Here is a 121,896-nt window from a genome sequence, read left to right on the forward strand (position 1 = left end):
GTTTTGTGCACTTAAGGCAGTTGCTCTTTGCACAAAAAAGCCCCAAACAAACAAAGCTGTATACTTTACTCAATGTTTGTATTGTTTGCTTGTGGTTAAAGAGCATTTGCCATGCTTGGTGTTTGAACTTACTGGAAATAGAAAAAGGATTTTTCATGTCGTAGATAAAACAGAAAAAATTAATTTTGTCAAAAACTCACAACATTTATTCATATCATGTACTAAAGCTCTCTTAAATGCAGATGTTTGCCAGAAATACCAAGTCCATTTCCTTAGCACATCATTTTTCTATTTCTTACTTTGTAACTGGGTCCTCCAAGGTCTTGCTCTTCCATGTTTTATTCATTGTGTTCCAAGTAGCCAAAAAACTGATGGTAAAATGAAAGAGATTTATTGCCAGACTACTCCCATTTTGTGATTAAATGAAAACCCCATTTGCATATGTAGCTGGGGGCATTTATATTAGGAACCCAGTTATGTGGCTGCTTTTTCATTCCAGATTTTCTAAGATATCCCCAGAGCCTCTCCAATCAAAAGCCTTTTACAAATGTTTTCTGTAAATCATTTTGAGTTTCACTGGCAGGATTATTCACCCCAAGAGCTGCAGCCATGCCAAAGGAAGCTGTGCTGGCCCTGTCTGTATGGCAAAGATGGGACTGCCCAGGGAGGAGGACTTCCCTGGGGAAATCCTAGGGCTCGGAGAAGTGCTCATGGGATCTCCCAGCTTCTCTGTCATTTACAGAATGCTCTGAGTCAAGGTGGGAGCATGGTATTGAATGGCATTGGGCTGCAATAGCAACATTACCCACTGCTGAGAGATGTGCTGTGCTCCCACCTGTGAAGGAGCACTCTGTCTTGACACAGGGTGATGCCATTATGCAGGTAAATCTATCCCTCTTGCCTAGTTCCTTCAGTTTCTTTCACGAAACAGTGTGTTTTGTTTGCCATCCTGTCTCCAAATGCTTTTGTGTTGATGAGAGCAAACTGCAGCCAATGCATATTGCCAATGGGATCACAATAATGTAGATGCTTTTTATAACTTGAGAGCACTTGGTATATGGTGCATTATCTTGCAGTTTAATTTTATTTAATCCTACACCTTCAAAACACCAAACACAACAAATCTGAGAAAGGACTAGAGGAATTTACCCCACCAGCAAGTGCCTCCTCCTGTCTGATGATGTACCAAGCCTAGACTGGAGAAGAACAGAGACATTCACTGTATTCTTCCTAGTTTCTTCCTCAAGTAACCCAGAATATTTGCAGGCATAAGGCCTGCTCTGCTTTGCCTGGAGTATTGGCTCTAATACAGCAATAACTGCTTAGTACACCCAGCTCACATTTAATTTTAGCTTCTTCCAAGTTAGTCAGGACAGAAAAATTGACATCGCCTAACATGCCAGTAATAAAGGTATTTCTGCTCCTCGTCACATTTTCCATAATTCCAAGTCTAAGGCCACCTGCTTCACTGTTTTCCTCATCATATTTTCTGAATGTGCTTTCTTTTTATCTATTTAGATTGTGGAGGTAACATATGTTTTCTGAAAGCTATTGGGCTGCTTTTCCAAAACCTAGGATCTGCTTTTCAGTTTTTTCAGTGTATGTCTCATTAACAAGAGTAACCTCTTAGAAAAGTCCTGGGGACTTTATCCTAGCCTCTGTAACCAGTTGTACAAAAGGGAGTGTTTGTAGATGGAAAGTACCCGTTTCCAGGCTCAGGCTTGGATTTCAATATATTGAGCAATAAATGTTATTAGTTCAGTGTCTGGGGAATCTTCTGATGGAGATTTCTGTGGGGATGATCTGAAACCATAGAGTTGCACAAAAGTATCCCTGCTGTAAAAGGGCAGGTGATTGCACAGTGCTGGCTCACCAGCTGACAGATAACTTGCTTTGCTAGGGGAGATAGTCCTTCTAGCCACTAAAGGATCCTAGGAAAAATCAGAGGTGGTAAGTTGAGTCTCTTTTTGGATGATTTGAGTGGTGTTTTCACCAAGGAAAGCAAACAGTCCCACTGACAAGCCTTGGGGAGAAAACTTGGCTTGCCAAGTACATCCTGTAGGAGCACCTGATCCCAGGCAGTGGGCACCCAAAGAAACCTGAGATGCTGCTCTTTGGTTTGGTCACCAACAAGCAGTGTTTTTCCTGGATAACTTTGCTTCTTCTTCTTCTTCTTCTTCTTCTTCTTCTTCTTCTTCTTCTTCTTCTTCTTCTTCTTCTTCTTCTTCTTCTTCTTCTTCTTCTTCTTTTAACCCCTTCCTGGGAATTTTGTAAGATTTTGCCAATTCCTTTAAATTCTCCAAACAATTGCCAAAAATAATTGGTGTTTCTCAGCTTTTTGCTCTGTACATGCAGATGGAAGTGGATTGCTTTGCTGCTGTCCTTGCAAAAACAGCCACTGTGATGTCAAAAGAAACAGTAAATCTCTGGCATAACAAAAGAGAATCAGAGTGACTTACAAAGAAATGTTCAAGCAGTGGGTTTTTTCCCAACACACACACCCCACAGTATTGTAGAAAATTCCTTAAGTAACAGAAGTGGAAAGGGAAACAAAGTTTTACATTTCAGTGTCTTACTCAGCAAAGTTTTCTGAGGAAAACAGATCAGTTGAAATAGTAACCTTTGTTAGTTTTTCCATATACTTTATTCAAATAAAGTTATGTGAGCTACATGTGTTCCTGTTTAATCCAAAGACTTTATTCTAAGTGCCTTGGACGTACATTAACTTTGTATTTTTATTTATTAGTTATTGAAAAGAGTGGCACATAGCGATAATGTTGAATGTGCTGTAAATCAGTGTAGTATTCAGTTTATAGATATCTAATCAGAAAAGTTAGATTTGTAGAGGGAGAAAATATCCTTTATTAGCCCAGCTGCCAAAGTGGGAAAAAAAGGACAGAAATCTAAAAGCTTTAAAAGCTCATTTTTCTAATTAGGTCCTTCAGTCTAATAAAAAAAAAAAAAAAATAGTACCCTTAAGCCACAAAAGTTACAGCAACACCAATATGATGATAAAAAAGATGAATCATTTTTGCAGACATGGCCACAAACCTTTGTAACCTCATTGTCACATCCTCCCTTCTGCCCAAACATAAAATATGGTTATCACACTCAGAGCTAATGATTTTGTTAGAAAAGGGGAGGCTGTATTTGATGTATTTCATGAGGGAAATGAGTTTAGGCAGATAAGACTAGCCTGTCAGCCCACGGAGCAGGCAGGAGGATGGTGTGTGCAGGACAGCTGCAGTGGAACACAGACTCACGACCAGGAGCAAACTCTCCATTTCAAAACCTGAGTACTTGCAACAAAACAAAAATAAAGCCCAGCTCTGTGATCCTTGTTTGAGTATTACTCAGGCTCATCAAAAGATGCAGGATTGAGTTTGAGTGACAAGTTTAGCCTCCTCTTAGGGCAAAGGTTTGAAATTCCTTTACTTAATGAATAATTGTATCATACAGCGCCCGCTGAGCTGCTAATGGCAAATGAGAGACATTTTGGAACAGAAGGAAGCTAGGAGTCCTTTCTAATTAAGTGTGCCCCTTTCTGAGTCTCTAGATAAATTCCACAATAGTTTTCAGTCCATGCTTACATACTACACATTTTTCTTCTCCCCCTGTTATTCCTATTTGCTCTGTCCACTGCTCTGCAGGCAGAAAATTCCTCTTGAATTCCTTTTGTGTCTGGTCATTCCATAGATTAAATCAGAGCCCTTTGGTTTATTATAAAGAAATGCAACCCTCATGCTATCAACATATCTCTGGACCCCTCCTATTACTATTTCAAATTTGAAGGTTCCTTTGGGTCTTTTGTTTCATCAAAAGTCCTGTTTCTTAAATCTTCTTGAGCTGTGATCTGTGAATTTGTGCATCATCTGTTTTATCAGCAGTGTGCTGTCCAGGATATGAAATACACAAAATGTAAAAAAATGTGCTCAGCTCTGCTCTGGAGGTGTCACCTCGTGTCTCACACTTGAGCAGGGTGTGTGCCTAGTGGTGCTGAGCCTGGGAGCTGTGGAATGGCTGAGGTGCTCTGTAGGGAGCCTCACCTCAGATTTGCACATTCTGGAAGTGCCTCACCTCAGATTTGCACCCCATATCCTCTATGCCTCTTGGTAAATCACCCTAATTCCTCTGTCTCTTCATGAACAGGCTGTGCTTTCCATTCCCCTCATATCTCACATGCTTCCACCACAGCAGTATGGATGTATTCCACCCTCCAGTATGTTTCAGTGTCCCTAAATCTTTTGGGCGGCAGAAGTTTTGCTGGCTGGGACATGCCTGCATGCCAGTTGTCCAGCCTAATGTGCACTTGGGCATGGGTTGGTGGCCACTTCTGAACAAAGGCTGAGCTCTGTCTGCATTCCCATCATGAACAGATGCTCCTCTGGCTCTTGTTTTCCTATGTGGACAAATGGTTCAATCAAATATTTGTGAACTGAGCGACTTTGAGCCCTGTGTCTTTCTGCTAAATCTGATTGAAATGGGTGAATTGCAGGGCAAAGTTCTAAGAAAAGATGACACACTGGTCTTGAGAGTTGACACACAGATTCTTGTACAAACAGGCTGGAAAGTCACGTAGGAATCGTTTTCTTAAGAAATAAGGCTAACAATGTAATAGCCTGGGTGGAGAATGATACCAGGGCTTCCTGATTCTGAGACTCAGCCTGTGCATTTCCATAAATAATGTTGCTGACAGGCAGTTTTAAATTGCTCAACAAATGGACCAGGGCAGAGCTACTAGATGGAGCAGAGCAAAAGACATCCCCTGTTCTTTCCTGCTTTTCTGCTGCTTGCTGCCCACTGCCTCCTTCTCCTCCTTCCCTGACACACTTCCCTGACAGTGTAAAGAACAGCTCTGCACTAGGAGGCTTCTTCTTTGCTGAAGAGAAAATAAGTCCTGATGGTTATTGTACTCCCATATCTCCTCATGTGAAATAGAGCTGGCTTGTGTGAGTGAATCTGGGGCAGCAATGTTGAACCCCTCTCATCTACAGCCAGCTCTGGTGCTGGTCTGGGTCTGGCTCTTGTGTGCAGTTTCATCCTGGTGCATACACCTGAAATTTCACATGCTCAAGGTGATTGTGTCTACTTGCAAATTCTGAAGAACAGGTAATAGAGCAGTGGAGGCACAAGCTGTGTAAATGGGGAAGAGTATAAAGGAGGGAGTGCACTTGTGAAGCAAAGTTCATAGCACATGGGCTGTGCAAAAAGCTTAACAGAAACTAGGAGAAGTTCTCCTAGGCCTTTGTTAGATTCCACCTTCCTGTAACCTCCTCCACTATGTGAAATGAAGCTGTTTTGGCACTGGAATTTTGTCACTCTTCAGATATTCTAATTATCTGCCCTAACAGGAGCCTGGTTTCCTAGTTCACTGTTTCTTTTTCCTCCCTTGAGGCTATTTCTGGCATGCATTTCCACATCATTATGCGAACACGGAGTGCAAAAAATGTCTTTAATGTTTCAGCAAGACTGTACCTAGCTTATCAAGTGAATACAAATCTGTAAATCTGTAGGAAAATCTGCTGTCTCTTTCACTGACCCTTTTACTCTTTAGGATCAACTTGAAAAGCACTTTGTAACACACATGAAAATATTCTGATTTCCTCTCCCTTTTGTACTTCCTCACCTGACACACCTGATATGAAGCATTGCTGTCTGATACATTTATCTCCTCTCCTCCATTTGGAGCCAAATCCACACTGATTGAGATGGATACAGAAAGAAAGGGAATGTGGTTCCTCAATGAATTCATCACTAAGAGGTAAAAGAGAAATACTGAAGCTATCTTGAAGTTAGATTTTATGTGTCAGGCAAATTTTAAAAAGACCAAGTAAAACTTCCTGGGATATTGTAATCAGTTTAGGGGATTTCAAGGACTATTTTAAATTAAGCTGAAAAATAGTGTCAATGCCCAGAATACTTCTTACATATTGAGCATCTCATATAAGAAATACAGACTCCTGACTCTGCAGAGAAAATTAAAGAATGGTGGTGTGGGTAGATGAGCAGGGGCCCTGAGGAATTTGCAAGGTGACCACAAAAAACGAGGCCAGGGAGGGTCCCAAAGAGGAGGCAGGAGAAGCAGGGCTGTGGGGAGCAAGGGGACAGCAGAGCAGAGACAGCCACGGACACAGGTCTCACCAGGGATCCCTGGGAGGATTGGCCCTGCCAAAACTGCTGCTCTGAAGGCTGCAGCAGAAGCACAGCAAGTCTGTGTGCCCTGAGGAGTGACCCAGGCAAGGGAGTCACCAAGGTCACTGTCTTTTTCCCATGCAGATGCTCTGCCCCAGTAACTCTGCACTTGCTGTTTGCTGCTCTTTGGAAAAGAGCTCTCCATGTCTGCTTTGCCTTTGCTCTGTTGGGATGTTCTAAATCAAAAGCCAGCCCCTCAATGTGTGTGTAAAAGATGTCCAAACACCCATTTTTTTTAACTCCCAAGTGGGCTTTGCAGCTTCTCTGCTGTCCCTGCCCTTCTTTACAAGTATGTGCTGAACTACACTGTGTCCACAAAGACAAACATGCCAGTTTAGCAAAGAAGATAATTAAAATTTTATTGAAAACATACACCAGGAAGAATGTCTGTTTAAAAGCTGCCTCCCTGCACACATGTAACCATAGGCTCTACCTTTTGTTTCCTGCTCAGGAATGAGCAAACCACATAGTTAGGATTAACAAGGAATGCTTATTAAGAAAAAGCTATTTCAAAGAAGAGTCTGAACTGCAAGATACAAAATTGTTAGTGGTGACATGAAGCAGGTTGGAGCTGCAAACAGACTGTCCTTTGGTGTTCAGTAATTTCACTCCTGGCAGCTGCTACAGCTACAGCTGATTCCCTGTTTTGCCCTGGCCTGCCCTACCCTACCCTACCCTGCCCTGCTCTGTCCAAGAGCTGTGCAGATTTATACTTACACATATGTCAAAGGAAAAAAAAAAAAAAGAAGGATGGAAAATTCTTTGTTCTTAATATCCATCTCAAAATATCCATCTCACAATGTTTAAAATGGAGAGCTTTTTTTCCACACAAAATGGAAACCCTTTAAATGTAGATATGCGTAAAATAGCCTTCCCAAAAAAACTTTGAAGAACAAATTAGCTGGTTCTGTGGCATCTCACCAGGCTGTGGAATTTATGAAAACCACATTCCTTGGATTCTAAAACACTGGCCATCCCGCTGCTCTTTCAAATAATGTTGATTTTGCTGACTAGTCTCTCTGAGAGCCAGCACAGTTGTCTAATTGTAAGTAAATAATCTCAGAACAAATCCGTGTTTGACATACTGTCATACTAGCATTTACTGTTTTGCAGAAGGGATTTACTTCAAGGATATTGAAAAATTCCATTGGTGTTTAAGGGGAGCAGCAACCGTGACCCTCTATAAATTAAAATGCTTGACCCTGCTACATGATATAGAAGATCCAAAGTATCTCACAAGTTCAGGTCAGTGAAGGCAGAAAACAAGCCCTGCTTCTGAAGGTGCACTATTATGCTCTCACAAACATCCGTGAGGACCATGAAGGTTTACAAGGGTGAGATATTTAAAGCTCAGGCTCCCAGGCTCATGTGCAGCCCCCTATAGCTTCTTTGGGAATGCAGAAGGTTGGTTATAAAGGTCTACCCTTACAGATCATGTTGCTAGGAGAGGACATGCTAGCCACATTCAGAGCTGCTGTAAAGTGCTTAAGAGGGGATGCTGGTGCCACTGTGATGTCAAAGTTCAGGAGCCTCATGAGTCCTGTGGACCACCTACAACCTGAGGCTGCCAAATCCTATCATCTTCTGTGTTCAAGGGAAGATGAAGCCGTGAAATTTAGTCTCAAAGCCTGGAATGGTCAGCCTGAGCATGCCCAGCACTGCTCCTCTGAGACCCTTTCAGGGCAGGCTGGGGTAACACAGGGGCTCAAGCACCAACTGCCCCACTGCTCTGGAATGTAATGCTGTAGCTGTAATGGTGACACTGACACAAGTGCCTGTAGAGAAGGGTTTTCTTGGCTGAGATGTCACAACTTTCTTTCTCTGGCCATACAAGCCAGGCCCTAACAACCTGGCATAGGAGCAAGCTCTGAGGAGCTCATCATGGTCATGGATGATGGCAGCACAGCAGCAACGTGGGCACAGCAGACTGCATGGCCTGTGGTGCACGAGAGCCCCAGCCCTGCAAACCTCTGAGCCTTGCCCAGGAGCTGCGAATGTCCAGGACAAGGCAGATGATGAGGGGACTCCAAAGTGCAGGATAACCCAGGAATTACATACCCACACACGTATATAGAATATTGTGGCCAGAAATGGGAAGGATGCTGGACTGAATTTCCACCTTTCATTCTTTGATGGAGCTACACCATATGTTGGGTTTTTTTCCATCACTAGTATGAAAACACAGATCTATACCTCCCTTTGTGGAATTCTTTAAGATCTGATATTTATGATGTCATCATTGTAGTTGCTGTTTTCATTAGCATCAGCAGTGCAGCTCTTGTTTATTATCGTCGTGGAAAAGATGCATCCTTTTGTAGCACAGTCACTGTATAACCTGCTAGAAAAGGGGTGCAAAGCTCATTACAAGTTCCAGTGATTCCAGAGTTACACCAGCATGACTCCCCATTAAACCTGTGAGGCCCAAACCAAATTCTGAGTGTGATGCAGAATTCCCAAAGATGGGTGCATTGACTTGTTAGATGTAGGCTGATATTTGAGATTTTTCAAGAATAACACTTTCCAGGATCTCCCAGTCACAGTGCTGAATTCAATGTGCCTTGTACCATTAAGTGTTGTAAGACAAAAAGGTGACAGATCACAAACAATCAGGTTTTTGCATCATATTTTTACATGGCTGAATAGTTTTTCTTTTTATTTTGTGTTTGATGTACATTGAGTGAAGAGTTTTACCCTGTGACATATTTTAGTTCTAAGCCCTTTAATATTCTCATTATAATGAAGAGACAAAACTGGCTTATTGTGAACAAATTTAATAGAAATATTCATAAGAAACAAAAAAAAAATGTTCTGCGACTAACAAAAGCATTCAAATTAACTATCCAGTTGTCTAAAAGGTCCTGCTAATAACCAGTTTGTATTTGTCTGAAAACTTAAATTATTGAAATACAGTCAGTGTGATGAAAGTGAACAGAGTTTTGTTTAAATTCTTGGCTCCTACAGGGAAAACTGTCTCTTTGGATTTGCGTGCATGTATTCCTATCTGAAACTAAAATCCAAAGAATCAGGAGCTGGAACAGTTTTTGGTGTTGATTCAAGTGGCGCACGAGAATTCAGGTCAGTTTTCTCACTGGATCAGAACCAATTTCACTATTTCCAGTCAAAGAAGTTATGATGCTTGTTCTTAAAATGTTCTTGAATGGGACTGCAGAAAAAACTCCATCATGTCAAGCCAGTTCTTCTGGACTTGTGTGCTGCCCGTGGAGAGATCACTCATAAATGCTGCTAACAAATTTGCCCTTTGTGACCTCATGCTGTGAAGTTACCTCAATAATTAAAAGAGTTCCTATATCAAATAACAAAGCCCCTTTTTTGACAGTGGAATGTGTAATGTTTGTAGATTTTCCTCTCCAGTAAGCTGTCAACATTTTCAAAGGAAAACAGGAAGATTTCTAGTGGGGAGATCACAAGGTAGGGAGCCAGGAGGTCTAGGTTTATTCCTGGCCCTGCCACCATCACATTACATGATGCACAGCTCCTCTCTGCTTTGTTTTCATTATTTCACACACAATAGCACTGTTCCTGATGGACTCTGGGCTGTGCTCTGGGTGCTGGGGACCATTGGCAAAGCTCTGGTAGCAGAAGATGTTCACAGTCATCCAGAACTCCTGGGCACATAAAGCAGTGTGAATTTTCAGAAAACATCTACTGCCTCTGAAAAAAACAGCACAATTTTTTAATCTCTCTGAAAAGTTCAGCTGCTTTGCAGGGAATGTTACCCACTTTCCCATGAATACATGCACTGGCCACGAAGGTGCCATTATAATAGTTGCCTTTTAATCCAATGTTTGTCTTAAGCAATAAATTTTCAGCAACAATCCAATAATATTTCCCTGGGATCCCAAATGGCTTCTTTTTTTTTTTTTCCTTTTCTTTTTTTATTGAGGCTGAATTAACAGTTACGTAATATAAGGAGTTTTTTGGTCTTTTTTTAGCTTTTGCTTCATAAATGATTTTTTGTTAGGCACAGTGGAAAAAGAACATCATATAACAATTCAAAATGAAGCCATCTGGTTCTGTGCCCATCTAACAATGTTAACAAATATCTCACATCTAACAGAAACATGAAGCACTATTTCTGTGCCATGTTCATTTACTTCACTTTGAGGTAGCATAACACAAAGATGCATTTATTAAATGAAGTCCATACATCTTCCTTTTCCTTTCCCATGGCATTTCATTACTTCTTTGCCTGTGTTTCAGTGACCTTGCCTCCACTGTGATGCACTTGAAAAAAGCAGAAAAAAATTCTCAAGCTCATGATCTTGCTGTTCCACTTGGTGTGGGCTCCAACCTTGCAGCCCAGCAGAAGGCAGATTGTTCAGATGTGACTGCAGATAATCTACTCCACACAAAGGGGAAATAGAAGGCAACTGCAGCTATCACCAGGATGCAGCCCTTAAGTCACTTCAGAGTAACTCATTGGCTTGTTCTATACCCTAATGGATTTACATTTCTAGCATGTGAGTGCATGGGATGGTGCAAGATAAATATGAAAAATGAAAATATTAAAAACATCTCCCTGCCTGTTGGCATTTTGATAATGCTTGTGGGAATAAAAAGAAAAGAGCAGAAGGGAACTCAAGCTTAGATTCATGCTACTAGGAAAGTTTTATAATTAGTCTACACCCAGTCTTCCTTAATGTGTGGTCTCCAAGACATCAGAAGGGAGACTGTGAAAAATGATTGCAATAAAAATTAAAACACACACACACGCACATATTCCCACAGATGCAAACAAGCAAGCAGCCAAGGCTGGAGAAAATAAAACTAAAAATATAAAACTAAATACAAATCCTGTAGTCTTAGAATTTGACCATAGTTAAAACTATCTTGGCAAAGTGATCCTTGGATTTCTTTTTCCCTCCCCCAACCCATTAGGTGGTACTTAAGTAAGGAGGAGTGATAACATTGGCAAACACCTTTAGTGAAGACACAAATTTCGACAATAAATGGAGTTTGTGCTCACCCAGTAAAAGGACTTCACAGAAAAACATCACAAATAGACACAGAGTTTGGATGGACAGGCCTGTCAGTTTGGGAGTCCTTATTTTAATGTTCTTTTCTGGAAAGCCACAGACCAACACAATGGCTCTGGCCCTTCCACCACAAGGAGTTAGGAAGTTAGGACAGATTTGATGAAACAGCTCTGCTTGGAAGTGAAGATGGGCATCTCTGTAGCTTTCTTTGGTTAGGAGGGAATTGCATCTCTCTTGGATTCTCCTCCAGAAGCTGGTACCTGTCTGGTATATTATACAATCAACTGTTCTTCTTGGGGGCACAGAAGAGATGGGCAATGGCCAAGGATTTGTGCTGCTGCAGATCCCTTCATCTCTCCTCTCCCACCACTGAAGGAAACTGCAGGTGCCAGATAGAAGAAAATTCAAAAGAGCTGCTGCAGGGCAGCTGTCTTGGTCTCTGCACATCTTCAGGCCCAGGACATTCACAGCTTAGTAAGCAAATCCACAGGATGGTCAAGCTTTAAGTGAGATAAATAAGTAAATTAGTTAATTAAATCTTGATATAATGAACTCCTAAATTTTATATAGCACCCACAAATTATCATTTGACCCTCTCAAAAGATGAGAACAGTTTGGTATATTCATCAGAAATCACATTATGTTTCTCCTATTTCTAAAAATAAGAAGTCCAAGGAACCTCTTGCCTTCCAAGAGAGGCACCAGGGCAGGCACCAGCAGTGGTGGGACCCCAGCAGATAGGAAGGGGCTCTGTACCAGGGTGTGGGATCTTTTCCTGGCAATCCTGATGTTTGCATGCACACATGCACATGCTCAGCTAATGCAACTCTGCTGATACTATCAACAGCTTTTCTTCTTCTTTTCCATGGCCATCTGTGGTTTTGACTCATTTATTCCAAAACTGTGCAGCTAAGTCTGCCCAGCTATCTAAAATTAAAGATCTTAGCTTGTTTTTTCCTTATTTTTTTTTCCTTTCTGTTTTAATGTGGTTTCATTACAATCTGTACTGTTTTCTGCTGTTGTGACTGAAAGGAGCTCATTCAGGTGTCCTAAGACATGGGAGAAGAGTTCAGAAATCTTGTGTGGTGTCATCATCATGTAGAGGAACATGTCTGAGACAGAATTTAAATCTTCTGTGTCCATGCTGGAGACTTTCTCTTTTTTCCTGGTGACACAAGTGTTTTCTTTGCCATCAGCTCACCATGTGGGAATCAGTGTCTTAACATGCATAACAGTGCAGCAAAACTTTAGAACACGCTACAAAGCTTAATGACAAAAATATGTGTAGAATCAAATAAATCAAAATCTTGCTTTTGGACTGGGTTCTGTGGGTGGAAGGTTGTTATTATATTTCATTTTAAAACCTTCATTCATTCCTGCAATAGAATGCTATCTGTTTTGGTTTTAATTTGGTCAACTTCACACAGTTTTTCATGTCTATGAAAAGCAAAAGCAGCACTTACCATTAGACAACAGATTTAAGATACTTCTTTACTGTCTTGTTTCTTTATCCAATATATTTTTTAAAAGCATGTGATGTTTACATTTTGACAAAATGTAATGCCTTTTACTCATCTTAGAGGGCTTAGCACCAGGGGCCTCATCAAATGATTGGCTTAATCACAAAGCCAAGCATTTAGGCTCAAAGAGATGATTCTTTTTTGCATAAACTCACAAAAATGTGTCTTGTTGAGACCTCTCAATATGATGTAATATAAAAAATATATATAAACATAGGAATTATTCAGAAAGGTTTTGCAATCCTGACAAATGACCCATTAAAAGATGAATCTTTTCCCTGAGAGGGAAAGTTATTCTTAGCATCAGAACAGAGCCACTTTCAAAGTAAAGTAAGTGAAAGGGGGTTATATTTGTTCACAAGTATTTCAGTTTTGTAGAGACCTTGAAAAAATTGCAAACAAAAAAAAGGTCTGTTGAATTTTGCATCAACATGTAGAGAACTGCAGTAAAAACCTTGGGGTGTTATGAGTGGAGCTGGAGTGGAAAACTCAGGGTGGGCAGCCACCCAAAGAAGCAGCAGGGGATGGTTTATGAGTGCACTCTCTGCTGACAATACCTGGATTGGTGGCACATGAAGAACCACATGGTCTGTGAGCAGCTTCCCAGGACACACAGACTGGGAGACACAGAGGTGGGCCAGGCTGAATAACTGATGGCCTAAATTCTAGATGGTATGAAAGAGGCACACACAAACCCACATCACTGTCACCAATCTAAAAAGAAACCAGCTCATGTGGGGAATACTTCTGAGGTGGATCCCTTGTCCTACCTGCCAAGGAGTCCCAGGCAGACTACCTGAGTACTCATGTCTGATGTCTGAATGCATTGGTTTGGCTTGGTGCTTGTCAGCATCAGTGTATGGACACAAGAGTGGGAAGGAAATTTGCTCAATTTTACCAATAAAATCACCTTCCTCTCTCTGAAGGTTTGCCTTGATCTCTGATAGATCACTGGTAGTGTTGCAACATTATTTCTTACAGATCTATGGGAAATTCTGGCTTCCAAAGAACTTTGTGTGTTGTTATGAATCAGGGATTGCTCTGCCTCCTGCTTGCAGCAAGCACAGGCAGGTTCCAGGACAATTGGCCTCTAATAGAATAAAATAGGAGTTACACATCCAAACCCATCAGATGTTTGTTTAACTGCATTGGATTTGCACATCTTTTCTTTCTGCCAATAAAATAAAAAAAAAAAATAAAAAAAAAAAAAACCAACAACAACAACAAAAAAAACTTAATCTTCTCAACATGCAGAGAAATCCTGACCATTGAAGCCAGTGAAATATATCCCAAGGATTTCAGAAAGGCCAAGTTTTCAGTAATGGCTTCTGATCTTGCAAGCTGTTGAATGTGAAAGCAGAAGGCAAAGGACATCAGTAAGGGCACCTCCTTATAGGCTCTCTAGAGTTAGCACCATCAGAAAGAGCAAAAGCAGTAGGACTGCTCTAAAAAGAGCCTACCCAATGAGTACTTGCAGTTCAAGCAGATATTTAAAGAACTAAATAATGCCCACTCCTGTATGAGATGAAAAGTAAATGGCATCTTTCCCATTAAGGTTAATGGCAGCTCAGTCCATCCCTCAGGAAACAAGCATCCAATATTTACAGCTGCACATGTTCTTGAAATGTGTTCATTTCCTTCCCATGCAGGTTTCAATAAACTGCCTTCCTGTCTTAGAACAGTACCTGAAACACAGGCTGGCTTTTTCATCAAAATATTTGTCATTGCCTTAGTGCTCTTTTCACCAAAATTTTAAACATTTTAAAATATGTTGGTACAAATCAACTCCACCCCCAAAGTCTTTCAGTGCAAATGTTAAAAGAAAAGCACTATTTCAAGAAAATAGATTTCAGCATATATTATGAAACTTCATTTCAGCATTCTGAAATTATGTTTCTATTTCTCTTGTATTAGTTCTAAAATAAATTTTATAACTTATGGCAATTTATACAATATCGCAGTTAGCAGATGACAACATAGTACAATGCAATAAAAACTATCATCACAGCTGAAATATTTTATTCCTTTACTGGGTTTTACTATCTTTTAAAATCATGACTGTGTGCTGCTTTCCATCACTAAATGAAACCTCTTTCCTTGATTACAGTGTCTCCTGTTTTTTGCAAAGATCTGGTATGTCACTCCCATCCAAGTATTTCCTGTTTGTTTTGGAACTGAAGAGTGATAAATTCTTTCAACACAACAGAAATTGGAGACAGCTACATTGAGAAGATAAAATGCTTTAATGTGTAATAAACAGAAGCCAAACTTAACAATTATTTAAAATAATATAATCAAATATAGCTGATCTGAAGTAATAAACTGATTTCAAAGTAATGAAAGTGGCATAAAGTAATATCAAAATGTAAAATCATAAAATAATAAATACAACAAACATGTAAAATTTTTAACATAGAATTTCTAACTCCAACCCATAACTTACAGTCTTCTAAGTATATAGCATTTTCAGAATTTTTTTTTTTTGCACTGTGGAGTGTAAGAAAAATAGGTTTGAATGTCATTTCTCCTTTAATTCAGAATAAAAACAAATTTTCAACAGCAAAATCTCCTGAACACATACATCCCATGTTTTGATCAGGACTGATATTTAGACAAACAAGCTAAAAGAAAATTCCTCTTTTCAAAAAGCACCACATGTTATAGAACAGCATGAGCTCGAGCAGGCATTTAATCAAAACTTTAAATTCAGAGTGGTATTAATAAACCATGAAAGAATTCAGTCATTGTTCCAATATTAATTCATATATCATCACCATGCACAGTGTAAGATTATATATAGATTTCTTATTAGCCAAAAATGCTGCCCATCAGCATAATCAGGAAGCACAAGTCCAAGTAAAGCTGTGTAATTATATACAAACCATTTCAGCTCACACTTGCCAAGAAAAAAATCAATAGAAATGTTGTCTGAATGACCAATTAATTCCTGCAGAAGGCTGAGAGCATCAGACCATGCACAAGGCTCTTCACCTGTGATATTTGGTAATACAGGGTCTACAACTGTGTGAACACACCTGAATATATCATTTCTAACAGTGTTTTGCCTGACCAGAATGGATTTGTCATAAAATGAGTGACAGAGACTTTAATGTGTAATATAGAATTTACTTTTATAAAGAATCATTTAGGTTGGAAAAGACCTCCAAGATCATTGAGTCCAACTGTTAACCCAGCACTGCCAAGTCCACCACTAACCCATGACCCCAGGACTAACATCTACACATCTTTTAAATCCAATTCCCTGGGTTTAAATTGTCACAAACAATCCATTCAATAGGGCTCACCAAGACAGGTTAAGAACTTTCAGCTTTCTCATTCATTCTTTGCTATTATTAGTTGCAGTCTTATTTCATAAGACTCTTAAAATTCAAAGTTTTGTTAAGAGAAATCCATTACAAGAACTGCCACCACGCTGAAAAAAGCCTCCAGTAGTATAAAATGCTGCAGCCTACTAAGCTAGCAGAGCAGATCATGTCCCAAGGTTTCATTCTTCACATTTCCACCCCACCATAAAAGAAATCCATTTCAGGATTTCTTGTCTGGTGGCCAGATGGCCACATAGCTATGGCAGTGGAATAATTAATCTTCTGCACTATCACCTTCTACAGCAATTGTTTTTCTGGGATAACTACCAAAGTCAGAAAAGAAGCTCCAAAGTGCAGCAAATGCTCACAGGAGCACTCTGCCTCTAACTGGGTGAAAGAAGCTTGATCATGGCCATGCCATTTAACACAGGACTATGTATTATACCTCCTATCAGTGTAGAGGACTTCCGTATTTCATGGATTCAAAGTTGAATTGGGACTGGAATACATTTTGAGAAGACATAATGAGGGTTTTAGACTCCATATTTTCCCAAATAACCTCTGTAAAAATTCATGTTTGTGATCTAGTTTAGCCCTGTGAATCATCACAGATGCTAGAGGACGGTGATGAAGAAGAGCCCAGAGCTGGAGCACCTCTCCTGTGAAGACAGGCTGAGCTGGGCTCATTCAGCCTGGAGAAGAGAAGGGCTCTGGGAAGATCTTATAGCAGCTTTCCAGTGCCTAAATGGGGATACAGGAGAGATGAGAGGGACTTCCTACATGCGCATGTAGTGAAAGGACAAAGGGGAATGGTTTTAAATTGACAGAGGGTAAGTTTATATTAGATATTAGCAATAAATTCTTTACTGTGAGAGTGGTGAGGCATGGAACAGCTTGCCCAGAGAAGCTGTGCATGTCCCATTCCTGGAAGTGTTCAAGGTCAGGCTGGATGGGGCTTTGAGCAGCCTGGTCTAGTGGAAGGTGTCCCTGCCATGGTTGGAACTGGATGATCTCTAATGTCCCTTCCAACCCAGACCCTGATTCTGACCCTATGTTCGACACTTTTTCTGAAATTGGAGGCTGCACTTTCATGTCCCTTTTCTTCACCCCTAGGTTGCAAAAAGGTCATGAAGAGTTACCAGAAAACACTCTTAGTCACAAGGAGCTCATTCCCTGTAGGAGGGGGAAGTGAGAGGTGGCTACAGCTAGGGCCAAGGCTCTGCTAGCTGGGTCTGTTTGCTGGCAGCAGCTCAGCCAGTCCCTCTCAGGCAAGGCAGTGCTCGTTCCTGTGGCCAGCAAACACAGCAGTCCTCACCCTCAGCCCAGGAGGCACCGAGCTGCTGCTCACTCAGGGCTACACAGAGACAGAGCCCAAGGGAAAGGGCAGGGAAATGGAGAGCTCACACTCACAAAATGAGAAACACAGAGCTAGAAGAATTACAGAGGCTATAAAAATCCTCTGCACTTTGGAGGGTTCTTCTACCAGCAAAGCCTGGGAAGTCCTTTCCCCACAGTAATTCCTCCTCTGTGTCATCCAAACCTCAAATTCCTCTCTGGAAATGAATGTGGATGGGACTATATTTCCCTGTGGTTGTTGCTGAATGACTCAAAAACTTTTCCCTCCCTTTTCCTGTGAGACTGAGGGGCCACATCAACCACCAGCAAAATTTTGTACTCTGCATTTTAGTTCTGTGAAAGAAGTAGCATCTGGGCCAACAGAACAGGAAAATCAGTTGCAAGTTTGATTCCAGCTTTCTTTAACTGCAAACACAAATATTATCAATGTGTAAAATGAGAGATGATAACAAAGTTAGGCTGCTTGGCTGGCTCAATGGAGGCTTGCAGGGGTGGACAGAAAGTGATTCCATGGCAAATGTCCTGTCTTTGGGACAATATGCACTACTGCTCCCATGAGCTGGGCCAAGGCAAATTGCCTCAAAGCATCCTTGTTTGCCACAAACACCCCACTCCTAATGCACATTAACCTGGCCATATCTCCAGCAGGTTCCTCTTGGGACTTGTCTGGAAAAGTCAAAGGAGAGAAGACCACAGCAGGGGCAGATTGTACTCTCCAAGCCGGACCCACTGCTGAATGTAGCAGTGCCAGCAGCTGCAAGGCTGAGCAATGGCTTCTTTGCCTTTAACAACAAGTTATTTCAGACCTATATGCCTAGAAGTGATGGTCAAGGAGAGAGAAACTGAAAAAAAAAAAAAAAAAAAGGAGAAATAACTGAGTCACAGGTTCCTTGAGTTGAGAAACTTTGATGCATATCGATGGAATTAGATAGGGATTGTCCAAGAGTTTCAAAAGGTTCAAAGGATAGTGGTTAATGATTCCTGCCACCTTGTCTGCTGACCTGTTACAAGCAAGATCTGTCCTATCTTATACCTTTATTCATGGTCTGAAGGAGGGGATGGGGTGCACTTTAATTGAGTCTGCAGATGAGACAAAACTGGGGAGTGCTTTCACTGGGCTTGGAAGCAGTCCTGGATCTAGGCAGGCTGGAGTACTGGACCAACAGAAATGTTTTGAAATTGAAGAGCAAGCACAATTTTCTGCTCCTGGGAAGGACCAGCTTAGTGGAATGGGACAGGCTGGGGACTGGGAGCATGGGGAGCAGGAAGGGCAGTGGGGGCTATGGAGGACAGAGGGGCACCCCAGCAGGTGACAGCAGCTTCTTGCAGGGAGGCTGTGGAGAAAATGGAGCTGGGCTCTACAGAAGATGGAGCTGGGCTCTACACAATGCTCCATGCTGGGAGGATGAGAGACAACAAGCATGAGATGAAACAAGGGAGGTTCAGACAAAAGAAGAAACTTTTTCAGCTTGAGTTACACCAAAGCAGGGGTACAGGCTGCCCAGACAGGCTGTGCAGTCTCTGCCTTTGGAGCCTTCAAGATCCAAATGGGAAAAGCACTGAGCAGCCTGGTCTGGTCCCACAGCAGACCCTATTCAGAACAGGAGGCTGGACCAGAGACTTCCTCATGGTTCCTTTCAACATAAATGACTCCATGTTATAATTTTGCTCTCTTAGTGGGTTTTGTTCTCTGATACTTCTGCATATATTTGGATATTCATTTCTTCGAAAGTACCTTGACTATGTTCATTTAATAAATTTAAAGATGGATTTTATTACACAGGCAAGTATCTCAAGGGGGAAAAAAAAAAGAGTGTTATAACCAGACCAGCTGCCTGTTACCAATTTTGAAGTATATTTTCTGAAATCTAATACAAAGCAAAACCAATAACACTCCAAAACTCAGAAAAATACATGGTAACAGAAGAATCAAACTCTTCCACACTTAAACTTGTAATCATCCCCCAGAAACAATGCTCAGGTGGTGCCTCTGGTGCCTTGTTTCATTTCCATTCCCCATGAAAATGCTTCTTGCTTGTGTTGCATGTGGCATGTAGGCTGAACACAGTTCTGCTCCATGCTTCATGGTTCTCCCTGCCCTTGCACTTTTCCATTGTCCAAGAAATCCCAGAGATCTTCGGCTCATAAGGGGAAACTTTGAACAAACAGGTGTATGTATATACTTGTTCTTCAGTTCATGCTGATTTTGACAGATTTTGACCAAAAATTGTACAGTCAACAGGCATGCTTGGTCTCTTTCCATGAAGAAAACATCATTACAAATGACAGCATGAGAACTCTGCACTTCAAAGGGTTATTTTATAAGTGTATGACAGAATTCTTCCCCTTTCATCCCAAGCATCCCTGCAAGAACAAAGCTGGGGAGTAATGCAGAACTTTGCTCCTAATCTCTGTGCTGTTCCCTTTCTGGGAGGCAGAGCTGGAGACCTCACTGAGCTCTGTCAGCCACAGCAGATGTGCTCCTGCTAGAGCAGGAGGGAGGTTTTGGTTTTTTTTTTTTATCTCAATACTCTGCTGTAGCACCTGCACTGAAATGGGCTAATAACAGCACTTATTTACCAAACTTTAAACTGAAATGTTTGGAATACCCTTTACACAGGACTCTGGAAGCCAGCTGCATGCTGAGAAGTCATCTTTAAAGCAGAGAAAAGAGGTCTGTTCTCTGCCTGGGGATGTCTGAGTGGCTGATGCTGAGCCTGGAAGCTGAAGTCTTACTCATTGCTCAGCTGGGCTTGTAGGCAGTTTGATGTGGATCTGAGAGAAGTATGGATGCATGTGTTTCATTCCTCACAAATATCTCAAGTAGAGAAAATTACTTTTTCTATTGTGGGAGAAGCTTTATACAGCTTTCAAAAGACCTGACAGCCTGGACTGACAGAAGAAAGATCAAAATCAGCTTGTTCCACTGTGTTGTCTCCACAGATATCTCCAAACACATTTTGTGTTATGTCTTCCCGTTATAGGGTTGCACGACAGATGAAAGATTAAAATCACTGGCCACCATGGTCATTCTTTCTGCATTCCTGAACCAGTTTTGGCCTTTCCTTAAAGTTACCCAATACTTTCCATTATAAGGACCTTTTTGCCTTGCCAAAATTCAGTCATTCTAGCTGTAATTTCTCCTGCTGGCTGGATGCCTCTGGCCGATTTTGTGTGGACTTCTTTTGATAATTTTTTTGGAAAATTTTCAGTCATTTCCAAGAAAGAACTTAGGGGAAAATGTATATATTGTTGTCTATGTCAAAAGCCTGTAGATATTTTCCTTTAAAAACTCCCATTTCCCAGGCTTTGCATCACAATCCTGAAATCTGGTGGGTAGGTGATCTTTGTGCCTGGAATAACATTTTCTCTTTCCCAGTGGGAGTCTGCACAGCATACAAGCAAGATGTCAACCCCAGATTTGTACAGTGAAGAAAACTTTAAGTCTTTTAAGAGTTCTACCTCACTTATTGTAAAGGTCAGAGAAGAGGCATGGAAAAAAGAAATTTCTGATTTTCAAAGGTGAAGCTAGAGAACAAGACCCTGACTCTGCCAGTCAGTGCCCATGTGATGGGAGCAACTACACTGGGCCTGGCTGAGGTGACTTTCTTCAAGTAGCCTGCACAGTGTTGTGCTTTAGATTTGTCACCAAAACAGTGCAGGTAAATTCATGGTTTTGATGTTGCTGAGCAGTACTTTCACAGCACCAGGGCTTTCTCTGTTTCTAGCTCTGCTGCCCCACCAGTAGGCTGGGAGTAGGCAAGAGGCTAGGAGGGGACAGCTGACCCAAACTGCCCAGGGATATTTCACACCATATACATCATGCTCATCAATGAAACAGGGACTTTTTGTGCTTAGCTGCAGCTTGAAGGCTGACTGGGCATGGGACTGCTGGTGGGAGGTGATGAGTGATTGCCTTTGCATCAGTTGGGATCTTTTCTTCCCCATTCACTTATTAAACTGCCTTCATCTTGACCCATGAGTTTTTCTCACTTTTGGCTTTCCAACTCTCTCCCCCGTCTCTCTGGGGGAAAGTGAGTGAGCAACTGGGTGGGGGCTGAGCTGCCAACAGCTGGCTTCAACCCTCTCCAGCAGCTCACCAACACCCAGCTCATCTGGTCTGTCACTACCCATGTTTTTCCCAACAATCCCGACAGGAGCCCTATGGCTTAATTTGCAGAAGGGCTGAGCAATGCCCCCTGACATGGAAGTCAGTGGGATGTAGCCCTCCAGCTTGTAAACACTGTGCATGACTGCAGCTGGATTGCTGCTCTTCTGCAGCCAGCAGCACCCCTCATGTCCTCATGTCCCAGCCACCCACTCGTGGGGTTTCACTCAGAGCCTGCCAGGGCTGCTCTTTGCAGGTTTCATTTGCATGGAAAGATGGGAGAGAAAGGTCAGAGGCAGCACTGTGTGTAGCTGAGCCTTGTGGGGTTGTCACTAGGATTTTTAGCCAGGCTTGGAAAGCAGAAAGTGCCCTCAGGTATACAGTGTGAACATCAACAACAACATTGGGTAGCTCGAGAAATTGTTGCACTTCTAGTGATTCACTTCTTAGGAGAGTATAGCTTTAATCTTACTTTGGCTCAGTCCTATAAAATGGAAATATTGATACTCCTTTTTGCTTGCAAAGTTTAGTTAAGACTTGTGAAATGCTGCCTTGATGACAGACATAAAGGAAATCAGTAATTTTATCTTCAGAGAAGTGCATGAATGTTGCAGTGAATGGGACCACAGGTACAATGAAGAAAAGATAAAATACTGAATGGGTGCTCCCTAATGAGTTCAGTCCCCATTATAAACTAGTATCCATATGGATATCTTTTGTCAGTAGGAATATATGTCTTGTCAATACTTGCAAACATAGGCTGGTAAATTGAAGTCCCATGGGAAATCTTTCTCCGGGCATTTCCTATCCTCTCAATGCTTGATTTCACCACCTCAGTAGTGTTTTTTGACCACAACTATTTGTGCATGCCTGACAAGATGAAAAAGTCATGGTATCTCTTCATAGCCTTCATTAATATTTCCAGGAAATAACTCATGCTCTGTAATCTACCTGAAAGAAGATAGAAGCAGAACATCATTTGCATCAGAAGCAACTGTTGATAATATGGTCTCAGAAGCAATGTATGAGGAACTATTTATCACTATCTATCTTTTGGTACATTTGGTCCTTTGAAGTCCATTTGCTGGGAAAAAAAAAAATCAATGTAAACCTGGTAAATGCTACTAAAAATACTAATCAGACTGGCCATCTTTTAATTTCAATATGTCCCAAAAATCAAAACTTCACAGGCTCAGCATTCTCCATAAATATTAATTTACATAATTTACAGATGTGTTCTACATAGCGTGCAAAATACTTTACAATTGCAGTCATGATGTTCCCTAATTTTCAAAGGGTTTTTTTCTGTATTTTTTGGGCCAAAGTCAGAGCTGAAGAGTTGTAATTTAATATTCCCCTGGACCTACTTACACCCACTTGTTGAAGCATCAGGGAGTCCTAATGGGTGGAACTCCTGGGTTGAGGAGCCAAAATATATTGCAATAATGTTAACTTAATATAGGGAGGATTTACTGTATTTTTATTTGCTTTTCTTGCTATGATACTCTCCTGTGACCAAGCAATATACAAGCCACATTCAGTCCCTGTTTGACTCTGAGGTCTGCACTGCCAGGCAATGGTCAGGAACATCACATATGGTATTCTAGTACCTGAAGAGACCCTGTAAGAAAGATGGAGAGGGGCTTTTCACAGAAGCACACTGTGACAGGACAAGGAGAAATGGTTCAAACTGAAAGACAATAGGTTTAGATTAGATATTAGGAAATAATTCTTAACTGTGAGGTGGTGAGGCATTGCAACAGATTTCCCAGAAAAATTGTGGATGTACCATCCCTGGAAGTGTTTAAGGCCATTCTGAGCAACCTGGTCCAGTGGAAGATGTCCTTGTCCACAGCAGAGGGGTGGAATCAAATGATCCTGGAAGTTCCTTCCAACCCAGGCCATTCTATGATTGGATTATTGTATCATGGATTTGAATTTACCATCTGAGCCTCTATTGATATAAACAGCAAATTTGGGGCTTGGCCACAGCTGAGCCACGCTGTGTTGGTGTCTGTAAGAAGTTTACACCAGCTTCCACTCCCTCTAGTGCCAGGTGCCCTTAGGGAGACAGCTCTGTGCACCACTTTACTGTGGGAGAAGTTGCACAGCCAGACTGGAGGATGCCAAACACACCCAGCTGAGCCCCAGATGTGGGGCATGTAATGACAGCAGACTGGTGCTTCTCTGAGCTGCCCCAGCCCAATTCTGAGTTCCTGCTGGATGGCTCCCACTAAAGGTAGCCATAAGCTGAATGTCATTGGCATTTGGACATCTCTCAAAACATGGAGAGATCTTTGCTGCCTTCTATCAACACAAATCAAACTCTGGGCAGGATCATTTTGATATACTCCAGCTGAACAGCTGACCTGGTTAGACCCCAGGCATTAAGAACCTATTTCTGAGGCAATCCAAATTATTTTTCTGTGTGTTGAAAGAAACACATACTATGAGCAAACAAAATGTCATAAGTAATGTATAAAAATCTGCTTCTGCAAGGACCCTAATAAAATTGGCACTAATTATTTGGTCTTGGTTTTACTGTATTCAGCATTTAAGCACTCAAGCAGAAGTGGAATTACTTTTCATTATGGAAATTTTGGAGTGCAAATGTCAAATATTTCATTGGTCGGGATATTAAGCAGATACAAGAGCTACAATTGTTTTAGGCAATTTTGACAAAAAACTGTGCAAGAAAATTGGTCTGTAAATTGCCAGAATAAAATTTCACAAACTTTCTGAACTGAAAACAATCTCTCTTAGTTCAAAATATGAACAAACACCACAATGATGTGTTTTACCAAATATCAAAAATATGAAACAGTGATCCCTCAATCTCATCCACAGACGATTGCAGTAGCTGTACTTTTACTTGCATTCCAGCATTGTGCTTTTATTTAAATTTAGTGCAATGTGACTGTCCAGTCTATTCTAGAGCTGTCTTCCTTCTTCCAAGATAAAAAGGTCACAGCAATTGAAAGACAAGAGAACTGGCACATGAGCATTTGCATGATCAACATCCAAACTATGGCTAGAACAAGTCTGTATCTCTGAGTAATTCTGGCATGCTGAAAAGACAACCAGGTGTTTTGCTGCTTTCAGAATCCCCCTCAGTCTCACAGTTAATCAAAAAATAGGGAAGGAAAAACAAAAACCAACCTCACTTGCCAGGGACAAATCTAGATAACTAAATACTTTCAAATTATGATGCTAATTACCCAGATTAAGAAAAGACTCATCTGCAGATTTAACAAAATTATTAGCAAATAACTTCACCATTTGTTCAGGATCATTTACAAACTCATTACCCAGATCCAAGGATAATGTCTTCACTCTGGGCACAGCTCCAAAATGGTCATTAACAACAATATGAAATTGTTGTGCAGAAAAAGATTTATCATTAAAATATGTTATAATACTCAACTCTTACTTTTCAAATGCACATTTTGTATGAAACCCAAATGGTACTTACTTCAGACAAATGATCTTCCACATATGGTTCCCGTGTCACATGCAGTTCTCCTCAATGATGGAGATGCATGCTTTTATTTTTTTCAGACATTTTAAAATTTAATTTTTGCCCTTCATATTGCCCTTGTTTTGTTCAGGCTATGAGAAAGCTGACAGTCAAAAGAGAGTGTCACACATGCCTCCATGTGCAAGGACCAAGGCTTCAAGTCCAAGACTTGCCAAATAGCACAAATTTTGTATATTAGGCTCTGGGAATGAGCCAGGTGAGAGTAATGGTCCGTTATGAAGTGGAATCAAAGTGAGCAAGAACTGAGCACATTACCTTGGGTTTAAATCACTTTAGCACACACACCCTGCACAACTTATTCTAAGTGCATACAGGGAGATTAAACACTGGCATATTTCTCTTTTGGATTACTGATGAATTGGAACACATTTTGCATAGTAAAAGTGAGTGAGATCCATTATAAACAAACTTCCTTGTTACTCAAGAGGAGATTGTAGCAAGAAAAAAATAAACAACGCACATATGGTTGGGAAGTGCTTAAAGTCGCACCATACCATAGCAACTGCAAAGCACTCACTTGGGTACCTTATTTCAGCATTTGATGAATAAATTGTAATAGTTCCATATAAACAAGCCATATTAGGGCAATATGTAAACATTTCTAAAGAAGGATTATTTATTTAGATCCCTTAGTCCTTCTCTGACTCTGGATCTGGCTGCAACATGGGATTGCTTTGTGACAGGCAGCCCGTTGTGGTAGTAAGCTGCTGTTACATTATTATTGTTGGATGAAAAAACAGGCCTCATAATTTATGTTCTGAACTAGGGTAACAAAGAAGCCCCTAAAATGAAGCAGTTCTGTGAAATTAGTTTCCCTAGAATGTGGTCTAAAGTTTCCTAAAAATAAAAGAATATGAAAACACACTTGAAACTTTTTCTGAGAAGATCAGTGGTTTTCTGTGGAAAGGCAAAGTGTTTGGCAAATTTCACCATAGACTTAAATGAAACTTGAAAAATAAGAAAGAGTGTATAAAAAGCTAAAGTTTGTGAAGTCCTGTGACTGGCAACACAGTATTATGTTTCCTAGCATAATACACACCTGTAATATGTAGTGTACTGCACCTTAAATATGTATATATTCAGCTGAACATATACAATAATGTATATGCTCCATAATAGCAATTATCCACTGATGTTCTTTAAGTGTTCTTGATCAATTACCCCATCTCCATGATCCATCAACCATCTGTCTTCCCCTTCATTAATCCCAGGATTGCTAAGGGTGGTGATGGTGTCTAACACCTACACCTTCCTCTGGTGGACAGACATGGATCAGTGGGAAGGAAAGAAGAATGCTCACTTCAGAAACCAAAACATAAAATACTTGGGCTTAAAGGAAAGATTTGACATATGAAACAGTTCATGAGTTTCCTGCATTTCTTTGCTAGCACTAGATTTTTATAGCAGTATTAGCAGAAACTCATCAGCCATTTAAATTAATGTATTTTTACACATACTTTCTTACACATTCCTAATGTATGTGTAAGAAATCCAGTGTGAAATACAACTTACATGAATAAAACCCAATATAGAAGCTTACTCTGGAAAAAGTATCTCACTATGTTCACAAATTAATATTTTCAAGTCACAAGAATGAAGGCAGACCCCAAGCCTACTGAAAAGGCAGACCCCAAGCCTACTGAATCAATCATAAGCTCTATATGAATTCAAATACTAAAATTTTTTCTTTCAATAAATAAGGAATATATTTTCCTCAGATGCAGCAATTCAGTCATCAGGGTCTACAATTCTGGTTACTACACTTCAGTTCATTAAGGTTACTGTACAAGAAATTAGAACAGTGTTATCATTTACTGCTTTTGAGGAATTTTCTAAATTCCTGCACAATCCTGCTCCTTGCACATCACCTGATGACACAGGTTTAAGGTGATATTTCTTTTTCCTTTTTTTTTTTTTTTTTTTTTTTTTTTTTTAAAAGCATTCCTTCTGCATTATTTTCAAAGAGAAGCACTCTCCTATGGAGAAATGGGGTTTCATTATTGCTTTCATCCAGTCAATACAAAGTGATGGAAAGGTTTCTTTTTGGAAACATACTCATGGGCTTTGGATCAGAGTTCCAATGGCATTCAGTTTTGCAAACAGAATTGTATTGGTTATTTAAAATAAAAATTGTAAATTAACTTAGGAACCTCACACCACCAAATAAACATGAGTGTGTCTCATAAATACTGTGGTCCTAATCCAACACAGCACTATACAGGGACCCCATAATTACCTGATGGCTGCATTCAGATTTAAGTTTTTTACTCATGATACTCCAGTCAACTGCTAGAGTGTAAACTAAAAGCTGAGTCAAGTCTCTTTGATATCTGAGCCCTGCTTTAAAACAACAAATGGCTACTGCAGCTGGTATTCCAATATTTTCATCACTCCCAAACTAAAGGTACTGCCTCCAAGTCAGTGAAACGTTCAAGCTGATGTCAATTCAAGTAACCAGTCCAACTGAAGGAATTCGGATTTCTGAATTTGTTCTTTTATTTTGCTCTAGAATGACTACTTTTGCTGGACTTAATCCTCCATTTCTTGCTGATATGAGATCATGCTTTATAAGTTTCCAATGCTTTTTGACCAGGTATTAAACTAATACTGTGACCCTGAGCCATGACCTTTCTGGTGGACACTGTGGTCCTTAATGGAGCTATAGACTCTCTGAAAAGACCATGTAGTATAATCATTTCTTTGGGCATCCCTACATTCAACAGGCTGTGATGCCTCTAACAGCAAAGGCAAAATCGTGTGCATCTCATCGCTGCATCATGAGGGACTTCATTCATGCCCAGAATGGTGCACATTACACCTGCCCTGCCTCATCAGCACAATGTTAACACTCAAAGCTGGATCATAAACATTTATCACAGTCTTCAATTGCCCAAAAATTGGTAGCTTTGCAGAAAAACAAACCATGGCTTTCATCAAAACAGGAGCCTGGAAACGATCCCTTATTCCTGGCAACATCCAGAACTAGAAAAATAAAAGATGACTAGCCTGTATATCCCTAATCCCACAAATATTTACACACACTCTCCAGCGCCTGTAGCGCACGCAGTCCCATTGAACCCAACGGGACTTCTCGTTGCGCTTCGTTCAGCACCAGGGTGAATTTCGCCCATCCTGCGGCCGCTCCCCAGCAGCCGGGATCCGTGTGGCTGGTGCGGGAGCCTGCGGGGCTCACAGCCCCCAGGAAACCTGCCCACACGGGCAGGGGGAGTGCAGAGCCCGCTCCAGCCGGGAACACCACGTCCCGCTTCAGGTCATTGACGGGTGCCCTGTGACTCCCGTCCCGGGCTGCTCCCCACGGACGGGGTGCGACACTCCCGGGGCGCGACACCCACGAGTGTGACACCCCCGGGGTGCGACATCCCCATCCCCGTCCCCCGGCGGGACCCCGAGCCCGCCCCTCCGCCCGGCCCCGGCCGCGGCCCCTTCCCCGGGGCGGAGGGAGGGAGGCGGGGCCGGGCCGGGCTCGGCGGGGCTGGCGGCGAGGGCTGGGTGCCGCCGAGGAGCGAGGGCGAGCGGCAGCGGCCGGGGCTGCGCACGGGGCCCGCGGCGGGCATGACCCGGCAGTAGCACGGCATGGCCCGGCAATAGCACGGCATGGCCCGGCAGTAGGCAGGAGCGCTCCGCCGCCCGCCGCTCCCGGCGGCAGCCCCGCCGCGCCCCGTCCGTCCTATGCGAGCCGCCCCGGCGCCAAGATGAAAGGTAGGGACGGGAGAGGAGCGGGATGCGCGCTGCGCCGCCCGCACACGTGCACCGGGCATCCCGCGGTGCGCAGAGTGCGGGACACCGTGCGGGACACCGTGCGGAACACCGTGCGGGAACACCGTGCGGGAACACCGTGCGGAACACCGTGCGGGAACACCGTGCGGGAACACCGTGCGGGACACCGTGCGGGACACCGTGCGGAACACCGTGCGGGACACCGTGCGGGACACCGTGCGGAACACCGTGCGGGAACACCGTGCGGGACACCGTGCGGGAACACCGTGCGGGAACACCGTGCGGGACACCGTGCGGAACACCGTGCGGGCACGGGCTGTGGCCAGGGACACTGCGGGCAGGGCGGTGCGGGTGGCCGGGGCAGGCAGCGGGGTGCTGGCAGGACACGGTGCGGGCAGGTGGAGGGTGGCTCTGCAGGGGCAGAGCGCGGCTCTCGCCGCCACCGCGGTGTCCGTCAGCGCAGTCCGGGTGTCCCCGTGGGAGTGGGAGTGTGTCCCGGCATGTCTGCTCTGCCCCCAGCTCGGTTTCTCTCGGCACCCAACTTTTATCTTCCCCCTCGCGGGTGCCCCGAGAAGAAGGCTTGGGTTTCTCCCTGGTTGGTTTGTTTACTTTTTGCCAGCGTTTTGCGATGTTCTTGGTGTTGCTTCTAAACATCTGGCAGTGATTAGGTGCCAGTAGAAGCTTAACTGGCTTGTGAAATGTATTTGGCGTATTTATCCTCTACATCCACCGACTGGAAAATTTTTGGTCTTTACTTTGCATCTGTTCAAACTTGACACTCTGTTTCTTTTCCTTTTTCTCTCTTTTTCTCCCGTCTCTTCTTGTTCTAAATGGGTGCAACATTTGATCCTGTCCTACATTGCTGTGACTGAGAGGTATCACATACTTTAAATTGGAATAAAGGAGCAGATTGCCAAATTGCTACATTGCAACCTAGTAAAGATGTATGGGGCAAGAAAGCCTTCTGTTTATGAAAACTGACAGCCTTACAGCAAAAAGCAGAGGCTTTACACACTGGGGAATACTTGCAATGAAAGCATCAAAGGACATTATGGAAAGTTTAGGAGTTAGATGGGACTTTGTGAGAGTTGAATCCAGTTTTTCTTCAGAGGCAAAAAAAGGGAAAAGACATACATATATGAAAATTGCTTTTGGGCACCACTGTGCCTGTTCTTGGACAGAGTCTTATTCCAGATGCCAGGAGGCCAGTAAACCTCATGATAGTTACACTGAGTTTCCAGAGTCTAGGACACCAAATGATGTGATTATTTATTCACTTGCCAGAATAGCTGCCTGAAGGGAGGAAAAACTTTTGGAGGGCATTTATTTTGCAAGCCCACACACACACTATCTAAGTTACTTCTGATACTTCAGGGCCATGCAATATATTAAAAATAATGTATTTACAGTGTTCTTTATTTATAGGCTGCTCATGCCAAAAATTCTGTCATCAGCTGTAAGGGCAGGAACAAACCAAAACCATGGGAATCTGTCACTAGGTAGAACAAACTTATGCCTGTTACCACTGAAAGCCTTACACTCCATTCTTTGGTGTTTTGGGGAGAGGTGGGATGCAAAGGGCCAAGGATGGGAATAACATATAATGCGACTTGTGTCTCCTTCCATTCTGCTTCCACTGCTCTTTGCAAAGCAGAGCAGTGCCATTCAAAGGGAAGATGTAATTGCTGCTCCTGGGAGCACTCGCTTCTGCCCCACACTCCATCAAGAGGGAGTGCTAGTCCTTACCATTTGGCTTCCCTAAGAGTGACCACATCCATCTTATTTCTTTCCCCTGGAGAGTTACAGAAATCAGTAATAAAACATGCAAAGAAGAACACTTGAATGACTGTGCTAATAGCAAAAGAAAAGTGTCAAACAAATCATCACATCAAATGCTTTTGCCAGTGTTAGAGAGAAGTTAGAGAGTCAAACCAAATTTTGACTCGGTGATTTCCTTTTCTGGGTGCAGACTTGGCTTTTCATATTTTCTCTTTAAACTTGATGGTAGTGATAATTGTAGGACTGTAGAACTTTGTATAGTTACACATTTTTCTCAATAAAAACAAAAAGATCTGTTGATTGCAGCTGTCTCTGTATCTACCCTCTCTAGAGAATGGAGGAATATCTAAATAATTACATCACTAAATATCTGTAAGGAATAAATTATATTTCCCATTGCTGGTGTTTGTAATGTGTTATGTTTTAAATCAGTAAAACAAATGGAAGTTTCTGTTCAATATGCTGGCAGTTTTATTTCCAGCAAACAACTCTGAGCTCACAAACTTTGTCATATTTTTTAGTAATAATTCATGTGATTTATATAAGGATATGACTGTTTTAGGGTCAGATTTATCTTTATCAAATGATACTTCTAAGTTATGGTTATTTATTGGGGTATGAAGGAGTGCTTGTTGCCAGGGAAACAAATGAAAACAACTTCCTCATAGTCAAACACCACCACATGTTCAAAAACATTGGCCCTAATTTAAGACAGGGACAAGCATTGTTAAAACTGAGAACTTCTTCCCTTAAAGCTGCAATATATTTTGAAATTACCACTTTAAACTCTATCTGTAATCACTACTGTCACAGCAGTGCTGGTGATAAGTGTTCTTCTCTGAAATATGGATACAGTTTGGATAACCAATTAATACTAATGCCCAAAGTCAGGCAACAAAGTCAAGGTGGTCATTTTGGGACTGCTGCTCCAGGATGGCAGAGAATCTCTTAATTAATGATGCTCAAGGTAGCTTAGCTGCTTCTTGTCATTCCTCCTCCACTACCTCCTCCTTCTCCTCTGCCATCACAAGCAGCTTGCAATGCACCACTTGAATAGCAATGGTGCTGGAGGACAAATTATCTGGGATCCTGTGCTTGAGTGCTGGGATGTGCTGAGAGCTGGAAATGCCACCAAATATTCTGTCCCTTGCCGTTTATAAAAAGATGCACGGGGGAGAAACAGGCTTGTCCTTGGCTGTGCTGCAGTGGAGCAGTGAAGCTGCAGAGCCCAGGGAGCAGCCTGGCCTGAACACCAGCCTCTCTTGGCCTCCACCCCTGTCCCTCAAAGGCGGCTCGGAGCGCTGTGTGCACACTGAGATAAGGGCACACCGAGCTCCCACAGGACATGCCATTTCAGTTTGCCACAAGATTGCCTCACACAGTGACCACTTTATCAGACAATTAATTAATTAACCCATCAGCCTGTGTTGCAAAAATGTCTCTTCCCTGGGGCTTAGAGCCTGGATGTATTTGCAAATAACACTTACAATAGCAAAACTTGACTGTGTGTGCAAGTACAGTTGTTCTTTCTTGACTGCCTTGAAAAGTCTTAAATAATCTATTTATATGATTCTTGACAGGTTTTGCCTTTCTCTCCGTTTTGATGCCACTGCTAATTCTAAAGAATAAAGGAATAAAAGTTATAATTTTGTAACACCACAGAAAAGTCTCTCTCTCTCTTTCTCTCTCTCTCTGTCTATTGTGCGCACAAAATCAAACGAACAGTCATCTGCTAATAGGTCTTTCCTGGATAGAAACTTCAAACCAAGAATTTAAAAAAAAAATCCAGTCCAAAGCATTTTGCAGAAGCCAGAAAGCATCTGAAAACCAAGGATTAGAAGTGGAGTGATCTAGTAACCTTTCCTTAGTCCATTTATAACAGAGCTTATATGAATATAGTGACATAAACATGAAACATATGCAGGAGGTCTGAGTGGTGTGTGTTGGACATGTCACAGGACCCTACAGCAGAAGTTCAAAGGCACGAGCAGTTATAATAAATGTGTGATAAAACGCAGAACAAATCCTGAGCAATGCTACTATACAGTCCTGTGTGTGTCCTGAATTGATTGGTAGCACAGAGGATTTTAAACATATGGATGAGAAAGATGCAAGTGTGTGTCAAAGCGTGTTCTTATTAACAATACAGAGAAAAACAGAGCTATTAAATTAAAATAAATCTGTTATTGCATGGATAGAAATATTACTGTACAACCCCAAAGGAAATTGAGCAGAATTAACATATGAGCTATTTATGACAGGAGTGTTTCCAGCAAGAACTTGTAATTGTTCAATTCTACTTTTCCCAGCCACACAGGACTAAGAACAGCATGGACAAACCTATCCCTATGAAGAAGGGAGCTGTTTAAAGTCTCCTCTGACTCTTTCTTCTATTTTGGATAACGTAGATTCATTTTAGACTGATTTTGCTACAGCTGAGGGCTGAACAGAACCCTTTTTTTTGTCACAACCACCAAACAGTTTACTTAGATCCACACTGAAAGACTGTCATGACCAGAGGTTCAGATACTTCTGCCTGCTAGGATAAGGAAGGAAAGGTAATCTTGCAGAGATAGAGCTGATCAGGCCTTGCAGAGATAAAACAGAGTAAAATAAAGAGAGCTGAGAGAAATGTCAAGGATGAAAGCAGCTCAGTACTGCAAAGGATGCATACCCAGTTATCTTCAGCTTCACAAAACCTTCCTTATCCTGAGGTTCTGTATGTCAGAACAGAGAAGCTCTCCTTCCAGCCCTCCCCCTTGGAAAGCAAAATAAAGACGCTTTTTACAAGGCATGGAAAGTGAACCTGATCCTCCTCATAATGTGAGTGTGGTCTGTGCAAGTGAGGGAGCAACCTAAGATGAATTGTCTTTGGAGTTTGACCGCTTCCACCAAAAACTGCAATCCCTTCTGGTGCATAAATTTGAGGTGCAGACTGGGACATCACTGGGGAACAAAGTGAATGAGTTATGGGAGGTAATAGAGACATGTGTTGTTAGGAATGTGTATGCCACTTTAATACTGCTGTTAATTTGCCCCCTCTGACATACAGACAGGGAGGCACAATTTTTCAGTGCACTAATGAGAACATATCTGTTTGCTCTTAAATCATTATTCTGAAATACAATATGATTTAAACTTTTAACTTCTAAGGCTGATCCTCCACACTCCTGACCCTGGTATGGTAATGATGCTCTGTGGCACTTACGGGCTAACAAATTTTGTTCAAAACCAAAATTTACTGTCTTTATTTACCCCTATTTACTGTCTTCATCTTGTGCCTAAAATCAAAACTAGAGTAATTGTTGCTATACCTCTAAATTTTACAGTCTTCTGTCTATTTTTGTGTACTCACTTTTTTTTGGGCACAGCAGTAGGGGAACAGATGAAGACCAAGATATTAAAGTGCACCCATTTGTCATGGTCATTGGTTTTGTTTGTCTTATGCATGTGTTGGATGATGGAGACACCATCCAAGTCATAGGATAGTACCAAGGGCGAATCTCTGATCTGGAACATTGCCTCTTTCAGTCAATAAGATAAGCAGATGAATTCCTACATCAGCAGTCTCGGTTGGACAGAGCTGAAGAAAAGCCTCGGTTTTGTTGCCAGAATCCAAGCTCAGACAACATCCCAGAGGATGCTCTGGGATGCAGGGAGGTGGGCTCTGTTCTAGGACTGCTTCAGCTGAGCCTCTGCCATGGCTGCCTTAAAGAGCAGGTTCTCTGCAAGAGCAGAATCCATGTAATCCCTGTCCAGAGAGTTTGCTGCTTGACAAGCCAGACAAAGGAAGGGGTGGATAATATAGGTACAACACACTCAGCCAATAGCAGTGACTTAGTGTGACATGTCAGCTTGGGATCCTGAAGTGCTTTAAGTGTGGGGTAGGGTTTTGTGAGGTGGGGTTTATCAAAAACAGAGGCAGAGAGAAAGACCTGACTATGAAAAGGGCCTATAAGGAAAAAAGTAGTGGAGAAAGGCAGAACAAGAGGACAAGTGAAATAAAGCATCTGTGAAAAGAGTTGGGAATGAGAAGCCCATTAGCACAAGCAGGAGAGTGTCCAGAATAATAGCTATGAAAACCAGTGCAAACCAATTAGACTGATGAAGTCATCAACATCTGAAGGCCACAGCTGCTTGCTGTGCTTCTGCTGGCTCCATTTCACCTCCAGGTCAACAGTTTGGATGTAGACCCAGTTAACAGTGAGCAGAAATGCATATAAATCTGGTGGCAGCTCAAAAAGCTTTTGAAATGTGATATGAGAAAGATATTGGTGTCGCTGTTCTTGTCTGCCTGAACAGTTGTTAATGTTACAGGAACTTCACAAGGGGATGAGTTTTGCCTTTCAGTGAAAGTGCTGAGATGGAGAGAGCTGGCAGAAGCAGCTTTTTGACACTGCAAGCAGACTCTCATGAAGGAGATTGTTACACTTGTTGCACAGTTCCCAGCAGAGCTCTTCCTCCATGCTGATTCATGGGTTAAAGAGTGGAATATTGTGATTTTCAACTAATGGGCACAGCTTCTTTCCAAATGGTACAAGTAAAAATGTCTTCTTGATAGCATTATAATGATTTTTATGGAGTTGCACTGGCATATAGCTCTATAGTTCCCATTAAGTCAGTAGGAAAGGCAGGGCTCTAGCCATCCAAGCCCTTGAGAAAGAGAGATTGATTTTAGAGAAAAGTCTTACACTGGATTTAATTTTTACTACAAATTAATCTTACAGTCTGAGTTCCCAGCCTAGTACTTAGTGGTAAGTTCTAATGTCCTGTCATTTGAGTTTTCAGGGGATTACAAAGGAACTCCTAAAATCTGAGCTGAAATATGGCATGACAATTTTCAGCCCAGATTCTCTATTCTCTCCTGGAATATATTTTATCAGAATTTGAAATGCAGTGTAGAATACTGGTTTGTTTTCTTTATTTAAGACTTCAGACAAGGTCTTTAAGCAAGGACTTTGTATCCATGTTTGCAACACACAAGTGTTCTTGAAATTATTGGACACCAGGTGTCTGCAGCCACCATATGATCCAGCATCTCTAATGGTTTGAGGTCTTGTTTGCCTTGTTAGTTAATTAGGTTTAAATGGCTGAGCAAGGTGTACTGTTAAAAGAAGACAGCTGGACACGTACATTAGCAGCTTTCTTTAGCACCTTCCGTGTGCCAACAATGACACCTATGAAAGGAAGGGGCTAAAATGGAAACAACTTCCCTAAAATCACCTTGCACCAAAGGCTCCTCAGATCTGGTGCTGTGGTTTTATGCCCTGTATTGTCTTAGGGGCAGATTTAGCATCCACTTTGGCTCTAGGCCAGCTCTTTCTTACTTGACCTCAAAGTGACTCATAAGTGATCCATGATTAATTTATTTAAGATTTAAGAACAAGAAATTAAACAGTTCTACTCCACAGATCTGTTTTGCCACTAGCAAATTAATCAAATGAGAGTCTAATTTGTTTTAGATTAAATGAATTCCCCCTGTTCACTGTGTTAATCCCCAGCTGAACTGCCTTTTCATAATTCCCACTCCCCTGAAGCATTGTACTGTAACTTATTTAACTCTACAACTGTATTTACTAGAGGTGTTGCAGTAATAGCTTATAACTGGAGGGCAAGTGGAATTTGGCATTGGTACTCAATGGGGCATGAATATTGCCAAAATACCTCAAAGCCTTTTTTTTTTTTTTCACTTTTGTTTTTACTCTTACTTTGCACTGACTCCCTGCAATATTTGATGTATTGCTGTTCAGCCACAGTGAGACAGCAGTGATTTGTAGCAGCTTGCTATAAGCTCCCTATAACAATCTGTTCTAGCATCCAAGGAGAGTCTTGTAAACCCAATAAAAGAGAAGATCTCTGGTGGCCCTTCCCCTACAGAGTTAAATACAGTTGGTTGCTCACATATGTTTCTGTTCTGCCCAAAGTTCACCTTTTTATGGACCTTCCTGCTGCCAGAGTTCTGTACAAGTCAGTGGAATATGAGACCAGATTTTCACGTTTCTTCATCTTTCTTGTTCTGGATTCCCTATCTTTTGGTTCTCAGCTGAGAGCTCAGTTGAGTATCACATAACTGAGTTAGGTCTGGTCTTCCCTGTACTAAAAGTTAATTCTTGTGACCAGGACATAGCAACAAATTCTGCTTGATTGTCTGCTTCAAGGAGGAGTCTACCCTTCATGTTTTTCACCCATAAAAATAAGCCTTGCCTGCATATCAATGCATGTGTATGTAACAGAAATATTGCCTTTATTCCAGTCCTCTTTGTAACTGAGAAGGACTGGATTTAAACTAAAGAAAAATATTTCTAACTTAAGGCTTTCACAATGTCCAAAAAAACCCCTCCTACACCAATTGCAGCCTCACTCAAATACGGGCACCACTAATGTGAAAATGCAGAATTTCTAAGATCAGTCACTGGTGGTCAAAGCTCATGAATTTCTGCCACAACGATTTCTGATACTGCCTTTAAAAGGATAAGTCATTCAAACATACTGGAGGTGTTGATAGTATTTACCTTCTTACTTGGTGCATATTTTATTAACCTCTGTAATTCATAACAGATCACATTTTCATAGTTTTCACTAGAAAAGCTGTTACCTTTTCAGTGAAAACTTAGGTTCTCCTCTATATTGCTGATTTGAAGATATCAGGAAGCTTTGAGATTTTTGTAGAACTTGTAACAGAATTTTAATATTTCCAGCACTGGAACAGGGAGCTGAAGATCAAGTTTCTGCTGCCTCCAGTGAGGACAATACTGCCCAACAGGTATAGGAGGAGCAGGCTGGGTGCAGGGCTTTGCCTTGGGACTTCAATTTACAGGCTTGTTTGTCAAATTAATTTTTAATATTTCAAATGCAGAATTCTTCTGAGGTAGAATTTTCAACTTGTCTTAGTCTTTTTTTTTCTAAGTGCTATCAATGTTTAGTCTAAGCTTGCTCTATTAATTTCTTCCATCTTTATTTTCCTTAAACTTATTTCATTACAGTTAATATTGTAAAGTACTATACTTGCACATGATTTCAGCAAAGTTGCAGTTGTGACTGAAAGAACACTGAGCTTTGTCTGTTAATTAATTTTCATGGACTTCCCCTAAAATGACACTGACTGCCCCTTGCAAGATCAACTCACAGAGATGGTGTTTGAGATTTTAGTGATCAGGGAGACAAGTCACCATTTGACATAATTGTCCTTGCCCATCTCCACTTCTTTGTTTAAGTTATCACAAGTGCTCCTCAAAATTGAATAATGAATAATTATCACGTATTCAAAGCTTTAGAAAAAAATCCATCCTTAGAATGAATAGCATTCAGCATTGCAAATCCTGAAAAAACATATTTATTTATTTATTTATTTATTTAAAAGTATATGTGTGCATAGAAATGCATAAAATGTTCATATATAGATATGTTGCATATACTGAAATGGCCAAAGAAGCAAAAATGTGATTAAAGTTGTAAAAGCCAACACTGTTGGTCTAAGCATGAAAAGCAAGAAAACTAGGGAAGAGCCTGTCAGCCTGGGAGGAAAGTTTTGGAGATGTGGTGTGGGATGAAGCTGTAGGATTTAAAGGTGGCCTGGCTGTATACCCCAGATATGGATGGGATAAGCCAGGTTACACTCCTGAGAAACAAAGGAGGTGATTGTGTTGCAGCCTGATAGCAGGAAAGGGCAGGAAGCTAAGGTCTCTGGAGCTCTTATCTTGTTTTGTGCAGCATTTTATCTTTTGTGCAAGAGGGGGAGATCTTCCCTGAGTGGCTCACTGCTGGGATGAAAAGTTGGTTGTTGACAGTTTATGGTTTATTACTATTTGTTGTGTTTAGTTGAGGGGCTTTGGCTTCAGACAACATTTGGGACAATTGTGAAGGTTTGTTTGGTTTGGCTTTTTTAAAGGCTTATTTCTGTATTCAAAACCAGGATATGTTTGCTTTGCTTAAGGAGCATCCACTTCCACTTCTTAAATGCACATCTGAATTGGGGGTCTAGCTAAAGATACGTACAGGAGCGCTGCTGGCAGTAAGAAAAATGTCTTACCTGGTGAAGAATATGTTTTTAGCAGTTTAATCAATAGTGTTGTCTGAGTAAAGGGAGGTATTTTGCAAAATGATGCATTTCATGGACTCTGCTGCTGCTTCAGGCAAAGTCTCCTTCAGACTTCTGTGTGTGGCACCTCACAGGTCAGAAGGATAAACAAGTCAGATTTCCTGCTGGAGACATGCATGCAAATCGTTTAGGCTTTGTTGAGCCTGGATGCAGACAGCATCTTTCCTTTTGAATGCATCCCCCAAGGCTCTGTGCTGTCCCAAGTTAGCCATGGCACCAGTTAGCCCAGTTTCGTGATGTAGAGCAGCCCAACCATGTGCAGTAAGGCTGTGGGCAAAAAAGGTCTAACTAGACACAGACTTCTCACTCCATCACACGTGTTTATCTGCTTTGAGCTTGCTGTTCAGTCGTTAAATGTTCCCTCTGGGAAATACAGAAGCAGGAGAAGAACAGCCTGGGCTGTGCTGCCCTCCCAGTAGTTGATGAAGAGGCTGCTGCTGGTGACGAGGCAGAGCTTTTGCCTTTCCTGACTCAGCAGAACAAGGGGATATCTTGGTGGAAGGAGGCTGAACACACCAACACAAACATTCTTTTTTTAAAAAAAGTCATGAGTGTATTTTTTTTTGCTGATGCCAGCCATTTCCTTCACTGATGGAAGGAAATGGAGAGAAATTCAGTTTCTGACAAAACAACCTTGTGATTATTAGCATATTACTGCTTGGTTACTGTAAAGATGAGAACAAAAGTCATGATGGAATCATCAAATGATAGAATATCCTGAGTTGGAAAGGACCCTCAAGAATCATCAAATCCAACTGCTGTCCCTGCACAGGCCAGCCCCAGAATCACATTGTGTATCTGAGTGCACTGTCCAAACACTTCTTGAACTCAGGCAGGCTGGTGCTGTGACCCTGGGGAGCCTGATATTCTCCTAATAGCTAACCTAAACCTCCTCACAACCATTCCCTCGGGTCCTATCATCAGTGTTTGCCCCTCCACTTCCCCTCATGAGGAAGCTGAAGTCTGTCATGAGGTGTCCCCTCAGTCTCCTCTTCTCCAGACTGAACAGACTGAGTCACCTCAGCCACTCCTCACACAGCTTCCCCTCTAGACCTTTCACAATCTTCACCATCTCAGGGGGGTTTTTTTCTCTTTTTTTCTCTTTTTTTCTCTCTTTTTTTTTCTCTCTGTTTTTTTTTTTTTTTTTTTTTCTCTTATAAACTCTCTGAGTTTATCAGTTCTATTTCCCATGTTTTATCGGATCTGACATTTTCAGGCCAAGCTACTGTGCATGGGAGGTGATGGATGGATGGATGGATAGATGGATGGATGGATGGATGGATGGATGGATGGATGGATGGATGGACAACCATCCCCTCTGACTCCTGTGGTCCAGGCAAGCTTGACCAAGCAGCACACTGGTGACAATTGTGACTGTCATGGTAATGAAGAATCTGTCTGCTCTGGTCTGCACTTAGCTGGCCAAGTTGGTCTCAGGATGACTGCCAGGTGATAAATCTGCACAGTTTGTAATCCAGAGTTCTGCTGGGGATCCTTGCTGGGGGAAAGGCTCTGAGCTGCCTTCTGCACTTGGAGACAGAGGAATAGGAGCAGCAGAGAGGAAGAGCAGTAGCATGCCTAACAAACCAAGTAAACTTACATTAATTCACGAACAGGCTCTTGTAAGAACGTATAATTTTCCAGTGGTAGTAGTAATAATCTTCTGCTGTGTCTTTCTTTCTCCAGACGACTTTGCAGAGGAGGAGGAGGTGCAGTCCTTCGGCTACAAGAGGTTTGGTAAGTTCATCAGTCTTTCAGCCTGATTTTGATTGTACTCAGGGTAAATCAAACACTTGCTATGAAAAACTTTCTTGCTGGCAGCTTCAAAACATACAGGTACAGTCCCATCATCAACATCCAATGACCTCCCAGAGGAAGGTGTGATGTTTAGACTTGGTTTATTTTCTTGGCAAGCATAAGGCTTCTGAAATAGTTCTTTCATTAGGAAATTGAAGCCCACACCTGAAGAGAAATGAGTGTGCTGGCTGTGAAAAAAAGAGGCCATGCCTCTTACATGTCCTCTGCCCTGCTGGGCATTGCTTCAGCCCCCAGAGTGATGTGCAGCAGAGTTTGTAGGTTTACTCCAGAGTGGTTTCAAGGGATCTCCTGAGACTTGCAGGAGTTGTACCACTGCTGAGCCATGACATAGGCTGTGCACTCCTCTCAAAGGAAAAGTATATGGTATGAATGCTTCTGATGTCAAAAATTGTTAAAATGAGATTGCTCACTTTCTTTCCTTTTTCCACTTCCCTCTTTGATGTTTGTTCACCCAAAATGGCCTTCTCATGTGAGGAGGGTAGTGCCACCCATTGTGCACAGGGGTCAGCAGCCTTCAAAGCCCCTGTTTTCAGGGCTCTTGTGATCTTTTTATTGGGAAAACACTTCAGTCTCTGCAGTCAACAGTTTCACCCAGGGCAGGAGAATGCCTGTCCCTGTGGCAAGAGGAAGGTGACATGGTGGCTCTGAGCTCCCACACTGCCAGCTCTCTCTTGGAGCAGCCAAAGGGGCTCATCATCAAAGCTGCTGGTGCCTTTTCACCTATAAGCCATCACAATAATAGTTCACCTCATTTTTTCTGTCCTGGGAAAGTGGCTGCAGCAAGAGTCACTTTCAATGACCCCAGCTGGCAAGTGGATAGGAAAGGCAGGCTGAAAACAAAAATGAAAAATAAGTCAAAAATTTCTTCCATCCCAGAAGAAGCAGGGGGAGGGAGTGCAAGGAGATGTGGAGTTTGCGAGGTGGGATAACATTCGCATGACCTTTTCTACCCCCTGAACTACTCCACTGCTCCCTGCTGTTGCGCTTTATTTTGGATAGATCAGCCAACCACAGAGCTAGCATCTGTGGCTTGGAAAGTCCTCCATAAGGCTGCACACGAAATTTTTTCCTTTTTTGTTTGTTGCTTTCCTTTTGTTTTTTTCCTTTTTGTTGTTGTTGTTCTGGATTAAGCCCTGGAATACAAAAAAGCAAAACAAATCTTGAGAAATAGGAAACAATGCTAACTGTTCATTTCTGTCACCTCCAAGTAAGTAAAAAATATTGGTAAAAAATATTCATTAACAGCTATAAAAAGAGGTTCCCTTGATGATATCCAGTACCTGGCTACCCCTGGTCACCACTCTCACAAGATTTTAGTGAGGAGTGGGCATTCCATTATCCACTGTCCCAATAGTAAGTGTGCTGTTGTGACATGATGGGATTTTTGCCTACTAACTTGCTGTCATTTCTTTCTTTCTGCTGGGTATTGTGATGCTACCAAGGTGAGTTATTTCACCCCTTAAAAATACAAGACCATTTCCAGAAATGCTTGTGCTGTTGTGCTTGGTTGGGCAGCATGGAGGGAAGAAAGGACTGACAGCCTGCAAGTGGTAGGAGGAGATTTCACCACAAGAGGAGGAGTCAGGATAGTTAAACTAAGAACCAGCCATAACTGCCTTATGCCTCAGGAAAATAACACTGCTGTGGTCAGGGAGGTATCCCAAATATCTGCAGTGCAGAAGCGCCTTGACTAAAGGGGTATGGGATCATTGGCACTGGTGAGAGCTGTGTAATTCATTAGGGTCCCAATCCAAGAAGCCTTCTTTGTCCATGCTGTTTTGGAGCCCAAACTTCCTCCCATACCCCCATCATCTTTCCCAGCATCATGGGGCAGCTCAGGGCGGAGCTGGGCTGGCCTGGTTTCCACACATCCCTGCACTAGCATACATGCTGTTTGACTGTAGGTGCTCATGCTTTTGTGTCCCTTAAAGGGTTTATTGCCTCCTCTTCAGAAAACCTGACCAAGTGTGCTCCCACCTCTAGAGTCTCTGCTGCATTTCCAGGCATCCTCTGAGCAGCCTCTGCAGAGAGCAGGAGCCTGCTGCCTTCAGCAGTCCTGGCTGCTTCCTCACCTGGCACTGGGCTCCTCCTGACAGAAAGGTGATCTGCACGACTTAAAGACTCCAAACTCAGTGAACAGCTGGCTCAGCATTTCAAGTGAAGCACCACTGCTTGCTTTTGGGGCCAAAATGCAGCTGAGCTCCTGCCTGATCAGGCAGAAATGTTACACCTGCTGTCTCAGTGTTCCCTCTTGGGCCTGCATCCTTCTGGTAAAAGAAGGCAATAAGGGGGAATCCCATGGCAAGGACCAAGTTTTATTACACAAACCTTGATAAAAAGTAATTTTAAAGGAAGTCCTGTTTGTCTGCTGGCTGGCACTGTAGAAATAGAAATACCAGTGCTGTTCCTGTACAGCCTGTTGCTGTGGGCAGGGATAAAAACATCAGTGGGGCTTTTGTTTCAGGAGTTGTAGTGGAAGAGCAGTTGTGTTAATATATTGTGATTGGAGAAGTCCCTGTATGCTCCATGAACATGAGGCATGGTAGATGAGTTAAGTACCTTTGACTCCATCATTTGGAACTGGGAGCTCTTGTTTGGAGCAAAATGTGCTCTGAGGGGCAGAAGGTTTAAGTATAAGTGGTTTGTTAAAAACGTGGCTAGCAGTCAGTCACTGCTGGCAGCTGGGAACATGTGCTGGTCAGCATTTGGCAGGCAAAACCTTGACCAAGCTGCTTTCCTAGAGTTCAGCTGAGGAGTTTATTATTAGCTGCCTTGTTGCCAGAGCCTGTAGTTTGGTTCAAGGAAGGAAGAGATCAGCAGAAGGAGGGAAGGACAGAGGAGTTCTCCAGCAATTCTCATTTTGGGGAAGAAGTTTTGAAAAGAGGACTGAATACACACTGTCTTGCACCACTTCCCCTTTTTCTGAATCATCCTATCCTTCCTTCTCAAATAAGTTAATTTCTGAGAATTTGTCAAGCTACTGTATTTTTTAGTCAGTAGAACATTAACTGGTCATAGTAAGCCAAACATACTAAGCATAACACACTAACATACTAAAGAACAAGGAACACAGATGCAGACAACACATAGAAAAATACACATCAGATTTTTTTCTTCTTTGAGCCTGGGACAGATTTACTGCAGGGGGTCAGTAAGGAAAACAGTCTTTCCAGCTCACTGATGCTGTTTACTTCTTTTCAATGGATGCTACAGATGTGCAAGGATGCTGCCAGAAGTTGCTCAGCTGCAATGCCTCCAGATTGCTGCACTGAAAAAGTGAGGAAGCGTGCTTCTTATCCCAGTTACTTCATCTTCAACCCCATTTCTCAGGCTGTTTTAAAGTTATCTGCTCCAGATGGCAAGCTAAGCCTCTCCACTGGTTTTCCTCTACCAGATTCCCACAATATTAACTTTTTCATCAATCAATGTCACTGGTTTGTACCAACTCACGCACAACTCACTTTGGGAAAGAACAAATGAGGAAAGGGCAAAACTTCCTTTCCAGTATGATACACTTTGGGGATGCTAAATCTCAGGCATGAGAGCTAAGACTAGTTTCTAGATGACAGACAGAAGGATGAGATCTCTTTCTGACAGAGTTGGACTCTTTCCTCTGAGATTCAGACTCCCTCAGGCAAGGGAATTGAAGGGGTCAAATGGACTCCAAGGTAGAAGATCTGATCTTCCTAATTCATGGCATTCTGAGGTAATAGATGTAAAATTCATTGTGCATTTTGCTTCTTTATGTCAATGTTTCAGAACTTAAAATCTGTGCTTTAATAGATAGAGTCTTTTAAGTAGAAATTTCCTCTTAAATTACTGATTGCATAATTCAAAGCTATGATAAAATATGGAATTGCTGAAAGAAGAGGAGATGGTCTTTGAACTGTTGCAAAGCACACTTGTAGTGTTTTAGAAAACAGACTTCAAAGAAATGAGTTGAAAGCCCTGCTGATGAAGAGAAGCTTCCCAAGGAATCAGAAGATAGGACCAGTACACTCTAGATAAGTGGAAGACTAAACAGCTTGTGTAAGATAATTACCCTTTGCCCTTGGCAAACACAGCCAGAATTGCAGACTGTGAGCCTGTTCTCCACAGAAACACCCATCTGGGTCACCTCCATGCTCTAGACAGTGAGTCAGGATACCCCTCACCATCACCTGCCCTCTTCCCTGCTGAGCTGTCAGTGGGGGACAATGTCCCATGGCCCCAGAGCACAGCAAGGCACTGATCCTCCAGCCTTCCCCACACCCCTTGTGTCAAGAGCTGACAGGCAAGGGGGGATAAAAGTTACTGAGGGTCCCCCTCAAGGAAGGCAGGTACTTCTTTAGGCATCTTTTGTAGGGTATATGAGATACCTGGGTGAGGATACCTCTTCCATGCAGTTACAACAATCTAGCTCCTAAGCATGGTTCCAGGTGTAAGAGTCAAGCCTAGGAATTTGTGGAATGGATGAATGGATGAATTGCCCTGCCATGCAGTAGTGAAATCTGCTGTACTAAAAAAAAAGGTGTGTCGGGGAAAAACTGGTTTAAAAACATATTTTTAAAATAAGGGGTTTTTTCCTTTGATGAGTGGTTTGGGAACAGCTGAACAAGATTAATTTGATTATTTTTTTGCTTCTTATAGTATTTCATACAGTAAGAAGTTATATATTATTTCTTCACCTTTGATAAAATATAACTAGGGAGTTTTAGGAGTGTACATCTGATGAAAGTGTTGTGAATGGGTTACAGCAAAAACTTGAGGATACAAAGCTTTTTCTGAAAAGGCTTTAAAAATACAGGGGAGTTTGTGCCTGTAAATAACTGTTCAAACATGATCAAAATTCCTGGCTCAGAATGTTGTGATAGTTCAAGAATAGCATTTATTCATTAACACTGCACAGATGGAATAATTTTAGTCCTTGTCTCTGAAGAAATCCAGGCCATTGTTCATATCTCTAATAACAAAAAATGTCTGGCATCAGCCTGGTGGTGTGCCATATCCACACAAACCTTAAGCCTCTATGAAAAAAAATAAAATTCTAAGCTGTAGGAATTTGTCAACTTTTCTTTATGGTTTATGGTAAACAAGTGAGGGATTTCAGGTGCCACAAACACATACCTCCCTGGGCATTCTTTCATTTGTATGCCTGCAGTGTGTAATCATATGGCTTAATAAAAAGTCACAGGGTCACTCACACTCACAAAGCCAGAGGAAAGTCAGGCATGTTGCTTCCAGTTCACTGATCTAGCCATATTTGACAGATGAGGATTTTGCCTGCATGTGTCCTGGGGTATGAAATCCCCACTGAATGGCAGTGCTCATGTGGCTGTTCATTCTAGGCCACGAAATTTCATTTGAAATGACCCTTTTAATTGCCATGGCCAGTAAGGTGGAAGGGGGTCGAGTCTGCCCTCTCCTAGGGTGAGCCCTGAGCAGCTGAGAGAATTCAGCACCCTCCTGGTCCTGGGTTTGTGTTGGGGCTTCAATCCCAGCATCAGGGGCTGCACTGGGAGGAGACCACCTATGTACAGTTTCTTTTTCCTTCTTTTCCTTTCCAGTACATACTGGAGCAGTTGGCAGGGAGCTGAAGTCTCAATAAATAAAGAAATAAAGAATGCTGACATTGCCATTACAGAGGAATGTGCTCAGGACCTGCCCTCGTGCCACCAGTGTGTCCCCTCCTCTGTCAGTACCTTCTGCCTCTTGCAGTGTCATGGCACGTGTGATAAATGGAATATCCAAACAACAAATTTGAAACCACCTCTCTTTGTAAAGATGGACAATAGTTGGTGGACCCTGAGAAATCCATCAGAATCAGGTAGTAATAGCAAGATCCAAAAAGTTATCAGGTCAGTGTGTCCTGTGCTAGCTTAGTCAGGAGCTGAAAGAGCCGAGACGTTGGGGTCTGTGGGTTTGAGGCTGCCCCTCTCCAACCTGCCCTGCTGTGCCTAGCTAAAGGCACTTTTAATCCAAGCCCATAAAGAGGCCTCTTAGCAGTGCCATGGGGACTAAAGTCATTCCAGCTGTGTGTTGTTCTGTAGGCAATCTATTTTCTCTTAGTTACGGGTTTTTCCTATTTAGTACAATTAAAATTCTTGACATGCTTCTTCATATATTGCATTCGCATGCTTGGAGCAATACCTGTTTGATCAATCTCTGCCTTTTACAGGGGTGAATTGAAAGGCAGTGTGGTCACCATGATGTGTGAATTTTTGCTCTGTCTTTTTCATTAGAGCTATAAAATAAGTGTGTGGGCTGAACTGCATGTTGTATTTACGAGAGGAATGAAAAACATTGGCTACGCTGTAAGTGACACCTGGGGATTTTGTTTTTATTTCCCTGTAAACTAGCTGGACAAATAATGATGTTTGGTAACATCAGCCTGCTGCCAGAACACCTAGGCTGCATTCTGGGCTTTTTAACTTTGTAGCAGAATTACCTGTGAAATTACTGTCTTGGAAAGAAACTGAGCACTGTTTTTTCAGCACTTGGTACCATTATGTTTCCACGCAAAGGAGTAACTCAGGAAAACTGTGGCAGAAATGAAAACTTCAGATATTAAGCCATCACAAGACAGAAGGAAAAAATAGTTGGAAATGCATGTTAGTGGACTCTCCCAGCACTGCCATGGGACTGTAGAATGCACCAGCATTACTCTTGAGCTTCTCTTAAGCTTTATTCCAAATACAAATCTGCATTTGTATTTATACAAAACTTTGCTCTTTGCTGCATGCTGTTAACTTTATGCTTTCAAGTGCTCAAATGTCTGAAATTGATCTTTGGCTTTTCTGTACCTTCATCATCATGATTTTATCTGAAAGCAACACAAGAACAGTTGGTCTTTCCATGAGAAAGCGGGTGCTGTGTTCCCTTGAGGCTATTTTTTGGATGAACCTAACAACACACACAAATTAAACACATACATGTCATGTACTGCTTACTTTGATATCCTGGATCCTTTTTATCTCTTAGGAATTTCCTCAACCTGTATTGTAGCTCTGTGTGTGGTTGGTGCCTAGTTTCCCATGCTCCTGGGAGAGCCACAAGGAAAGTGTGAAACTTTCCAGACCTGAATGTGGGACCTGGACCTAGACCCAGATCTAAATATCTCTGCTGTCCTCTACCATCACACTCAGCAGCCCTAAGCTTGGCCAGTGTCCTGGCAAGGTAACACCCTGAATGCAACTACAGCACGTTGTTGTACTTGAAAACTTTCTCAGTAATTTTCAGAGAGAAAATTTTCTGTCTGAAGATTGACTTCCATATGAAATCTGAATATAGGACTTAGGGTAGGGGTCATATCAGCTACTTTTAGGGGTCTCTTTAAAGACACCTGTGCTTAAAATAGCAGGGAGAAGTTAATGCTGCAGGAAAGGACTTCCATGCTGAGCAAGAGCATCACCATCCTGATCATTTTGAGTTACTACATAGATAATATTGTCAACTCCAGATCTCTGTAATATGTAATATGTAATATAAAAGCTGGGGAAAGCCTTTAAAAGCCTAAAGAAGCCTGTGAGAGAGAATGGCGTAAGGGATAGTACAAATGAAGAATGGGGTAAGCATTTTAGAATGATTTTTCCCATTGCAAACACTAACAAGGAAACAGTCAAAACAAATACAAATCCCACTATGCTGCGCTACAAAAGATTAGCCAAAATAAAGCTTGGATTAAAATTTTACCCAGTCTCAATGAGCCTTCTGTATATGGGTAAACCTTAGGTGAAGCAGCCAAGAGCCAAGAAATTTCCATTTGTCCTGTTCCAGCCTGGGTTAAGTGAGTGGGCTGAGACTCTGGAAAGCAGAGAGAGGTCGGGAGAGAGGCAGGAGTGGGAAGGAGCCTTGCTCAGTGCCCAGAGCCAGCAGGGACAAGAGCTGCACACTGGGTGGGTGTGTGGAGAGGTTTGTGTCCTGCAGACACTTTTCAGCTCGGTCAGGAATGCATCTGGAAAATCCACCCACTCAGCCAGAGAGATTGATGCCTTAAATAAATAAGATGTGAATGTTTTTTCGTGATTCAGCTTGCGACTCTTAATGGAGGCAGCTGAAGTTTCTGTAATAGGTGGAGGGCAAGACCCAGGGATCCACTTTGCTTCAGCCCAACTGAGGCTTGTAAGGAGATTTTGTATTTAAAGTTGTGTGCAGACATTCAGGCCTAGCATAGTAAGACTTTGTGTCTTCTCTGACAACTGTTTCATAATGCCACAAAGAAGCAGGGCAGAATTGTTTTCCTTTAAGGATATCTGGGCATGAGGGTCTGATTAACAGGGCTTCACTGCATATTTTTCAAAACCTGAAATTTTAAATATTTGGAAAATGCTTATTGGTTTGCATTATATAAGATGTGTCTGTGTGCTTGTTTTCAAGGTCTTGGTCAGGGAAGATGGAAAATTCTGCCGACTTTTACATTTTTAATTAGTCCAGAAATGGTCATGGAAGCTTTTACTTGCCAGGCTTGTCATGATCAGTATACCCTACATTTGGTAGTGTTCAATGATAGAAAAAAAAATGCTTTTTTTGTTTTGTTAGTGGGTAAAGGTATGATTTCAGACCATCTATTTTTGTAGTGACAACCATTGAAAAGATTCCTTAAATTTATTTCTGCTTTATCATGTGATAGAGGACAGTCTGGTTACAAGAAATAACAATACACAGAGCCAAAAGATATTTTTCTTCCTTTGTTTCTAGAAGTTAATTGCTTCAGGTGGAAATCTAGTGTATAATGCCCCACATAACTGGTGATTTCATTTTAAATCTGACCTGTAAGTCTCAATTTTGGACTGGGAGAGATCTTGTCCTTAAATAAGACTGCACAGTCTGAAGCCAGATTAATCCTAACACATTCTGTCCAGGTGTCAGCACAGCATCTGTGCACAGCTAAATTCATTTGTCCCCAGAAGTTGCTACACATCCCTGCTTGCATGCACAGATGTTTGCATTTCAACCTGTGTGCTTTTTGTGAATACATCCCAACTGGATTTGGCTCAGTGTGTAGGACTACCTAACAGCACAACTTCAAAAACAGACCTGTAGGACTAGATTGCATGTAGGTTCCATCTGGAAAATTCTGCACCAAACACTGTTTCCTAGGTCTGGAAAGCCAAGAATCTGAGAAGTGGTTCCTGTGCTCCCTGTATTCCAAGGCCCCAGTCATAAGTCTTCTGGCTGCCTCAAATAAAGTAACTTGTCTCCTTAAGAAAACAGATTTCTTCTTGTCTAATGATATTACATGTTTAACTTCTTTTGCAAATTTATAAAAATAACCATGTGCAGATTTCAGTGTTGTACAAGATTTCTTTAGGTGCCTTGCAGAAAGCAGCAGCATAGCTCAGTTTTAAGGGCAAGCAAATAAACCAACATCATGTTCTTCTGCTCATTACACAGGAGCTGAAAATCTTTACAGTACATTGGCAATTTTAATACTGATACCTGTTAATGGAGGTTAGTTAAAATTAGGAGAACACTTAGGGGGCTCATAGGAATGAGTTTGTTATGTGTGAGGGTCTGAATCAGCTGAAATACTAAAGTAGGAAGAAGAAGAGTTAACATGTCTACATTGTCTATCTCTTGCCTCATCAAAGTAAAGATCATTTTTCAGAGACCTGTCATTCAACCCTCCTTTGCTCCATCACTGCTGGTCTCAGATCAGCAGGATCAGAGCCATCCTTTCTTCAAGGTTCAAGGCAGCACATGGAGCCAGTTCTGTGAAAGATCTCTGTGCTTTGTGTGGTGTTCACAGCTCAGGTTCATCAAGGTTCAGAAAACTGCAGGCTGTGGAGATGCTGGTTTGTGGTGCCATGGTCTGCTTTTGCTTTTTAAGAGGTAATAGGAGCAGGGCAGAGGTGGCTCCTGTCCGTTCCATATTTAGCTGTCCATTATTCCCCTTGTCCATGTGGAGCAGTCCAGGTAGAAAGCAAAGCTCATCTCAGTAGAGAGCCCACCGGGAGGATGCAGGAGGGAAATTTGGTAGCTGCAGGAAATGCCTGCCCTTGTCAGAGGGCGGTCAGCACCCCATAAACCCCATAAACTTCACAGCTCACCTCTTGCTCCAGCAGGCCTTGACTCTGGGCCAGGAGCAGCTGGAGACACAGCACGAGTTTGGACCCCCTTGGCCAGCATGTGACCACCGTGCGTGCTGGCCCACAGGACAGCAGGGTGCTGGCTGGGGCCACCTCGGCAGCAATAGCCACATCTGCTCCTCTGCTGCAGCTCTGACTCCTGAGAAACTCGTGTTCTTGGCAGGCTGCTGTGTGAAATACAGCATGGCAAAGCTGTTTTTATTCTCAGTTGTCTTGCAAAAGGTTACTGTGAGTAGCTCTGTGCTTTAATAAAAAAGAAATAGAGCTGTGTTCTTCACAACAAGCCCTTTTTATTACAGCTGGTTTGAATAGCAATTGGCCTCTAATCGTGTCTCCAATGGAAAGAAGACCCCCTTATGAAAGCCTTTCATTTACTAGAGGGAGTGAACTTTCCCATGCATGAAACCAGATTACCAAAACAAACCCACAAAATAAGCAAAAGAACTAGCAAGAATTTGTATATGTCCAGTGGATATTCAAGGTGACTTAGAAGACATTAAGTGGAAGTGTCTTTGTAAAAGGAAGCAGAACAGCTGACTGTGAAATTAAAAAGCATCTTACGTCAAAGGAATACTTAGATCACTGTAGCCTTCTTCATTTTGAGCTTGATGATTGTGCTGATGTGGCACTATAATAATTTACTTTATTTTTCTCCCTTCTGGGAGGTTTCTAAAACAACATTTTAGAAAGAAAAATAAATAATGTCTAATGGCTTTTCAGTTGTTCTTCTGGGAAGTCTTGTGGTGAGTTAAAAGAAAATACTTGGTGAAGCTGTGAATGGGAGACATTTCCAGGGTGGGTGTGTTTCGAGGTTTGTTTGGGTTTTTGTAATACTCTACCCCTATGTCTTTTTTTTTTAATTTTTTTTTATTGTTTTCATAAGCTTTTAATATAGGGGAAACTACATTAAGAAATTCTTCCTTATTCCACCAGTTATGGGAGCTTTGCAGGACAATGTGTTATGGAGCTATTACCTCCTTTGCAGTTCTGATGGAGGTAAGCCATGATACTACTGTAGTCCTGCAAGCTTCACTCAGGCAAATTCCCAGCAAAGGTTTTTTGGCAGTCACCTCTCTGTCCTCTTCCTATCAGATTTGTATATGAAAAGGATTTGTAGCCTCCAGGTCACCATGTTCCACCTTTCAAGACTGCTGTTTCCAGAACATCTGTGTTCCCAGAGGGAATCAAAGGTAGTGCTGTGGTCATTATGATCTCATGAAAAATGTCTTCTTTTCCCCCAAACACCTTCAGTTTGGAGATTGCAAAGCTTGTTCCTCTGCTCCTCCATGCTAAGCAACACTTCACATTACAGGTAGGACTTATTCGTAAGCATCCTGTAAAGTGAAAAAAACACCACCTGAAATCAAATCAGCACTTGAGAGAATCAGCAATGCGTTCATATAATTTCCTTTGAGCAGAGCTGGCTGGTTTTACGAAAGGCATCCTCTTTCCAATGGACAAATTACATCAACTCGGCCACCAAAACTAAGCAGTTGAGGGCACTACTGGTTTTTTGGTACTGGGGTTACTAAAGCTGCATGAAGTCAGCTGGGGTTTTCCTCCTGCCCTGTGCTGGAAGTGCAGTGCTGAGAGCAAAAACAGGCGAGCCAGGCTCAAGGTAACAGAGACACTCAGTACAGGGCTGTGGGGAGGCAAAGCCACACAGAGCTGGCAGGGAACAGCAGGGAGGGGATCACCCCAGATCTCTGCCAAAAGATTCTGTCGTGTCAGTCTGGTTACTCTGATTTGACCACTGCTCAGCAGGGCTCTTATTTCTATGCCCATTCACAAAAAGCAGTGTAAAACTCTTTGGACCTCTCAGTGCCTGTTGGGGCTGTTCCTCTGCTGCCTTGATTTGCTTTTATTTTATGTACCAGGCTTGACTTAAGCAGAGCACAAACACATTTCAGGACAGGGTTAAAACCATCTGCAGTCTGGAAACCAGCAGGCTCCCCAGAGAGGGAGTTAAACCCAGGGAGTGCTGCTCTGTTTCCTGCCTTTGTTATGATTTCTGCCATGTAACCCAATCTCGCCCACCAACCTGCCTGAGTGAGCCCAGCCATCTGAGTCAGCAGGGCATGGGCTGCTGCTGCTCACCTTACACCAGCACAGCAAGCCTCCAAAATCCCTGGCTGGCTTTCAGGTTCATCCTGCCCCAAATCAGTGCCCCAAATCTCCACCTTCACCCCCAAGCACTGGAGAACAGAGCAGAGAAGAGGTAAGCAGGGTGAAGGGGGTGCTCCCAGGTCAGCAGCCACAGTGTGCCTGTCTAGAAGGGATATACAGGGGCTATAAACTCAACTCACTGCATTTTATATGGGCCCCAACACAGCCCTTTAGGAAAATCCCATAGAAAATGGGTATGGCATTTAAAACTCTTGGGTGGGGACTCTTCTTTCATGTCAACCTCCAAAATGTTTTCAAGACTTCATGTTCTTAAAGAAAATAGAGCATTGTCTGCACTTTTTTAGCCCAGAACAGTCTGTGTAGATAAAATGTGTAGCAAGGGCAGGGGAGTGGTGCCATAAGCTGCCACTGCTCACAAATCCAGGGGTTCACCTCCCACTGCCAGAGAGAGCTGGGATGTGTGGGCAGCCACTGCCTGCCTGTGAGCAGGGCTGTCCTCACCCTGAGCCCTGTCACTGTCCCATGCCAAGTCAAACCTGCACCCAGGCTTCTTTGCCTTCTCTAGGGCTGCCAGCCCAGGGAGGAGGAGCACAGGGAGGAAAGTTCTGGTGCTGCCAGGCTGGTCAGTTCTTTTGGGGAGAGGGCAGTGGTGGACAGTCCCACTCATGCTGTAGGTCCAGGTCCCCTGGCAGAGATGCTGTGCTGTGCCCAGGAGCCCTTGTGTGCAGATGAGGAATGTAGAGTAATTCATGGCAAGAAAATCTCATCTTCTCACTTTGTTTTTTCCTCTTTCTTGCAAGACTGACATGAGCTGGCGCTGACATCTGATCTGCTTTTGATCTTTTTCTAGCATGGGCTGTATGTTTTTTAAAGCATTTTGCTGCCAGAGCTGACCACTACTAAGAGAAAGAAAAAGCAGTCAGCAAACATCCTCATTTAAAGCTGTGTTGGTTTTAAAACTTTGCAGATTACTTTGCTTGTTTTCCAGCCAACTCATAAGATGTTGCCAGTGGATTTCCAGTAAATATCTAATATAAATATCCAATAGATATCTAAGTCAAAGTGGCTTATTTGAAATATTTGAACAGTGGCATGGGGAAAGCCTAGGTGAAAGGCAGAGTTGGGAGGAGGATGATCTGTAATTTGTCTGCAGCTCTGCCTGGTGCAGATGAGATGCCCACAGCAGACCATCATCCTTGTCGGGTTATGGTTTGTTAGTAGGATTTGGGATTATCCGTGCTGATTTCCCAGGCCTTAAAATTCTGATTATGCATTTCAACTGTAATATAATAAGCAAAACATTGTGTGTTTTTTTCTGGGATTTCTTGCTTCAGGCTCTTTTTGAAATTCATGGAAGCTATCTGTAACATAATTTTCTCACAATAATTTTAAATGTCTTTTAGAAATTGAGGAGGGTGGAGAATTTTGTGACTATCTCTCAGGAGTTACATTCTTAGGTCACAGACAGTTCTGTTCCAAATACGTGCAGCTCCATTGACTAAAGCAGTGTTGTCCCTGACAGTGTCAAAGTGTGAAATTATTTGGGTAGGTTTGTGTCATCCCCCTGTTAGGAGGCAGAGAGTTAAACAATACTTGTGCAAGCACCTGAAAGGCCTAAATAAGTATGTTGCTTTAAATCACTGTGAGATCCATCATTTATTTTCATTGTCTTTGGTGAATTAGAACCAGGATCTCAGTGAGCAAGACTAGTTTCCTCTGTAGTTGTATGCACCATGCAGTCCTTTTACACTGGGCAGAGGAGTGTAAGAAAGTTTAGCATCAAAGAATTATTGCATCTGACTGTGAAGTTTTTAAAGTATTGCAGAAGTAAAGTTAGTCTTGCCATGTAGTTTTGCATCAGGTTGGTATGGGATTTATAAAAATACTGTTCAGTATTGGGTCTCCTCACTGATTGACAGTATTAAGAGACTCTTAGTTTCCTTCTACTTAACTAGTAAGTTGGTGTTTGCTACAGGCTGATTTGAGATGGACATTCAACATTCTCATTGCTGTATTCTTAATTTTAAGTGAACAATAGAGATGCTGAATGTGGTCCTAGATGACTGGGTAATAAAACAGCTAATAGTTAAACTTGATTTTATGATAATTTATGTTCTGAAGCCATATCCATCTCCTCCATATATTTCTGATATTTTCTTATCTATAATGGGGAAAACCTTGTCAGAAGCAGACTGAAAACTCAGAGTTTACCACCTTGCACCTCTGTTTTCCAACTATTTTTATGTGTCAAGGAACCCTGTTAGTTACTTGTTGTCATGCCCCAACTGTCTCGCAGATTTATGCCCATGAGAAATAGTGAGGACCAGGAATAAGCAATACTTACTTCCTCTGTTTTTATTCAAAAAAGCTTCAGTGTTCAGTCAGGTCCCTTGAGGCAGTCCTCTGTCCTCATCTTGATTCTGGAAAAGTGTTTCTTGCTGTATCTTTTATGAGTCTGGCCCACTGGGGCAATCAAATGTCCCTGCTGTGTTGGTGAGCTGCCCCAGCCACGTTCACCCTCCCCTCCAAGCTGCAGCACCCCGATTGCTCTGCGAGGTGGAGTTTCATTCATGAGATTACTTGGAACACTGCCTAAAACATGGAGACAAAACAAAAAAAAAAGAAAAAAGAAAAAAAAAAAAAAGAGAAAAGGGCAGTTGAGCAAAACAGGAAGGCCAAGGCTTCCTTTTAACACGAAATGCTGTCATGGGTATCAGCAGCCTCTGTGAAGGGCGAGCTCCTTCCCATTCCCCCAGTGGCTTTTCCACTGCAGGAGGAGGGAGTGACCAGGAAGAGACAGAGCACCTGCTTTGTGTCCTCTGCTGGTTGCTGCGGGATCACCCTGGCCTGGGCTAATCAGAATGGACAGCAATTAAGAGTAATTGAGCTTGTCTTTCTAGCCCAGTGCTTTCCCTGTAGCTTTTAATAAAGAGAAATCAGAAGGGAAAACAAATGCTGTTGTTCACTCGGCTCTCACGAGCGGTTTCTGATTGTCTCGGGATTCAACAACTCATTAGATGGAGAATTGGCAGCTCCTGGTTTGAGTAACACCAGTTTTCTGCATGTCTGTGTGATGACGTTGTTTACATTTTTGAAACATGTGGAATGTTAATTTTTCTGGTTTGGGGTTTTTTTTTCCCCTGATATGGGGTTCTTGGGTTATTTTGAGGCTGAGCTTGTTTTCCTCTATTATGTAAGAGGTCAAGAATATAGGAAGTGTGATGTACTTTCCTCTAGTGATACTCCAATTAAAGGAACTATGAAGACAGGACTGGCCAAATAGGATCTTTGTCACAGGCCTTTGGTCACAATAAATCACCAGGTTTGGCAAATATAATAATAACAATATGATTTTGTTTGGTTTTTTTGTAATATTGCCTGTGTTTGGTGAGATGACCAGTACCAAATAGATTGCAAAAGAGAAACATGTTTGTGGTGGTAACAGCCCTGGCTGAAACAGCTGCCTCACCTGCAGCCTCTGTGCTGGGCAGTCTCTGCTGGGACCATGCCTGACATACCAAACCTGTGAGCAGTGTCCAGTGCCTGCCAATGAAAAGAGAAAATGTCTCGGGAAATTTTATCTCCCTTATCCCCCATCCTGAAATGTGGATTATTTTTTTTCTCCCCATTTGTTTTGGCCTAAATTCAGGACCCCAGAGCAAGAGCTGCAAGTGGCTGGTGAGGAGCAAAGAAAATTCCATGTAAATGCTCATCCTGCTACCTACATGGCAGAGAGCCCCTCATGCCCACTGCTCTGTGGATGCCTTTGCCACACCATACCTGTGGGAAAACACCTCCATATTCATGCATGGCTACAAACTGGGCTCCTCAATAGCTTCTATTCAGAACAATCAGCTAAAATGGTGAATCCTCTACCAAGTTGTTCTCATAAACACCACACATTTTTTACAATCAAACCATTGGAGCATAACTTGGGGTCAGTGAACTGTGGGAGAGAGTACTGTAACAAATGAGAAAATAGTGCTTGTAAATGCATAAGCTTTTCAGAGGCAACTGCTGATAAATTCTTTCAGTTACCACAATTTCTCTGAGGAAATTTGCATTTTTCATTTTATTGACATCAGGGCTTCACAAATAAAGGCATATAGGCTGACGTCTTCATCAGAGGTCTTTACCTCTGATGAGCTTCTGCTTTGAAAATACTCTCACAAAATGCAATTTTCACATTTAAATAATAAACTGTCATTTTATATTCCTTCTTACACTTGCCTTACCTAGATGTTGATGTGCATTATTCCTGTCATCTGTGCAGTAACTCTCATCTTTGTTCATTACATATTTGGACCTTGTTTTTCCAAAGCCTGACTAAAGCAATCTTGTGTAAAGATTCCTTGTAAAGCTGGGAAAATCAGAGATTCTTCTTGACTGATCAATCAAATACATGAGGGAAACTGTAAATGGACAGTAATTGATGGTTTGAAGGAAGTTTGCACCTAAAAGCTAAATCTGCAGCCACGATGGTACAAAACATCCAAGTAATGAAAATCCCCCTGGATCCTCACTCTCTCCATGCTTGGGTTCTTTTTGGGTGTCTAAAGTCATAGAAACAGAATCAAAGAATGGTTTGGGTTGGAAAGTGCATTCAAGATCATCTAGTTCAACCCCCATGCCCTGGGCAGGGACACCTTTCACTAGATCAGGTTGTCCCTAAACACCTCCCTCTCCTCCATATGTTCCAACATAACTTCCAGGATGATCAGCTCTGTGATCTTACAAGGCATGGAGGGGAGGCTGACTTGTTGGTAATCACTTCTAGCAGTGAATCAGGAATTTATTGAAAGGCTGGGCAGAAAATATATTTTTTCTGTCTGTTTTCACCATGATTCATGGCCCATCTATTTGTGATATGAAGGTTTCAAGACATCAAATCCTCCTTTCATTTAGATTTCATATGTGGGATTACATGCTGCAAATAGGACTGCATTGCACGAGGCTGAATTTGGTGTTAAATTCCAAGTATGTAAGTTTGGTTTTGTACAGAAATACCTCTGTTCAGAATTAGTGCAACGCTGATGTATTGCTCTAATATTAGAGCTTGTCAAAAACTTCTGACTCTTTTGTCCCAGAAAAAAAAAAAAAAAAGTTGGCATTTCATTTTATTTTGTTTTTTTGCTCTGAATAAAGTCACCATATGATTCCCACCCACCTCCCCCCACCAACAAGGGACAATTGCAGGAAGGATCATCTTGGAAAAACTTACACAGCTTTATTTTGAAGTCTTCAGCTGAAGAGCAGCTACTGAGCTATTCTACTTTATTCTGGTGTGATTTTAAATTTTGTTTATTTTTTTAATGGGAAAAACAGATTAGATAAATTAGTTTCAGTTTTCACTAGGAGGCTGAGCTCCCAAGCCAGAAATGCATGGGGTTTATTTAGGAATACTGTCCAGTGTTTCATTTTTGCTACCTCAAAATAAACACATTTCAATTGAGCAGTGCAATTTTTTAACTTTTGCAGAATATTTTGATACTTGTTCATTATGCTTCTGGAAGAATCTAAACATTGCCTACAGCTTATTTTAGCTTTCATTAAAGAAAAATATGGATGTTTTTGTAAATATTAAATATTTCAAATTGAACTGCCTTATTCCATAGACATTCTAGTAAAAACTTCCAATGGGTTTAATTTCCAAAAGAAGAAGTGTCACATTCTTCACTGTGAGTTCATCAGCAGTGCCCTGCTCAAAAATATATTGCAGAATGCCCTTCCATTTACAGGCACTATGTATTTAATGCCTGCAGAAAATCTGAGATCTGACTGACATGTTGCATGCTTGCAGTGAACAATTGTTCCCTTTCCAGTGCCTAAATGATGGGCTGCTGCTGTTACTCATGGTGCTTATTTCATAGCATCTGCAATTCATCCACAAAAAATTCATGCTAAGAATCATGCAAGATCTTGTGGTCTCAGCAGGTGAGATGAGCAAGGACTGGGTAATAACCTGCAGGCTGAGGGAAGGGTGTGACAGCAGGAATTCACACATCTGCTCTGTTGGCTTCTAGGCTTGAGATCCAAAGACTAAAAAGAATAGACAGAAGTAGCATTTTTGGAGCATCCATGATTCCAGGAGAGCCTTTCCCACTGAATGACTAATTCCTCGAGTCTTTATGAGCAATAAATAAATTAGTTCATCTGTTAGCTGTCATATAAAAGCATATTTTCATCTATATTGCCTTCCACAGAAATGATTGAGAACAGGCAAGGGCTTCTAGCCCTGTTTATAACCAGCTAGTAAACATGAGGATGAACTATTCTACAATTCATAAATGCTTTTTTTCTAACTTGTTTAAGTTCTTTCATCTTAACACCTCTTGATCTTTTGGAACAGAGCAGGGAGGGTCTTTATGTATGAATCATCTTTATCTCACTTAAACTTCTTAATCTGGAACTATCATAGGGACATTTTACTAAGAGATTTCCAGTTACTTTTTTTTCCCCACTTTGAGTATCAGAGTGCAATGTGAGTTTAATGAACACAGTTTAATAAATCACCAAGAGAATATGTAGTAGAGCTCAAATTATGATTTCTAGATGCATCCAAATTATGCTTTAGAGAATAAAAACCTCTCTAAAACTTACAGAATAGGGCACAGGGATGGAGGATGGGGAGGGATGTAACACTCCCATTTCTTCTGCTCAGTTCAGCAGAGGTTTATCATCAAGAGGTGTGTTGTGACTATGAAACTGCTCAGTGTCCCACACAGATCAGGGCTGTATTAGCCTGGAGTGTTCTGTGCTGGGAAAGGGCTTGTTGCCAGACTGCTTGCTGCAGCAGCATCACGGAAGGTATTACAGCTAATTCAACATGTCTCTGGCAGGAGTTAGGCAACTTTGAGGCTTCTGTGGTATCACTGTGCTTCTGCATCAGCACTTGTGAGAGTCAGCTAGGCTCCTTATAAGCAAATATAAACACACTAGCTCAGGTTGTACGAATTCCAGGGGTGGAACCAGTGCTCACAGCTGTGACAAAACAGGAGTGTGGCCTGTCCAGAACAGAGGGATACTGTTTCTTCCTGAAACACTCTAAAGGCAAGGAAGGTGGAATCTGCTGAAAACATATTTTTGATGAAAAACAAACTTGAAGTTACCACATTTTCTGATATTTAACTTATTCTGTTTGTCATCTGAAACAATGGCATAGGCCATTTTTTATTACTGTAATATGTTTACCAAGTCTCATGCAAATAGACTGTTTTCAGCACAAATAAGCAAACTGAAGGAGCAAGTGAGATTTTCCTGACAGAAATCCATGATAAGCAATTAAATCTGTGTCTTGTCACTGAATCTGATGAAAGTTTTCCCTTGGATTATTCAGGCAGCTGAGTCAATCAGCTCTGCCTAGTTTGGGGGTTTTATTGTCTGAGTTAGGTTGAATGTGATGTGGAGGGAAAACCCACTGGACAGGTCATGCTTCTGCACAATGCAGAATTTTTCATACTGTTATTCAGAAGATTTTTTGAGAACTGCAGCCCACCCTGGTGGGTGTTTTCAGGTGGAAGCTGACTGCATTCACTTTAACTCAGCATTGAGGGCTCCACATTAGAGAATGGCCCAGGAATTGGCTGCAAATCTTCAAGGAGCTGCAGTGTTCTGGCTGGTGGTGTGCACCCCAGCTCCCAAAACATGTGATGTAAACAGAATGAGTGTTTTGCTTTTTCTGGTCGAGTATGGGAGGAGTCTGGCTGACCTGTTGTGTCCCTCTCCAAAGTCTTTTGGATGAATTAAAGGAGCTAGAGAATCAGCAAGGGGATCAGGGATTGAATTGTAAGGAAGGATAGTAAACTGCTGAGCACTAATGAAGTGAAGCTGTCTTTGGCTGTGCACGCTGGTGATACTGAGTTATGTAGCCCATGGTCCAATTCTGTGTAAATTAAACCCTTGTTGACACCTCATGAGTTCAGGTGGGTGGCATGCACCATTTCCTTTTCTATGCAGAGCATTTTTGGGGTGGTCATAGCACTTCAGAGACTTGCACAGTGTATATGCACAGTATACAACTCATATCCTGAGTTATGGTTCACAGTTTTCTGCTCAGGATGGTGACAGGGTGGGCAACAGGCTGACTGCCTCCTATGCCTGGGCTCAATAGCAGGGGCCTTGAAGCTGTGCTTTTGGGGCTGCCCTTGCATTTGACCCCAGCTCTGTCAAACTGGGGGATTTTCTCTTGATCCATCTCACCAATCTTAACGGTATCATGCTTTTTATAGCTGTTGATGACTTCTGTCATGGCTAACCAACTAAGTAGGTATTGATAAAAGAGAATTTGGTGTCCTGGATGTACCATTTACTATTACTTAAGAATGACTGTGAGTTGCAAACTTTTGTAGTCTTCCCCAGTTTTCACCAGGATAAATCCATTATGAGATTAAATAACCTTCCTCAGGATGCAGTAACTGGTGCAAAGGAAACAGTCATTTGGAAAGAAGGATAAAGCAGCCTGGATGGGTATGATGACCTGGGCACCAAGAGAAGCTCTGGATTCTTGCAAATGTTTTGCGGGGGATATCCCATAGTCCATGTAGCCCCAGTATTCCAGTGATCTATTCCAGCTGTTATCATGAGCACCACAGCACAATAATCACCTCCGTGTGCATTACTCATTCTCCATTTTATGGTATGTCTCAGTGCTTATTAGATCACTGACAGGGGGAACAAGCCATCTATTGAAGGAGACCTGGATGCAATTAAGCATTGTTCAACTGAATCCTATTAGTGTTAAATAACAAAAGATGTTACACATAATCTGAATTAGTAAACTACATGGAAGAGCACAGCAAAGTCACGAAGGCAAGGACTGATGCTCTGCAGAGGCTGCTCTGGGAGATACAGTCTTGGTGACATATTAGCCATGAAGCCTGTTAGCCATGTGTCATTGATTCTGGCTTAATGTTCTCCAGATATGAGAGGGATGTGCTGAGGTTATGCAGGCATTGACTAATGACAAATAAAACCTGACCTGGCACAGAAGAACAGGAGATTTTTGTAATCTGCAGCGAGCACATGCCCAAAATAAGAGAAGACAGACAATATTTCAGGCTGGTGCTTCTGCTTTGTCATAGGAATGGATGTGAAGTCCTGGGAAATCCTCTGACCTTGTGTAACAAAACAATAGGAGCCAGACAGGCCACTATTAACAGACCCCATCAGGAGCTCCTCATCCTGCAGGTGGCTGATGCTGCAGTCACAAGTCTGCCTGTGTGTCTGTGGTGCAATGCAGGGACACATGGACACACAGAACACATCATCAGCATCCAGGGAAGAGAGGCTCCATTTCTGCAGCAGAATCCAAGCAGTCTGGGTAATCCCCAGCCCTACCAAGCACCAAGCCCATTTCCTGACTGACTTACATCCAGTGTGTGGCTTGCATTCTGGCTCAGATTGCTAATAAATTCAATCCACTGAGGTGCTCTAATAAGGGATCAGTTTTTAGCACCTCTAGCTAGGTGAAGGTCTTGCCAATGTAACCGTGCTCAAGTACCTAATTTTGGACAGATTTACTCTTAGCACCTGGAAATCTATAAATGTGTAAATTGAAAGGCAGGGAGAGGTAATCCCTCAGAAGATAAGCACTACATTTGGCACTTAATGTTCTTGATATCAGTGCAATACACTCGCTCAAATGCAGCAGTTTTATTCCACCATAAAAAAATTATGAAAAGGATACAGTTTTCAGGTTTCTTTCAGTCAATTGTGCAAGCTTCCCTTGTTGATATGGTTGTTAAAAGAAGCTTCCTGTTCTTTTTGGTAAGTGTGGTGGCTTAACCCCAGGTGGCAGCTAAGCCCCACAGAGCCGCACGTTCACTTCCCAATTAGCAGGATCAGGTAGAGAATCAGAAAAGTGAGAAAACTTGGGGGTGGAGATAAAGACAGTTTAATGGGGAAGGCAGAAGCTGTGCACAGAAATTCATTCACCAGCTGATACTAGCTCAGTAGGTTACAGCATGGTGCTGATAGCTCCAACATCATTGTCCAGGCCATTCGCTTGAGAGTTGGACTCAATGATCTTTGCAGGTTCCTTCTAACTCAGAAAATCAGTGAAATATCTGGGAGACCATTTATTTCCCCTGATCAGGCAAGTGTTCAACCATCTCCAGAAAAGCTGGGCTCCATCATGTGTAACAGTGACTTGAGAGGACAAACACCATCACTCTAAATGCCCCATCTTTCCCCAGCTCTATATGCTGAGCATGATGCCATATGTTATGGAATATCAGCTCTCCAAGCTGTTCTCTCCCAGCTCCCTGTGCACCCCCAGCCTGCTCACTGGTGGGGTGTGAGAAGCAGGAAAGGCCTTGACTCTGCATAAGAGCTGTTCAGCAATAATGAAAATGTCCCTGTGTTATCAACACTGTCTCCAGCACAAATCCACACCATAGCTCCCTATCAGCTACTAGGAAGAAAATTAACTCCATTGCAAACCAGCACAATAAGCAAAAAAGAGCTGTGGACTTTAGTTTACACATCATGTGTTCCAACACAGTGAAATATTGTAGGACTCTGAAACCAAAGAAAAATTTTGCTATTCTCTCCTTTTTATTAGAAAAAAGAGAAATCAAAGTCTTCAGCACAATTATGCTGGTTTCTTGTGTATCATGTCATGGATAAGCTGCATATTCATCAACAAAGTGAGGAGAGATTTTTATGAAAATATTTTCCTTAACAACAGCAGAGATTCATTGGTCATTTCTAAGTCGTCACTGATCTTATCAACAAGGGAAATGTGTGTCACCATCCTTTTGGTATGAGAGATGAGACTGAAACCAAGGCAAGAAATTTGCTTGTGGTCATGGCAGATCAGTGTTTCTGAGGAACATGCAGAGCAATTTGTGATCTGATATGAGACTGGAGGAAAGTCCTGATATCTTCCAGCTCTAGTGCAAATGCCTGTGTTGTGCTGGAAAATTCACATCATCTCCATTTGAAAAAGTGAGAAGGAGAAAACACACTTTACAGATTGTGTGTTTCTCTGCCTCTGTGAACAGCAAACCACAGATGTCAGGAGAAAGCAATGGAGCTGGAGACAGAGCAAGGCTGGTGGGGGGCACCCCAGTAACTTTACCCAGCTACATTTCAGATCCATGCTCCCAACATGGAAATAAAATGCAAAACACATTGAACAAGTGATTTATAACTGAAGAAGTAAGTGCCAAAAAAATTTTGGGCACTTATTAATAAGTTTAGTGTTGCTGTGGGAGATTCTTAAATTGCAGCCATGGTAGGAAATGACACTGTTAGGAAAATTTATAGACATTTCTAGAGCATGTAAAATTATTGGATAAAAAGTTACAATGCCATGCAAACTCAATTCCCAGTGCAAATTATCACTCATAGGAATTGTCTTTCCACATGTAGGTGTAAGGGATAAGAGAAAGTAACTATGTGGCCAGGCTGTGCTCTGGCTAAGAAACTTTTCATAACAAAACCTATCCTACAGGCCCTCCCTGTAGAAGAATTCCACATTTAGAAGGAGTTAATGCCAGTTGTTATCAGTGCTAGAGATGAGTTGCATCCAGCCAGAACCAGTAGGAATGCAAGCTCCTATGTGTTTCAGGAAAGAAAGGTGAGAACTCAATTTTAGGTCAAATTTGACTGTGTGATCTTGGTTCTCAAGTGGTTTCATTTCTGGGAGAAATCCGTAGTTTGTAAAGAGTCAACACCTTAAAATGCTAATTGTGGTCAGGGGGTTTCTGCCATTCAAAGTAAATGATAATATTCTGTTGCATGTAAATAAGAACCTAATTTAGTTGTCACAGTACCAAGTTCCACGGTCTTCTCTGGTAGCTGTGTCTCTCTGAGATGAAGGAAATTTTCAGCTGGAGGAAATAGGTGTAGCAGAGTCTTCTTTCATTTTTTGGGTTTTTTTAGTGAAAGTACAGAACAACTAAATACAAATGCTGTACCAACTCAAGAAGTCTGTGAAGAAATCACCCAAGGGGTGTTTGCTGTTTGCAGAAAATCCATAATGCTGGTTTTTGGTTAAATTATAGGAGATAAACACAAACTTGCCAAGCCATGTGTTTGAGAGCTATCCAGGTTGAAGGCCAGTCTGTTAGAAGACATCTACCATGTAAGCCCATAGATTTGTCCTGTGTCTGTGTAGTACTGTATTTGGAAGTTGAGACAAGTAGTGATACACAAACAGCTCCTGTTTTGTTTCAAAGCCACATTGTAGTAGGCAAGTGTTCGTGCAAACTGAGTTAGGAGCAGCTTTCAGCTGGTATGAGTACCTGCTGACAGCAGAAAATTATATTTGCAAATGTTTTATCAACAATATCTTATGCAGAACCTTTCGTAATGAAAACAGTAATATAGCTTCTTGTTTACTGCAATGTGGAGTTTTTGATACATCAGTCTCCTTCCTAACCATGTCATGATTCATGGATTTGGAGAAGCTGAGGAGTTCACAAAGGTCAGGAAAGATATTTTGACCCATGCTCTTGGTGGGTCAGAAATCATGCCTGGTAACCCACATGTCTCATACTGGTAGTTTGTGCTGATCCCCAGTCCCTTCCCAGGATTGCTGAGACTGCCACATCCATAGGATGGGAGTAGCACACGGTCTCCAGGTCAGTGAAATCACCCACCAGCAAGGTATATACAGGACTTAGGAAGCAAGGGAAGTGCAGCTCTTCTGGCCCTGGTTGGTGAGAGAATAAAATCTGTCTTTAGACTGGCAAGTTTGAGATCCAAGCTGCTTGGCTTCTCTTTGACAAGGGCACTCCCCCTGTTTGTTGGTGCTCATGACTCTCCTTAGCCTTGGAGAAGCGAAGAGAAACTTTGAAAGAGTGCTTCATCTGATGAAATGCTTGCTGAGCTTCCTGAGTGCTATTTCTTGCTTGTTAAGCTCAAGATACATCTTAGCACTTCATGAACTGTTGAAAAAAATCCCTTACTGTTGCTCAGCCAAGGTGGCCGTGGAAAAGCAGCATGGCTTGAAGGGCTGTTGTAATTCTTGAAATTGCTTTAAGCACCCTGCGCTACTGTGGGAGAAGTAACTTTTGAAACAATGCAAGTCCCTCATGGTCATGTAGCCTCAGGAGTCTGTGCTGCAGAGGGTTTTGGAGGCTGCATTTCTGCTGGAGAGGACCCTGTGGTCTGCCAAGGCTTGGCACTGCTGTTGGCTGAACGGGAATGTCGCTGCTTGTGATGCCAACAGAGAGCCGAAGGGCTCCTTCTCCTCTTTGAACTGAGGACCCCAGAGCAGGGTTCCTTGGTTACACAATAAAATAATAAAAATGCTGGTTCAAATTTTGAATTAGTAAAGAACTATTTTTGGCTTTCTCAGAGACAGCATCTGTAAATAATCAGGCAGAAGCCTTTCCATAAAACAACACAGAAAAACCTCAAAGAGCATTTAGATTCTGCAACATTTAAACAAGATTTTTAACTCATGGGGAAGCCAACATCAACACAATGCTTCCTGCACATAAAAGCATGGAATTTCTTAGCAGTGTGGGGGCAATAAATGACTATCACATTTCCCTCCTTTCTAAAACCTAAATATTTTTCAATGGAAATAGTAATATTGATGGAAAAAGAAAAGAGGACCTCAAGTTATGTAAGAATTTATTTAAGCTCTGAACCTCCATACACTGCAGACTGGAGGCTAATTAAAGAAAAACTCAAGCCATTCAGTTTTGCTCTAATTGTCCTCTAAGCTCAGGAGATCAAATATACTAGCTGGGATCCTTCTTCTAATCATTCACATTCGTGACCCAAGTTATGAGTTCATTCCTGCTGCTCTCAGCCACGTCCATCCATAATTCAAACAAAAGAGGTGAATGATCCAGTCTTAATTTTGCCCTCTACAGAGGCAACAGGATGTGATGACAAACAGCTATACACATTTATGCTCCTAGCATCCCCTGACCACAGGGTTTGCCTACAGTGTTTGTGAAATCAGAAATTCATAGCCAAGTACATATGCATGGGTTATTTGTTAGGGAAAATGTAAACATTTGCCACTGTAAAAAAATTAATACTTTATTCAAGATGCTGTTATCTAGATTTCTTAGCTCTTTTAGGAGGTGTGCTGTTGGCCCAAGAGGATGTCTAGTCAGGCTCCTGTGCTTTTGAGTGAGAAATTGTTTATGAACAACTGGTTACATCTCTGGTCATTAGATCTGACTGAAACCTATGAATCTCCAAGCTGTGGGTGAATGAGCCAGCACATAGCAAGTTTCTAGGAAGGATGACTATTACAGGCAAACAAAACTGGAGGGTGTTATGATTTAACATGGCCCCACAAGCAAGCTGTGTGGTTCCAAAAAACCACCCCTGGCTTATGAACTGCTGCTAGAGAAGGGCTGAATTAAGCATTTCTTTCATCTATGTGAATCTCTGGGTAAAGAACCAAAATCAGTCTTGCACTTCCTGTTTACCAGTCTGGTTAGCTTTTAGCTATAGTTTGTAAGTTGTCATTTAGAGTGTCTAATTATCCAGCTTCCCACAAACAACAGATTTGTGACTTTTCCCAGACGAGACACAGTTATGAAAAGTCATACAGTAGAGGAGTCAAGATAATGGTATGCAAAACTGTGCCTAGATCTGTTTTTCTCTGCTAAATGATTTATTCATTTAGATATTCTGACAAATGCCAAAACAATTTCCCAAAAAAGCTAATGTTTGCTTCATCAGCAGCTTTCAGAGAAAACAAAATGTTTTGGTTTAGACATGGGGAGAGATGGTCACAGAGATACTGAGCTTACCAAAGTGAGTTCTCAAACCCTCAGAAGGAGGCCAGTCAGTGTTGTTGGCACCTGGGAGCCTGGCACAGCTGTAGCTCCTGGCTGTGGTCTCCTGGCCACCTCCTTCTTGCTGGCTGCCCCCAGCAGGTAGTGCTGGAGCACAGGCACATAAAGCTGTGCCCAGACTGCATGGTCTCTCTGCAGCTCAACACTGAGCTTTTCAAATGGACCAAGGACATCTAAGCTGGTTGCAGCTTTGAAAATCCTGATTGGGTCTACCACCATGTGAAAATGCTTTGATGAAAGTAAAAACTGAATTAAGACAGACTCCATCCTCTGCAAACATTTTAAACTCTATCCCACAGTAAGACTTTCTTTGGGTTTGTTTTTTTGTTTTGGTTTGGGTTGGTTTTTTTTTGGGGGGGGGGGGGGGGGGGAGTGTTGTTTGTTTTTGGTTTTTTTGTTTTGTTTTGTTTTTTAACTGCTAAATTTGGGAACAGAGCAGAGACTGGCACTTCTATTATGGAACCATGAGAAAACCAAAAGTTTGTTCTGTAATTACTCTTTCAGTGTAGCTTTCTTCTCACAGAATTACAGGATGGGTAAGGCTGGAAAGGACTACATCTGGTCCAACCTCCCTGTTCAAGCAGGGCCCTCATAGAGCACATGGCACAGGATTGCATTTGTATGGTTCTTGAATATCTCCAGTCTGGGAGATTCCACAACCTTTCTAGGCAATTGTATGGTCACTCCAAAACCAATCTAAGCTGCTATCAGGGGAACAAAAAGCTGGTGTGGATTTTGTTACCACCAGACTGACAGACATGCAGTGATGAAAGTGCTTGTCAATCCTTATGTGTTGTTTGCACATTAGTTTACTTGTTAATACAACCTGTGGCTTTTAACATTTTTCCTTGATTACAGCACTTACAATTTAAGAAAGATACTCTATGAGTTTCTCCTGAGAAGGACACCCTTAAGAAGGGTTTCCCTGTAAGCCAGAAGGATGCTGAGGAGAGGAACTTGCTCTAGAGATAACTGTCAAAGTATGGGAATCCTGCAACTCTTCAAAGTAGAGCAAGAAAGTGTTACTTAGCTACAGTGTGGTTGGCAAAAAGGTTTATTAACTTGGATAGCACATCTCTTCAATTTACAATTTTTCAGGTAGTGTGAACTGATGGCAATAGATTTTTAGTACTTAAATTGAAGACATAAAAAGCAGATGCATTTCCCCAGGTTACTTGACCTTACATGTCTTGTGCTACTGCATTTTCATACAGGTACTTCAATTTTTCACATTAAATCTAGTATCCATGCAAATCATGACTTCTCATAGTACTTTCCAGGAGTGCAGACAAGAAAGGCAGGAACAGGGTTGATGTAGTCTCACAGATCAAAAAAGCAATGGACAAGATTGTGCTATTCAGGTATTGTGAACCATTTTCTGTCATCCTAGTTCAATAGGTAATGAATGTAGCATGATCAGCACCAACACAGAAGTAATAGTATACAATATGTTTTTGAACTTTTTGTTCCTGTCTTCCCCATTCACTCTTTTCATGCCATGTGGGTAGCTAGCAGATGTGTTACATTATACTGCATTAAATCCTGTAGAGGCAATAGTCTTAAGTGCTGTGTCAAATATTTATAATGTGGAATTATTTTAGGACAGGAGCCAAGTGCAATATGGCATCCTTCATAGTGTCTCTCTTGTTTTTGTACGAAGTGGAAGCTCAGCTACTTACAATTACAATTTTACTTCTTCTTTAATCTTCAACAACCCTTTTCATTTGCCACCATTTGAATGCGTTTTAATTATTACCATATACATTACAGCCACTGTTGCTTTCTTTATTAACTCTCTTATTTCAGCTGGGAAGGGCCAAGTTGTCAGGATTCCCATTCTAGCCCTACTGCTCATCTGGCTGGGTAAGACCCATCTTCCTTGAGTCTCAGCACGTGTGCAGGAAGAACTCACTGACTCTGTGCCCTCCAGCAAGCCTGTAGCTACAGACCAGCTGCTGGGAAGGACCAGCCTCCAATTCATCAGTGCATGGCTGGGTGCAAGGTGATGCCATCACGAGGGGTCCAGGATTTAGCTTATTGGTGCTTCTGGCCTGTGGGGTGTGGAGCCCCAAACAAGCCTGGCACATCCTGCCTGCTGTTTTGCACCTTTTGCATCACAGGGAGGTTATGCTTTTTGAAATTGTATTCTCCTTGGTGTTCAAGACACTAAGAGTTTCAATAGCAAGAAGATTTTCACTCCTAGATCTGTTTTATCTGCATAATGTTGTGTTTATAGACAATAACTTGCTTTTTTCCTTTTTTTGCTTGGCAAAATTGAAGACCCTAACCATAGTGGCCTGTCCTGAAAATATCCAAAATACTTGTAGCTATTTTCTCTTTAGAAAACCAGCATGTTAAAGAAGTTTGTTGTTCATCTAAGGCTACGTGTCTTCCATTTATGAGTCTGCTTAAATGCCAAACTTCTGCATCCTTGTTTCACTTCCTTTGACTTCCAAGCTATTCCAAGTCACTTTTTTAATGGAATTAATTTACAGGTTAAGTTAGTCATTAGAGGTTATTTACTCAGAAATATTGGCAATATTTTTACTCCTTATTCAGAAATATTTCTCTCTGAATGCATTTGTTACTCCACCAACTGTATTATTGACTGCATAGTTGAATTGTTCAGTTCTTTTTGATTGTTTCAGTCATTTACCTACATGCAGGATCCCAGCTTCATAGTTTGATATTCAACAGGAAAACACCTTTTTGTTTGTAGGCAATTTTCTAAAGACTTCCAAATTGTTTTGTCATTTAGATAAAAGTTTAGAAGTATCATTCTCACCTACTGTAATTCATAGTGTCTGAGTTTGATTGAGGCCAGATTCTGTTTCAGTGCCTCAGTTTGTTTGTCCATTAGCCTGTGAGCGTGGCTAATGCAGCATGGAGAATGCCCAGGTATTTCCATGTCAGTCTCACGTAGTGACACATAAATAGGACTGTTTGCTATCACTCTATCACTTGAAGTGAGAGTTTACACTGATCAGCATTGGTATGGCTGTAGCTGAAATACAAGGAAAGATGGATGAGATGAGATGAGATGAGATGAGATGAGATGAGATGAGATGAGATGAGATGAGATGAGATGAGATGAGATGAGATGAAGAAAGCACAGAGCTGAGTGATGAGATGTTTTGTGCAACAAATGCATGTCCTCTGCCAGACATTTTGTGAGCAGTTCCAGTCCTTACCTTTGCACAAGTGGTATGCATTCATTTCAGTGCTATCACTCTTACTGGAAATTTTTCTCTGCATTTAGGAATTTAGAGAATGTATTCAACTACATCTTTTTGGTATTTTATCGATATTTGATGGATTTCCAAACTATAACCAACAGCTTCTGTATTCTAATCATTGTTTTATCACAAAGGGGGGCAGCTATGAGCAGTGTGTAGCAGGGAAAATGAGGGTAGGCCCCAAGTTTCTCTGTAAGTGCCTTCTTTTAATACTTTCAGTCCCAAATCCTAGTATAAAAGTAACATAATTTTTATCATAGTATCATGACAACTTTAATCTTGTCTGCTGGCACAGGCTGTAGCTCACTCTTCAGACCCTTTCTCCTGTTTGCAAATGGCCTCAAGGAAAATGGAAACTATCTGCTGTTCCATTAAAAAGGCAACTGGAACAAATATAAGGATCTTGGCACAGAAGTCCAAGTCAATCTTAGTTTCTCAATTCAGTGTGGTATTTTCTCATTCCATAGGAAAGGAACACTGTCTGAGGTTTTCAGCTGCTCTGGGTGGGCTCACGAGCCAGCAGAATGAAGGGGTGGTTTCTACCCAACTTGGCTGGGGTCTTGTATAGCAGCTCATAAACACCATGATTTGCATAACCTCTCCAGCATCTGCGTGAAAGAGACTGTCAGTCAACACTTCTGGCATGTCAGGGTCATTCTTAACACATTAGATGTGAAAGGGCACCTACAGGGTGAACTTAATATCCTTCCACTGATGTGACCCACATACCATCCGAGGCAGGGAAGGATGTTTTCAATCAGGTCAAAATGATGACTACGAGTTGGGACCACTCAGCCTCTGAGCTGTTTATCAATCAAATATATTACATTCTTCATATGTGATATGCTTGAAACTATCTACATTTTCAGGTCTCATTGAGACATAAAATAGCCAGACTGTCAGTCTGGTTTTCATTTGTGCTCCTTCCAGCTCGGCTGTAATTGAGAGCAGCCTCATGCAGTCTATCTATAGCTTCCATTGAGGCTTGTGTGCTTCCTGCTTTCACACAGAGTCCATCAGAGTAGCAACAAGAGAGAATTTTGGAGAAAAATAAAGAAAATGTGCAGAATGCATTTTGCTTCAACAGACCATTTCACTACCAGATCCTGAAGAAATTTTTCATTTTTAATTCATGCTTGCTTCCAAACATGGGTGATGGTTTTTGTTTTCCCTTTAGTCCCTCTTTGATTTCAACAAGATTTAGTTTCTAAGGCACTTTTTAAAGTCACTGGAGGTTTGCACCTGCACCTTTAAATGATATCTTTCCCTGACTGTGCCAGTATGACTTGCTCTGAGCCCCAGTAAAAGCCAGTGAAAGGACACTGTCCATTCCAGGCCAACATCCTGGCTCCTGGTCTCTGTTTGCTTGATTATGTCAAAGAAAATAGGTAAGGTACAAGAGGGCAATGGGAAAATTTAAATTAAACTTTTTATGAAAAAAATTAATGAGGCAAATGACTCTGTGAAAATTGTCAACCTGGGTCTCAATCCTTCCTTAAGCCACCCAGCATTTCTTAGGGCACTTAAGAGTCACTGCAGCCTGTGACTAACTGAAATGCCTGCTTTCATGCTGAGCATGTTGCCAAGTGCAGTCCCCTTCCTTCAGCTGGCTTGGAGGAGGGAATTCTTTCAGTCTGGCCTTCTGAGTGTTTACCTACTGGCCTATGCAATGTCTGTTATGGCAAACAAATCAGCTTCATTCTTTACATATTTCCTCACCATTTGCCTGTCATTGTTCATTAGGGGCTTCTTCTAGTTCACTCCAGACATAACCAGTTGTTGGATGCTCTAGTATATCTTGCTATATATTATCCTTGAAATCCATTTAGTGCCTAGTATTTTTTTTTTAATCATTCAGAGTCTGCCTATGATTTTGATAGATTTCTCTTTTTCACATCCGCATATAATGACACAAGTAATATCTGAGTTGGAGATTGTACTTTGATCTTTCAGCAATAGATGTTTACTGATCAAATATTATTTAAGATGATAAATGTGGCTGTTGCCCTGTCAATTGATATCGTGTCAAAAAAGTTGACCCCATCTCCTTTTCTGCATTTCAGAGGGGATAATATGTTGTTCCCAAGGTGTGCAAATTATTTAGTATCTGGTATTCATGCTTATTTCCAACTAGTATTTGCTCTAAGATGTCACTGAGGATATCAGTAGTTGGAAGTTTTTTAATAACAGACTGTTAATACTTTGGTTTTGTGAAGCTGAAATCTTCATTTACATATTGGCTGGGCTGTCACATAGAAGAGCAGGACTACCAGCAAACTGAGCTTAATTGTTGATAAACTGTGGTAACTTTATGGTAGGCCACCACATTTCTCTTTCCTCAAAACTGAGTACAAGTCAACAAATGGAGATGGATATGGGGATTTTGCTCTAGAAAGATCAAAGGATCTGGGTTTTAGGAGGGCTAGGGAGTGTGTATGCAGTCAGGGGAGTGCACTACACTTTGCACTTTGTCAGGCTTTTTTGGGGAAACACTGTTGTCCCAAAACATTTAGTATGATCTGTAATAAACATTGGAAAGGGTGTTAGAAAAATGTGTGTGTTAAATTAAAGCCAGGTCCGACTTCAAATCACTCTATGATAATGTCTGCCTTTTTCAGACTTGCTTATATTAATCAGTTTAAAAACAGGCTGAAATGCTGTGATGATGAACATCATTTGGAGAGAAACTAATTAGAGCAGAAGGGAGTTCAAATGCACATCCTTCCTCTACTTAATTTTAAAGAACTTCTTATGAATAAGTTCCAAATGACACAATCAATCAGATTCGTTTGCTGGTGCTTTTTGTCAATTGATTTTTCTTCTTTTTGACAGCTGCATCCCTGTGCAAATGTAAAATCTGAGCTCCCCACTGAGCCCTGAGTTTGGAATAATTCAAACCTCATCTATAATTTTTTTTCCAAGTTTCAATACTGCCATTCTGTGTGTGTGTATATGAAGTTCAAGTCTTTTTCTTACATGAAAATGATTGAAATAAATGTTTTTTCAATGAAGACTGGTTGAATAATGTTTAGTGTATTTAAATCCAAACAATCAGTTCCATGTGTGATTGTAAAATACTTTTATTTGCAAAATAATGTGGGCATCTCTTTATTACAGTTTTATAATGCCAGTACCTCTTTCTCTCTCCTAAGTCTTGAAGACTATATTCAGCTAGTAAGAGTACTAAGAAATGCTCATTTATACAATGTGTGTGTTTGTGTATACATACACGTAAAACATGCATGGGTGTTACACATGCCTATGTTAGGGAGTATCCTATGGAATTCTAGGTACATCATTTACCACAAATATGTTGTTTAAGGTGATGGTAGGTTTTCAGTCTTACTCTGCTTTGTCACACTGAGAAACAATGAGAGCTTTCCAAAATAGTTTAGATGCCATATAATTATTTTAGCAGCTGTGGTTTCAGTTACCTTTAATTAGTTCCCCCTGCCGCTCTAAATAAAGAGAGGCTTCTGTTAAATGCAGTTATTTTCTTCTGCAGATGGCATGATGAAGTGTGGCTACTCATAAAAGGAGACTACTGAACACCACATGGCAAACTTGAGGATCTAAAGAAATGTGATTATGAGTTAAGGACATGGATTTCTCCATGGATTATTCATGATTTCCAGTCACTATGTTTTTATATCAGAATGGTCAGCCCTAAATTTTATGTCAGCTGACATTGCTGAAAATGTTGGCTTAGGTGCTTGAAAGCTGGTGAGATAACCCTCCACCATAAAAGCAAATGGTGTTTTGACACTGTCCTGTATTTTCCCTGAATCATGGGAAATTGTATCTGCTTAGTGGCCCCAACCCTCCTAGAAAGTGTGGCTCAATCCCTATGAACATCTGTTAAACAGATGAAAAAGCCTCCTAAAGACAATTTCTTTCTCTTATGCTTAGGACAAGTTTTCAGACCCCATTAAGGCCTATAAGGTTTTAAACATTCCAGTTGGAAACTGTAGGGTTGCATCCTTCCATAGGACTCGATGGTACGTGCCCTGCTGCCATCCATAGCAGCAAGAAAACACTACTTCTTTCCTATTAGGATTTCATATAATAATTTCTTACAGAATTCTTCAGATTATTCAAGTTCAGCAACTTGATTCTTCAGCTGTATAAACAAAAGCCACATGAAGCAAAGTAAGGGTTCACAACAACACAACTTGAGTTTTAAGGGATAATTTTAATTTTTTTTTTAAGAGATAAAAACAAGTTTACATAAATAAAGACATTTGACTTGTATTGCTGCTGACTGACAAGGAGGGAGGTGTCAGAGTTATGACTTCATTCTGTGAGAGTGAACTTCAGCCTGGAAGGCGATGGAAGGCATCATGCAGCAGGACCCAACAGGCAGGAGAGCCCTGCTGGATTCCTGCTGCAACTGCTGGATCGTTTTATTAATTAAAAAATTGTTTCTGTTGCAATGGCAAATGTTCCAGTTTGCACTGGAAGGTCAGAGCTCACCTGACCTCCCTGGCAGAGGAAGAGAAGGGTAAGGAAATCAGGAAAAAAGAGAGTAAGCAAATCACTCTAAGGAAGCCTTGTTTCCTTTACCCCCAAACCCAGCAGAGCTAAAAAGGCTGAATTGTAAGGGAAAAGGGCTAAGACTGAGATTGATTAAGAGAGGTCCAACCCGAAGAAAAGGCATGGAACAAAACAACCGAGACAGAGAAAAATAAACTACATTAAGATGGAGCTCGGATGAGGCAGTCGGCCGCTGGCCAGGAGGGAGCAGCTGCAGCAGGAAGGCCCGGGTCCCATTGAAACAGAAAAGGGGCCATCTTTCTGCTGGAATGAAAGGGAAACAAAAAAATAATTCACCTTTAAAGGCACAGAAATGGGATTGGAGGCTAGGGGAAGGGCAGAGAGCAATAAGGCTTTGTGAGTTGTTTTTTTCTGAGAACAAGGCAGTGGCTGTTGAAATCCTCCTGGAGAGCTGTGTGATGGTGCAGATTCCTCAGGCTGGCCAGAACGGGTCGGCCACTTTGAGCAGGTTCGTGTTGCACTCACACTCTTGAATGAATGCTTGAAAATCAAGCAAATTTTCTCATTATTACCAGGGGAGATGAGGCAAATGACATACTATACTGATGACATCACTCCAGATGTGAACAGAGAGGAAAGAAAGTGTAAGATGGATATTACACCACAAGCCAGAGAAATCCTCAGTACTGAGGGGGAACACAAAGTTGTGAACCTCAACACACTGAGGTTCCACAAAATAAAGGGCAAAAGGAGGCAAGGCAAAAACCCTGTGCAATTCTGAGTTAAAATTACAGGTTCAGGCAACAGAGAATAGATACCATATATTAAATATTCATGCCTTGTATGAAACACACCATGCACACTAAGTTAATGTCATCAGTGTCACAGCAAAAAGTTGTCTGCGCTGTGTAAATATAGAATTCAGGCTGGAGGAGATCCAAGGGCATGGAGAGGGCATCTCACCTGAAAGAATTCACAAGGAGGTTATTTAGAAAGATCCTGTGGTTTGGCAAGTCTCAGAGCCCTTATCTACTGTTAAATGAAACATGTCCTACTTCAAGAACTGTTCCAGTACATTTTAGGAACCTGCATCAGAAGGCAAGGAAAATTTTCAAGTGTATGTACCCAGTGAATGTAGAAGCAAAATATCCTCTTCAAATTCTGCTGGACTGGAGTTCCTGACTCTCATAGAGCTCCTCAGACTCCAAATTCCTAAACTATCCTACTGATTCTTGCTAAATTAGATGCCAGGCCTTTGCTTCTTCAAGTGAACAGGTGTAACACCAACCAGGTATGAAAAGGCTGAGATTCTTTAGCTTGATGTAACAGTAAAACTGACAAATCCTGGGGAAAGGGATACTTTTGGAATATACTAAAGCATGAGAAATATAGCATATGGACTCAGCTCAGGACATTTTCAGAAAACACATTTGTGTTGGGGTGAAAAAGAGGATGTAATGCTGCTGTGAGTTCTTCAGTGATGCAAGTACTATGTGGGGACGTAACAGGAGGGTGGTGTCACATCCTTTTCTTCTTTTTTTTTATTTTCAAAATTACAGATTTTGGTAGATGTTAATTAATTGTGAACTTGTTTGAAACTCTTGGGAGTGTTTCCATCATCTTTGAGTAGGTGATTTATCTTGTGTGTCTGCAAAAACTTACAGCTCTACCAGAAGTAGCTGTTTCTCAGCACTGCATAAATTGTCCCCAGATTGATACTGACAAACTATGCAAAGACATGTGGGTTTTGCAATATTATAATGCATGTTGAAGTCCTCCTAGAAACTATAAACATGAGGTTAAAGAATGACTGCCATGTTTGCTATTTGAAACTTTTGCAACATTTTCCCAAACTTTGGAGCACTGTTGTAAACAAACAAACAAAGCCACTGGAATGACTACAATTAAGGAGTATAAACAGGCTGAGTCCTGATCAAAACAAGGGCTAGCTACATTCAAACAGTTATGGTTGCATTCTTATGCAAAAGAGGTTGGTTTGTAGTCTGAATGACCCTATCCCTGCGTAGCTATGCCAGGCTTTCCATTATGGTGTTCACTGTTAGGAGCTGCAGCTAAGGTGAGCTGGAGGTTAGAGGAGAGCCCTGAGAAGCTGTGGCTCAGCTTTGGCTCTCTGGTTCTGGCACAACACCTTATAGGTAACCACATCCCACCTCTTGAGCTGAGTACCTGAGGCACTGCTAGTCCAGTGCCTTGTCCGAGCTGTATCCCAGTTTCCCAAGGTTAGGTACACACAGCCTGAGTTACAGATTGCCAGCTCCTGCCCAGTCCAAGGAGACACAGCAGCAAGCAGAGTGCTGCACAGACAGCCAGCTCTGCAGGGGCATTGCTTTATTGCATCCTGCTGTGCCAGGCACACAGGGCCAAGGCAGAGGAGTGCCAGAGGAGCTTGCTGATGAGCTCAGTGCAGGAGGTGACCCCAAGATGATCCTGGAGTAAAGAACCAGCAAGGACAGGACAAAAGCAGTGACGTCCATCCTTAAAAGGCCTGGAAATACATTGGACCCAAAAGTGTCTGATGTTAGTTAGTGTGAACCAAGCCTTTGGTTTTCCAGCCTCAGCAGCTAGCACAGCGGTGCCAGCTTCCCATGTCTCTGCTAATCCAGATGAATGCACCTTTGAACATGAGAAATGCAAATCTGTGCAGTGTGTTGAAAGAGTTGTTGTGACATGTCGCCTGTGGTGAGCAATTCCTAGCAAGTGGGAAGCCACAGTGTGTGGCAGCTCTTGCCTCTGACTGATCTTCAAGGGCAGCTCCAAGCCTGAGTGCATTGCAGTAATTACATCTTGAAGAGAAATTAAATGGAAGTGGAAAGCTTTGGATGACTGTGCCAGGATTTGGGCCTGAATGAAAGGTTCTAAAGCCTTCAGCAAAGCAAATACTGTGTTGGGACCCAACCAGGAGATTAGTGTCACCTCAAAATCATGAGCTTCTTGCATGAGAAGAGAATGGCAGTATTCAACAGCAGCAGGAACAGCCCCTTCCAGTGCACCACTGTCTTTCCCTTCTGTGTGTCAGTGATGCAGACATCTGGAGTTCAATCTCAAGTCAAGCTATGCTTCAGCAAAAAGAGTCAGTCCAGTCCAAATGTGAGCCAGAAACTGGAGAAACAGAGGAAACTGAACTGCACTGCTTAAATGAAGGCAGATTTGAAATACTCATTTCACCTCTGAGTAATGTGGCAGGCTCCTCACACTTAATGAACTGGATCTATGGCAGTAGGATGTGCAAAATAAATGGTTTACATATTTTTATTTCTGATTTAATTTCTTCAAAGATTCTGTCAAACCAGAGTGAAATGTTAACTAAGCTTTTAATATCTATTTAGAGGCCAGAACAGGTATTTAGTATATACTTACAGCCTCTAGATTTTTTTCCAGCCTCATATTGCACTGCAGTTGAAGGTTTTTTTGGTTTTTTTTTCAATCCAACCACAAGTTTCCATGGTTTTCTCAAGATAAAGCCAGAAGTGTTAAGTCTAGTCAAATTTTATACTAGTTTGGTGACAGGAACACAAGGAATTGAGGCATAGTTAGGCTGGACATAGCTTTGGTTTGGACCTAGCTGTAGCCAAGTGCTTTTTCTTTAAATGTTCCCAGTTCTGTATATTATGTTATTAAAGAACATAGTGTATGTGAGTGGATATATAAACATCCCCCCAACAGTGTGGAACAAGGCAGCCTGCAGGACGTGTGGTTGAAGCTGTCAGCTGCAGATACTTACCCACATGCAGGAATGGAAATACTGGTGACATTCAGCTGGTTTTGGTCTGCTGAAGTATTTTTGCTTGGGGTTGGGGTTTTTTATTACTGTTTTTGGGTTTAGTTTAATTCAGATGACAGGCACCTTACAACTTCTGCATGGAATTTGTAGGGGATGGCTCTGTCTGCACTTGGTACTTCACACAGATATGCCACAGCAAGTAGCTTCAGATGAGTTTTCACCTGTAAGACTTGGGAGTTTGGAGTTGTGGGTCACTTCTCTGTATGTACCCTCACAGAGACATTCTCTGAAAGCAGTCAAAGCTGCAACACCCCTGTCTGATGTTGTTACCTTTCCAAAAGATTCTTTTGCAAAATGAGACAAGGAGGTGGTCTTGGGATTCTTCTGTTTCTGAAGTACTCTAAGGCTTTAAAAAGAACTTTTTTAACTTATTGGAACAGTCCTAGCCAAAAACTTAAAAAATATGGCTCACTGCTGAAGTTACTCAATGAAAAGTAAAAACCATAGGTTTCCATTTTGATTCAGAACCATGAAAAATGACATGTGGAGCTACCCCTGCAGAGATTTTCAAAAGGGTTAAGAAGAATTGTATGAAGAGATTTCTGCTCTTTGTAGGAGGAAACAATATTCTTAGCCTTTTGTTCCAAAGAGGCAAAGATCTGGGTTTGATGTTGCAGATTTTTCCTGTGGTGTAGTATGGAGCACTCATAAACTGGGCACTGGCTGTAGGATCAGACCTTTAAATGGTTTTTTTTTTCTTTAATATTGAAAATACTGAGCAAAACTGCTGACTGAACAGTCAGGGGAAGTGCAGACTTGCATGAACCTTCCTGTCCCACAAAAAAGTAGGCTTATTTGAGTATCTTGTAGTGACATAGTCATTTGTCCTTGTGCTAAGACAAATGTGAGGTTTGCCTAAGCAGAAAGGCTCTGGAGAGGTTTGTGTGCACCATGTCTTGGGAGAAGCACATTTGCTCTCAGAAGGACATATCATCCTTCCACTTTATTAAACAATCAGTGTTTTCATTTTTAGATTTAAATGAATTTGCCCAAGACTGTTGGCATCTCTTCCTAGCCCCTCATTGCTTTTAACTACACACTACAATTGTAAAATGGTGCAGCTTTGAAGTTGCCTGCACAGGAAAGTTCTTTTTATTCTTCTGACTAAGAGTAACCACATGAGTACTTAACGTGCTTTAAGTCACATGCAACATGCTTCATATGTCTAATTGATTTATCTTAGCTTTCCCACATGTCCTCACACAGGCATGCCTCAATGCAGCTTGAAAGGAGGGAGTGCAGCCTCCTGGCTGAAAGCTGATGGTAGGTAATTAAACCTAGCAGCAGTGAGAACCCCTGAGACAAAATCTTTGGCAGTTTTCTACACCATGTAGTGAGCTTGGGTCACCAAGGGCCTGTAAATAGCATCATAATGACTGGTTCCTCAGCAGGGATAAACATGTGCTTTGAGTTTTCTAAATGATTCAGAGGCATGCTGTGAGATAACTACTGATAACAAGCAGATGTGAAGTTTGCTTTTCAAGACAGGGAGGCTGAGGGGGGAATGTCAAGTAGGTTTTGGCTTATGGTCCTCAGAAAACTTGATATTTGAAGATCATTAAAGCCTTTTTTTATTATTTTTTTTCTCTCAGAGGAGGAACTCAGTTGTATCTGATGAAGGTAATGCTGTTTTAAACCAGTTCTTGTCAGGGCTAGTGGGATAAATGTAACAAAGCTTTCTCTGAGCTTGAACCCAAAGACAAAAGCTGCACCTTACTTTTCAGGATTAGGAATGTTGTATAATTTCAAAATTCATTTCACCTTTTGCCAGTGCCTTTCTAAAAGCTTTTTTTTTATATGGATAAGTCTTTATCCATATGGATAAGTTTGTTATGTTTTTTTAAATTTATTTAGAGGGTGCCAAAGTGTTGAAGGATGTATTTCATCATACCAGGCAGGAGGACACAAACAAAGGTGCTGAGCTGATGTGCCTGCACTCAGTGGTACAGGTGCAGTAATGCTGTTTTGCTGAGTGCAGGGAGAGGCTCAGGGATAACTTGGGGCTCCCAGTCCTCTGTTTCACATTATCAGCAGTGACACATGAGCAGCAGGATGGTGCATTTGAGAACCATCAAAGGAAAACTGTCAGGTTCAACATTCTTTCTCAGGGAAGTTTGGAGTTTTGCTAATACTTCACAAGTGGAGTAATATAAAGAAACTGTATCTCTTGGCATTATTTAAAAAGCCAAAGACCATGTCAATATTCTTTCCTTAATTGCAAGAATCCATAGCAAACTGAAAGGTAGGATAAAAGCTGTTTGAATGTTCAAGGAGAGAGTGAACTATTTAGTAAGAAAAATGTTTGCAGACATCATTAATACACAGTGACTTCTTTGAAACATGCTGGAATAGTTGTGGGGATGGATTTTTTTTTTTAATAGTTTTTCTGTATGTTTAGGAGTTTCCTTTTAAATGGCTCACTCTTATTCCTCACAATACTTCAAAACCCCTTTTTTCTTTCCTGAAACAGCAGTAGAAGAGGAAGCGTGTCTACCCACCCTTCCTTGAGGGCCAGAGAGGGAAAGAAGTGAAATCACCAGAGTGTGCTGGGGCTCATCAGTTGCCATCTGTGTCTAGTGTCTCTTCATGTCCCAGATTTCCCAAGAGAAATGCACTTGTCCCTCCTGTGAGCTCCCAAGCTGAGGGTGCACCCTGGGGATGCACATGGCTGTGGGGGAGCTCACCCCCTGTCAGGGTGGAAGGAGCCAGGTCCTCAGGCACAGTGGGGCACAGTTTGAACATGACTGGCCTGACACACCTCGTTTCACAAGCACAAGTGCCAGCTGAGGCACAGGTACTGCAAGCAAGAGGGAGGTACCTGGGGTGACTTTCCTGGCACAACAGGAAAACTGAATTCAGATAAACATCTCCTCCAATGCATTAAGGGAACAAGCATGGCATATTATTACCACTCTCCTTGCTGATCTTCTACCCAAAGAAGATCCCAGCATGGCTTGGGCAGCTTCTGTGTACTCATAAAGTTATCCATGGGGCATCTATATGTTTGCTCTTTGCTGATGAGTTGCTTTCCACAAGCAGAAGCAGCTGGTTACTGGCTATTGTGAGATACTCTCTTCAGCCTGTCCATCAAAACTCCTTTTAATAGTCATATAGTTTGGTGGCTTTCAAGAGCATAGAGTGCTTTAATAATGCACAGCCTCATAACTTTACAATTAAAGGGGACCATGATGATAATGAAACCTGACCTTTCACAAAATACAAGACAGCAGAATTGCTGAACAATGCCCGTATTTTCTTTTTTCTATAACTAAAGCATATCTTAATAAAAGACATGAGACTTTATTTTAACATTTCATGCAGCAGAAAATCCCTTTTATGTATTTTTCACTGTTTCCCATTGTTAATCATCATCTCTTACAAGAATTATCAGTTTGTGTCTGCTTGAAATATGTTTAACTTCACTGTCCACCACATTGGCTCTTACCATCTTTTGTTTGTTTGAAAGCCACATATTGTCAGAAAGGGTTTCATGTATGAACAAAACAATAAGTCAGCTTAGTCTCATCTTTGATATACTCAGTAAGATTATGTTTTCTTTAACCCCTCATTTCAAGGGAAGTTTTTATCATCCTTTCATCTGTGAAAGTGTCCAATTCTTTATTGCATTTCTGTTGCCCAATGAGTGGATGCAAAAACAGCATAAAGTATTCCAGACACAGTTATACCACATCTCTAATTTTGCTTACAGACTCTGCCATTGCATCTTCTGTCTCCTCATTTGCTCTTTCCTCAGTTACAGGGTTTCCTACTGTCAGGTTCTGGTGGTTACCCACACTGTCTTCTCTGCTTGCTAAAACACAGTTACCTATCCCTCCTACGTGACTGGGCTCTTGCCTTTTATATTTAGTTGGCAACATTTTAAAGGAAGACTGTATTGGATGAGCAAAGCCAATTGCCTCACAATTGCTTTGTAGCTCTGACTCCTCTGTGTTTTTCAAAGTTTGTGTTCTCTGGTGAGGTTTTCAGTCATGATTCACAGACTGATGAACCTACCACAATTGCCAGATATTTTATTCTGTACAGACATATTCTCCATATCCTCATGTATCTTTTTGGAGACTATACTGCCATTTGCAAGGATGTGGTGTTGAATACAGGCTTCATGTCAGGCTGTTTCTGGCTTGACACCTTTTTTGATGTGTCCTTGTTCAATAGCCAGGTGGGCTTGCAGTCTGTATAAGACTTCTGACAGCTGCAGCCTTCAGACAATGTGTATCAGCATGGTGGTAACCTCCTTTTGATATACAGTCAACATCTGTTTCTGTCACAGCCTCCTTACATGACATGATGTTATGTGAGGAAGGCAGATACTCCTCTGAACCTTTGTTGAAGTGATATTGCCATGAAAATGGGTGGATAAACTGTACTCCTGCTTTTTCAGGGATTGAGAGAGGAGGAAGTTTAGAGGGGTGGGTTTTTAGCAAACTTGGTTCTGTAGTGTTTCAAAAGCCTTCACTGCCAGACTCCAGTGTGAAGAGAGACATTGGGTGAGGATGACTCCACAGGACATCTGGAGTTACTGACAGACCCATGTGTGTGTATTGTGGAGATGGGCAAGTGGAACATGGCACAGGGATGCAGGAAATATGAAGGAGTCACATGGGGGAAAGGGAGGTGGCAGCTGCTTTGGAGCTCTTGTGGAAGAGGTCAGAAAAAAAATGTAAGGAATCCAGTGGCAAAGGGATTTTAATCATTGAGTCTAGGGGTGGCCAATCTAGGGTCCAAAATTTCAGTAGTAAAAAAGTGGAGAAAGTTAACTGTGGAAACTTCTAAAGAAAGAACCTGTGTGATTTAATGACAGCTTCAGCCTGAGTTACAAATGTGAGATGTATTTATAAACCAGCAAGGAATGAACCATTGATATGCACCCCTTTGACAATGTGGGAAATTAACACTTTGTTGTAAGTACCTGTAGGAGTCCTTTCTGGCAGTTTTAACCTCACATTCCACAAGTTTTCATAGGGGCAGCTGGAGTTGCTGAGCAGGTGGGATTCCAGCAGGAACTGTGTGATATCTGGCTGGGTATTTGTTCATCCATGGGAACTTTGGTGTGTGATAGACAAGGCAGGTGAAGTGTCAGAGACCTACAGAGTTTTCCAGGTGTTTGTGGGAGGGGAGGTGGGGATGTGTGGAGAAGACTGGAGATAACTGAATAGTGAGTTATTGCACAATACATGAGTCATGTGGTTTTTACCTCATCTGGCTAAAATTCAAATTGGTTTCAGAGGGCTAATTTATCCCAACCTGGTTCCTAAGTGTCTGGTATCTACCAAACTGACTAGCTGAATTAGAAGAGAGACCTGGGACAGGAGAAGTAGGGAAGCTAAATCAGGATGGAAGCATGCGAGCCAGAATCCCATTATTCTTCAATCTCACTTGGGTAAATGATGTGGTGTTAATTATGAGATGTTCTGAACACAGATCACTTCCTAAAACTGTTACATGAGCCTTTAGGATTTTCCTCATATACCACTTTCATAAAGCAGGAGTTTTATGTACCGGAGATATTCCAATTGTGCATGTTGAATTTGCAAAAACAGACTCAATTGCATTAATTTCTCCTAATGATATCATTCCCCACAGCTCAGGCTTTATATTGATGTTTTTTAGAGTTTCCAAGGGTGTTCCTGGAAGCACTGCCTTGACAGGGAAGCAGGAAGGGCTACAGAAAAACGGAGTCCTGGGAAAATAGAAGCTGATTTTTAACACAGTTCTTGTTCTGAATTGGTGACCCCTTTTTTGAAGTACTTTTGAATATCCCACAAAATATATTAAAGCAACAAAACCATAAATTTTGAACATGGCTTCTACACTCCATTTCAACAAGTAACATTTTAATTGCAGGATTGTATTCTAGTGCTGTTCTGTTTTCACTTGTCCTGGATTCACATTGATGTAAGAGTTGAAATTTTGGTACAGAAGTAAAAAAAAATTACTCATGAAGGCAGCAAATTCCATGAAAAATCTGCAATTAGGAATTCGTTCAATGTCTGTCAGCACTGGAGGGACCACATATTTCAAACTATTACCTGATGGGAGTCAATTTTTTTTTTCTGTGCTGCTTAAGGTGGACAGCATGACTGGCACTGTGTATTTAGGGACAAAGGTGTAAATACAAAATAACAGTCAAAATTTCACCATCAAGCTTAGGAGAATGGCCAATGTGGCATATTTTAGGGCTGAAAATTGGATTATGCTAATCTAAATTCCAGGGGCAAAATTCTTGTGAATAATGAATTTTCAATTGGGAAAAAATGTCATAATTATAGAAAAAAAAAATCTGTTTTCTGTGGTTGTTGAATCACAGAATTTTTTTTCTTCTGAATTCTATGTTTATCCCAGACATGCAGGGGACAACCTTCTTTTTCTAGAGCTTTTGGTTTTATTCTGTCTGGTCAGCTGAAATTAGGATCTCAGACACATTTTGATTGACAAAAAGTAAGTGGGATTAGTCTAGAGTCTTCAAAACAGGGACCTTGGCTGCATAGTAATAATAAACCAAATTTCAGAGGAGCTGAACCACCAGCAGCTTCAGTTAACCTCCTACCCAGGTATTTAATTTTAAACTCTCTCTTTGATCAATGGTCCCAATTTCAGCAGGAGTTCCCAGGTAATTTTGAAATGTAAGGTGTTTATTTAGTAACTCCCCTGGACCTGGAAGTGCTTTACATTCCTGTGGGACAAAACCAACTCTTTTCTATATTTGACATGGAGCCCAATGGTATGTTCAATACTGAAGAAATGCTTGTCCTGCTGACCAGCATGTTGGAGACAGAGAAACATATATTTGAAAAACTGCAATACAGACAGAACTAGGAAAACCCTTTAATTTCCACTGTCTCCTCATTTTTACCAGCAGTGGTGTTTTGGACTAGATATCCTGAAATTCTGTATTAGAATACATCTTCCAATAATCTGTTCACTTGAAAGTCAAAATATATCCATTTTGTCATCAAACAATTGCATATTTAAGGACAAATTCTGCTGCTTTCTGAGTGCCTACAGCTGCAAGTTGAGTTGGTGCATTTGTGCTGCCAAATGAATACCAGACTTGATTTATGAGGTGAATTTCCACCACAGAAAATTGTCCTAATTCATGGTAATAATCTTTTAGAGCTGAGTTTCAGTCTGTAATAGCTGCTAAACAAATTCAATCTGTTAAAATAAATGTACATTCACTAAAGAGTCTCAATCAAGCTAAGTAAAAAATACAAATTTTGGAACTTGTGTCTTTGCTAGTTTTCACACCCATCTGTTCAGCAGGATGGGCTGTTCTCTTTCTTTGGATAAAGGGTGGAAAACATGGAAGTGGAAAACAGGGAATGGACATCAGTCAGCGCACCAAATTTTGGGCTGTTTTATCTGTGTGATGACATTAACTCTGTGAGGCTCCACCAGAGCAGATACAAAGGTAATTTGGACTCAGTGCTGTATGGAAGTAAAATAGATTAGTCTGCAACTTATCTTGAAGACAGAGTGAGTCATTGAGAACTGGCACTGAATCCAAACACTGAGCCTTAATGAAAATTCAAGGCAATGGGGTTTTTTTAACTCTGTAAGATTGCCAGGTACTGTTCAGATGAATTAAGAAGACACAGACACTCAGTCTTCCTTTTTGCAATACATAAAGCATCCTTGTTGAAATGTAACAGTGTTGAAATGCAATAGTGTTCATTTAAGAAGCACCCTCAGTATTACAGTGGTGTTTTCTCTGTAAGTGTCAGAATGGATAACAGGATATCTGGGTGCTGAGCCTTCCACAGTTTGCTGCCTACTGGAAAAAGGTGCTAAAACAGTAACACACCTGCAGGCTGCAGAAAAGCTCAGCATGAGTGTGAGCATCCCTCAGGCAGTGCCCTGCAGCAAAGGTGGCCCCACATTCTCTGCAGTGACTGTCCCTTTTCCTCTCTGGAGTCTCTGCAGATTCCCAAAAACTCCTTTTCCCCTTCCCCCAGCATGGCTGGAAGCAGAGCAGAAGCCACCCCCAGCTGTGACTAACATGGGACATAATTCAAGTTACAGCTCACAGGGAGGCCGTTTTCTTGGCTGTAAAAGGCTGATGTGTTGATTACCTGTTATGCCATGAAAAGCTGAAAAACCTCCCCCCATTTCTATCTCCATTCTCTTGCAAGTTCCAGCAACCTACCCAGCACATGTGGATAAAGGAAAGTTTGCAAGAAAACAAGTTTTAATGCTTCAGCTTTCATGCACAGTTATCCAGTACTTCTAGCAATCTTCCAGTGTTTGATTTATTGTATCATCCTTTTTTGGTTGTAACTAAATTGTCCTAAAATGCAGCGTTTAATTTATTTCTAGAAGTAATGGTGAGAGAATAACAGAGATGCTCAGGATAGGGACTGCAGGGACCAGCTGCATCTCAGAAGTTTTCTGTGAATGTCAAGTGAGCTTCATCTTAAGTAGTACTTCAGTAAACAGCTTCTACAAACCTGTCCAAGTTAACCTTCTAGTCCAAGTCCTTTTCAGTTTTCTAGATAATGCTTCTTTTTCATATCCTGGTCCTAAATCCTTACTTTCCATACTGTGTTTTTTTAGTAGTCACTAGCATTATCAGCAAATTTTCACTGGTTTAAGTAGTAAATCATACTAGTAAAAGTAGTAAAAATTTAGTATGATCATATTTTCCAAGGCTGTTTTTATTGACTGAAACACTGTTCTTCACTTGTACTTTTCCATACCTGCTATACTCTTTAAGGAAGAAGTTGTACTTGGGCAAAAAGAGTTTTCCTCCAGAGTTTGGCTGAGAGGTCTGAAGAAAGTCCAGCAGACTGCAAGAGCCAGCTTTAAAGGGAAAAAAAATTAAAAAGGGTCAAGATGAGAAATGTGGCTTTTCACCTCTATATAAGAGACATATACTTGACTTAATTGTTGTCTCCCAAGGTGGATATCTGTGCCCTCTCTGGGGAAAAGCAACGACACGATAGTTTTGTTTTACAAACTAAGTCAAAGATAACTCACCAAAGCTCTTAGCATTTTCTGGCATTATTAGAGGGTCATGATTCAACATAATGAACTACCCCTGAGCAGTTTCTCCCCCTGTATTAATAGAAGTAGGCTTTTAATTAGCCTCCAGCCTTTTTTCCTTTGGATTAATTTTATTTTGTTTCTTGAACAGACTTATTACCTGCTTTATAAGGAAAAAACCAAACCTTGTGTGCCAGCATACACTGAACCTTATCATCTGCTGTCTCCATCCAGTGCCATAAAACATCTGTGAGGGTTATCTGCTTTAATTCTGAGCTCAGCTGAATCTGAAAGACACATCCCCCTTGGGGCAGTGAGGCCTCTTGTCATCACCATGAACTTCCCCTAGAGACAGATATTTTCTGTGCAGCAGGCCAGAGCAGAGCCACACTTATTTCCATCTGTAGGGATTAGAGCCAAGGCACTTAACTACTCTGACCTCTTGTGTGTGATAGGCTGTGCAATTCTATCCAGTTACTCCTGTACAAAGTCCAATGACTTTGTTTTTGGCTAAAGCATATCTTTTAAATGAGGAGCCAGGCTTGATCTAAAGGCATTAAAGTACAGGGAATCCCCTGTGATGGTAATTTGTTCCAGTTGTAATCACCCCCACTGCTTCAATTTTTGGTTTTTTTTTCCAAGAAGGGTCCCTGCCTCCAACTTGCAGCCAGGAATGTATGTTACTCCTGCCTCTTCATGCGAGTGCCCTTCAGTTACAGTGCTCCATCAAAGAACCCAGGTTTGCAGCCAAGTCTTCTGGTTTTCTTTTAATTACTATTTTCTTCCAAGTATGAGAAGCATCTGGCTCAATTTAAGCCTCTCACTGTAAACCCCGGGCTCCTGGTAAGACTCATAGTGGTGGAAACACCTGGTGTGACTCGCAGCCTCCCTGAAAGGTCACTAGCTCAATAGCAGCTCCCTCCTGCATGTGCTGCCTTGGAGCCAGTGGCCCTGACTCCTGCCCCACTAGCTCCAGGAGACATTTCTCTCAGTCTGTGCATGACTGGCCTGGCCCTGAGCTGTAGAGCTGGTGTCCAAGGTTGTCCAGCCTCCAAGTCCTGTCCCAGCCTGAGAAGGTTGAAGCCACACAGTGAGTTGGGCTTTTCCAGCCCCTGTGCTGAGCTGGGTCCATCAGTGCTGCCATGCCCGAGGCTGGTCCAGCTGCCAGCTCACTGCAGCTAGCCAAGAAGCTGGCTCTGCCCTTTTGTCCTTAACATCATGGTGGGAATGCTTTGGTAGCCTTCTTGTCATCTCACTCATCATCTGTTTTGGAGCCACTGCTCTCCACGCACAGCACACAGGATTTGTGATTTTGTTTTTACCATACTCCTAGATACCCTGATATTCATTTTCCTGTATGTGGTCCCGGGTTATCCTGTGACTCAGCTTCCTTGAATGGCTGCCCTGTACTCACCATTATGTCCAGCTATGCACAGAGTTTTGTGTTCCCTTGGGAAACCTATAAGGTTTGTCTGCAACTGAGAGAGGCCAAAGAAGGATTTCCTGCAAAGCTGTAAGCCATTTTCAGACAGTCCAAAGTATTATGGAGCAGCTAAGCAGTTTACTAACTAATGAAATAATGATTAAAAATTAAGTGCTCTTCTGTCCTCTGGCTTCTATCCATGTACAGTAAAATGACCTGAGTTTGCTCATGCACCTTGGCAGAATACTTAGAGGAAATTTCTGTAAGTGCATTTAAATTTCTTTAACAAAGCACTCGGCAAAACAAGGAGTGGAAGAGAGAACAACCTGCATAAAAAATTATACTACCCAATTTCTACAGGAGTGTAACACTTTTTGCTGGGCATATCCGTTCTCATCTTTTGGCACAAGAGCTACCAGAACATTTGTCCAGCAGTTTAATCTATTTTAGAGTCATGTGCACAATGGTGCAATGCAGTTCATCTAAAAATTTACAGACATTGATCTCACCAATAAAAAACAGTATTCATATATGTTGGATATCCATATATATGGATATAAAGAAACTGAATACATTAATTCTCCTTAAAAATGTTTTGAAACTTTTAGTTTTTACAGCTTTAAAGTCTTGTCTAAGCTATTTAAATAGAATGATGCATTGTTCAAACGAGAAAACAAGATGCCATCTTTTCTTGTGGATTGGGAAAGAAGTGCAGAACAAGAGGCACATGAAAAGTAGTGAAAACTCTTAGTCTCTTGAGTGAAAAGGCTACAGCAAATGTGTTATATAATTCTTCCTTTTGGGTGCGGAGTAAGATTCAAAGTATGAGAAGATATGAAGTATGCTTAACAAACCAAGTCCATATTTAATTGAAAAAGAAGGTTCTTCTCACACTGAGAACTCTGCCTTTTGTGATGTATGCCTTTAGCTATAGTTTATGGTTTTCAACATTTCCAACTCTGCTTTTCAGGAGGATATAGTTCAGGCATGGAAAAAATTTGTACTGGACTGAAACTTACCATACAAGGAGCTAGCCAAGAAATAAATGTACTAAGTCAAATAAAACTGCTGAGAAACAGAATTTTTAGAAAATATTTTTACTCTTAATATGTGAAAATTATTTTTCAGCCTATTACATATAAACCTCAGAGCACTACAGGGACTAAGTGCCTGTGGATTCCAAAGACACAAGGAAGAGTTATTTTTTATTTTATTAGATTTTCCCTAAATAGGTTGTAATACCGTGTGTTAATTTTTTTAATACAAAGTTTCCACTGAGATTCCAGTTTGGCTGCTTCACCTGCTCTTCTGTTTTATGCTTTTAGCTTGACATGGAACAAAAAACATTTTCCAGGTCCCTGGCTAAGTGATACACCTGCACTGATGTAAATTGCATGTAAGTCTGTGGAAGCCAGAGGTTGCACTTGTGTAACTGAAGCTGTGATAAGGAACAAGAGCGTTTAGTGTAGTTTAGTGCTAAAAACATTTGACACTTGCTTTGAACAAATAAATTACAGTGTCTCCACACTTAGTTGGAAAGGCTGTGGGTCAAGGGTGTGATGTATTTCTCTGCTGGAGTTCAAAAGAGCAGCTGCAGAGTATGGCATAAATAACAGCAGATATTGACCTCGTTGAGAGTGAAAAGGCAAGATATATTGACCCTGAAGTCAAATATTGACCCCAGATTTGTTTCAATCTCTTTTTTTTTTTTTTTTTTCCATCAAGGACTGATAAATCTTGGTATTTGGCAAAAAAAAAAAAAAAACAAAAAAAAACCAAACCAAGAATGGAAATGCAAATTCAGGTTTGACACAAATATGGTCAATTCTGTTAATTTTAAGTTCTTGCCACCTTTTACAGAAAGTACAGAAAAGGAGTATTTTCTTTGTATTTTTAGTGGTACATGATATCAAAATAAGGAAAGTGATTATTACAGCCATTATTTGAGAACTTCAACATTCCTCAGAGAGTTAAAAGTGTGATAAAGTTACAAGTGTAGAAGAACATCGGAAACCAGTGAGAAAGTTCTAAAGCAGATATGTAGGTTTTCAGTCCAAAAGTCTTTGGCATTCACTTCAGGCAGAATAATTTTTCAAAATTAGTTTAGACATCTTGACTGTTTGACTTCACTCAGTTTTCTTCTTCCCTCTTCCCTGAATAGTTGTCCTCCAAATTTCCAGTTACCTTGGGATTGTTTTCACTGAAACACAAGCCAATATTTTAGTTTGGGGGTTTTTTATTGCAAGTTTCACAAGAACTTTTAATAATATATTTATGTGTCAACCAGGGGAACAAAAACCCCAAGGTCTCCTTTACAATTTTATTGTCTGAATTAAAATTTACTTGTAACTATAGATTTATATTACACCTTCTGCCTCTTAATTAAAATGCCTTGGGATTTTATCTCCATTAAAGCACATACATTTTATGAGGAAAAGTTCTAAGTCTTCTGGGTAAGAAAATTATTTTGTTCAATTTAAGCCTTTCACTGTCAGCCTCAATCCCCTGATAAAGCAATGAGCTTGAAATGCAAGGTAAGACTTGAGTCTTACCACACTAAAGACTCGTAAGTTGTACTTCAGTCTTGACTTAAGTCAGACTTTAAATCAAAAGACCTCTAAGTCCTATGAGGCATGGTTGAGGGAGCTGAGGGTGTTTAGCCTGGAGAAAAGGAGGCTCAGGGGTGACCTTGTCACTCTCTACAACCAGCTGAGGGGAGGCTGTGGCCAGCTGGGGCTCGGCCTCTTCTCCCAGACAAGCAGCAGGACCAGAGGACACGGCCTTAGTTCTGTCCCCTGCCAAGGGAGGTTCAGTCTGGACATCAGGAGGATTTTTTTCACCAAGAGGGTTGTCAAGTATTGGAATGGACTGAGGGGAGGTGGTGGAATCACCATCCCTGGAGGTCCTCAAGAAACAGCTGGATGTGGCACTCAGTGCCATGGTGTAGGTGAAAAAGTGGAGATGGGGTCAAAGACTGGACTCAATTAACTTGGAGGTCTTTTCCAACCAAAATGATTCTGTGATTCTGAGATTCTTACTCCTCCATCTGCAGATGTGGAATCTCAGGAGACCCTGGCATCATGGCAACTGCCTTTCCCTCCTACTGCTCTGAAGACAGAGACCCTAAAACTGCCAGGCTCTGTTAAAAAATATTTTGCCAGGACTTTGTTTTCCATTATTTCATAAGCTATTAGGAAAAAGATTATAGTAAGGAATATATGCTTCAGGAAGAGAATTATTTTGCAGGTATTGTTATTATTGTTGCTGTTGAAAGTCTAGCAAATGTTTTCACATTTAATGGATTTGTCAGCTTCTGTATTTTCATGATTGCAGTAGAGTTTTCACCTACCTAACACAGTGATTGCATTGACACTAGGAAGGCAGTGGGGCCTATATACTACCTGCCTATATAGCAGGTAATATGTTTGTTGTCTAACTGTTGACTAATTCCTTATCTTTGTCACTGCAGTGCTCTGGATGTCCTTCTGCATGGCTTTTCCTCACTTGTAACAAGCAGATTTAATTCATCATTTCCCAGCATTTTTCAAGATAGTGCAGATTTCCTTATTGTTTTATTAGAAGCTAAAACACAGATTATGTTCGCCAACCACACTCCCAGCCCTGTACAGGAAACTTATAGTAATTTACAGGATAAAAAATTCATTTTTAGATAAGGGTGAATATTAACCAGGGAAAAATCCCAGAAATTGTGATGGTATTAGTTGGAAAAAAATCCATTTATCAGGGCTGTTTCCTCCTTACATTGCACAGTCATTACACATTGGCACAAGCTTTTGAAAAAAAAAAAATGTTCTGGTTGCCTGAGGAATTCATTCTAAGTCTGCTTTTTATCCAGGAAATTGGATGCTAGTGAGGTGTGAATGAGCCAGGGTTAGGGAGACCTCAGGAGTCAGGACACAAGGAGACAGGACAGGGGAAAAAGGGAAGAACAGAATGAGAAAACTGAAAGATGGGAGCTGCATTGGGTCATAATCATTCCTTGACTAGAGATCCAGCTTCACAGAGGAAAACTTCCACTTTGAGAAGATAAGATTCTGGAAAAGGAGGTAGAGGGGGAGGCTGGTTATGTTGGAGGGTGGAAACAGGATTTATTGTGTCTGCCATCAAGCCTGCAATATTTCTGTGGAAAAAGCCCTACCTTTAGAAAGTGGTTTTAGAAGGGCAGTGAGGTGAAAAATAAATCCAGGCCCTGACAGCTCCTCTCCTTTGGAGGTGATTTAATACTGAGTCTCAATTCAGCTGAGGGGAGTAAGGCAGCTGTTCCAGAGGAACAGCTCTTATACTTAGACATAATTTCTCTCCTGTAGTTGAACGTGCAGCCTCGGGAGATTAGGAATGGATTTACAGCCAGTGGATTTGTGACCATGAGCTATGTTCTGTGCAGTGACCATGGGGGTCTTTTCTTCTCAGTTCAGTGTTGGTATCTCAGCCAAGCATTCTTGATATCACAGGGAAAAGGCTAATGAGAAGTGGCAATTTGCATAATTAAAAGAACAGAGCAGGCTTCTTTATACCTACTGTTTTCTGAACTCAGGTTTTTTTGAGATTCTACTACATTCTTCCTTGTGCATCTGCGCATTATTGGGGTCACCTTCCAAATAAGAGGTCTATGTAACTGCTAAGTACCCGGCATGGATAGAAACACTTTCACCTCTTCTTTTTTTATGCACATTAATCTTTTAAATTTCAAATAAAGCCCTCAGAGATACTTTTCAATTGGCAAAGAGGTAATTTTTATATTAGATTCTTAATTCAGGCAATTGGGAGCATTACCACTAAATCCAGAAAAGAGTGTATAAAGATCTATATATTAATTTGAGGTGTCAAATCTTGATTAATTTTTTCAATTATGCTAATGCCAGCATTTATTGCAGCATTTCAGCTGGAGCATAACAAAACCTGTACTTACAGATACATCTGCAGGTTTGATTTTCTTCATGAAGCTGGGTATACTTGTTCAGTCTCAGGCAGCTATTTTTTTCCTGCTGAAAACGTCATCAAAAGTATCTCCGTATTTTTCCCTAACAAAAAAAAAAAAAAAAAAAAAGGTAAATACTGTTTTTATGCTGTCAAATATGGTTGAAACCCTATTTTGTTCCGTTCTAGTGGGTTGTAGGTGAGAGAAGAAATCCTGATGAGAAGGGCATGCTGGTTGTGCTTATGACTACTGGGTGAAAATTGGTTTAGATTGGTAGGAGCTACAAGAGTTTAAAAGCACACTTTGCTGTCACACATGGTATTTTACAATGCTCTTAAATGAATGACCCGCCTCAGCCATGTCAGGGGTGCATGTGTGCACAGAAACTTACATGGAACAGATGGCTGCCAAATACTTAACTTGGGAAGGCACATAAAAAGTTTAATTTCTGTAGTTAAATGGAATAGCATTTGTGGCAACATCAGTGGATACAGAAATGTTGATTTGTTGTGCATAGCTAGAGTTTCCATTGTTTCTTTGTTGTTTAGAACAGCGATCCAATGTTTTTGGCATTGCCCTTAAATTTAAAAGTTGCAGAAGCTGGTAAAAGAACAGGTGAAAGCTCCCTGTGAAGAGCATCATTTTTGCACCTGTGTTCTGGATAATTTCATCATGTCCTTGCTGAGTGGAACTGCAGCACAGGTGGCTCTGTCATGGGTTTGGCACCTACTACACTCAGGCATGGAGGAGATCGTCTTGCCCTCTTCCAGAAATGTATCTCAAAAGCCACAAAGCATGGAGTTAGCTACTTTTTCTGCCTACCATTTAGCACCATTGTTAAGGTCCCTAACACCTAAATACTGTTATAAAATTAAAGAATCTTAGGTAAAATATACACTTTGGGTGTATCCCCTTTTTTCACCCTTTCAGTCGAATGTAAATTTAATTAAGTTGAAAATTATGTACATTAGGCATCAAATTATATAATCTTAATTAGGATCTATGTATCATTGGCAAGCTTATTTATTTCAGAATGGAAGGCCTGGACTTTGAAAAAAATGGCATTACTTTGCCATTTGGAACAACTCTGAAGGACAGATCCCTTCTGTGACTTGTTAATGCTTTGTTACCTCTGGTTTTATTTAAATCATCGAATGAAATATCTTCAGGTTGTCTTAGGAAGCTGTTTCACAAACCAGAAATCCGGCTTTGATCTCCCTATAGATCTGGCTATATTTCTTCTTGAAAGTCAATCTAAATTCTTCTGTATTGAGACAGATTTGAAGAGGCTCTTTATTGTCATGTACCATGGCTATCATGCCTGTCATTGAACAGGTCTTTAATTCATACATAATTTCTATCTTCTTTTAACTGTTCTAGTTTTTCTCTCATCTTTTGAACAGCCTAATTAGATTTTTGGGTTTAGTTCCAGACACATGCACTGAGTGATCCCTTACTTGATTTGCAGTAACTGAGGACAGACACATCTCTCTTATTCCAGACAGTTGTTTAAAAGCACCAGCACTTTCTGAGGTTTGTTCTGGTTTGAGTTTGTCTTTAAATCTAATAGCCTATGGGATGCTGGACCCTCTGCTGGTGTGATATTCTTACCACATTGTTATGGCTGGACCTTAAGCTTTTGCAAATCCATGATCCTTCATAAAATTTACCACACTGATTCTTCAGCTCTGTTTGTAATACTTCCCTAACATACAGTTCAGATACTCAGCAGTCTTTGCCTACCCTGTGTTGTGGTTGGGCTTTTTGTATCCTTTCAATTAAAATATTTAGTGTTTAATCACAGTAGGACATTGTTTGGTAATACTATATAATTAAATGGTGGTGGTTGTTGAAGTGTATAATTAGGGTTTCTGACAATTCATTGTGATTCTCTGGACTGCTGCAAAGAAGAACAAAGCCAGAGAGAAAATGCTGGCTGGGTTATATAAATAAGTGAGAGATGATGGTCAGGCTGAAAATGAGGTTCTCCCCTCCTTTAATGAAAGGGTTTGTGTACATTACATAGAATAAAGTATTTCTTAGGCTGAAAGCTTTCCAGAGATAATAGTGTTGGCCCTCTGAGGCTCTTTATTATGTCAGATGTGGGATTTTGATTTATGGGAAGTGGCCGCTGCCTCCAACAGGCTCAGTCTGGTGTGTGGAGGAGAATTTGCTTGATGGCCCCTTTGTGCAGAGCTTTGGGCTGCAGTGTGCAGATCATCAAGGGCTGGGTTTTCCCAAGGTGTCCCAGAGAAGGAAATCCCTCATGTTCCCTGAAATACCCATGGCTTTTGGGACAAAGTGCACCCCTTCAATTTCAGGGGATGAGGGGTGAACCCTGCCAACCCCAGCACTGCCCCCTCAGTGTTGAGAGTTGCTCTGTAGAGGTGGGATCATGAAAGTCCTGGTGGAATCTTCGATTTTCTTAAGCCTTAAGGAACAAATCCTCCCTGTTTCTATTTTTTAGGAGTCTAGGAATCTGTTGCTCTCCTAGAGTGCAAGCTGAAAGTCCCACATAATTACATAGCTGGAAGAATCATAGAACACTTTGGGTTCAAGGGACCCTTAAAGTTAGTCATCTAGTCCAAATGCTCTTCAGTGATCAAGGACATCTTCATCAAGATCAGTTTGCTCAGAATCCTGTTCACCCTAACCTTGAATGTTTCCAGGGATGGGATATCTACCACCTCTCTGAGCAACCTGTTCCTGTTTCCCCACACTCATTGTAAAAATCTTCCTTTTCTTTAACCTGAATCTACCTTTTTTTGGTTAAAAGCCATTTCCTCTTGTCCTATCACAAGAGGAACTGCTAAAAAATTTGTCCCCATCTTTTTTATCCTTTTTAACCTTTAAGTACTGCTATAATAAATTCCTTTGAAGCCTTCTCTTCTCCAGGTTGAATAGTCGTGACTCTCTCATCCTGTCTTCACAGAAGAGGTGCTCCAGTCTTTCTGATCATCTTCATGCCCCTTCTCTGGATCTACTCCAGCAGACCCATGTCTTTCCTGTGCTGGGGACCCCAGAACTGTACTCAGGTGGGGTCTCACCAGAGCAGAATAAAGGGGCAGAATTGCCTCCCTGCACTGCTGGCCACGCTGCTTTTGATTCAGCCCAGGATGTGTTTGGCTTTCTGGGCTGCAAGAGCACATTGCCAGCCCATGACCAGCTTTTGTACCAGCAAATCCTTCTTGGCAGGGCTGCTCTTGATCTGTTCATGCCCCAGCCTGTATTGATACCAGGGATTGATTACCCCAACCTTGTACTTGGAAATAAAGGGGCATCAGGTGAATAAGAAATCTTGAATATGAAGTTCAGGACAAAATCACAGGAATTGGTATCACTGGCCCTGGTAGGGGTTGTACAGCCTCACAAGGCACAAATTCTCAGGCTGGGCTTTTGAGGTGTGTTTTCTTCTCTCCAGAGGTTATTTGCACAAGCTGCCAGCTGTGCAGCAGGGCAATCAGATTATGCTGAACACTGTAGAAACCTGTGCCCATAGAGTGGGTTGGGTTGGGTCTATTTATTCATTCATTTTGGAAGAAAGAAGCTCTGTGTCTTGCAGTGTTTACTTGAAATATAGAGTAGCTTTTTCAGCCTGTGTCTTGCTGCCATGCTTCATGATTTTCCACCTGGCATAGGAAAACTGGCACGAGTGAGATGAGTACATACCCACTGCTTAGATTTCAAATTTAGCTGCTTTAATTGCTTCCTAATAAATAACCAGAAACTTTTTCAAAGCAAGCATAGTCGCATTTGATTACAAAACCAGAAGAAAAACTAGCAAATTCCGGAACAAATGACAGCATGTTTGTGCTCAATATTTTTCCCAATGGCATTGTAAAAATCTGATGATTAAGTTAAGCAGGCTGTTGCAATCCACCTGCCCACAAGCCAGCACTGCACTATTTGGGTGAGCATGAGCATTGCCATTGTGGAGACAGGGCTTGCCAAAACTGTGGAATGGGAGAAGGTGTGGACCTCGAAGCAATAGCTAGGAAATATGTAGGGCATCTATTTACATGTAGTTCAAATTACAGCTTTTACAGTGTGAGAATAGACTCTAAACCAAAGACATTAGTTTTATCTCAAAACAATAATTTTAAAAGGCATGAAGCAGTTTCGATTTTTGCCATTTGTGACCGTTATAAAGAACAATTGCTTACTGAAGTAGGCCAGGGTATGGTGCCATCAAATCATCAGTTTGGCTCACTGCAACAAAACCATTCCTGAAGGATCATGGGAATTGTTTTCATGAGGAGTAGTTTAATAACCTGTGACACAATACAAAAGAGAAGACAAAAATCTCACTGTGAATTTTTTTTGGCTGGCTGGATCCAGTAATCTCAAACCTATACAAAGCTATTGTTGTCAAAGATGCTGTTGTCTGCTTTTTCTTAGTGTGCTGATATAATATGCTGGGGTTTTGTCATTACCAAAGCTTCTCTGTAAAAAACATACACACACACATTTTACACATATATTTTAATATAAATGTGTGTGTATGTATATATGAAAACACTTGCATGCCTGAACTTTAAAATCCTCTCTGTCCTATGAGACAAACTTAACTTTCATAATTGTTAATCATGCATGTTAGTAAACACCTACCATCTTACACTTGGGTGCCTGAATTTAAGCACTTACAGCCAGGATCTTCAAAACATTTAGGGATTTAAACATTAGGGATTTAAACCTCATAGGATCACCTACTACTCCTAGTTGCACACAGAATCACAGAATAGTTCATGTTGGAAAGGAATTCCAAGATCATGTAGTTTCTGCCTCCCTGCCATGGGCAGGGGCACCTTCCAGGAAGGAGACCTGAATTACATGTATATAGTTTGCTCAAGTCCCTTTAAATATAGGTATTGGATCCACTGGTGTTTTGAAAACATTAGCTTTGAGAAAACAATCATTTGAAGGCTGCAAACTAGGCTTGCAGTCTTCCTTCTGAAATTCAAGGGATGTTATCTCTTTTCAGTGAATCACACTGGGGAAAACCCCTCCAAACTAATGTATTTTCATTTCCTGCACTACATTTCTTTATCTTATCAGTACATTTCTTGTCAGAGTTTTGAAGGAAACCTTGCATCTTTGTCAAAATTGATTTGCAAGCAGAAATATTATGAGGCCACCTATGATCCTGCAGCCAGAGCCAAGAAAAGAACAGAGAGGCAAATACTTGTAAGAGAATTATTCAGGGAAAAAAAAAAAAGTGTGTGCATGTCATATTCCAGTGTTCAAAGATGTGCTCCTGAAGTGTAATACAGTTGAGGAGTCAGGCATTTTGTAAGGCAGTTACAAAGAGCAAAGATATTTAGTCTCACATTAAAACCATGGAACAAAACAACAACAACAACAAAAATCCCCCAAATAAATAATAAAAAAAAAACCCAAAACCAAACAGCTCCTCCTTCAGCAAAACTTCTTCTTGGAGTCCAAAAGGAATCTGCAGATGTATACCCCCTGCATGAGAACAAAGTCTTCAGTCACTGGAATGCAATGCTATAAAAACAAATACTACAAAGCCTGGTAACAGGGGGATGTCTCACTTGCATATTTTTTGTGAGCATTTTGGTTTGCAGAGAAGGGGGTCCCCAAAGCATGTGAGCCAGCAGGATCTCTTTGTACTAGGTTGCTGTCTGTTTGGCCAGATGTCTTCCCAACAGTGAGGCAGAAAAACCAGCACCCTTATTAAAATAAGTCAGGGATCGGAATGGAAAAAAGCATATGTCCAGTGAAATAAGGCACATTGTGTCCCATCTGATATTTATTAAACATTGATCAAATCAGCAGTGAGAAATGCACGTCATGCGGAAGTGACCCCGGCTCCCTGGGTTTGGAAGTCAGTGACAAATGTCTGGGAGCAGAGCAACATTGAAAACACGTGTACAGGACACAGAGAGGAGTGTGCTGCACTGGGAACATCACTAACAAATGGAGAAGAGCTGACTTCAGCCAAGAATGCCCTTTTGCAGGTTTTATGTTCGTTCTGTCAATGGGATGTGTGTGTAGGGTCTTTCCCCTTCCATTTAGTCTACAGCTTCCTAGATGAGAAGTGATACATCTCCTGGAAGAACTTTTAATTTTAGGTCAGTCATAACATCAAGCAGTCTAGTGGATAAAATTAAATGCCATATTAAAGCCCAAGCATGGGCTCCTTCAAGCCTCAACTCACAGCTTTTGTGGTAAACCTGCATGATTTTATGTCAGCCTGTTGGCATAATCACTGTGTAATCACAGTAAGCATTTTCATCTCCCATTTGTTGTTGCTTAATAATTTGGCAATCACATCTTTTCAAAACAACCTTTGAATAAAAATGTGTCCTCGCAATATGGACTAAATGCATCTGCTATATCAGAATAATCTTATTTGGGCTAGATCCTTAAGCAAAGTAGTGGGGAAGAATAACAGGGCAAGCTGAAGTCAGAGTATGTGCTGGGTGGTCTGGGGAGCCCTGAGTTTACTGTAGTTCATCCCTATACAGAGAGGGTTGCATTCCTGCCTTTTGCCTTTGCATATTTGCATATAGCCTGATACATTTAATTGCTCAGAAAGACGTCAGAATGAGTCTTCCAAATCTTTTCTTCAGGGTGTACTTATATCTTTGGTATTTTTGTAGTAGTTTTCATATGTTTAGTAAACTAGAAAATCATGTGTTACTAGCAGCAGAGTTAAGCACTGCATGTTTGTAATAAAGAGCAAATATAATTGCTCTGAAGGACTTTACTGCATCCTAGGTAAAAGAAAACAAAGGAGCCTGTCAGAGCTCCTTGGCTTTTTACTCCAGCCCTGGACCTGGGTCATGTAAGATGAGGGTAGCAGGGGTTCATTGGCAATCAGATGCAGTTTTAGGCTGACAGGCAGAAAGCCTCAGCAAGGAATGCAATACACAGTTCCAGACAAGTTAGTTAATGGAATCACTCCAGCCTGTATGATCATTTTAGTGTGATGTGCCTGTGTTACTGATACCAACCATGCTGGACTGTTAAAGGATGGAAAGGTCTGGCTTTTGTTGGGGTGCTGTTCTGTTTGAAATACACTGAAACTAAAAGTTCCAAAAAGCCAAAGTGCTGTTTTATTGAACCAGAGGTAGAAAGGGTTGAGACAAGTGAAACTAGATCCCTGTGAAGCACTGGAACATACATGATGCTTGATGCTGAACTGCAATACATCCAGTGACATCAGTGAAGTTTCAGCTCGTTACACTACCCAGGAAGCCGGAGTACAGTGACAGAAAGCAGGTCATGTCATAAAATGAGTAATCTTACTGTGACACACTTATCAAGTGAAACTTTTTCCTTGTGCAATTGCTGCCAAAGGCTTTGTTTTTACTCCTGCCTTTCTCTGTGTTTTGTACCTCTGCACTCCATCATTCTTCCCAGATAAGGATCTAGGCCTGCTTCAATTAACATTAAAATAAGGAGGCTCAAGCTTTCTGATTATCTGTGTGTTTAGAAAGTGAATGTGATGTGAATTTTGACCCCAACTTGTCTTTGCATAAGTGGGACTTTCAAAGACAACCAAATTGGAATCTCAAAAGAAACCTTGCATTTTGGGCACAGGGGCACAATGAGCCCATTAGTACTGGCTAAGACCAGCAAAACAGTGCTCCAGACACCACCAAGTTCTCACTGTGAAATCAGTTCAGTCTCTCAATACCTATTGCAAAGCTCAGGAAACTGCACTTTCCCTTTCCTGCTATTTCAGCAATCAGAGCTTCCTCACCAGAAAACTCTCTGAGACTGTAAACCAAAGAAAGCAATCCAGCCCACGCATCAGGATCCATAAGCAAACCTGACAACTGAGTTATGGATCCTTCACCTTTTCTTTTGTGGTGCAGGAGTTGCCACCCTTCCAAATCCAAGTCTCCAGTAAATGGGCTATGCAACAGCCTGTCTCTGCCAGCTCCTTCCCTTCCCACCTCACAGGCAGAAGAGAAGCCTTTACCCTGTGGAATTTCTTATGTTTACAAGCCTTTGTCTCATTTTCCTGAAGTGTTCTTGAAAAAAGAACGAGATGTTCCCAGCTGGTCTTATGCCTAAACCACAAGGAACCCAAATCTATGACATCACTTTCATCACATGGCAACAGAATGTGATGTCACACCTGAAAAGTTTAGAAAAGAAATGTGATGATGTAATGTGGAAAAGATTGCAAAAGATGCATTTCTGCCTTAGCCATAAGTATGTATGCAGAGAGGATTGAAGAAAACACCTTGTGAAATAAATTTTGTAGAAATCCTCTTCCTCAGTTGCTCCAATATGGTAATCCTTCTTCAAGTACTTTAGGTTTAAAGGAAGTCATTGGACACTGTCACTGGAGAAAGAAATGCAGTTGACTTAACCTATTATGTTGGTCACCTCATCCTCCTTGAACCCAGGGGAAGTGGCCTGTCCTTTTCTCTTAAAAAAAAATGAAAAATAAAAAACCACTCTGCAGAAGGTCATGTGTTTGGAAAAGTAAAATCATCTGTGCATTAGGCCTCAGGAGAAATATAAGTTACTCATAAAAAGCTACAGAGCAAGTTTTGATTAGTTAAGTAATCTGGTACATAGAATTTATTAGAGCTTAAAGTTTTCCTGTGGGACTCCCCTAACAGTACACAAATAGAGGGAAATATCAAAGAAATGCATTTTCTGACACACACAGAAAGTTCCATTAATCCTGGCCTGCTTAACACACGTTGGAAGGATGGATAAATCCTGCCTATTTCTTCCAGCACATCAGTCCAGTTTTCAGGTTTTTACACATTTGTGCTTCTAATTAATAATCCATGCTTCCCATGCCCTTGAGCTATTCCCAAGGAATACAAAAGAGGAAAATTGTTTTCCTAGTAGACTCAAAGATATCAAGGTGTTCTGCAAAAATGTTTAAATATAGAACAGTAAAGCTCTGTTTTCTTTCATCAATTTGAGGCTGTTTCCCTTAAGCTTGTCCACAAAGAGAAATTCACCAGCATTTTTTTTCTGTGTATGAATGGATGGCTGCATCAGTAAAGCACCCCTTCTTTTCTGTGAAATAGTCCTCCAAAATCCCCCAAAAATATGAAAAAGTCTCTCTTGTTGTGGAAAGATAGTGTTTGCATGGTAACTATCTGTGATGATTGTTACAGAGCAGAACTACTCCTACCAGGTTTTCACAATGCCCTTTTATTTCTGTGGCTTTCTTCTGCCAGAACATTTGTTGTTTCCTATTGCCCCCAGAGGGATACCAAATGCTAAGAAAGAGCTGCTGCAGTGTGATGCCTGACAGAGGACATGCTAATAAAGGTTTTATTTCCAAAGTTCACCATAGTCCTGTTAGCACAATCAGAAAATAGCCACCTCTCAGGAAAGCCACAGGTTTTCCAGTGAAGCAGAACTTACTTCTCTTACACATGCTAAAATCCCAAAGTGAGTGTTTCACTGAGCAGATGTTTAACCATCATGGTGTCTTATCCTTGCAACATAGGCAAATATCATCTGCTTAGATAAATAATTTGCTCTTTAGAAAACAGAGGAAAGGAAATGGGGAGAAAAACCCAGCAACGTGTTCTTTGCCATTGTTTAAAATTTCTTTAAATCTTCTGTTGCAGGTATTCAGGAGGGGAGCCAATGTACCAAGTGTAAAAATAACTGGGCACTGAAGTTCTCCATCATTTTATTATACATTTTATGTGCCCTGTTAACAATCACAGTAGCCATTCTGGGATACAAAGGTATGTATGCATTGAGACCAACATTTCACTTTCAGATGACTCTCTGCATTGTCACTTACTAGCTAGCCAGGCAATTTTTCTCATTTTAGCTTAGATATCAGTATTTGAGCAATGTTGACTTTTTGTCAACATAACAACAAACAGCGACTTTAGAATTTCACTTTAAAATAACTATGAAATTTTGAAACTAGATTAGACATTTGAAAGGCAAGTTAAAACAGAATTATCATTCCTCCACCAAGAAGGAGTACTGGAAGGCACAAAGCTGTGTAACTTATGCAACAGCCAGGTATATCTTACTATTTAATTAATATTAATTAATATTTATCACAGGAATAAAATGTAGTATAAATATTATTTTAAAACATCTGGAAGGAGAAAAATTAAAGCAGGAGGTGCCAGTGTATGATTATCCACAATAATTGTAATGAACAAAAACAGATGCTTTTAACAGTAATTTCAATGATTCTGGTAGTTGAGCAACCCAGTAATGGAGAGAATTTCATTAGTGCAAGTCATTGGTTGGGTACATTGGGAAACATGGCTTAAAATTCCCATAAATCCTTAGCACTAATTAACTGTAGCCATTTAGGCATTCATAGAATTTTTTATGTAGATACCTGCTTATTATGCAGTTACAGTTATAATAAGTTAAAAAAATAAGATGTGAATTTCTGGTATGAAAAGGAAGGTGAACAACATCATTGTGAGCATTATAACAGGGCATCATAGTTTGTTGCAGAGAAAACCAAACTAGCTCTAAACTACCTGTCTGAGTAGCTCTGAGAGTAGCTTCAGAACCCTTCCAAGGAGCTGGGTAAATATTCATGTGATTAGCATGCAGTGTGTCCTGTGCTGCCAACAGCTGCACTCATAGCAGAGCTGACATCACCTCTGGTCCTTTGCCAGGGAAAGAAAAGGAAATTGTCGAAATAGAAAGGATAAATAATTATTTAAGAGGATTTGGCACAATTTTGAGAGGGAGAAAATTAAAACTATTTGGTTTAGATGAAAGATTTGTCCAGGGAAAAGAGAGAATGTGAGGAACAGATAGAGAGACTTAGGTAATCCTGTTTCATGATAAAGCAGACAGAAGGTGGCAAATTTACATCAAACATGAAAAAAAATGCAGTATATCTATGTGAATACATCTCCTGAAGTAACTGGCCTCTGGAAGTCAGATTTTGAGGAACAAAAACATTTCCAGGATTAAAAAACTTATTCTTGATCTATAAATATAAGATCATTTGGTCACATGGATGGGGAGGGGGGGGCTTTTGCAGATATAAATCTGCAGAGATCTGCTTACATCAGGTGAGAATGGGATCTTCCCAAACTTAACCCAGCCACTAGCAGAATTTCCTTCAAGAGTTTTACATAAGGCTGCCAGTTCTGGGGCTTCCCAGAGGACCCAGCCCTCACTCAGCATCAGTTGCAGAGTATCAAATTGGAGACTACTGCTCTTTATCTTGCTTTGGCAAATGGAAACTGCCCAGAAAACTTTGGGAGAAGGAATTTGTCTTCCTCATTTTGATCTTCTCTGTGGGTGCCCTTAGCACCAGCTTTTCCCCAGGCTTTGCTCTCTTCTTGAGGCTCAACAAAGAAGGCTTTGCTTCACACATTTGTGAACTTCTTTCTTTAATGAGGAGTCACTCACCAGGGATGAGTCTTTCTGTCATAGCACCAGCAAAACACAGCTATCCAGGAAAAGAATTCCCTTATCCACAAATAAATGTAAAAAGTACTGTAGCAAGGTGGATAATGCATACCTTGCTTGCAGACCCTAAGACATTTTGGTGACCACTGCTCCACTGCTCACCAGCTTGGTGTCTGCAACATTTGAATGCCAAGGAAAAGAGGCAAAGAGACAAAATGCAAGTATTTCAAGTACTGAATTCAATTATTCCTTCTGTAACAGCAAGCAGCAAATGGTCATATATCAGGTATTAATTCTGCTCTGTGTACCTGCAGTTTAGGAGCTTTGTCTTCAGGGTACCCACGTGCTAATTTAGAGAGAAAATATAAGTTAGATAAAACCCCAGCTGACAATACATATTCAAATTAATCACTGCAATTTTTGATTGTTGAGAAGGGATTAGGCCTTAAAGGAAGAACAAAACTCAGAATACAAGTACAGAGTTCTTGAACTTTCCTCTCTGTATCAGAATTTGGCTTGTCCTTTTTACTGCAATATTACACTGAAAGAAGGAATTCTGCTGGCATCAGGGATTCTTTCAGTCTCTTAGCTAAGTTTCCATTAAATTTGCCTCCCACACTTATGTTTATAAAGCCCAAAACTACTTTTAAAACTTTCATTTCCTACATTGCATTTAAATATCCTTTGTGATTTAAAACGTTAAAACTACTAATCAGTGGATTAAATATGGCAAGCAAAGAAGTAACTCAATGGGAGGCAAAGTCAACACAGAACAAACCTCCAAACTAGTGGTAAAAATTACGTAGTATGTTGAAGAAACCTGAAACCAAAACATGAATGAATAACAAGGAAACCAAACATGAAGGAATAACGAGGCAAGTTTAGTATTCTTTTGCTTTGAGAAGACAAATTATTGTTTAAAACACTAAAAAAGCAATCTTTAACTTTTGCACAGACTTTATTAAATTAAATTAAAAATACAAAGTTATAATTTTTCTGGCACCAGCCAGTGTCAGATTGGTCTATTGAAGATGAATGATCTTCCTGTCACTCATCCCAGTAAGGGAATGATTGTAGCTTGAATTTCTGGTAGTTTTTATTCTCTAGTCAGTCCTTGTTTTTAAGTTTCTCGAGTAATGCCCACCATGACTTTCATTTACTTCTTTTATCTGTCTCCCAAACATAGTTTGCCTGCCATTCCCTGGGCCAACATATCATGGTGAGATGGCACATTTTGTCATAGTGGCTCTGATGCAGACAGTCCTCACTGTTTTGGTCAACAACTACTTGAAATTTTGGCTTCCTTAAGAGGATCTTCCACATTTTCTACTGTGATTTTGTCAGAAAATGAGATGGCAATGCAGAGAGACCAAGCTCTGAATTAAGGTGAAAGTTAACCAAAACAAATTAATACATACACAGCTCTGCCTTTTTAAGAGCAGGCAGATTGTTGGGAGCAGCAGAATGGCCTTTTGTGTGGGATACTACAGCTGATCTGCCTGATTGCCTTTTTCTGGAGAAAGTGGAAAATGGCTGTTCAAGTCTGGAGCACTCACTAGAGTCTGACTTTCACTTCTGAGAGTGTTCCACATGCTCACCTGCCACTGAAGGCTCCATCCAGAGATTGTGCTGCTACCAAGAAAGGAAAGACATTCCAAATACCAGGACAATCAGTCCATTTGACCTCTTTTAACATCAAGAGCAACAAAACCCAGCATTGGCCTCTCACTACTCATTCTCTCCCAAAATCATCCTTTCCATTTGCAGGGCAATAGCAAGAAAAGCAAATAAGCTACCACTTGCTTTGGGAAGGAGTTTGGGCTGGGGATCAAGTTCCTCAAACCCATGGATTATTTGAGGCTAAGATCCCACCCCAGTATAAAGCAAATACATGCAATGGTTTATCTATGGGATGGCAGCTTAGCCCTTGAGCTAACCCTGCAGTCACGTTTGCAGAGACCTCCTATGTTTCTGCTGCTAGAGTTGGGTGGTTTGGGGTTTTTTCACTTTGAAGAATGAAAATACCATGTGCTGTTGTATAATTACTTCTGTTCAGTCTCATTTAACTGCCAGATAACTGCTCATTGATAGGATTACTACTGTTTTCATTTGCTTTGGACTCTTCAGGGTTATATTTTAACTCAAGCTTCCAGCATTAGATTTCATTCAACCATGAAAACATATTTGTTATATGGTAGTTTAGTTTTACAAACTTCAGATCTGAAGTACAAACTGTCATTCATTTGGACAGCAAAAGGAAGAAATTACATTTTTCATTTAATTACTGATAATGAATATTCATTTGCCCACTCCAAGTGTGTTGTGTAACTGGGGAAAACAGTTGAATATTACACTAAATCTGAATTAACAAGAGCCATAGTGACATGTGACATTGCTAGTCAAGGCACAGGTTCAGTAGAAACACTTGAATTAGGCCTGCTTTTTAAATTCAGATGATTTCATAAGGTCCCTCTAAGTGCCTGGAGTGAGCCATACCCTGGTAGTGATGATCTACAGACAAAGGAGAACACCACAGACTGAACAAGGAGCCGTCTAGAGACAGAATGAAAATCCAAGTCCTCACTCTCACTGTATGTGATGCAGAAGTGTATACATGCATCAGTGGAGTGTCAAAAGTAGCTGAAAGACCTTTGCTGATCTGGGCTCCTGCCTGCAAGACAGTAGGGCAGGACAAACAGAGAATCAGCTCTGGCTTCATTTAAGAAAGATGGCATATAGCATTTTGACAAGCTTAATGGGCAGAAGAACCACTGAAAAATTAGTGCTATAATGGGGAGAAAAAGGCTTTCTAAAGCAGAAGATATTGAGCAACTGTCCCTCTGAAAAAGCAAAGCCATTATTGTAGCCTGGGTCTGGTGTTTAGCAAGCCATCTGTCATCATCTCAAGTACAGAAAGCCACACTCTGACTGCACACACAGTGTCTCTTTTTTGCTGGCTTGTTAGCAGCCTGGAAAGGAGCAGGCAGGTAATTCACCACAGGGTGACCCTGAGACTTTTTCTCTGTTTTAACTCCTCAGTGCTGTTGCATCAGATAGTCTTGGTCTGTTTTTCTCAAGTTGGTTTTGGGGAAGGAGCAAAAGCTTTCTACATAACTGTGGTACCCAGAATCAGAAAAACAAATGCAGAAGTTAATAAAGAAGGAGCACAGACTACCCTTTAAAGGTCTCAGATTCATGTGATCACTCATGAGCAGCAAAAGATCCCTACATTTTCACTTCTTGTGAAAACCCAAATCTTTACATAGTAAAAATTTTTAAGAGACTCTTTCCTAGCTGCAGATCATTTCACAGACAGAAAGAGTCAGGGACACTCCTACCCCACACAGGTTTACAGAGCCTCAGAACATGGGAAAAACTTTATTTCTTCTGTTTGAAAGCTGGAGCTGGCACAATAACTCATGTAGCCTCTCCCAGGGTTGTTACAGACCCATTCTGCTCCCAGTGTAGCAAAAGGACTAAATAATCTCATGATGAGAAGCAATTTCTACCCCTAGTTGTGGCTTGAATACAAAAGGCTATTAGACAAAGTTTGGTGTGAAAGCTGTAGGCTACCTCTAACCTTGCAAACATTTCACATTTTTGCCACTGGAAGCCACCCAGGCTGTTGGTTTGTTGCTCAGCTTTTTCCATTCCCCTATTAATTTCATCAAATAATTGAATGCCTCAGTGACAAGAAAAGTACTCAGGCATTACAAAATAAAGGACACATGAGTCATAAATCTGCACTTCCTGAATGACCATCCTTTCAATCTTAATGAGGCAGAATAATTTCAAGACTGTTTTGAGTGATCTGTACCATTATCAATATGTTTAAACCCCCTGAAATGTTTAGTAGTTACTATCTCGGTCCTAAGTTTGCTATCCAGGTGACAACTTCTAATGATGAAGAGGCATAAAAAAAAGAAAAGGTTTTTTAAGGCGAAACAGCTCATAGGAAAATTAATGGAAGTCTTCTTTCACACATCTAAGCCTTTAGCAATCAGTTTTCCTTTGCCACACAGCACTGTGCTTGAAGCATGGAAATATTGTTAAAAGAAAAGACTTTGTGAGGAAAACCCACAAAGAGGGATTTCCTCATTCAGAAGAAAGATTGCTCATGGGAGAAAAAAAAAAAAGTGTTTAGGGACTTCTGGCAGACTGAAGAAGTAGAAGAATTTGGGGTACACCAGCAGATAGGAGCTCATCCTTCCAACATTTCACAGAGCAACAGCAGAGTGCAATGGCAAGCAAGACAATTTTAAGGTGTTTTCTTTTTTACTGTTTGGTGTCAGTGATATGGGATTTTGTTTGCTTGATTGTTTACTAGTCTTTTTTTCATAATTTCCCTCTTCTGCTTTCCATAACATACTGTTCTCTCTTCCCTAGTTGTAGAAAAAATGGACAATGTGACAGGTGGCCTGGAAACATCCCACAGAAGATACACAGAAAAGCTCACAGAAGTGGAGAGTGATCTGAAGAAATTAGGTAATCTACACACAAGCAAATCCCCTTTGTGCTATGGACCTGGGGTGTTCTCCTGGCAGATTGAGGCAGGAAATTTGTCTGAAAAATCTCTGACTATGACAAGATAGAGCACTTCCATTCCAGTTACTCAAGTACTTGGGAAAGTACTTAAAACTAGTACAGATAAGCTCTACTTAGAAGAGCATTTTAAGAATACTTCAAAATTTATAGTTCTCACTGAAGTCACTCTGAAAGCATTTATACTTTAATAAACAGACACTTAAATGTTGTCCTCAGGACAAAATCTTCTCTGAGGCAGGGATGTAAAACATAGCAGAAGCTGTTCTACAGCATGAAAGATTCTACATAAAATGAGCACTTTTCACCCAGTCATCTTGGTGCTGTTTTAGCAATTAGGATTCAAAACTGAAGGCCATCTTATGAGGTACACAAATAATTAGCAATTCAAAATTCTTATGTTTGAGGCAAATGTATTACTTCCATAAATTGTTTATTGATCATCTATGGGAATAAAGGATATAGATTGTTATCTGTTTGGGTCTCCCAAGTGTTATCAAAGTTCTCAATTTTCAGGAAGATGTGAAAAAATAACTTTTTAAGTGTACATTTTTACTTTTCTCCTTATACATAAACATATAGTTTTTTATTGTAGAAGTATTAATCTGCACATATATAGATGTGATTCTTGAAATAAATTTTTTCTAGTTTTGTAAACCATATATTGAGACATGTATTTCTAGGAAAACTTCCTTGCTGGCAGCTTGATTATAAATTTTTACAACCTTTTTCCCTCAAAAAGGAGCTGACTTCTAAACTATTTGCACATTGCATTTAGTCTGAAGATGTGAGGTAATTCAGTGACATGTTCTTTTACTGACACAGAAGTAAATGTTGCATTTTTAAAGCTCATGCAAACTTTTGGATTCCATTTGGGTTATTATATTATGCTGATTAAATTTTCATGACTTAGAGCACCTTTGCTTCTTTCCTGCCCATGCATTTTTACACTCTGCTGGATGGATGGTCAGCGAGATGCTCAGGATCATAAGTTCCCACTTAAGTGGACTTGCCATGGAGGAAGTTAGGAAAGTTCTGTAGCAGTTTGAGTAGGGGACATAAAAATAGAGAAGTTCTGTAGGGCCAGAAGCATAAAAGCATGTGGTGAATGAAAGACAGACCTTCAGGGATTAGTTGTATGTGGACCTGGCAGTTGTCAGAGCTGTGTGAGGAACACAGTATAATTTGAGCTATAGCCAAGAGGTAAACACAGAGTCAGAGCTGAGAGGATCTGGGAGTGAGAGAAGTGGCAGGGAGAGGAGCTGTGCTCAGGAAGATGTCTGTCTGCAAAAGACGCCATAAACACTTCAGGCTGAAGTCTCACAAGCCATCATTTGACATTTGCCATCATGACTCATTCAATCACACCAGACAAAAGCACCATACACAGCTGTATTCACTGTAATTTACGAAAACCATACTGCTCTCTCTTGGCATCATCTGAAATTATGGACTTCAGACTGTCTAATTCATAAATATAGCTACACTTAGATGAGGACAAAAATATATGGACTGTGAGCAGGATAGTGAAGTGATTGAGGTCACACAAGGGAGTCTTCTCTGAAATCAAGTGTTGACTGCTTATTTCCTTGGTTTCTATGTCCTGGATGATAGGCTGTGCAATCTCAAATGCTTTATCATACTTGGACTAGCTTCTTGAAGTATTCCATAGGGCAATGTAAGCACAAGCAGAGGTGTTCCTCAAATATTAAAGGTTTTGCCTTCCTCAAACTTAGAACATGAGGAAACAATAATGGCAAAATAAATGTCATTAAAAGCAATAGTAATGTATTAGAGAGAAAACCAGAAATATATCTTATCCTGACATATCTGAAGTAACCTACTGGCAAAGCTTTTGTCTCTAACCCTGATTGCTTTAAAATAAGTATGCGAACTTACTTAAAACTAACCCCAAGATTTTAAATATTGGAACTATGTGTACTAAATCACAATCAAGGTATTCTGTCTGCAATGAAAAGAAAGAAGAAAACACGAAGAGATAAACTTCTGAGCTTTCAGTAAAATCCAGTTTTAACTTCAAAACCTACACTTGCTGATACCTGTTTAATGCTTTGAATTCTGTTTCCCATTCAGTTTTCATTCAGAACACAGCATTACTGGACTGCATGTACTCATCACTTTCTAACCATAGTTTTTCCCATTTGTGATGACAGAATAACCATTTTGCTCTCCTCAGCGAGACACAAGGTCTTCATCAATTCTTCTTTGCTTTTTTCTTGGTCTAGAGGCAGAACTTTACTTAGTTGTTTCTCTTTTCTGGAAAAGATAGTATCAAAATTCTTCTGAGCAGTTTGACAACCCGACTGGTCTTAAAATACACTGTGCTGTTTTATATGGTGTTTTAAAAAAAGCCATAAAGCCTTTCCTTTGTTTTTTTTTTTTTTTTTCCTGTACAACAGATGATCAAGCTGGACAAAAAGCCTTGAATACTAACACTGAGCTGTCCAGCTTCAGATCTGACATTCTGGCTCTTCGTCAGCAACTTCATGACATTGCAGAGAAAACTACCAGAAACAAAGATACACTGGAGAAGCTGCAAGAGTCTGGAAATGTATTAGATGATAGACAGAATCAAATGAAAAGTGCCTTAGATAGTAACTCTTTCATGATCATCAGTGTCAATAAGACTCTTCAGGCATATACTGGGTATATCAACAATCTTCAACAAGACACAAGTAATATACAAACAAACCTTCAAAGCCAAGAGCATTCTCATAATGTGATCATCATGAGCCTGAACAACTTAAACCTGACTCAAATACAGCAAAGAAATCTTATCAGTGACTTACAGAAGTCAATGGAAGATACAAGCTCGGCTATTCTAAGAATCAGGAATGACTTCCAAAATCTGCAGCAGGTTATCCTTCAGGCCCGGAAGGACACTGACTGGCTTAAGGAGAAAGTACACAATTTACAGGCTTTGGCTGCCAACAACTCAGCAATGGCAAAAGCCAACAATGATACACTTGAAGACATGAACAATCAGCTCAACTCCTTCAGTGGGCAAATGGAGAACATCACCACCATTGCCCAAGCCAACGAACAAAGTCTAAAGGATCTCCAGGAACAGCATAAAGGAGATGAAAACAGAACTGCTGCCAAATTCAGCCATCTAGAAGAAAGATTCCAGGTCTTTGAAACTGATATAGTCAATATCATCAGCAATATCAGCTACACTGCTCATCACCTACGGACACTGACGAGCAATCTCAATGAGGTCAGGACAACTTGCACGGACACCTTAAGTAAACACTCAGACGAGCTGATTTTTATGAACAGCACGCTAGCCAATATTCGCATAGACTCTGCATCTCTCAAGGTGCAACAAGATTTGATGAGATCAAGGTTAGATGTTGAAGTTGCCAATTTGTCAGTAATCATGGAAGAAATGAAGCTGGTGGATTCCAAACATGGCCAGCTCATCAAGAACTTCACTATTCTACAAGGTATGCAGCTTCCCTAAAGATGTGTGTGTGCTGAATTCCTGCTTGCATAACTTTTTTAGTTCTGTGGAAGTTCACACTGGTACAGAGTCCTGGGGTTTTCCATTATCTAAACTTTGGCAATGTATGTGTAGCTTGAACTTTCTATACTAATTTTTCTATGCCTTTTTTACATAGATAAAATGGAGATGTTACGAAAGAAGGTTCTGACTTAGCAAAATTTTATTCTGTCTGACTGAGTGACTGGATCTGCTTTTGATTTAGTTTCTAAAATAAGCGAGTGAAGGTGTGGAACCTCAAGAAACCAATCCCCAGTAAAGAGGAAATGGCTAAAAAATATATGTTGGACTATTCCCAGAAAGGTCCGCCCTTGCTGAAAAACAAGTTGCTATTTCACTTTAAGCCAGTTGTTAGTCTGCCAGAAAACATCCTACTTTGCTTAGTTTTTAATCCTGGGATACTTTATTTTCTCCAGAAATAAATAGCATCAGGTTTAGGAGGTTTCTCCCAGCCAAATGTTATCCCAAATGAAAAGAGCACTCATATTTCCAATCAGATGTGAACCAGCACAAAACTCTAATCACAAATATAAATCCATTGTTCCAAATAAACTAAGGCTGTGTTAAAGCCCAAGATTACATGTCAGTAACCTTAACCGTTCTCGTTTCAACCAGGCCTAAATGATTCCAGCTTGGAAATCTATCTCTGGAGGAGTTTGAGTTATGTAGATTGGTGATGGGGGTGGGAAGGTATTGACAAGGGATTTGCTCATCCATGTGCAGAATCCCAACTTGTTTTGTTGTTTATTGCTGTCATAGTATTGCCATTTCCTGTCGTGGGTTATTGTTCCCTGTCCCAGTAGAGCTGGCCCATTTGCAGCTTCTGCTCTTCCCCACAGTTGGCCTTTTGCTCACTAGCCATCATTTTGTCTCTGTTGGACACCCTGTTATTGACAGACCAACAAGCAGGATCAGGAGGAAAAGCCCTGGGTCTAAGAGCAGAGAGATGAGAGTAGAAAGAGAAAGGAGCATGGCAGAGTGAGGGAACCACCAACACACAGGACAAATGTATAAATTCATATAGAGTAGGGCACAGAGTTTTGCAGGGACTGGCACCTTGGCTGGTCACCTGGGGCACAGTGTCACTGTCCAGTTCACATGACTGGGTGTATCAGAGTGTTCTCTGTATCCTGTGCTTTGTGGAGGTCAAGGAAAGAACAGCAGTATATACAGGGCCTGGAAAGCAGCTGCACTATTACAAGCACTGATGAGAACAGCTGTTAGCCCTGTCTCTGTGTTGTTAAACACCAATGGTGCTGGTCTGAGATGTGTTAAGCCCACCCCACATGTGCTTTTTGTTTTGTTTTCTGTGCATATCCCCACTTTGCATGCTTACATTGTTTCAGGCCCTCCTGGTCCAAGGGGACCCAAAGGTGACAGAGGCCCTCAAGGTCCTCTTGGCCCCGCTGGCCTAAAAGGACAAAAAGGAGACAGAGGAGAGCCTGGACCACCAGGACCTGCGGGTGAGAAGGGCCCACCTGGGCCAGCCGGGCCACCAGGAGAAAAAGGAGGGAAAGGTTCAAGAGGATCGCCTGGCTCCAAAGGTCAGAGAGGTTCTCCTGGCAAGACAGGTCTGCCTGGACCAAATGGAGACCCAGGGCCACCAGGACCACCAGGCAAGGATGGTCCGCCAGGGCCTCAAGGCCCACCAGGGTTCCAAGGCCTGCAAGGAACAGTGGGAAGCCCGGGGTTGCCAGGACCACGAGGAATGACTGGACTGCCTGGAGTCCCTGGGCTGCCTGGTCCGAAGGGCCCACCTGGCCCGCCGGGGCCACCAGGTCCAGGGATGCCAATGGCACTGCAGAGTGAACCTACGCCCGTACCCGAGGCTAATGGTAAGCCACCAACACACTGCATGCTCTAGTTTGGGTTCCTCCATTTATTACTGGCCCTATTACTGCTCCCTTGAGTCACCAATAACAGGCTTGACACAAAAAAATTCACATCACAGGTTGTTCTCCCCACTGGAAGAACTACACGGAAAAGTGCTACTACTTTTCGATTGAAAGAGAAATTTTTGAAGAGGCAAAATTGTTCTGTGAAGAGAGAGCATCACGCTTGGTTATCATCAACAACAAAGAGGAGCAGGTAATTGCCTTCTCTTGCTCTTTTTCAAGGAGGGAGTTTGAAGTTGTTTAACACGTAGAAACGGCAAGATAGTGGGAAGCTGAGAGCACCATGAATTCATGTAGTAGAAGTAAGCACATTTATTGACTCATTAGAATTGTGTCCACCCTCTGCATGATCAGCAGCTTCTCCCTGTGCAGAAGGGTAGTCTGAGCAGAACTGATACTGACCCTGAAGGTGGTTGGGACAGAGCAGTCAGAAAACCTGGTGAGAATTGTAGGAACTTTGAACCTTTAAAGATGGAATCCATTATGCCTTATGTACAATCAAAATATTTTTTGCAGCAGTGAATATAATTTAATTTTAAATTATCTGGTTTAATACAATAGCCTAGGACTAGTATGACCCAAAAGTATCTTTATTCTAACTCTATTTTTAATACTATTCAACATGGCAGTGGGGATGCCAAGATACAATTCCTTACTCTTTGGGGTTTTTTCAATTTGTATCTATAAGATATTAGCTGTGACTTTATGTCAACCTAATTTTCATGCCTAGCTATCTCTGCTCTGTTGCAAACACTGAAAGGGATTCTAGTCTGGGAAAGGGGTCCCAAGGCCAACTCCTGAAACATATCTTCACCTTAGAAAAATTTCTCTGGCTCTCCCTGTTCTGGTAACAAGAGGTTTATGAAACCAGTGTAGTTTATTGGCTCCAAAGACCCTTGTCCTTGTTATGGACTAAGATCTTTCTTTCACAGCAATGGATAAAAAGGCAGATTTTTGGGAAAGGCAGCTTCTGGATTGGACTAACAGATTCAGAGAAGGAAAACGAATGGAGATGGTTGGATGGATCCTTGCCAGTTTACACGTACGTAAATAAAAAGCAATGCTACCACTCTAGCTGACACTTCTAAAAGCAGCATCTAGAAATTATCTAATGAATCCAGATAGTTATAGATGCCAATAATTCAATTTGTTACTGAGGGTTCTTTCTCTCTGCCTTCTCCATGCACAAGAATTCCTTTCCTTGCCAGGAAGAAAACTGAATGTTGAATGAAAGAATCACATAACTACGCAGCACAGTGTTTTTTGCCAAAATTTTTTCTTCTGACTTTTATTACGACATTTAGATGGACAGCACAGTTTTACTGTTTTGGTTTGAGTTTTCCTTATTTGCATTACAACTGGCTATAAATAGAGTACTCATTCTGATAAAAAATGACCAGTCTTTAGATAAAGCCCAAATCCAAGTGGAAAGCATTCAACATAAGGAAAATGCATGAAATTAGGGCGTCTATACTTTGGCCAGCTGAGAACTGAATTGGCAGCTTTCCAGGAATCCTAGGGCTACACCTAATTTGTCCTAAATGGAACAGATTGCAACCACCCAAATTTTCAATACTGAGGAGTAGACTAAAGAGTTTATAGATATGAACATGCTGTGCTTCAGAAAAACAGGCTACATAGTCAGTCAGATGTTATGAAATGATTAGCTGTGATCTCATTGCTGTTCATTTAGATGAAAAACATGGGAAAAGTCAGATTAATTTGAAAGGAGCCGTAATATTTTCCCCTTTCTCTCTTTTCCCGTTTCCATTTTTCTTTCTCTTTATGGCAGAACTGTGACCGAGCCTACTTAAGGCACTGCTTTTAGTAGATTTCCACTATACTGGGGTTTTAGGTGCTCTGTCGTAACCTCAGAGCTGTTGATTACAGATTTTCGGTGTATTTCATTATTTCTGGAAAGCTGTGTGTCCTCCCAGGTGCCTGGTTGACACTGTGTCAGGCAAGCATGTTTTTTAGCTGAGCATGGACTGTGTCAGCCAGCAATCACAATCTCCCTTCAACAACCTGTTTCTTCAGGAAAATGGAGCTTTTAAGTCCTGAGTTTGGAAGTGTTTCTCACTCATTAAACAAAAACAGGATGAAGAAACACTTGCTGCCAGAGTTTTTTACTTGCTATGTTCAATTTTGCCATCAAAGCTAATGACCTCAAAAGATGTGTGTAAATATACTATGTGCATTTCTTAAAACTCAATAGAATTCCCTTCCCATCTGTGCACGTGTCTCTAAAACACATGGATCTTTGCTGTTCCTTCCAATTTGCCCACCTTTGGTGCAGTCAGAGGGCTGAGTGCCTTTGCAGGGAACAAGGGCAGGCTGTTGCCCTCTTGGCAGTACCTCTGAGCCCTGTGGGCTCTTCTCAGTCCCATCTGCCAGTGGGAATGCAGTGTGCAGGTTTTGCAGGCTTGGAGCAATGCACATGGAGCATGGAGCACTCCCACTGTGTGTGCATGTACACTCAGAAACTAAAATAAAGTTCATTGGTCTAAATTTAGGTCTCTGAGTTTTGGCAGCCTGAGGCCGAATAGATTCCCTTCTCTGTAACACATCTGTTTTCCATTTTCAGCAAGAGTCATGTATTGTTTGTTTCAATGTGTATTTCCCGTTCAGAACAGATCTCATGATGTTTTCGTTAATTTTTCGTGGTGAAAACCTGCCATGTGTGCTGTGTTGTGCAATCATATCTCTTGCTTTTTTGTGGAAAGAAACTGGAAAACTGGGCAGCCTGATAACTGGAGTCACGGGCACGGGCCAGGGGAAGATTGTGCCGGGTTGATCTATGCTGGGCTCTGGAATGACTTCTACTGTGAAGATGTTAACAATTTCATTTGTGAAAAAGACATGGACAAAGGTAAGCAAGGTCCTGGTTTGATTATCTCATCTTGCCCATAGTAAATGTCCCACAGCTAGAGGTGAGATCTTGGCTAAATGCTACAGCAGTACCTTGTTGAGGAAGAGTGGGAATCACATGTGGAGCACTTCTACTCAGATCCAGATGCAAGTGCTGGATTTATTGCACTTGGAAAAAGCAGCCTCGAAGCTGGGTATAACCATGGCATCCTCAGCATCTTGACCATTTCCTGTAGGCTTCACAAATGCCTAAAATTTTGGGCATGATTTGGTACGTGCTCCAGATCCTACCCACTCTGGAAGGTGTCTTTAAAGGGTCAGTGGCCACAGAATGGGGAAAGCCAGCCTTAGGGTGGGTCAGGAACCAGACTTCAAAAACCAAAAAGACTTTGTTTTGAAAGTTGTGCAATAGGAAGCACTTGGCGACTGCTAAGAAGTTCCTAAAATTCCCATCACTGCCAGGAGATGTCCCATGGGACTGAGAAGCTGGGTCCGTAGGCCATAACCATCTCATCTGTTGCAGCTGGAGTGAAGGACTCATAAACTGCCAGTGTGGCCCAGCAGTCAGCCAGGTGTTTGCCACAGGGCAAACATATCTTTCTGTTGACACAGGCATTTCTGCAGGAGCAGAGGGCAGGTGGTTCCCATGGCTGCTTAGAGCCCGGCCCCATCATCGCAGAACGTGGTCAAAGCTGGTGTTTGTGTTCATGGTGGGGCTCTGCCTGAAATGTTATCTCCTCCATACAACCTGTTTAAACATTGCTGTGCCAAGGGTGCCTGGCTCCTGCAGTTGGAAACTTGTCGGATGAATTTCAGTAAAGGCAGACATAAATGTCAGCTAGAGCCAAAATTACATCCCACCAGTCCCCTAAGACAAAACTAAGTGCTGAACAAGCTTTGTGTGTATAATTCTGTTTGGATGTCCAGAGTGAAAGACCATTTGTAAGTAACAATATGATTTAACCTGGTTTTCCTACATACATTTGTTATTTTAAGAAAACTTCAAGATTTACAAATATTTTTCCTCCAGGACTTACAGGATCTGAATATGAGTCCGCTCACATTTTTTAAGTACCTTGATCTCTGTAAGTTTTCTTTTTGGAAATTTAATCTTCACAGGCTTTTTACAAGATTTTTTTTTTCTCTTTGTTTTTCTTTTTTTCTGTCATACTATAGGGCAAATTCTTGGTGTGTAATAGGCTGTGACTTTACAGATACCTTCGTATTAAGGAAATTTATGTAAAGAAGAAGAAAATCCTGAGAAAGAGCAACACTGACTTCCAAAATTGAAAAAAATATGAAAACAGAAAAAAAGCAAGCACTGAAAACTGATTTAAAAGCATCAAGGAATTCAGCAGTAACTCTTCTCCAGCATCCTGCAATTATTTAAGGCCTTTCGACCCTCAGCGTCAGGAAATACTGTTGGACTAATTCTGTTTTAGATTTTCTTCCCAATCAGTAACCACATCCATAAACAGCTTGTGTCTTCAGAGAAAAGACATTCTGTCAATCTGAGTAAGATTGTTGGTCACTCATATAGAAAAACATACAAAGCAACTGTGTAAACAGTTGCTTCATTTGCTAAAATCCCAAATGTAGGAAAATTATACAGATACACGAATATATAGATTTTATATAAATATATATATATAGTCCAACTCTTATCAATAATATGGAATATACTTTTAAGAGCTTTTAAAACTTTGTATTTTTGTACAAAATATTTGCTTTTTACAATTGTTCTCTTTTTTTACTGACTTTTTTTACAAATATAGTGCACAGGGGCCAAAGAAAACAATAAAGGTACTAATAATTCATTAAGGTTTGCTGTCAGGCCTAGCTCAGCTATAGAGAAATATTTTTCCAGTTAGAAATATTTTTACTTTCCCAGATGATTTGTTCTGGTTAAATAACTTTTAAAGCAGATTTTAGATAGTGTTTTCCTTACTGAATGCGGTCTAGTCTGCATGTGTAACAATTAAGTTGACTAAAGACTAGATACTCATTATAGCTCTGATCACAGCCAGTGTTTCATCAGGGTACTATGGAAAAACCATTTTAATAAAAGCTTCTCTTTCCTTCCTTCCTTCCTTCCTTCCTTCCTTCCTTCCTTCCTTCCTTCCTTCCTTCCTTCCTTCCTTCCTTCCTTCCTTCCTTCCTTCCTTCCTTCCTTCCTTCCTTCCTTCCTTCCTTCCTGCCTTCCTGCCTTCCTGCCTTCCTGCCTTCCTGCCTTCCTGCCTTCCTTCCTTCCCCTGGAAGGAATTTTATGGAAGTAAATCTCTGATTTTTAATAATCATTTTGAAATGTTTTCATTCCTTCTCCCTTCTCATAAGGAATTGTACCCCAGTAGGTGCCACACATACTTCAGGTCAAGCCCAGGTGAGAGACTTTATGAAAAGAGAAACCAAGAAACTGCACACATTGAAATATGTTTATTTTTAAGACAGATTTCAAGATTTGGTGAGAAAAACATGCCCTACTCAGAAAAGTCTAGTAAGCTTGCACTTCTCCAAAGTGCTTTGTAAATCGATCTCTCTGTTTTCTTGGACCAGTACTTTCCTTCCAAACAAAGTAGAAAATAAAATATGCTGTAAAGCAGAAAGAGATTATATTATTACCCAGATAGCTTCCTCCACAGTCCCATGAGCCGTTGTCTAGGCAGCAATATTGCTTATCAGGAATTTTAAAAATTAGCAGGTTAATTCATGAGCAGAAACCTTGGTATTTGTTTCCAGTTTTTTATACCCTTCTCATGGCCACATGCTCTACCATGAAGGAAATTGTTTTGGCTTCTTGGTAAGCAGAGTTGTTTTTCCATTGCCTCCTGACCTGCCATTTACCTTGGCTGAATGCAGATAAATTTGATGAAATACTCTAGCTCTGTTGGAAAGAGACAAGATTTTGTACTTCAGATTTTCAAATACTCTTCCTAAAATCAACCAATTAAAAACTGCTGTTTCCCTACATCTCACATTCCCTCCAGTGTTTTAAATTTCAATTTTTTTTTTTCAAAATACACAAAATATTACATTTGGGAATCTGTCCTGTGGGTACAAATTATATATGAGACAGAAACAACAGAAAAATTGCATCTGCTTAATTAAAAGTGAAAGGTCTGTGTATTACAGCTGCAGAAACCCTGTGTCAGCATCATGGAGGCAGGGCTTGTCTTCAGAGAGTCTGGATTTTGGGAGCCTTTTCTTTTGGCTTTTTCATAAGGTTTTGAATACAACTTGATTCTGCCATGCACTGTCATGCTGTACAGAAGAGTTGTGTGTAGACACATGCTGTAGTGTTCACATATATATTTACACATTGTTTGTGGAGATAATGTTAAACTGCTATTTTTGGATAATGAGGTACAAAACTAGTAT

The 121,896-nt window shown here is 41.2% G+C and overlaps 1 protein-coding gene across 1 annotated transcript; it reads left to right on the forward strand.

The window, feature by feature from the left end:
* The first annotated feature begins 28,371 nt into the window (after nucleotides 1–28,371).
* Nucleotides 28,372–119,867, forward strand: COLEC12 (collectin subfamily member 12). Its single transcript, XM_079301251.1, has 10 exons — nucleotides 28,372–28,757; nucleotides 40,339–40,389; nucleotides 103,914–104,036; nucleotides 110,080–110,178; nucleotides 112,656–113,702; nucleotides 115,105–115,593; nucleotides 115,710–115,846; nucleotides 116,586–116,695; nucleotides 118,377–118,522; nucleotides 119,698–119,867. Exons 1-10 carry the CDS (start codon nucleotides 28,751–28,753, stop codon nucleotides 119,715–119,717), a joined length of 2,229 nt encoding a protein of 742 aa, XP_079157377.1. The 5' UTR covers nucleotides 28,372–28,750; the 3' UTR covers nucleotides 119,718–119,867.
* The last annotated feature ends 2,029 nt before the right edge of the window (nucleotides 119,868–121,896 follow it).

This window comes from Erithacus rubecula, assembly GCF_903797595.1.
Source record: "Erithacus rubecula genome assembly, chromosome: 3".
Classification (NCBI taxonomy): domain Eukaryota; kingdom Metazoa; phylum Chordata; class Aves; order Passeriformes; family Muscicapidae; genus Erithacus; species Erithacus rubecula.

What these genes read in the sequence shown, in the direction of transcription:
- COLEC12 (XM_079301251.1), top strand. An exon ending in GAGTGATCTGAAGAAATTAG is followed by an intron (nt 110,179 to 112,655) that starts GTAATCTACACA and finishes CCTGTACAACAG; the next exon opens with ATGATCAAGCTGGACAAAAA. An exon ending in TGAAAAAGACATGGACAAAG is followed by an intron (nt 118,523 to 119,697) that starts GTAAGCAAGGTC and finishes GTCATACTATAG; the next exon opens with GGCAAATTCTTGGTGTGTAA.